The sequence below is a fragment of the Ornithodoros turicata genome, chromosome 2, assembly GCF_037126465.1.
Source record: "Ornithodoros turicata isolate Travis chromosome 2, ASM3712646v1, whole genome shotgun sequence".
NCBI lineage: Eukaryota > Metazoa > Arthropoda > Arachnida > Ixodida > Argasidae > Ornithodoros > Ornithodoros turicata.
The window spans coordinates 26,653,813-26,797,991 of record NC_088202.1 but is presented as its reverse complement, the minus strand read 5'-3'; the positions used below and the strand labels follow the sequence as shown (position 1 = coordinate 26,797,991).

Sequence of the window (144,179 nt, the reverse complement as noted above, 5' to 3'; positions counted from 1 at the left end):
ATATCGTTCTCGAGCTGGTCTTCCTCCACTTGATTTTGCGCAGCGCCATTTCCCACTCCAAACGACGTTGTTTGGCCGTCGGAAACTGGAAATATGCTACGTCTGTTGTTGTATCCAACCTGTTGCCACAACTGATTATACAGCATGTCTTACCGGCCATCGTGGTGGGTGTAAGATCAGTGTGCGACGTAACGAACACAATTGCTACGGTAAATTTCCTTCGTCAAAACTGCCAAAACACACAGCAAAGCAAGGCGGACGGCGCGGGATATCTCGCGACTTACATCACGCTCGGTGTTGCTTGCAGAAAAGCGCTCGTGGCTCGCACTACCCTGTCACCGAGCGCGTCATAGAAGAAAATCATTTTTATCAAGTTTGACTCAGTTTTCGAAGGAGATATTTTACAGGCATGGTCGTTGATGGCTAAAGGTGACGAATATTCGAAAATCTCGGAAGGGACCTTATGCGGATTCTCCCTTTAAGAAACGGCAGAAGTGGTGGGGGATCTTACTTTTCTCGTCTGGGTCGAGAGGCGGAAGGGCACTGCACTGCTTTGGAAAATGTAAGGAAATAAATCACTCTTCATGTTGTTCAATTGCTGTGTTCGTCTTCTTCGGGGTTACGGCGGGTCGAACACAGAACCACCCCGTGTTTGTGGGCCGCGGTTCCCACAAAATTGGCGCCGAACAGTAGCGTTGTCGACTCGCCGTGCCGTTTCCCCGGAGGGCACAGCATAGTTGTAGGTATTTTGCATTTTTGTTTTGCTTTTTTCCTGTTCTGCCGCCGTCTGCGTTGCAGCGCAAATCCTTCGACCGGAGATGCCTCCCAGACAGTGATGAGGACGAGCCTACGCGAGTGGCTGAGGACTTGCTTCGGCAGATGGCATCCCTCTGCACGTTACTAACGCAGCAGCTTGGTAGCAGCACGCCGCCGCCCAGCCGTCCCCGGACACGACGCTGCGCCTGAACTTGCCGGTGCCGACATTTTCGGGATACAGCGACCCCAAGTCAGCTGAGGATTTCCTCGCCGACTTGAGTGCTTATCAAACTGCCGTTGGAGTCACCGACGACGTCATTCTGCGCCGAGTACTTCCCACAGCACTGGTAAGCTCAGCTGCTTTGTGGCATAGGTCCCAGCCCGCATTTCTCTCTATGAGCGTATTTAAACAGCAGTTTCGGGACGAGTTCCTCCCCCAGACTATGTGATGCGTATGCGCGAAGAGCTTGCAGCCCGAACGCAGCACAGTGACGAGGGCCTTTTGGAATACATTGGGGCGACTCAGGAACTGTATTGGAGAGCGGACCCTCTCGTAGACGAAAAAGGGTAGGTGGCACGCGTTATCCGACAGTGGCACCCTCGGTTCAAGCCATATTTACGAGGTTGAAGTTTTACTTCCCTGTCTGAGTTAGCTAAGGCAGACCACAGCATTCAGGCAGACCGCTCGAATTCCCCCCACCCCCAGGCCGACTTGCTAGCTGAACTGCGGTACCGCCCACCTCCTAAACCGGAGGAGACTCTTGAGCCTAGTATATTTATTTATTTAGTTGTGCATGGGGCGGACCGGTACAGGCAATGGAGCTGCATCCCCGAAGGCCTGCAGGACCGAATAGCAGAGCGTCGGCAGGTCCTTCACACCGCTCACTCGATCCTTTCGGGTACGAGCAAAGGGACAGAGCGAGACTTGTTGAGGAGACTTCGAGCGCAAGACAGATCGGCAGCGAGCACCGCCGAACGTCAGGATACCGGCTCAACGACAGGTGTGAGGGATTAACCCCACCGCGCTCGAATGGACTAAACGTCGAGAGACCGCATTGTTACGGTTGCGGGGAACACGGACACATCCGTTGGGACTGCCCGCATCGTATTTCGACAACCCCCGAACAAACCCCCCAGGGAAACTCGGAACGGCGACGGCGGTAACCGCAGATTACGTATTCCCGTCGTCGGCCGAACCGAACATTGATAAGAGGCAAGTTACTTCTACCCGTGCTATCTTTTCTGATAATACAGTGGCCTCGGTCCCACTTGCTTGCCGATTGCAAGATGACATCTGCAGCATTGGACCGCTGATCGTGGTGCGCGTTCTGGACAAAGGTTTGGTGGACACCGGAGCAGCTGTTTCCCTGATCGGCGACACCATCCACGATTGGTGTCTGGAGCGAAACATCTCTGTACGGACGACCAGGACTCGCCTAATGCTCGCCTCTGATGCGGATGTACCTGCCGGTGGCGCGGTACGCCTTACCTTGACTGTCGATGAACATGGGGTCAGACAACGCTTTGTTTACCTTCCTGGACTGGCAGGAGCAATGATCCTGGGACGTGACTTCATTATCCGCATGGGACTTGTCCTGGACTTACGTCGCGGAGGCTACCAGCATACATGCAGCAGTACCTTCTACCCATTCCTGGAGTGGACAACCCCTGGTGCAGACCAACGCCGTACTGGTGAGGGAACCGAGGACGACTGCTCAAAGCGAAACCGTGAACCGACTGGCAACAGCGATGAACCTAAGCAGCACGCCGCTGGAGTACTTCGCGGTGCTGGACCATCACTGCCCATTGGAGATCATCACGGAACAGAGTACCGAACGCCTGTAGTTGCAACTGCTGCCTTGGATGAGGGTCTGCGAGGATGTCCAGGAACCTCAGAGCAACGAGGAATGCTGGAGCAAGCATTGCTACCCTTTTCCCGGACGTTTATGAAAAAAAAAACAGGTTTGACCGATGTCCTGGAACACTGCAGACACCGGCGACGCAAGGCCTTGGAGATGCAACCCGCGGCCGCTCAGCGTCCACAAGCGCAAGTTGGTCGATGCTGCGCTGAACGAAATGATCGAGACGGGCACCGTGAGACCATCGCGTAGCCCGTGGGCCTTTCCGGTGGTACTCGCTCCGACGAAAGATGGAACCGAAAGGTTGTGCGTGGACTACCGCCGGTTGAACGAGGTGACGGTGAGAGATTCGTATCTATTTCCCTCTATAGACTCGAATATGTACACGTTGGCATCAACCCGTGTATTTACAATCTTGAACTGCAGTCGAGGATTCCTGCAGATACCGATAGCACCTGATGATGTCGAAAAGACAGCCTTTACCTGTCATAGGGGCTATTTGAGGTCATCCGGCTTCCCTTCGGAATGTCCAATTTCCCTGCTAGTTTTCAGCGTATGATTGACGAGGTGCTCGGCCATGCGAAGTACAACTTCGACATGGCTTATGGATGACGTTGTAATTTTTTCACGTTCATTTCAGGAACACATTTTGCACCTGAAAGTGGTGTTGGGACGTATGCAAGCTAATGGGTTGATGGTCAAGATGCAGTTGGTGACTAATCGCATCGACGTGCTCGGGTCTGCGGTGGAGTCCGGCACGGTCAGGCCGAATAACCAAAGGGATGAGTGCGGCTATGATTGCAATCGTCATTGAAGTGTCCTTGCCAAGATCGCGGCGTGTTGAGATACCATCAGAAAACCTGCGGTGATCGCGATCGCGCTCACGGCAGAAATCTATGTTTCATGATTCTTGTATTGCGATCACGGTGTCGCGCCTCTGCAGGCACTCATAGGAATTACAATGCGATTGCGATCAGGCTGTTTTCCCTGAACGCGATTATTGCGTGATCGCGCTCATCTCCGCGATCATGTTGTTCTGCAAAAGTTGCAAAGAATAGGGAAGCGCGCACTTTCTGGGGGCGTTCGCAACGCCGTGCGTTCCGTCCCATTCAGATTAGTTTTGTATTGTGGTTATGCTCTTGCTTCACTGCTGTCTACCGCCAATATGCCAGTGATCATAAAATTCAAATATAAGGTGCGATATTTGCATAACGCTTGACTTTGGGTGCTTTCTCAACTGTTGCCATAATCCTCCGAAGTCTTTAATTTTTCATATCTCGTCTTGGACGATCACTGTATCGTTGTGAACCTGTCTCCGGGTAACCAAATGTATGGTGCCACGGTACTAGAATTTTGCAAGGTCGGCATGTGGTGGGGGAGTTGTGTGTCGTTTTCGCAGCAGCGCCACGTAGACATGCTGGCGACGAGAGGGCCTATGCCGACGTCGGTTAGGAAATCTTTGTCAAAATCGGTAGCTGACGTTGTGCTTCTAACACAGTTTTTTATTCAATGTGCAGAAATACATGAAGGAACAAACAGTTGTTGACGTTGAGAAATAGGTGTTGGTAATAAGTGACTTGTTAATGACTCCGTCGTGGAATGTCTCCGGCTTCCTGCCCTTTTGACCTCTTCACGCTTTCCACCACATGGATGAGTTTTTCCACAGTAGTCGGGAGAAGCGAGGACCGTCGCGCCCTTTGTATTGCACCGGCTACCGAGAAAAGACGTTCGACACCACCGGATGTGGCCGGTATGCCAAAGCAGACCTCCGCTAATAGACCCAGTTTAGGATATCGACTGGAGTTATGTTTCCAAAACGTGCAGACATCTCGCACGTCATAGTCTTCCGCAAGGTACTCGCCAAGCTCAGACGTCTGCCGAACTTCGGGAACCGGGAACACCGTATCAAGGACCCCGTAGATGCCGAGGGCTCTGGAAAGATCCACAGCATGCTCTGACCTCGAAGTGGAAGGCACAGGATCGCTGATGGTGTCTTCTTGGTGGCCCACAGCCTATAGGAAATGTAGAGACTGATTACACTGTCAGGGATGTACTGCGGATAACGAAGTATCCGCAGGTGCAGTATGTTGGTGGAGGTGCTTAAGAGAAAATGTTTCCCTTCCATCAACTCAAATGTTGCGACGAAATTGAGAATACAAGATTTGCTAAATACACCTTTTGCTGCGCATCCAATAATCCATGCAGGACTTTTCTGGCATCTGCGGAGGTTGCTTTGCTCAGCCCGAGAGCAACAGTCTGTTCAAAGACTCTGAGCTGTATCCTGGCGTTCAGGACACATGCACCGATTAGGTAGTCATCGCTCAGGGTAGCTTTGAACCGCCGGTCAATCTCTTCGGGGAGTTCCAACCGAAGTACTGGGAACCTACAAGGAAAAAAAGGTGGGGCTTTTTGATGAGGGCTATTACCTTGGTAACCTTGGCAGTAATTAAGGAATACGACATATCATCAGACTTCTGAAAATTTAAGGAATGGCATACAACAGTACGGACAAACTTTCTTTTTGTCTAGGAACGACAAACACTTTAGATGGCATATAGCAAAACATTTTCACCTATCCACGCAATGCAGCAGTCACTTTCAACACCCGACACCTGTCTAGAATGTTGCTGTCAGCACTGGGACAGGCACTGAAAACGCAGCGGCAACAGCCACACTGTTGAAATCCTTTTGACAGAGGTGATATGACTTTGAAGCACAGGGGGTGAGCTAAGTTCATTTCCGAACGTATCGGAAGAAGGCGAAGTTTTCGTAGTAAACGTTAAACCGTGCACAGTTGAAGCTACTTCGGCGCCGCGGTACAGGTTTGTCCTTCAGATAGCCTGACACAATGACACACGTTCAATGACACTAGCTTTAACTGCTAGAGTCGGAACAGTGTTATTAACGTGACGTCAGCCAATGTGCATGTTTACAGTAAACACAGACTACGCGCTAATTAAACGCATTTCACTTACGTGGTTGTGTTGAAGGTTTGTATCTGTATGTAACACGTTGAAATGCACAGACGGACAATGGACGACGTAACGCCGTCGCCCTGCAGCGCATCTGTTGCTTCCCGTATTGGCCTCAGCAAGTCCCTCATCTCCTGAAGCCGCAACACAGAAAACGCTGGTGCCGTTATGTCGACTGCTTTTGAAGGGTCCAGCTGGTTATATTCTTCCACCAGTTCATCCACAGCTTCAAAAACCTCACCCTGAAAGAAGTAGCGTCACGAACCAGACCATGAGATGATATGTTAATACACCCTAAAAGACCTCACTGTCGCTTCGAAACAACAATCAAATCGAAGGAAGTATTCCAAACTTAATAAGAGGTAAGCCGGACTAGTCTGCTGTGGCACACATAGTGTCGTAGTGGATACATACTCGTAGACTGAGGAACACCAGACTCTCGTCCCTCGTGTTTGCGGCTTTCAGTCTGCCCGGCGCCATGTTGAATAATCCACGACTAACACGCGACCAGAGATTGAGTTAAAATTTTATACGTGAAATTGACATAGTGGTAAATATACGGCTCAAGGATCGCGCCGAATAGCTGGCGGTAGTGTGTTTTTAAACAGATCTTGGAACCGGCTGCAACCCGTGCATGCTTATATGCTTACACTGAAATCGTACCTTTGTGAGGTGGTCAAGTGCAGCGAGAAGAGAGTTCCAGCGGGTCCCAGTCGGCGGAATCAGGTCCTTCGCACTTTTCTCGCAACTTCTCCGTCCAATGGTTAGACCTTCTAAAGATGTTCGCCACGGAACTCAGCGTTCCTAGAAGCTTCGAAGCATTAGGGTCTTTTCTCAGAGCGGTATTGACGGCTAGCTGGAGAATGTGGGCGCAACAAGATATTCGATGGTACCGGCGCACAGCGTCCACTGGTGTCTCATCTTCATCGACTTGCAACGGATCGTCGCTATTGCCACATTCCCAGGGCCAGCTATCACCAAAAACAACGTCCATGCTGAACGCTTTGACCATGTTGGAAGCGCTGTCAGACACAGTGCATCCCACTTGTGTGGCCTTCACGCCACGATCCTGGAGCTCCGCGTCAAACGTTGCTCTGATGTTGTCGCCGGTATGTGGCCCTACACTGTAAAAAAACTACCGTAAAATTTATGTATATTTTAATGGCAGCTATGTTGCCGGACTTTTCCCGTTAACATTACGGCCACTTCTGGAGAAGTACTGCGTTAAATTTACGGTAATTTTGATGTAACCAGAATGCTGTTTTTTTTCCGTGAAAATTACGGTGTCTTACAAAAAATGCAGCCGTAAAATTTACAGGGATTTTAATGGCAGCTATGTTGCCGCCTCTTTCCCGTAATTTTCACAGCCACCTGAGAGAGTCGGCTTTTGGTTGAAGTGTGGAGTGCATTAATTCTCACAAATTTGGGAACAGCACCGTAGGATGTGTAATTGTGTGACTTCTTTTAATGGAATTACAAGTCATGCAGTAATGTGTGACACAAGTCATAGAGTACAGGATCAATCATTTATTGTACATACAGAGAAAGGGTAGAAAATCTGTGAAGTCTGTTGAATCTGCAGCGATCAAAACAACATCTTAGAGTTGCAAAGTACATTAAGTGTATCTGGTTAGCAAGTAAAACGTTCCCTTACACTTCTGCTGTTTTCGATACAATCCCCAGAACTTCTTCGTGGTTGCGGCTCTATTCTTCAGCTTGCTGCCCCTGCAGGGCTGGTACACAGTATACTCCTGTAAGAAAGAAAATGCAGGATATGTAGTACGACAGTGCTACCACTGGAATGCAGCTCCGGATGCACACACATTACACATTCAGTATGGTGGCACTAGTACAGACACCTTTATGGTGGTGGCTGAGTACTTTCCAATACAAGCAAAGAAATATCTTAAGGTCTTATACTGGTCATAAAGACCTTAAATCACTCATATTTGATTTAAATCTTGTTAGACATTGATGATTTGTGTGGAGTGACTGTGTGAAGACGCAATGATGTTAGAGTGTTTGTCATTATAGATGTGGTCTAAAATTGTTGTAAAGAAGAATATGTTTGGTTACAAAATAACCATGCTTCACTCATAGAGTCACAAATGTCACTGAGATTATTCCAGGAAATACATGCCGAGAAATTCATGCCGAGAAATTCAACAGGTAGTTCCAATCACAAGATACGTGTTAAGTGAAAGAATTAGCAATGCCGTCGGTGAAGCGAAGTATATATTTTTAATTTTGATGAGTAGTGCCACGGGGGATGCATGCAGGAATGAGAAGGTTAGTTTGTTGAATCTAACACTGATTTCTTTGTTCCGAGCACAAATCATGATTGGAACCACCTCCCCATTTGCCTTGCATTCATTTTACCAACTAATCATTTTACGCCGCACCAGTATAACATTTTGTAATCAAAGTGGACTTTCTTTTTCTTTACTACTCAGTTTTTAGACTATAGTCATAACAAAGAAACAACTCTGTAATGCTTCTTGCATTCTGGATGAATAAATACTACGGAGAGCAGAGCACAGCATCGCGGTGCACAAGCCGCCTTACAGAGGGTACCACACTTTTTTACTGCTAGGGAGAAACAGAAGCTGGGTGATTTCACGCAGGATCAGGCAGGGTGGTCCGGTCGACCTCTCCATTTTTTTTCTTTCAAACATATATTAAACACTTGTCCCTAGGAGGCATATTGGCGCTGAAAGTAGTTGAAAATAATTGGTGGTTATTTTTCAATGAATTATCATTCAGATGTGGGCATTTCGACCATTGCACTTCCTACGCAGTTTGACGCCACGTATCTTCATAACTATTTGACATATTCAGCTGAATTTTCTTTTCACCTTGTGTCTCGGGTGGGTAGCATTGCATCCTATGTTCTGAGGATCCTAAGGTTTGCATTTGAGGAGATAAAAAATCGCAAAATTGCCTCATTTGTAAAATATGGTACGCCTTGAGAACCTCACAACTCGGCCCCCAGTTGTGATACTCGAACATAACCTACATCATTGTGTTCGTCTCTAAATGCCCTTTCTCCGCATAGCGCGTACATCGTATTGCGAATAAGGGCAACGTCCCCAACGGTATTTTTGTGAAGGGTATCTACGGAAAATGCGTAAATTCGACATCGCGCATCCCATATATTCCCACTCGTGACATCGTTCATTTTACTCACAAACGTTCTTCATGACGACTCAAAACAGCACATCAAAAAAAATTTTGCTTCAGAGATGGTCGAAATTACGTTGCGGACGACATTGTGTTACGAACCTAACTTTGACCATCCCTGAAGCATTTTTTTTTAATGTGCTGTTTTGAGTCGTCCCGAAGAACGTCTGTGGTGTGTGAGTAAAATGAACGATGTCACGAGTGGGAAGTGTTTGTGGGAAGTGTATATGGGATACGCGCTGTGGAATTTACGTATTTTCCATAAGCACCCCTCATAAAAAGACTGTTGGGGCCGTTGCCCTAATTCACAATACGATGTACTCGCTATGCGAAGAAAGCGCATTTCGAGACGAACACAATGATGCAGATTACTTTCCGGTATCACAAATGGGGGACGAGTTGTGAGGTTCCCAAAACGCAGTGATGGCCACTAACTACTTCTACAGTAGTTAAACTATAACTACTAATTACTTCGCAGTGGAGTAGTTTAACTAGTACTACTACTTTTACTAGTTTACTCTAATTGAGTTGTTTAACTAGTACTACTTTTCAGAAGAGTAGTCAAAACTACTTCTTTAACTACTGCAATGTAGTTTAAATACATCTATAACTACATACTTAACGTTGTCCATCAACACCAATCCCTTGTAGTATTCTTGGACACCTAAATATGAATCACAAGCAGTGATAATGTTATTTAAAATATACTCTTGTGCCTACGTCATTTAATTCACATACTGTCGTAAAGTCCACTGCCTGACTCTTGTATATTATGCGCTGACAAAAGAGCTTGCTGCGGAAATATTTTCTATGGAGTGAAAGCTTCCGCTTACGACGGACCATGTACGCCATTTACACTCAGGCTCCTTCGCCACAGATTAATGCACCACGCACAAATATTGTGGTGGGTGCCGATTGCGCCACTGTGGACCGTAAAATATTTTGGCTTAGCCACGATGATCGATCATGTAGCCACCCTGTGCGGTTTCAATGCAAATTCATGCAAATGAGGCTTCACTAGACAAGCATTAAAAGTGAAGATTTAGTACACATGCACGGCACAATTGCTCTACACCTCCGTTCTCATCAAACATGTAGCTCAAGGTAAACGTCTGAAGCACAGTCGTGTCGTAAAACTTGTGGCAAAATCGGAAGTAGTTGGCACATGCAGTAACCTAACTACTGTAGTTAACTACTCGAAATAGTATTTTAACTAGTAGTTGCGACTACAATTCTGCAAGTAGTTCATAACTACTTTTTAACTACATTCAGGTAGTTTAAGTAGTAGTTTAACTACATGTAGTTAACTACTGGCCATCACAGCCAAAACGTACCATATTTTACAAATGAGGCAACTTTGCGATTTTTTATCTCCTCAAAGGCAAACCTTAGGATCTTCAGAACTTCGTATGCAGTGCAACCCACCCCAGACAATACGTGGAAAACAAATTCAGCTAAATATGTCAAAAAGTTATGATGATACGCGGCATCACACTGCGTCGGAAGCGCAATGGTCGAAATGCCCACATCTGAATAATATTGCATTAAAAAATAACCACCAATTATTTTCAACTTCTTTCAGCGCCAATATGCCTCCTAGGGACAAGGCTTTAAAATATGTTTGAAAGAAAAAAATTGAACAGGTCGACCGGACCACCCTGCCTGATCCGGCGTGAAATCACCCAGCTCTCAATATTTAAGATAGGCAGCTACATGTACTAGCCAGCGACCAGTAGCTTTACTCAACGACTTTGTTTCCGACAAAAAATAAGGAGAGGGACACCGAACATTATCCGCCATGCTATGCACTTATTGCAGCAAATTCTAAGTGGGTAAAAAGACGCGATTTAAATCGCAAAGGAATGCTAATGTCCAAGGTTGGACAAGCAGCATGCCAACCCAACAAAAAACCCTAATTTCATATGAAGTTATAAGGGACACCAGCTATGTTCTACCTTTCCAGACATGTGTTACAGTCACTAAAGAACGGCGGTACAAACGGCTAAATAAAATAAGCCGGAATAATATCAGTTTCTAGTTGAAATGTGCTGCTGCAGAGTGAAGGATTGAAACGATAAGGTGATGCAAGACCGATTGACGATAAATACTCACTCTGTGTCACGAGAAACCTTGCAAAAGAGATGCCCACTCCTGGGTCTTCTTTCAGCAAGTGATCCAAGGCCAAGCGTGTCTTGGATGCCTTTCCACGCGACTTGGCCAGGAAGGATGGTGTGCCCAGAAGTGACCATCTCTGCTGGAACAGATTGGAACCGAACAAATTAGACAGGCGTCAAGAACACGTAAAACATGTTCAACAACCACGACATCGTACAAGTAACACCACATCGACAAGTACATACGCATATGAAGCCCATCATATGTCCTATACGCATGTTCTTAGATCTTTTCACCTAGAATACAAAATTTACAGCAGAACGGTTTAGCATTCAGTATCTTGAAGCACTGATGTGGGACAAAGAAGTAAATCTAACACATCAGCAAGATAACTTACCTCCAGGTTACATCAGTGGGCATATGCGCTCGGAGCTTGCTCAGTTTCTTATAGCAGGCAGTAGCTTCAAGTAACGGTGCCTGGAAATAGTACACAGGATCATTTTCCTTTTCGCGTGCAATAAGGCGAAAGTACGCGTCTTCTGGGAGTACAGTACGTTTATTTGCTCCGCCAGCGGGATTTGAACTTCTAATCTGCTTCGTGAGGCGGCCCCGTTCTGCCTAGTAGGGAAGACGTAATCGTGCAATAATTAAACGTGCGCTGCGGATACACCTTTCGGCAATGCGAAATATGATCACAGCGCAATGTGAGGTGAGTGTTGAGACACAATAACACTTTATACATACCTGAAACCCGCTGCATTTGGACACATAGAACTTGCATCGACTTCCCCGTCGCCATTTGCAAACGCCGTCTGTCAATTTGAAAATGACGTTCGCGATGACGATGTGTGCGCCCTTCGCCATCGTTGACTTTGCAAATGCCGCCGACGCGGCTACACTGCTGCCGGCAACATTGCGCGCTGCAGCCCTGTTCTGTTTCTTTTTGGCACGAATTTTTCTGTCCGTTTATGTAATATCTGTGTATATTAGAAATCCGTCACGCTGTTCCCAGCGTAAGTAGGCTTTGTAGTGAAGAAGCTGGCAGTGTAGGCTGGGCCCCAGTGTCATTGCGTTTCTGTCGCTAGTACACGCTGCACAAGGGTACTTTGTCATATTAAATATCCTGAACAGTAAAAGCTCCCGTCTGTTCGTGTCTGTTTTTCGTGTGTTCTTGTCTTTAGAGCACACGGTGTGCTAAACAATGATATCCACTGTTTGTAAGACATCCCGAGGTGTGAACGTACAGCAGTAGATATGAAAGTTACTGAAGTATGAAATTGGCATCTAATGAAATACAATGCATAACAACACTGTGCCACCAGATGCATGTATACATGTACTGCAATCAACCATTTATTAAAATTCACTGTTTCCAAAGCGTAGCACGATGTCAGATACTGGAAAGCAATGTGACAATATGGAGGACTACCGTAAAATATACAGCCATTTGACCGTAGTCAGGATTACGGACGCACTACCGTCTTATTTACGGTGATAACCTCATAATTACGGCATATTTCAGTGGTGCCATATTAATTACACTACTTGGACCGTATTTCCAATTACGGTAGCATACCTGTTCTTTTTACGGCAAAAAATGGATTTTGACCGTAAACTTTACGGCAATTTTTTACAGTGTAGAAGGTGTCTGAACGCAACGACATGGGAAACGAGGGACCAGTCTTTAATGTACTGTACTTTGACTCCTAGTATGGAAGATCTGGCTCGACTAGACCAGATGTCCACTATGAAATGCAGTGTCATAGGTCCACATTTGCTTATCTCCTCTTTCAGGCTGGGCACTGCGTAAACCCGCGCCAGCTTTTCCAGTTGTCGGCTTATAGTCCTTGGTGATGGTATGTTGACATCAGGCCTCAGAAAAGATACCAGCCTTTGAAATCCAACGCCGGTAGTAAGGTTCAATGAGAGCCCGTCAGTGGCGATCATTTCTGTGACGAGCCTGTTGAATGCCTGTTGGGTCTCTGACGAATTCAACTTCCTTAGAGGTTGACGGGCAGATGGCTCAGCCGATGATGTTCTCCTCCTCTTCGCTTCAACAGCGGCGTGCTCATTTTTGTGCATCAGCTGCAATGCAATAAACAACAACAACAGATAAATTAATGATGATGAATTTCGTCACGTGAGGTGCGGGCCACTACCCCGCGGCACAATGGGCAGGATGAGATGTGCCTTGATGATTAGGTGATTAACGAATAGGGGTCGCAATACAATAAAGTGAAAGTAAAATTGTCGACTTTTGCCAACATATATTTACAATCAGCGCAGCAGTGGAGTTTGCTACAAGCGGTTATGATTTCATCTATTAAATTCCGAAGCGCAGTTTCCAATTTGCGGGTTGTAAGTACGTCACGTCATTATACAATTTTAGCACGTGCTGTTGTTCCCGTCTCCATACTGATCTAATGAGCCATGAAAAAGGCCATGTGCCATGGTTTTAGTTGGAGCTCCACGCAATAGTTAATTGCAAGCTTGGCAAGCTCTGCCAAGAAATTCAAATTTGCTGACTCCCAGACTCTGGGGTATCATTACGTTAAGTACAAAACACATTGCGCCGATAGACTAGCCGAGAATTTGAGCACGTATTTTTGAGGCAGGCAAAGATTGGGTTGCACAATGTTTCTATCCGGAATATTATTACATGGAACACAAAGGGCTTACCTCTAGATGTCGTACGAAATTTCCCACTGCTCTTCTCTTTCCAATCTTTTGCGTGTTACAGTGAAGGCACATCATAAATGTCTTCTCGCCGTCACTAGAGCTGCCGATATATTTGAAGTGGTCTTGCAGCCAATCGGGGACAGCGAAGTCACCCATGGTGTGGGGCTTATCAACGCGATCGGACATGATTCTTTGCTGTAGCAGCGGCGCAGTACCTGTCGCAGAACCAGTGTCCAAAAGACCCCACACCCGACGTCGAACAGCTATTTTGGCATAAAAGCACAATCACAACAGGAAATTCACGCCCTCACTGCCTTTGCTGTGTGCACGATGCCACGTGTCAACAACGCAATTGCATGGTGATCGCGTGAGTGCGATAATGCCTAGATATCACACGAACGGCGTTTGCCTGATATCGTGATCGCACTCATGCAATCACCCTCATGGTGATCGCAGCATGCGCGATCAACTCATTCGTTCGACGTCGTGATTGCGATAATCAGGGGCGCGAGGATGAGTGCCATCCAGTATCGCGCTCATGATGCACAGCGATCGCGCGCCATATCAGCCTGAGCGTGAGAGCGAGTTGGCTTCAGCCTCACGCTCGCCTTATCAGATGATCGTGATCGTGAGTTATTTCGGACCGAAATGCCGAGCTCTGGTCATGAGTGCGATGCATGCATGCCCAGGTAGCATTCGCGTCCAAAGGTGATAGAGAAGAGCCCTGAATCATTTCTGGAACTGGTGCGGAACGCTATTTTTCGTTAGCTCAGGTTCAGGTTCGGTTCCAGGCCGGTGAAAATATAGTGGCGCAGCTTAGGTTCGGGTTGGCAAAAAACTCCGGTTCAGTTCGATTCCGGTTCAACACTCTGGCCACGACATCATTCAGGTTCCTCAACATGTTCGCTATGAACATGTATTTACCGCACATGGAGGGACCACTTAAAATACAACGAAAAGGATGTCTGAAACAAAAAGGCTCTGAGGAAGACATGTTGCGTGTGTACACGTTGCACGAAAGAAAAAGAAGAGAATGAGTCTTGTACAGAAATGCATCTCTTTTATCTACACATCGTCTTCTAGATCCAAACTGTGTTCCCAATATAGATTAGCCATGCTAAAGCTGGACTTCTTTTTTGTCCGCCTGTCCGACGGTAAGATGCGGTCGACCGTCTTCATCTGTTCCTGGCGCATTTCATGACGTGCTTGCAACCATTCCAGACAGTGGACTTAAAAGGCTTCCTCCACAGATGACGTTTTCCAAGTATTTGATCAGAATGATGACGCAAGCGCAGTTCGTGCTCCCTTTATGAAGAGTTTTCAAATGAACATACGCAAAGAAGCGAGATTGAAACAGAAGCGAAGAAGCAACCCGTTGCCACTAACAGCGCGCGCCGAGAGAAGAAAGAGTGAAACCGAAACTCGGCTCTGCAGGGAACGCCAGGGGCGCGAAGCTGTAGTAGAGATGTATTGTAGCTGAAAACTCACGTGACCTCCGGAGCTGGACCAATGACTGAGGACTAGCCACCCTATTTTTTTTCTTTTTTGATTATGTCGCGAATGACGTAAATGACGTGTCATCCGTTTCTCTCTCACTACTTTCCTCCTCTCTGCTCTGCTTCGCGTTTTGCTTTGTTGTTCCTTTTTTCTTCCATTCACTGTTATTTGTTTGTTTGCGTTTGTCGGAATGCAGTGGGAGTTACTGGAATATGACGGAGCCTTGGTTGTTTTTGTTACATGAAGTGTTTTATTGTGCGACATATGGTTATGCAAGCAACACGTACACAGCATGATATTAATATTGCTCCAGTATTTGCTTGAAGAAGCCTGATAATGTCGGACTGCCTCTGGCAAGGACTGCTACTGGGGACTGGAGCTCAGTGGCTGCAAGATGAAAAAAAAATTATCAGATATACAGCTATGCATGTGAAAGGTGCAATGTACATAGAAAGAATAAAGGTGCCATTGAACGCGAAAAATAAGAACGGTGGTAGGCGGCTTGTGAGAATCTCGCAGCCAGTGTGATGAGCGACCTTAGTACAAAAAAATAATTTTTATTGCGCTACTTCACAATGATATATTCATGCCTAATAGCCTGACAAACTTGGCTTTGGCGCTACCTACAGAACAGCTACTAAGTCAACGAGTCGGACGAAACTTTCCGAGCGCATGGTCGAGCGAAGTCACCGAGAATCATACTTACAGTACTGTCATATACAGTACGACGTGAGCGGGTATTTAATCATAACATTTGGATGATATTGTTTCACGAAAAGAAATATAGTCTACCATCGTATCTGCAAAGCTACACTGTCTGTCTCGGTCGCAGCGTATTCCGGTCCCGATTTACGGTAACTGTTACGCAACTTATTCACAATGCACGAAGTGAATGCGGTGTTGTAAGTCAACAAGCAACCACAAATAACTTACCTGTTGGCAGTCGTTGACCGGGTATAGGGTACGAGGCCTTCGGACGCTCGAATAGTTTCTTCACCAAGAAGCAGAGCAGAAATGTTGCGCAGGCATCTTCCCTGGTAGCTGTGACTGTTCGAGGACACTCACATGATACAGCTTGCGTTTTTAAACAGGAAAAATCAGAACTCATAGTCCAACACAACCGCTACACAACACGAGCCGTCTGCAACGGACGCCGGCGACTCCCTGGACGCCGGCTCCAACCGGAACAGCTGCCGCGCTGTCGCCTGTTTGAGCGCTCGCGAACAAATTTGAAAACGGCCGATTATCGCTCAAAAAACGAATTCATCCTCATGGGAACCCATCAGTAATCACTAGCCACCGGTTGTCTCCATGACGTTTAATTTATGACGTTTTCTGACGTCCGATGACGTGAAACGAATGAAGCGCCTCACTTTATCCCGCAAAGGAACTGGCGCGTTTCGGGCCCTTGGGAGCGCGCCCACGAGGGGATGAGAGAGGCGGCGCTTCCATCAGTCGAGAGTTGGCTCTCGTGCGTCTCGTGGAGTCAGTTGCTCTGCCGTTGCCAGAGGAGGCACAGTAAGCGGGTTTCGCCGCCGCGAAAATAGTGTCGCCGCTGGCATTTCCCGCCAAATTTCGGCTATTTACTTTCCATTGGCTCCGGTCTCCCACGTGACCTTTCTCGATCATGATTGGCTGAGGCTCATTTAACTGGTGGATTCTCCCGCGTTCGTTTCTCCGAGGCGCCGACTCGTCTGACCGTTGTGTAGCTGCGTCTACGTATGTGAGGAGACGGTGATTTCGTTTCGTGGATTTCGAAGATGTTCGAGCCATGGACGAACGCCTGAATGAAAGGTAAGCAGACAAACGTATGATGTATGTCAGTGATCAGACGTTCAATAGTGTCGCCTAACTGTGTGTATGGAGGAACGCCTTGTCCCGTTTTACATCACTTTCTGCCGGTTATCACTCATGATCTGTTAGATGGTTATGCGTGGCGTTACTTGTTGCGTTTTGTTGCGCTATTTGAATGTCTTATGTGTAATACACTGTTCTGCATGAAAAGGAAAACAGCATGCATCGCGTACGCCGGGCTCCTCGAATTTTGTCATTAGGAGCGTAACGAGAGCATATCTTGCATAGCGTATTCAGCCAATTAACGTTGCCTGGGCTCGGGTTTACCATATCATTAACAGGTTCCTTTTTTTTATTCAGACTCCGACAGCTGTTCGTGGCCTTGCGATTCGCGAGCATGTGGCCCCTGTCACCTGACAATTCTAGTTATTGAGCTGGGATGAAGAGGATGGCTTCTGCGACTCATCACGTGCTATGTATGTGTGTAATAATATCTACTTTCTCCAAACCTAATAGGTTCCCTTCAGGATTGTATAATATGATAGTCACACTTGCTGTTGCTCGGCACTATTTATTCTTTATTTATTCTACAGTATTCTGTAATAATCGTGTACATTTACTTGCATTCAAATGTTGCTTCTTGTTTATATGTTTACCGTGTCAATAAATTTGTACATGTGAATTCCTTCGTCTTCTGGATTTTCATTTTCTGCTGCTCGATAATATTAGCAGATGGCCTGGCGAAGCGCTCGGAACAGAGGGGGGGAGAGAATTCGAGTGAGAGGGTGTGGAGAGGGCACGCAGCGCACATGCGCAGTTCGATCAGCCAGCGCGCGCTTTTTGGCGCCGTTTTCCGGCTAATTTGTCGGGATTCGTTACGGATGATCACGTGGTCAAGAGGGGCGGTGGTTTTCGTGGCGAAACTGTGGAAGCTACAGCTGCACTCCACTGCCGTTGCCACGCCACGTCAGTTAAGGCCTGCTGTTGACAGGAGCAGACGCTCCGTCGATGCGAGGGAGAGGTGAGTGATTTGCTGTAGCAGTCAGGCCTCTTTCCCGATGTTTGCACATTTTTACCGAGCTCGTCTTAAGCCTTTTGCCCCGCATGACTGGACTTGTTTAGCAGTGACTTCCACGCCATTCGTAGCGTTGTGCATCTTAAACCTTTTCGCCATGCTGTCGCACGTTTAGCGGTGTTCCTTTTTTACCCTGCGTCTAGCATTTTGTGGTTGTCATCTTCTGTTAGCTGTTGTGTGGTGACCCTGCGGTTAGTCCTAATCGATCGTCTTAAGGCTTTTCTCCCGATGTGTTTTCTCTGTGCTGTCGCATGTCTGGACTTGTTTAGCAGTGAAAGATGGAAGTCACTGAAAAGCTTAGCCAGCTATAGGACTGGAACCCACATTGTATGTATGTATGTAACCCGCGTTGTATAGGTATTTGTACGTTCTATGTGTTCCCGCCTCAGAACATCAGTTCTCTCTTGTTTAGCAGTGCTTGTGCGTTTGCTGTTTTTATCTTGTGTTAGCCCTCGAGTTTCGTAACGATGTGGGTGACGCAGGGCTAAGCGTTCGACTTAAGCCTTTTCTCCGTGCTGTCGCATGTTTAGCATTTGCCGTAGCGGTAAGGCCTCATTCCCGATGTTTTGTACACACTCTCGCATGTTTAGACATGTATAGCAGTGTCTTTCTTGTTGCAATTTTTACCCGCTGCTAGTATTTTGTTGTTCTTTTGTCTTTCACGCATAGAGCCATGATTGTGGCACCATCTGGAGTGATGCCTTGCGACTAGGTAGCCACCTGACGTCGATCCCTGCAACTACCGGCCGTCAACAAGCAGCAATGCGGTCGCTGGTCACTCAGCCGTTTCAGAGTGATTTCTTCGACAGGGCATCATTGATTTTCGAATAAATTGTTTCTGTCCACTCTATTTCTCTCTATTTTTTTCTTTTTGATGACCACTGGTTGCCAGCAACACACAGGGTGGTGTGGACACGAGTTAGATGCTCCCCAGTTGGTGTGGTGACTCACTGGAGGATGCTGATTACTCGGGGGGTCCTAATTGCTAATTATTTGCTAATTTAATGGTGCCCACATCCCCTGTGTCTTGCCAGCAGCCAGTGGTCAGTGTGTACCACTACTGCCGAAGCCTCTTGCGTCTTGCATCGCGAAGCAAGATGGCTTCGCGATGTCAATGGCAATCGGTGGAACCGACTGAGAGCGTAGTCATTTGAGCGAAATCACGTGTCCTGCAACTAACGTGCATGCACCACTGTCGGATTGGACGTTTCATGCGGGCTAAGATGTCGCTGGTTTCTCTAATGATAACGGAATTGCGGTAGGTCAAGTAAAAAACACAATGTTTGATAGGAAGGGATGTCTCTTCTGTAAAGCCAGGTGCTTTCAAGTCACTGAACAGTGTTAGTTGCTGAGGCGTATGTCCGTCACCGTCATGAAAGTGTTTCGCTCCTTTGTATTCTAGGATCGGGTTGTATATCTTTGCTGCATACACTATTGCGATCCCAATGAAGGCTCCTCAGGGATGTTTGGCATTGGCTTTTCCCATCCTAGAGTTGGTAATACGAGGCAGTTCAGTGTGGGACTGTCTGCCTAGCACTAATTGATCCTGCTGTTCGTTTTTGGGGCGAGAGCAGTACTATTTTTGAAATGTGGCGTGGGCAAAGTTTCGCTTATTGTCCCATCCTACAGTTGGCAATGCGACTGCATGGGTTCTTCAGCAAGACTGGCATAGCACCTGTTCTTCGTTTTTTGGGTGATGCAGTCTTGTTTTTGTAATGATATGCAACGTGCATCAATAAGAAGATCTGCAGAAATGAAAAAGCGAAAGGTAGAGAGAAGAAATATCGGTGGGTATTAAACCGGATAATGCTTTATTATTACACGTACTCCCCGTTGGCGTTATCACAAATATATTGGCGCAATATCAGCAAAATGGGCTTGCCAATATGGGGAGTCCATATTGGTCCAATATCAAGTCTGGCTGCACTCCCATATTGGTCCCATATTGGCAGCCCATATAGGGCCAATATTGGTAATCTTGACAGCCCGTATGGGTTCAGTATTGGTGTGCTACTTGGGTGTGCCGAGCCATTTGGCTTGTGATGTTTGTACACACACACCGCTCGCAGTGATCACCATGGTGGTAACATTGGTCGCGCAAAGCGGAAAGTATAGGTTGGTGAAAGTAATCAGATCACTTGTCTGTCGCTGCTTCATCACGTATTTGAAGGACGCCTGCTGTGCGTCGTACTGTTCGCGGATGGAGAAACCGTTCATGTTCGACGACTGGCGTTTTCTAACATAGGATTCTGAAGGACTGTGCACCGAAACGAAAGTGTTTCGAAGCACTTGGCTATGAAATACGGACAGACACAAGGTCAAGACACAGACACAGAATCAAGACACAGGACGTGTTTGCTCAGCTCTTTTTGCTGCCGATGCATACGAAGGTGCCGCCCCAGGAGAAGTGCGAAAACGTCTGAAGCAGGCTGGGGTTTCGTCACCACTGTTCGGTGCTCCAGAGGAGGCCAAGCTCAACCATAGGTCCAATACAATGTTGAGGTATGTGCTTTCGTAGCCGCTGTTAACCAATCTCCGGTTTCCGTGGCCTCGCTCAGGTAAGTGCCCGAATACCGGAGAACAGTGCAAATAGCAACTGAACTGTGGCCGTCACTTTGCAGGTGGTCTGTTTCCGGTATGGTATCGTTTATTGGCAACACCTGTAAGGACAACGCAATGAAAAGAGCCACACGAAATCATACAGGCAAGTCTCAGGTAAGCAGTCTTCTTTCATTGTCATTGTCACAGTCAGCGCTTAGCGGAGCGTGTCCAAGGAAACATGAGATTCAGTAATATAGTGACCACGACAGTTCATACATCATACATGTATAAATATATATGTAAACACCTGTATGAGCATAAGCACCTGCATAACTTCACATAACACATTTTGTGCGTACTTTTGACTTAAAAACGTCTAGAAGTTTGGCTTGCTACTAAGGCCAAAATTTATGATGCAACAAAATGATGCCGAATTTCTTGACGCGATAACTCGGTTAGTAATAAACCGATAACAAATAATCATATAAATACCGAGAGCTTACACGTGTGAGATTCTAGCTAAGGAGGTCATTGGTCATTGTGGTGACTGGTCTGAGTGTGGCGGGCGCGTGCGTGAGGGATGAAAATATAAGGGTTTGCTCATCTTGGGGACAGTCCATCTCGCGAACACCTGAAGCTAGGACGCCGATCGACGTGTCGACGTAGCGACGTGTCGACGATCGACGTGCCGTTGGAAAGCGCATGAGAGGTTCTATGTGGATCTCAAGCGACATCAACGACAATAAACACTACAATTTTATACATTGGTAAATTTGAAATATCAAAATTTTGCCAGGATGTCGGCATATATGAACCTAAAACCATCGCACTTGATTCAAGGAACCTACTACTAGAGCTTAGGGGCAACTGTTGATTCAATAGTTCAATTACATTGATGCAGGCACAAAGTTCCAGTGCTCTGAGACCGCATTTAAGAACACTGTAGCTGAGTCATTCCTAAACTGTGAGGCGGGGCTCCGAGGATAGTTGTGACAGATCCGGAGGGGGCTCGTGAAATGGCTACAGAATTTGAAAAAGGGGAACAGCAGATGATGCCATCACACCATGTTCTACCGCTATTTCCCGCCACAAAAACACAAATAACCCGTGGTAGTGGACTTCGAGGTCTAACAAAGCAGCTCAGCATGGTACAATAGTGTGAAGGTCTGTGACAGGTCTTCTCTGACACCTGAAATCACCCGAAGCCATCGGAAGGCGACTGGAGTCACTTGAAAATAGAAATCATCTGAGGGCATCTGGAGACACCTAAAGACGTCTGGAGTCACCTGAAATCACATGAAGGCGTCTAGAATCACTTGAGGTTACCTGAAGGAGTCTGGTGTATCCTGAAATCACCTGAAGACGTCTGTGGTTACGGAGGTGTCACCAGCCATGTCAATGAAGATCATTGGCAACAGAAGGCTGAGTCTTCTGAGTCAAGCTAACGAGTGGCGGAACATTCAAGAAGGTGGGCACGTGACATATCGCGCGTGACGTGTACCACGGCCTTCACGTATCGCGCGAAGAGCGCCGTGCACGTGTTTTATCACGTGCCCACCTTTTTAAATTACCCGCCCGCCTTTTTGAATTTCCAGCCACTCGTTAGCTTGTAACGACCGTAACGACGATGAAGCGATTAAGCCCCCCGGTATCATGCTGTCCCCACTTCGAGAAAAATGAATGATTAATGTAATTAATACGGCGGAAATGTGTTAGCATTACTCGTATTTCTTATGTACTTTTTTTTCGTTTACATCCGACCCACCACCCATCTACTAGCACTATCCAGCACTATATAACTCGAACTAGCACTATCACTAAATATCACTACCACCAACTATCTATTTATGTAATAATTGAGAGTGTGTCAAAGGCCCCACAGGGGGGGGGGATATATTTATTAGGCGAAAGGAAAAGAAACGGCCGAAAGGTCAGCCAAACGGGACGTGGGCTTGCTGTTCCGCAACAAAAAGAAAATTAATGAAGATGAAGAAAGAAGAATAAAATAAATAAAAGAAATGAATTAAGAAGAAAGAAAAGATGAAGAATGGAGATGAAGAAAGAATAATAAAAAAAGAACTGGGAAGTAAAGGATAGACCAACAAACGGTGAAAGAAGGATGCGACAGATTAAAGACACAGAAGACGAAAGAAAAGATGACTCACAAACAGTGAAAGAATGATGAGGTGGATTACCGAAGATGACTTTAAAAGAAAAGCATAAGGTTAATGCGTTGAGGGTGAGAGTGGGGCACTGAAGAGTGAGATTGCACGACTGGAGTTTACAGGCTGTTCATAAGACCTGAATCGCTCAATAAAGTCAAAACAGCTTTGGTCACAGACCGCTGTGTGTGGTGTCGTACTGAGCCGAGCAGAGTGGCAGAAAAGTTTGTGCGCCGCAGCTCGAGTAGGCGCCGTCTGAGCGTGGCTCGAGGGGTGTCGAATCTGTGACAGTCGAGGAGAAGATGTTGAATATCAGCTTCAGCAGCGCAACTGGGGCATTTGGGCGACTGGAGAAGACCCATTTTACACAGAATCAGAAGTGTCCTGGCGGCATTAAGTCGTAGTCGGTGTATACTGGACGCTTCTTGACGCGAGCAGTGGTGTGTTGCAACGAAATCCATCGACGGGTCGATAGACCGAAGGTGGTCGCTCAGTCGGACAGCGTCCTCTTGAAACTGCCGAGTGCCGCTATGACGGAGTCGCTGTGTCTGTAACCGACATGCTGTCGCTGAAAGTGGCAGGAGACAGTTATTGAAGGTGACTTCCCCATGTGCCCGACGTGCTTAGGCGTCTGCGCCGCTGTTTCCGTGCAGGCCGATGTGTCTGGGCACACATTGGAAGCACAGGCTATGACCCGAGGATAGAAGTCGGTTGTATGTTGCGGCAATCATGGTGTCTAGGCCGCCGATTGTTTATTTATTTATTTGTTTATTTATTTGTTTATTTGTCATCACTAGGAAACAAAGAACAAGAAAAACCGTGGGGCGTGTCCAATAGCTTTCGCTAGTACAGGCTCATGCCCCGCGGGGTAAATGGAACAGAAAAACAGGTGAGATAAATAATGCAACAAACAGTTACATTCCTGGGTTCACATAGGCTGAAGTGTCCATAAGGTATCGTCGTAGCATGTTGCGGAATGACTGGCTGTTTTTAACCTCAAGAGGCATAGAGTTCCAGAGTCGCGGCCAAAAACACACTGTCAACCTCGTACCATACATATTTTTTGGCCGATATAACATAAAGTCATTCGACATGACGCTTCGGTTACCTCTTGGGCATTTTTGAAATATGTTGTTATTAAAAGGAACGTTATTCTTTACAATTGACTCTACAAGTAAGGCACGACGCTCTCGAATAAGATCAGGCAGTGGGAGAATATTCAAAGAATTAAAAAACTCAATACAGGAAGTTCTACTGCCAGAACAAGTAATTAATCTTATAGCTCTCTTCTGAAGCCTGAACAGACGATCCAGATATGTTGGGAATGCAGTACCCCAAGAAGCGGCACAATAAATTAGATGACACTGCACAAATGAGAGGTACAATTGACGTAAAACATGTAGTGGAAAATATTGACGGGCAAGGAATAAAATGTGACAGGACTTGGAAATATTCTTAGCAACTTTATCAATGTGTGGTTTCCACGTGAGATGAGAATCTAAGGTCACGCCTAGGTAATTAATAACATGTACTTGTTCTATAACATTGTTATGAATTGAGATGCTCATTTTGACATATTTGGCAGAAGGCTTGCAGAAGACAAGAAACTTTGTCTTAGACAGATTCAACGTCAGACGGTTAATAGCAAACCAATGAGCAATCCTGTTTGCCTCATGAGACACGGTCGGCGCAATTTCGGAAATATCTGGAGAGCTGAAGAGGAAACACGTGTCGTCCGCATACATGAAAGTCGAAAGTCTGTCGGAAACCGATGGAAGATCGTTCACATAAATCGAAAATAACACAGGACCCAAGACAGAACCTTGGGGTATACCCGTACATACAGGCAAAGACACAGACGATTCCCCATCGATCCGAGTAAACATTCTACGACACGACAAGTAATTCCTCAGCAGATTCCAGATATCTCCACGAAAACCATAACAATAGAGCTTTTGTAGCAAAATGTGATGATCGACGGTATCAAAAGCTTTGCGCAAATCGGCAAACAGGCCAACAGCAACATGAGATTCATTTAAAGCCTGGTTGATTCCATCGGTGACGGCATGTACAGCTGTAGCGGTGGACATTCCAGTTCGAAATCCACGTTGAGAGCAACTCAGTACATTATATTTTTTCAAAAATGAGGAAATCTGTTTACACAGTAGTTTTTCAAAAAGAGTATTGATAGTACTAAGAACTGAAATAGGCCTGTAATTTTCGACCAAATTCTTGTCGCCTGACTTGTAAATAGGTACAACCCGCGCAATTTTTAGAGTGTCCGGATACAGTCCTGTGCTACATGCATGTTCTGGAACAATAGTTTACCAGAACTTTTAGGGATTACATGACAAAGTGGGGAGTGTCTGGTCAGTGATAATAACAATGCTAGAAGTTATCAAAGCAGTAAGCTAAACACTACGCATTAGATTTGAAGACTGCGTCTGCGTTGCCATGTTGTTTGCCGGGCCGAGGTACAGCTTGGGACAAAAGTTTACGGAACACCGGGGTGTCGCATTTCTCCGTTTCAGTGAAATCCCAGCAGCAAACGGGAGCGGACACACATACGGAGAGATGGATAGAACAGCCGGACACCCGTTTCTTATTCGATCTCTTCCTGATAGCTAGCAGGCGGCCGCTCCGATGAAGTAATACGCCAGTGCCCTGTTCCGTAAACTTTTGTCCCAAGCTGTACCACGTCGAAGTCGAACTCGCTCAACTGCTGGAGCCACCGTGCAACTTGGCCTTCGGGTTCCCTGAAATTACGCAACCACTGTAACGCGCTATGGTCCGTTCTGCACAAGAACTTGTTTTCCAGTGGAGGTAGTGACGAAAGAAGCGTGTAAAGTACACGAGTGCGAGGAGCTCCTTCCGAGTTACGCTGTACTTGCGCTCCGTCTTGGTTAACGCCCGGCTCCCGAAGGCTATGGCTCGTTCCTGACCATCCTGTTTTTGAGAGAGGACAGCGCCGATGCCCGTGTCGCTTGCATAGGTGTCGAGTATGAAAGGCAGCGAGAAATCGGGGAACGCCAGTGCAGGTGCAGAGGTGAGGAGCTCCTTGATACGATTGAAGGCGCGATCACAGTCCGCGGACCAAGTGAACGTAACTCCCTTCTCAAGAAGGAGGTGCAGAGGTGCAGCTAAGGTCACGAAGTCTCGGATGAACTTGCGATAATACGACGCGAGCCCAAGCAATGATCGCAGGTCATCAGCAGTGGACGGTGGAGGCCAGTTTAGCACCTTGGCGGTCTTGGCCTTGTCGGTGTGAACGCCATCGGGACCAACTTCATGTCCGAGATAGAGAACCTTCTGACAGAAGAAGTTGCATTTCTGCAGCTTAATTTTGAGGTTGGCGCCACGAAGGCGGTCAAAAACTATACTGAGATTTTGAAGGTGGTCCTCTGGTGTCTTGCTGAATATGATTATGTCATCGAGGTAACACAGAGAGAATGGAAGGTCCCAGATAACGTGCTGCATAAGGCGCTGGAATGTTGAAGGCGCGTTGCAAAGCCCGAAAGGAAGGACATTGAACTCGAAGAGACCCGCGTGGGTGGTGAATGCGGTCTTCTGGTGTGACCCTGCGTCCATTTCTACTTGCCAGTATCAGAAAGCAAGGTCGAGAGTGCTGAAATACTTGGCGCCGTGGAGGAGATCTATGGTATCGTCGATGCGCGGAAGCGGAAACGCGTCTTTGCGGGTGACAGCGTTGAGCCGACGGTAATCCACGCAGAAACGAAGCGTACCATCTTTTTTGCAGACTAGGACAATTGGAGATGCCCAAGGACTGTCGGAAGGTTGGATGACGTCCATGTCCATCATGGCTGATATTTTCTGGTCCACGGTGTCCCGTCCATTATGCGGCATTCGGCGAGGCCGCCGTTTAATGGGAGGAGCATCTTGGGTGTCGATAGTATGACGGGTTAAAGACGTCCGTCCGAGATCCCAGTCACCCTGAGATACGAAGGCGTTTTAAGGTCGAAAGCGTAAATAATTTAAATTAAACTGCGTTAAATTCGAAGGCGTAAATAAGGTCAAGTAGAGAGTTGCGATGGCGCGGCACTACGTCTTGGGTGCATTGGACAGAGAGCGTCAAGTCTTCTCGACGCCAAGGGCGACAAGAGTTAGCAGCGGCTACGGTGATTGGGGAGGAAGGGGTAGGTTTGGAGGTGTGATCTGCGAGGACGTACTCGGGGAAGGGCTGATGGAGTAGATGAGGCTGGCCAGGGTCGTACCCTTGTAAAGGGTGACAGCTTCGGAGGAGGGATAGCTGACAAGCACGGAAACGCTGTGGTGGGCATCAGACAGGGAGAAAGTAGCCAAGACTTGTTTCTTCTGGAAGAGGTCTGGTCTGGGTTCAACGACGGCGGGACCAGAGAGCGGGATGGCCGAGGTATGATGGGTACGTGCGTCCAAGAAACGCTGGGAATGGGGGCGAAGAACAGAAGTCGCTGCAAGACAGAGGGTAATGGGCTGGGGGGCTGATGAGCCGAGGCAAGTCTTGAGGGTACGGGAGGCAAAGTCGATGGCGCAGCGGTGTTGAACCAGAAAGTCGCTGCCGAGGATACACTCATCCAAGATGCCACGGACGACATAGACGGGATGAATTGTAGTGGTTCCGGGCACAGATATCTTCATATAGAAGACTCCTCTGATGTCAAGCGGATTGGCGTTAAGGTCGACAACGTGCTGGGGGCTTCCGCAAGACGGGATTGAGTGTTTGGACAGCATCATGCTCCAAACGGTGAAATTCACTATGGTGACGCCAGAGTCCAGTAGCATACGCACAGGCACGCCTTCAACGCTTCCGGAAACGGTGACCAAAACGTGATGCGCATATGGGGCCTGCTGCTGCGGCGTCCCGAGCGAGGTCGTGCTGGGGACGTCATTTAGTTTTCCGAGGGCCGTGGGAAGTGGTCGCCGCCACGTCGCTGTGTAGGCTGTCGCCGTGAGGGGCGTTGGCACGACCTCACGAAGTGGCCGTGAACGCCACTGTGGTAACAGGCAGAGCTGGGTGAGGTGTCCCGCCAGCGGGACAGGGGCTGACGTGAGGCGCACAAGGCGTCGACCCTCTGGCTCAGCGCCGCGATTGCGCTTGCGAGAGCTTCCATGGTGTCGGCGTTGCGCTGGACCGGCTGTCGAGATGCAGAAGAACTCGTGTGGGGCAGGCTTGTGGTTGCAGCAGTTGACAGCGGACCAGGAAGCTGTAGGAGGGCGATGACGCGGGCGGCGGCTTGGAGGGCGTCAGAAAACGTGGCGGGATTGGCGGACGTGACTTTATCACGCGTCCTACGTTCGAGTCCGAGAACGAACTGATCCCTCACCATGGTGTCTCGCATTGCCGCCGACGAGGCTGGGTACGCCTTGTCGTAGAGGTCGAAAAGATCGTAAACGAAGGTGTCGATGGCCTCTTGACCACGATGAATCCGGGCGCAAAAATTTGCTGCCGCCAATCAGCGTTGAGCAGAAGGAGAACATTTAACAGACAAAGCCGCACGCAGATTCGAGTACGTTTATTTTTCAGTCGTCGTGAGATGATCGTAAATCCTCTGAGCCCGCCCGCGTAGCCGCGCCGGCAAAATCAGCAACTTCCTTTCATCAGACCACGAATTAGCCGCAGCGCAAGCGGAGAAGTGTTTCTCCCAAGAGTCGAAATCTCCGTCGCCCGAGTACGTGTCGGGCAGGAGAGATTGTTGAGGGCAAGCTGCATCCGGGGCCGTCATCCCACCGCTGCCACCACGTGTAACGTCCGAGCAAAAGCAAACGTTTAATGATTAGCAAAATGGTCCGCACACGATGGGTCCAAATTCCAAGAACGAACTCGGAGCTCTCTGTGCGAGCTCAAGGTCATCAGAGTCTCGCCCAAGGTCGTAGCGATGGTGATGACACCCCTAAAGCAGCCAGCGGCCGCTACATATGTGAACCTAAAGTTCTTTTAGATATCCGATATCTCTAAATTGTAGACTGCATTAAAATTCACCAGAGGCTCATCACCCAGTAAGAGGGCTGGGTGTAGAGGAATACTGTGTCGGTACAGCTCTTGAAAGTGGTGGCGACGGTGATAGTCATGTGAAGGGCAAGTGATCAAGATGTGGAGAATAGAAAGTGGTTGCCCGCAGTGTGCACATTCAGGTGTATCCTCTCTACAGAGCAAGTATCTACGCGTAAGATTAGTGTGGCCAATCCTCAGGCGGGACAGTACCACTTGGTGCAATCGATCTGTAGAAACATGTAGAGGACGACCTATTCGCCCTTTAATCAAATGGAGCTTGTTGTGTTCGCGCGTGTCCCAGTTACTCTGCCACTGCCTGTTAATTGTTTTCCTCAAGACTACCCTGTGGTCCTGGTGCGGAATCTCAAACGGTGTTGTGTCAGCTGATAGTGCTTCAGCAGCTGCCCTATCTGCACGCACATTTCCAGCTATACGCACATGACTGGCGACATAACAAAGACTTAACTGATGACCTCTGTTGATTATTCTACTGCATAGGTGTTGGGCCCGTTGCACCAGGAGTTTTTTTTTCTTCTTTTTTTTTTGCGATCGCATGCTGGCGAAGGCGGTTGTACAGGAAGTTCACCCATGTACGTGATCCAGGTTCTTGACACTGTTCTCTCAGATACTCAAAATCTGCAAAACACAATCATTTTATTGTATTACCGTAGAAACACATGATCGCTATGGCATCCATAAGGAGAGTCTCGTGGCCACAGGGCAATCTCAAAACTCTAATGACGTTGCGCTCACACGGGAAAGGGGTAAACAATGCTACCAGTTTTTTCCTGAAACACCACATATTATTCGAGAAATCTTAAGAATTATAGGTGGCGAACGTCACATGCTTTGACTATCCCCCCACATTCCTTTCGGACATAAATTGGGGTGACGACAGACATGCCGACTACTGAACAGAGGATCCCAGTGGATGGACTAGGGAACACGAAGGGACAGACACAACACGAAGTCTCAAAGAGACTTCGTTGAGACTTCGTGTTGTGTCTGTCCCTTCGTATTCCCAGGTCTCGGGGTTTTATATTATGCATCATCTTCACCAACTCGCTTGCTTCCTAGCCATTTTTTAATTGTCGTGGGATATGTGTCCTTCATATGACTACAAAAAAGAAAATCCCTGACGATATGTACCCATAGTTCAAGCCCTTTTCCAAGTCATCTACTTTGCAAATGGGCTCATAAGCAGGCTTCCCATCGGGGTGACGTAGTGAAAGAGGGGAGCTCCGTCGCTCCTATTATTCTTTAGTGATTTATTTCATAAATATCTCGCCCTTGACCGAATAAACTTGGAGTAGTGCATTTTCAGACACTGGCAATCGTATGGTATTGTCCTTGTTGGGGCGGAAGTGTAAGAGACCGTCGCTTTAAGATTTACCTGTAGGCAAGGTCCACACCATCCACTCCAAGCCTTAGGCTCATAAGAGTAAGAAGCAGCTGATCTTCTGGGGACAGAACAAATCTCCTGTCCCTGCTTGTTGTCTTTGATGACGCTTGCCAATACTGAAGATGTTCGATTTGTGGTTGCAAGAATGAGAAGAACCCCAGAAGATGTGGGTTCGACTCCTACAGCTGGCTAACCTTTTCAGTGACTTTCATCTTTCACCCTTAAGTAGCTATGGCGAAGAAAAGCCAGTGTAGCATCTAATTTTTCAGGGTTCACTAAAGAGTGCACTATACGAGAATTCTTCAGTTTTTGCCTCCAGTCTCTTCAGCTTGCAAATAGACAAGTTGACTTCTGAGCACAGTGTTTCTTTTTTTAATTCCATTGCCCTTGTCTGCTGCTGCTGCCACTTCTGTCTGCCTGAGTCTAATCCTTTGGGTCCCTGCATCTTCCTTAGCTTCACTGACTTTTCCTTGCAACTCAAGTAACTTGACTTTTTGGCTCAGGATCATTGCACGTAGCTCGTCCAAACACTGTGTCGGTAGCCCCTACCCCTGCTCAGGAACAACGGATCCATCAGTGATGTGGTCGGATGCAGTGGTGGCGGATGCAGACGGCTCCTCTGATAGGGCGTTCTAAAAGAGTACAGTCAAGATTAAAATCTCTGTCAGCTCCAAGCCCGTATATGGCCCATCTATTCAAAAATATCTGCATGATATCAAAAAAGAAGTGCCACTGTTCGTATGTATCTTTCATTAAGAACGCGACAAAATGCAGAGCATATTACAAATATTACACGATGGATATTGCAAAGATTAAGGTGCTGTTGCGTAAGCTTCTGTGCGTGGTGCAGTAGGTAATGTAGGTAAAGCAGAGCGATATTCCTACCAAATTTGGGACGGCTGTCGTTCGGGAGATGGTGCGCCTTTCTGTGCGGCTCTGCGGTCTCAGTGGAAAGATCGTCGGCACGCGAACCATGTACGACTTGCGGCCTCCAACAAAGTGGGCACCACATACTCTGTGCCCGATAATGGGCGCGAACTTTGAAAACCTGGAACACAAAAAGGCGATGGTATATGTCACGCGCTAACTGAGACAATAACGGCTGCCTCTGTGAACAACATTCCTTTCTACAACAGAGGAAGACATGCATGCATCTGCATACAGCAAGGACTTCAAACCGCGCAACACGGAGCCTGCGACGCACATTCTATATATTTCTCTAAAATATAGCTAATATTTTGTCGATGAAGTATCCAGCGATCCGGTAAAACTGTAGTGAAAGAGAGCCACAGCGGGGAACCGATATTTCGAATGGAGATACTTCTATTGGAAATATCGGCATGACTATTCACGTTTCACTCAACCACCTTAGAAATGTACATTCCTTCTTTCTTAAGCGTAAACCGCATGACCGAAAACCGTCCGGATTCTTCCCTAACCGAATTCGGGGCCGAACTTTGTCGGCGACCGAAGTTCATCCCGAATTCGTGCCGGATTTGGGAGATCTGGCGAGGTCAGATTTTCCTTCCGAAATGGGAAGTGTCGTAAGCCGAAAAAGCGGCAGGCAGCCAATGGCTGGCAGACCGGAAGGAGAATCATAGCAACCGTGGCGTCGTAAACATTGCCATATGGTTATGATGGCCTGCGGTGGGATGGCCTGCGAGACACTTTCAAGAGCCATTTAAGGACCTTTAAAGCCTCCGGCAGAAGCGGAGCCGGCGCTGACGATGTTGTGGCCGTTTCGTGGCCAATTTTTACAAGCATGCTTTTTTTGAAGGACGCGATGAAATTAAGCACGTACAGTTGGAACCGTCAAGGACTATAAGGTTTTTCATATTCGCGTGAGTCTCTCACTTTCGCGAATTAGGAAATTAATTAGTCCTAAGTATCACAAGCAGAAATTTGGTTTGTCGATTGAAAAACAAAATGGTTTCAAACAGCTCAGGGAAAAGAGGTCCAAGGAACTGTCCCTAATCGTGGTCTGCCTCGGTCAATTCTCGTTGCTTACAACAAAATAGTTCAATTTTATTTTTCAAGTGGATCCACTTGAGCGTTTAGACCTCATGACAGGAGATGGATTCAGGCTAGGGGATATATAATTTTCCGGAGATTGGTTGCAGAAAGTGGAAATGCTTACATATGTTGTTAGCTCATCATTTAAACGTGAAGAAAATTGCTAATTACCAGATTATATCCCTGTGATTGTAAGGAATCACCCAAATTGACTGATTGCGTTAATAAAGATAGATATAATTTTAGGCTGGTTGCAATGTGAGCTAACTAAACCACGCATTTGATACGCAGGATTCTTAAGATTTACGAGATGCAAATACGTGCCTCGTGCCAGATAGTAAGGATTTACCCTAGATACCCTTGCATTCAAACAAGATGTATTTAATCAATCATGCCTCGATGCACTACACATACTTATTTGTGTCTTATTTTTATTTCTAGTCTGCTCTTAGAAACAATCTTTGTCAAGTCCTGCGAACACTCAACAGGATGACACAATATAACTGGCAGTGCAGCGAGGGACGTCATCGCAGGATACAGTATGGTCACGTTTTCATTTCTGAGGCACTGGAAATTGTCCGGCTAAAGTGCAGTCCCCACAACTGGACATTGCGGCATCTCCTCCTACAAGTTATGCTGCGTCGCATGACAAATGTGCACAACTATCGATACTAAAGATGACGATTTCGAGTGTGATTTGTTGCATACACAGCTACCACCACCGAGTGATGTACTCAGGACACGGGACCTAGCACGTCAAGGTTCACAAAGAGAACTCAAAAATGGGACCCTCAACAACCGCAAACAGTCCCAGCAACTGCATTCCACCAGCAGCACTCCATCAACAAAGAGGAAGAAGCATAGGAGAAAGAAGCAAGAATCATGTACGAAATTGCCGCGAACGCCTCAAGGGGGAGATGGCGATTGAAATCTTTAAAGTTGCAGTCTTCTACTCTAGCCTGAATAATGCTGCAAATACTACAGAGTGATCATTAGAATGACTGTTGTGCATAAGTTTACAATGTGGTGTTGTTGACTCCCTCGTGACACCAATATTCCCTCTACTGTTCCACGGAGAGTGTCGAAACGAAAACGTTATCATTTCGGCTCAGGTTCAGTCATAAAGCTTTGGTTCCAGGGTGACATATGTATCAGTTTAAACCGGTTCATGAAAATGTAAACTGGTTTGCTCATAGAATATGTGTGATGAAGAAGACAGGTGACACACGATAAGCTGGTTATACATGATGGTAGAAAAGCATGTGGCCACTTCTTTCTTTTCGGTTTTGTTTATTCGATGCAAGGTGCCGAAGGTGTGAGCGACGTAGGAGAGGGGCGTGGCGGGTGAGGGGGATATAGGCACACGGGCGCGTGTGGTTCGCGTGACTTGGTTTTTTGGACGAGGCTGCGCGGTTGGGATCACGCCTGTGTGACTGTGTAACAAGGTCTGAGATAAACCTTTGTTGTTTGAACCTTTTGCTTGCTGTGTCTTCCTTGGTGAAGGAACGGGCGGACTGGCGCCCCGAGGTTGTGGAAACACAGGTTCCCACAAATGGCGCCCAGACGTGGGGCCCGAGCTCGTTCGTTCGATGACGTGGAGGACGTGGCACGTTCTATTTTTTTCGTTCCATTTTAGTGTGTCAAGTTTTGTTTCAGTGTGATTCCGCCGGTTTGTGGTACTTCAATTACTTCGTGTTCTTTCATTTTTTTCTTTGTATCTCGCTTTGTTGGGGCAGCATTTTTGCTGCTCGTTTTGTTTGAGTATTTTAGTTGTGTCCGGTGCCTGACCCGTACAGCTGATGGACCGTACGCCTCCACGCGGGTACAACCTCCTGAGCGGAGCAAAAGCTCCGGTACCCCAACGGTCCCACTCGGAGGAGGGGCCGGTACACGTCGCCCCGGCGCCTACGGAGCCGAGAGGACCGGCAAACGATGTGAAGGCACCTGCCGTGCCTCCATCCCAAGGTACGTCGACTACGGTATCTGCAGTTGCGCAGTCAGACACCACAGCAACGGCAGAGCTTCTGTCACGTATGGCAGAGCTGTGGTCGTTGATGACGCGACGCCTTGATGCCGGGTTGGTTTCGCCGCCGCAGGCACAAGCGCCCGTCCGACTGACAATCCCTGTTCCTACCTTCTCAGGGTATACCGATAGAAAGTCAGTCGTAGACTTCTTGGATGACCTTACCGCCTATCAGGCTGGTATGGGAATCTCAGACGAGGTATTGATCCTACGCATCCTACAGGTTGCTTTGGTAGGAGACGCCGCCCGCTGGCTTCGACTGCAGTCGAGGTTCACGTCCTTGCAGGGCTTCAAGCAGCGGTTCAAAAACGAATTCCTTCCCCCGGATTACGAATATCGTATCCTGGAGGAGCTCCACAAACGTACTCAGCATCCAGATGAGACGTTGGCAGAATTCGTCATGGACAGAGGGCGATCCCCGCAGAAACGAGCCATGACAGACCCGTCCTGCCTAATTATCGTGGTCAACCCGGCAATACAGCTGGCGAAACTACCGACAGGCAGCGGGAACGGCAGCGTCTGCCGCGCCCGCAGCCGCAAAGGTCCGTCGGCTGTTGGAATTGCGGCAGCCCCGAACATTTCCGTCGGGGCTGTCCGCACCGAGGGCCGAATACCCGTAATGTGCCAACGGGAAACGGCGGCAGCCGACGTCCATGAACGCTCGCTTAACGGCGTCGGCTATCCGCCGAGAGAGCGAACGAACGGTCGCTAGCAGCGGCCTTGATCATGCAAGAGCTGCCTCTGCAAGCAGCAAGACAACCAAAGGAGACGCATTAGCTCCTTTTGCTCTCTCTGTTCGGAATGGCATTCAGGACAGAGAACCAAATATCGCAGTTCGCATTTTGGGCAGAAATTACATCGCCCTTATCGATACGGGAGCTACACTCTCTCTCATCGGCGACTGTGTTTACGAGCACTGCCTGCAAAGACAAGTAGTTCTGCAGACTACTGAGGTCACCCTTCGTCTTGCTTCCAATGACGTCATTCCAGCACAATGCTGCTCTCGTTGTGCTCTGGCTCCGTTTTGATGGGAGACGGCGAAAGCAGCGCTTCGTCCACCTTCCTGGCCTGGCAGTGCCCGTCATCCTGGGCAGGGATTTCATCATCCGGCACAAGTTGGCGCTGGACCTGCCCAATGGAGGATACGTATACCACGGCTCGAGAGGGTTCTTCCCCTTCGCCACGGCAGCGGACGATTGCACGGCACAGCAAGCTGCAGCAGTCTCCACCGAACCGTCTGCACTCCCGACTGTCTTGGGGTCATTCCATGGTCCTGAGGAGGAGCGCCGCCAGCTTCAACAAGTATTGCGGCAGTACGACGGTAACTTTACGGAAAAACCCGGTAAGACGTCTCTGTTACAGCATAGCATAGACACGGGTAACGCCAGGCCCTGGCGTTGTAATCCCAGACCTTTGAGCGTACATAAGCGTGCTTTGTTAGACGCTGCTCTAGAAGAAATGCTCCAAACCGGTGCAGTTGAGAGATCCCAGAGCCCTTGGGCGTTTCCTGTCGTCCTGGCTCCGAAACGTGATGGTACGGCAAGGTTATGCGTCGACTATCGTCGACTTAACGCAGTAACTGTAAGGGACTCTTATCCCTTCCCGTCCATCGAATCAATCATGTATTCCCTGGGCAACGCTGCGGTGTTTTCAACGCTTGATTGTAGCAGAGGGTTCTTGCAGATCCAAGTTGCCCCGGAGGATGTCCCGAAGACAGCCTTTACCTGTCATAGGGGTCTGTTCGAGTTCGTACGGATGCCTTTCGGTCTGTCTAACTCACCAGCCAGTTTCCAGCGGTTGATGGACACCGTATTAGGAGATGCGAAGTACAATTTCGCGATGGCGTACATGGATGATGTCGTAGTGTTTTCCAGAAATTTTCAGGAACACTTGGAACACCTGTCAATCGTCCTTGCAAGGATGAAACAGGCGGGGCTAACCATTAGCCCCCGCAAGGTACAGCTGGCATCGCCTAGGATCAGCCTTCTCGGCTTCATGGTGGACGGAGGCACCATCAGTCCTAGCGATGACAAGCTAAAGGCAATCATGGAGTTCCCGGTTCCCGGTAACGTAAAAGCCTTGCAGCGTTTTCTAGGTATGGTTGGTTTTTACCGGCAATTCATTCCTAATTGTGCTCAGTTAGCGCAGCCGCTTAACCAGTTGTTGCGCAAAGACACACGCTGGCATTGGGGAGAACAGCAGGAACAATCCTTCCGGGCTCTATCTCATGCAATCGCTAATACGGCCAGGATATATTTGCCCGACCTAAATAAACCGTTTGTTGTGCAAACAGATGCTAGCGATTATGGTGTTGGCGCAGTTCTCTTGCAGGAACATGACGCTATTCTCTGTCTAGTGGCTTTTGCAAGTCGCACGCTCAATCCGGCAGAACGGAACTATTCCGTCACGGAAAAGGAGTGCCTGGCGATCATCTTCGCTCTCAGGAAGTTTGATCTCTACCTGGATGGCAGCACTTTCACCGTCCAGACTGACCACCAGGCACTCTCATGGCTGCAGCGGCTCCACAACCCAGCTGGACGTCTTGCCAGGTGGGCCCTGAAGCTACAAGGCTACTCATTCAACGTGGAGTACAGGCGGGGCTCCACGAACGTGGTAGCGGACGCACTATCCCGTGCGCCTCTACCGGAAGGGGAAGAGGTAGGCACCGAGGCGCCTTCTCAACTCCTGGCAGCAGCACAAGTGGCACGGGACGGATCCTTGTCCTGGGGCACGGTCGTGAGCATAGAGCAGCTCCTAGACGCTCAGAGAGCGGACGGCCTTTGTCAGCGGGTGTCTCAATGGTTAGCTGAGCAGGTCTCGGCAGACACCGGAACGTCTGACGGACGGCACGACTCCTATCTGCTGGGCGAGGATGGCATCCTGTTCAGGTACATACCCCAGGCGGATGACGATGACGGTACATCCCCATTCAGAGTCGTAGTGCCACGGAAGCTGCGTAAGTCTTTCATACGTTACTTTCATGACTCGGCCTTGGCAGGTCACAGCAGTGGCAGGAAAACTTATGAAAAGTTATGTCGTGTTGCGACATGGCCAGGAATGAGGCAGGACGTAACTAAGTATGTTCGTACTTGTCCGATATGCCAGAGAGCAAAACCTCGTGGTGGTTTACCCCCCGGGCGCTTACAGCCGGTTCAGAGCAATAGGCCCTGGCAGATAGTTGCTTGTGATGTGATGGGACCTTTTCCTCGTAGTCCTAGAGGTAACCAGTACCTGTTTGTGGTTACTGATCATTTCCCAAAGTGGGTTGAGCTGTTTCCTCTCAGGACGCTGACTTCCCAAAGAGTATGGGAACGACTACTTGACACCTTTTGCCGGTTCGGGTTTCCCGCTCAGCTGATCACTGACAACGCAACCTACTTTACAAGTAAGGTGTTCTCAGATTCTTGCGCTGTCTTAGGCATTCAGCACAAGAAGACTTCCCCGTATCACCCTCAGGCTAATATTACCGAACGTGTTAATCGGAACCTGAAGATGATGTTGGTTGCTTTTACTAGTCAGCACCACCGTGATTGGGATCTTCGCCTGACTGAGCTGGCGTTCGCTACACGGACGACGGTCAACAGATCGACAGGCTTCACCCCGGCGTTCCTGAACTTGGGACGAGAGGCTCCTTTTCCAGTAGAGAATGCTCTGGGCCTCCGGGATGGCAGTACCCAGCCTCCTTATTCAAGGTACGCTGAGGACCTCCAGAGCGGACTGGACGTCGCAGCTCGGACGGCTCGGGAGAACTTAGACGTCGCAAGGTTGGACCAGGCTCGCCAGTACAACCGTGGACGACGGAATCTCACCTACAGCGACGGTGATCTTGTCCTTCGACGGACTCACCCGCTTAGTGATGCGTCACGTGGCTTTGCAGCTTCGCTCGCAGATAGGTGGGATGGCCCCTTCGAGGTAAGTTCGTGCTCCTCCGGCCTCACTTACAGGCTTCGTCGTTGTGACACGGGCGAAGAAACGGGGCCAGTACATATCTCGGACCTGAAGACTTACCACCTCCGAGACCCCGAGAGTGAAGAAGCAGACGGTCAGCTTCCCCCTCTAGACCTGGACCAGGATCCTGTTCCCGGACCTTCCAGGCTCTACAGTTTGCGTCCCCGCAGGCGGCGCACGTAGCTGCCACCATCCTAGTCGCTAAATCCTAGTGCTCTTGAATACTTGGTCTTTCTTAGTGTGATTTCTGTTTCGCAGTCTTCAACTATAATCTTCTGGGGGAGAGCCTTTTCAGGCTCTCGCGGTTTGAAATAGCTTTCTCACCGCACTCCCCTTCTGCCCTCTCGCAGGTGCAATGTCTTCTCGTGGGAACATGCGTGGTCGGAAAGCCTCTGGCCACCCAAGATCCGTTGCTGAGCCTGGGGGGTCTTCAAGACGTTCCCGTTCCCCATCGAGGCCGGGTTCTGGGACACCTTTACGAAGGTCAGTGTCCACGTGGACGGTGGTCTCCGCTGGACGTCCGGTAGGATGGGCTTCCCGGTCCAAGTGGCAGTCGCAGCCTCGCCCTCTTCGAGGTGAAGACCCCAGCAGAGTGCCGCTTCCCTTCCGGGGGTTAACGTTGGCAGATAGACACCCCAACGATCCCCTAATCCCGCTCTCAGAGGATGAGCGTCGACAGTTGTGCCAGCTGTGTGGCGTTCCCGAGTTACACCGTCGCACTCATCGTCGAAGCCAGCTTCATCTCGCCAAACTGGACGCTACCCGGTGTCCCGTTGACATTTCCTCCGCTATCGCCACCATTCAACGTTACCGCCCTGACCTACTCGTCAACCCCGGACCTTTTGGCCCCAATGCTGCTCCCGGAGCCCCAACCCGGACGACACCCGGTGTTTTCGTAGCGTCCTTCCCTCGCAGGACAGATGAGGACGTAGTCCTGGACATGCCGGATGACAAACTATAGACGGTTGGACACTTTGAGGGTGGGGGAGTGTGGGCACTTCTTTCTTTTCGGTTTTGTTTATTCGATGCAAGGTGGCGAAGGTGTGAGCGACGTAGGAGAGGGGCGTGGCGGGTGAGGGGGATATAGGCACACGGGCGCGTGTGGTTCGCGTGACTTGGTTTTTTCGGACGAGGCTGCGCGGTTGGGATCACGCCTGTGTGACTGTGTGACAAGGTATGAGATAAAGCTTTGTTGTTTGAACCTTTTGCTTGCTGTGTCTTCCTTGGTGACGGAACGGGCGGACTGGCGCCCCGAGGTTGTGGAAACACAGGTTCCCACAAGCATCAAGACAGAGGAACATGCAACACAAGAAAAACTAGCTCTCGAACAGAGCAAATGTTTACTCCGATCCAAGACCTTTTACAGCAACGGGAGGGCTCCCCTCCCATTGTTGAATATGTTTGCTGTAAAAAAAACATTTGCTGTGTTCAAGAACTTGTTGTTTTCTGGTGCGTGTTCCTCTGTATCGGGGTTTTTCTTCCATCATGTGCAATGTACGAGGGGTGTTCAAGTCAAACCGGGACTTTCTGTCTCCTCAGTGTACAGATGGCTCGCGCTACTTCTTTTTTGGTGGTCCAAAGGTTGTGCAAAACAGAAGACACGTGCTGGACAAAATGGCCGACAACGAGGTGAGCGCGCACATCGAACAGCGAATTGTCATGAAGCTTCTCGTGAATGAAGGCATAAAGTCATCTGAAATTCACAGAAAACTTCAGGTTCACTTTGGCCACGATACACTTAGCCGCAGCAAAGCGTTTGAGTGGTGCAAACGGTTCCGAGACGGCCGTACATCAGTGCTGGGCGATCCCGGCCAGGACGGCTCAGAGCCCAGTGTCAGAGTTCCCGAGAACATCCAACTTGTGGAGCGCCTAATCCTCAAGGACCGACGGATAACATGTGTCGATATCAATCGTGCATATAGTGCGATCAATAGTGCATAATGCTGCGAGGTTCTCAGGGATGTGCATTATGCGCTGAAGCAAAAGCGGCCGGGCCTCATCACCAAAGGAGTCCTCCTCCTACAGGATAATGCACGCCCGCATACCGCGCATCGCACGACACGCACCTTACAGGAACTTGGCTGGGAGTTGCTGCCACATCCCCCTTACAGTCCAGACCTCGCCCCCTAGCGATTTCCATCTCTTCGGGTCACTGAAGGCGTTCCTTGGGAGCCGCCACTTAAGCTGCGACGACGAGGTCAAAAATGCGGTCCGATCGTGGCTGCTACGCGCCGGTAAGGATTTCGACGCTGCTGGCATCCAAGCCCCCGTGAAACGCCTGGACAAGTGCATTAGTGCAGCTGGATATTACGTTGAAAAATAAAACTAATTTCTCGCCTGTAAGTTCATTTTACTTTTGCGAAAAATGAAAAGTCCCGATTTGACTCCAACGTCCCTCGTATAATACCTTCTTGCGTAACAATATGCAAGAACACTAGTCGAAGAAAGGAAATGAGCAAAATCATGACCTGGTCATGAAGTTGTTAGTCCCTCTTCGTTTTTTTCCAATTTTTGTTGATGTGGTTGGCTTCGTACACCTGGAAGCCTCCACTGCCATAGGAGAGCACCCTCCTCTGTCATGAGGTCTGGCGCCAGAGTGTCCCTAAGCGCGACTGCAGCTCTGCTGCTGTTGCGAGCGTGAGAGTACTCCAGCTTGAACACACTAGAGTTGTGGTTCACTATCTGCTGCCTTCCTTCACCTTCCTTCACACAGGTTCCCTGTGTGATCTTCAGTGTCCACCAAACCGGGAGGGGGGGTAGTAGGTGGAGTCCGTCCCATCACGTGAGCACAAGTAGTTATGCAACACACATGCAGCTTTCACAACGTAATCCACGTTGTCAGGGTCCAGTTTTAAAGGCGTTCGGGACAAACTCCACCGTGCCACAAGCATACCAAAAGCGTTCTCCACATAGCGCATGGAAGAAGTGCAATGGATATTAAAGAGACTATCTCAACTATACAGTCCTCAAATTTCTATGAAATCCCATTGTGTGTGTATCTTGCCCGACTTAAACTATAGTTGAATACGGTGCTGACTTCACTGGAGGACCGCCCAAGAAAGGGCCGCATGAAGTCAGTCCACAGCTGAAACACTTCATCTCCAACAAAGACGTGCTGTGTGTACGTCGTCGCGCCAGGCAGGCAGGTAGGTCTGGCTAGGTAGTCCAAGGGTGTTTGTTTCGAGCCTTTTCCCAACAGCAGACTCCTTCAGTACAGCACAATCACTCGTTGAACAAGACAAACTTCAATATATTCCCATGTAATTTTCATCCTACAATTAATTGAGTTGAGGGTTTCAGGTATTTAGGTGTGCAGTTCTCTTCTGATATTTAGTGGAAATCACACAGTAGTTACGCATCCTCTAAGCCTCTTAATGTCTTCTTGAAGTGGACACGAAAACTACCTTTCGCAGACAGTACACTGCTGGCATACAAAACCCTTGTACAAAGTGCCTTGAAAACGGTACAAATGACATCATACTGTTCAACAGAGCCACCAATTTGGTACAGTTGAGCTACGCTCAAAGATAGGGGGAGACGAGTTCGCGTCTAAAAGGCACGGCCTTGAGGGGATTACGGTGGTTTCTGAGAGAGCACGCGACTTTCGGTCCTACTTTTCTTTAAAGAGGAGGCAGTGAACAAGTGCCCATTCGTGGAACCCAGCCCTCCCCTTCCGATTTGTTTCGCTATCAGTCTGTCTACCAACGTCATGATGACATTTATATTCTGTTGAGTTTCTAACGTGCTGTCCGGGACATGTATGTAGGTAGGTATGCCAATAATTTGTTTTATTATTAACCTTTTTTGTAGTTTGAATCCCTCGAAAAACTATTGCACAGCACCAGAACACAAAGGCTACATAATGACCCAGTTTCACCAACCTTTTCAGCATCTGAACTAAGATGAACGGTCATTAAACTATCTGCTTCACTAAGGGAATTATTATTACTGAAATATTCACCACATCACCGATGGAAAAAAAGAAGTGTTTGTTAATTTCAAGAATTGGCAACCCGGTTCAGTTAACCAGAGTTGGTTATGGAAGTCACCGAAACGTTCATCACATCACAAATCAAAGTTTGTAAAAAGAATTGAGTTCTAGCATGAAGTTTTGGCAATTGTGAGTAGCATTTTAACTGCTGCCTATGTAGCTGCAGAATAATTACAAGTAATTCAGAAAAAGTAGTACAAAATTTGAGGGTACTCTACTCTATCTTCCTCTGCATGTTACTAAAAACCGTTATGATTCCAAGTGCTCATCGTCTTGGCCCAGATTCTGCAGCAGATTAATCAGCCATTTGTGTTCCTATTTGTGGTACTGTGGCAAACTAGCCACTCCACCCACATAACAGCAAAGTGTATACGAAGAGGGGAGTCAAGTCCTGTAGATCACATAAACAAAATACAGAAACCGACACTGAAGATTTTTGTTTAAGTTTAATTTGTACAAGCTTTCACGTGGAGGTCCAAGCGTGGACCTTCACCGGAAAGCTTGTACAAATTAAACTTAAACAAAAATCTTCAGTGTCGGTTTCTGTATCTTGTTTATATAGCATGTAGTTATTGTAGTGTAGTGGTCTGTAGTGGTTTAAACTACCTCGCATAAGTTGCAGATGCTGTTCATCAACTTTATTTTTAGATGGACAGGGAGTTTCATTGCCTAGGGCGATACTCTACCCCATAGCTGCTTGTGGTGTGAGGAAGGAAATACTAATGTCCCATGGAGACCAAAATTGTCCAAAGAGCTTTGAGAGCAGGCATTCGTGGGCTCGATTTAGCCATAGGCCAAGCAATTTTAGAGAGAGGGGCAGGAGTTCAGGTTATTGAGAGATCTGAAAATGGAAGTTTGGAAAGTTCGATAGTGTGGGCAATGACAAAGAATATACTCTGGGTCTTCTACAGCACTGCAGTGACAGTATCTGAGAGAGTCAACTTGCCTCAGGTGGTAATGACACTGAGCTGTAAATGCCCCATTGAGTCACAGTCCATGAGTCACAGTGAACCATCTTGGCGAGAAGTTTTGTGGCATGTTTTGTGGCATCCAGAAACGAAGCTCTGGGTCAACATTGCTCAGTATAGACGGGATGAAAATGTCAGTTGTCCATTGACAGGAAGACTGTTTATACAATCCATTGATGTGTTGGTGAACGAGATCTCCTGTAACATGACCAGTAACAGTCATTTGCTATCTTTCACTGTGATTTAATTAAACACCTCCCTCATGTGACAGTGTTCTCGGCACAGTTTTATCTTGCTGAACCAGTTTTCGCGGCTCTTATCAAACATAACATTAGCGGTTCTTCGTAGGCTGAGGCCGAAGAAAGCAAGAGACGTTTACATGATGTTTACGCGATTACCGTCGTGACAAATGGTCGACACAGCAGTTTTGCGGTACGTTTTGTATGTTGCTCATCATCCTGGACGTTTTTCGCTACCCGATTTCCTGTCCAAAACAGCTACGACTGCATCAATGTCACTTCACCCATGAATTCCTTCATGAGTTGCACGCGCGTTTTAGCACACCAAGTCGTTACACGTCTGAAAAATACCTGACGAAATCGGCAGAAGAAACATATGCTTTATTAGAGCTTGCAGTGATTATCCTTTTTATGCAGCACATCCCGCAACACCGTACGGCTCCATCGTTCCTCCATTTTCTCAAATAGCCTCGTCCCCAATGGTAGCCGAACGGCCGAACCGCTGAAGCGTTGTTTTCCTAGTATTCGTACGCGTAGTTATTTACGCCTGTAACATAATAAATTAATGAATAATTGAGTGACACATGCTGAATACGACACAGAATTGCATAAAGACTCGTTATTCTGGAGTGTGACCTTCTTAAACACTGATTTTCTCACGTAAAACCATGCTTAACACTGGACTGCATAGGCCCATTGTGATTTATTTTGACAGCTTGAATTTCAAAGGATTAGAATTTGAAGGGTAGATTTCTTAGGGTGGATTTCAAGTTTTATTATTAACAGTGGGTAACAGGGTACACCCAAGGTGTCACAACCGCACTCGGACTGACTACATCAAAACAATGGTGAAAGCCCCAGCGACAGCGGGCCTTTCTGCCTAGGACAGCTGGCCTGGACAGCTGGGCCGAGGCTGGGGCCCAGCGACAGCGACCAGCGAAGTGCAAGCGTCACCTGGTCAACTGGGAAAAGCAGGCGAAGAACGCCCTGCGAGTGCTACAAAGAGAAACCGAACTGCCAAACTGGCCAAACTGCAATAGTGGCCAACCTCAGGGCCAAGCTAAGACGTCGTCACGGCATCGCTTAGCCGCAGCCAAGTTAGCACCCAAGAGCAACCGTCAAGTGAGTCAAGTGACTACAAGCGGCCCAGATTCCACTTAAAAAAGAAGTAGAAGAAGAAGAAACGTGATGACAACACCACCCAATAGAGCCCGCGAACCTCGTGACGTGAAGTTTGTGAAGTGAACAGTGAACACCGTCTCTCGGACAATCCCAGACATAAATTCCTATACACTAGGCATGCTGCTTGGTTTTTTGCGCCTGTGGTGCCCTCTACACACCTGGCCTGTTAAAACAGGGATTAGGCGAGACTGAACCCAGCCAATGCAGAAGCAGAGTGAGTATGATGGATTACATTATCTCGCGGAGGAGCGAGCGTGACCTCTCTGTGTCCGGAGCTGACGGACCACATTTCTTTTCATGCTTAGCTTGAACACGACTATAATTGTAACTTCGTTACTTGGAAATAGGAACGTTATACTTATGGTGATATGAATCATGACAGCGCTCCCTGGCCGGCGCATTGCAGCCCAGCATCTGGCATCAAGGTCAGAGCGCGTGGGAGAGGAGGAGAGCGTCGTGTCCTTTCCACTCTCTTCTCGACAGCCTCCGCCTCCTCACTCCCTCTGTACCACCTGTACCCGGCCGAAATAGGTGTCGGAAACTGTCTCTCGCGTGACACGCTTTCGTTCTTTGGCTTCGGCTGCTGCGGTTCAGATTAGACTTGGACCTACTGTACTGTAGCATAGACTTGGACCTACTAGTACTGTACCTGTAGCCTACTATAATGCACTATGAGCGAACGTCTGGTAACAACGGGTCATTTAATGGCGCTCAACGGTGTTTTACGCGGCGAATGGGCTGAAATACATGGCAAGATGGCGACTTTGACTCACCTAATGTTCAGTGTATTGATATCGGCATTTACGGCGCACGTGTCTTCATATCAATCGTATGCAAGAAACACGCAGATAACATTTAAATAAAAAGATATTGGCGATGCTTTCGGGTAGCTGTGTATTTTATTTGAAATGAATGGGAGGCGAACTGCAGAGAAGCGTGTCGGGGTTGGAATGCCGCTACCGATTTTCGTTGATGTCAACCTAAGATGAGAAAGGGAAGAAGAGTATGAGTCAGCTTGCGCGACACATGGTTAAAGGACACGCGTCTAGTACCCCATTAGCACTGACACAAGGTCCACATCGCGTCCAATCGTAATCAGGCTGCGCGCAAAGGCACGTGCGCACGAAGTGTGCGTTCGCAGCCTATAGTTAACAGCCCTGACATTTGACTTCCGTTCGTGAACGCGATTGCACACTTTAAGGAAGATTAAGGCAGGCACAGTGAGTTTCTTCCTCTCACACAGCGTGCCGGGCACACGCAGACATTGATGTCGGCGAAAAAAATATAATGGAGACATTGAATTCATCACGGAAGAAATTCGGCTGCTCCCCCATACACAACCTCTCCCCCCCCAAAAAAAAATAAATAAAAGAAAATAGAAGAACGAAACCCTCGCCTGCCCTACGTGGCCCAAATACCGACCAACTCAGTGGTTATCGTAGTGCACAATGAAGCACGCGGTCCTAGTAGACTTCTTCAATGCGCTACTCCGTATACCACTCTGTATAAGTCACAAGCGCTGCGAAGGCTTTACTTTTGCAAGAATTTGGTTCATCATGATTTTCAACCAGACAAACGTTATTCGAAACTAATATTCGGATTAAATTCATAACCTGAGCGGCCACCATCCTCAGATTCCACCGGATGGGCTCCAGGAAAACCTCGATCTAGAGACGTGAATAAAAACGAGTGTCTGGCCATTAACGGACCGGCCAATACCTCGAGCTGCACCACTTTTTAGGTATGTGTCCAATCACGGGTCGAAATACAGATCGCTATTTTACTGGATGTCCAAAGTTATACTCCGGCCCTCGTTTACTAGGCGACACCATGTTGGCGAAACAATATTGGTTTGGATTGAAACGGATAACTCTAGCGACATATCAAAAGTATGAATTTTGCTGCCACCTTTATCAACGCCATCTGCATTGAGAGACGCACACCGGGAAGACACAGAACTGCAGAAACAGCTTCTTCGTACGCAGACGAAGAACCTGGTATGGACCTTTAACCACGTAACGTAAGCGGATTGAATCAGAAATGTACGAAGATGCACATATAAATACAATTTAACAAAAACACGAAATTTTTTGTGTTTTCTTATTTTATTAATTTTTTTCTTGTCACGTCGACTTTCCCGCTATTTTCTTGGGATCGCGGTCCTCGTTCGGTAACGTCAGCGAAGAAACGTACCATTTCACCGTAAATAATGATGGCGCAGCGAAAGTTCAAGCTGGTTTTGCAGATAGGTAGAGCTTGGGACAAAAGTTTACGAAACAGCGGTGTCTCGCATTTCACCATTGGAGCGATACCGTAACAGCAAACTGTAGTGGACACACATACTGAGAGATGAATAAAATAGCCAATCACACGATTCTTACTAGACCTCTTCCTGATAGCTAGCAGTGGGGACGCTCCAATGAATAAATACGTCAGTGCCCTGTTCTGCACACTTTTGTCCCAAGCTGTACGTAAGGGATACTAAGCATGTGCTCCTCGACTGCCATCTTTACACCTCCCAAAGTGCAGCTCTACAGTGCCGCCTGCAGTCGATCACGGTCGCACCATTCACACTGGCAACCATTCTCGGCCCTTGGTCTAACCAGATCGACCATCGCCAAGCTGTTGAGTATTTCAAGATTTTTCTCCGGAATACTGGTCTCCTCTCTACCTTATGATCTCCCTGCGTACCTGTGTGATGTGTGTGTGTGTGTGTGTGTTTTTGTAGGCTGTGGTTTTGCCTACCGTTCTAATGTATTACTGACTCCACTGACTATCGACCCTATTTAGCATCGTTCATCACCTCATTATCAGGGCATATCTCATCCTGCCCATTATGCCTTGGAGTACTGGCCCGCACTTTACGTGGCGAATTTCCCCATTCATTATCATGAATTTATTTGTTGTTGGTGTTGTTGTCTTACATGAGGATATATACTCACAGGATGAAGTTCAAGTCGTCTTTGAAAACCCCGTTTTGCCGTTTAAAGCAACACCTTCACGTTAGGGAAATTTTGGTGTCATGGCGGCCCCTATAGAAAACAGCAACCAATGAAATCCGCTCAAGTTTGATTGACAGGTTGAGCCTCTTTTTAGGCGCCCCCTAATGGCCAGTCTCGCTTTTTGATACACGGCTCTGCCAGGAACCACAATGACAAGTGCGGACAGTGATGGTATGTCGAATCAAATAACCCCCATCATAATCGAGTGTCGCTACAGATTGTGCGTTTTGACGCTAATGAGGCCTATGTATTACTCCGTTTTCTAAGTGCCAAATTTTGTGTTGCCAGAATTCTACGTGTCTTATGCAATCGAACTCTCAATGTCTCGCACTGTACTCTGCATCAAACTATTGACTTCATATGTTAGGATGTTAGAGTTAGGAATTTAATTTAGAAGTTTTTGAGAAGCATGATGGTGCACACGATCGGGCTTGCTGCTGCCAACCTTGTTTCTTCACGATCGCCATTACCTCACAATATGCCATTAAGGGAACTGCTGGTCATCCCGCGTCGACATCCAGATTTATAGTCATGCAAAGAACCACAACATTGGCGACGCCCGCTAGTTGGTGGTATCAAGGTCGCGCTGAAGACTGTGAGGTGGTGAGTTCAAATCCTAGGCCCGGCTGTGCTGTCTGTGGTTTTCCCGGGGTTTTCCGAAGACTTTGCAGACGAATGTCGGCACAGTTCCCCTGAAGTCGGCCCAGGACGCATGCCGACCCCCTGTTCCCCACCCCTTCCTGCTCTCCTCTCTCTATCGGGCCACATCTGTACGCCGCTCGCCACAGTTGGTTCGCGGCGCTAAGAGGGAAGAAAAAAAATTGGCGACGCGTCCAGGGAGGAGAGGTTAGATTCCGGCGATAATGGTTCATTTATTTATCTCCCTCTCCCACTAATTACACGATTCCAGTGGTATGAGGTCACTTCTCTCTGTCAGTGACGATAGGTCTGCCATTTATTTACTGCACAACTCAAGAAACAGATATATCAATATATTTCCTTATGAAATCAATCAAAAATCACAAAACTACACATCGCAAGACAACATCGCATATCAAAGAAATAAAACTCAAATTGGGCTCGTCCCGGCTAAAGGTGCTTGAACAAGCGGTCCCATTTTACTAATGTATTGACTTTGCTTCATGTGTTTGTTCTGCAAATACCGACAGTATTGTAAATCTAGTAATTTTGGCGATTTCGCGACCGTCATTCCCCGTGATGTTAAATTCTCGAGAAATAAGCGAGGACAGTATAGCAATTTTGTAATTTGCAACGAACGCATTTAAAGAAGTCGAACTGGGTCATTGAGTGCGATATACAGGGTGTCCACGCTAAGTGTGAACATATTTTTGAAAAAAATATATAACACTTTTTCCAAGATGAAATCAATTGCAATATAGCATATGCTGAAGGGCACTCCCTAGCAGGGCATTAGCAAAGTCCAAAGGCACTGTCTTAATTAACTTTCATTAATTAACTTTTTAATTACAAAAGCTACAAAGTTGTCCCAATGAGATCATCTGTTCCTTTCGGTCACTTGATATCGTAGCTGTTTTCAGAACAAAAATCCGTTCGATAGATCGCCCGCAAAAAATTCGTGAAGGAACGCCATTTTCTTCTTTATTTTGTTCATTGCCCTTCTTAGAAGACGCGTATTTCCTTCATCCCAAACGAGAGAGGGGGAAGGAGCACAGTGCCGCCTCATGCGTCGAAGATGAGCTTTAACTTGCGGAAACAAAACAAAAACAAATGTATCGGGTGACTCTATCGGAACTGGCCTTATCTTGGGTTGCATTTTCTGTTTCCTTTTAATCTTTTTCCAGGACGCGAGAGGCGATAGCGTGCTTTCTCTCCCTCTCACATTGGGGGTGAAAGAAAGACGCGTCTTCTAAGAAGCGCAATGAACAAAATAAAGAAAAAATGGCGTTCGTTCACGAATTTTTTGCGGGCGATCTATTGAACGGATTTTTGTTCTGAAAACGGCTACGATATCAGGTGACCGAAAGGAACAGATGTTCTCATTGGGTCAACTTTGTAGCTTTTATGATTAAAAAGTTAATTAATGAAAGTTAATTAAGACATTGCCTTTGGACTTTGCTAATGCCCTGCTAGGGAGTGCCCTTTAGCATATGCTATATTGCAATTGATTTCATCTTGGAAGAAGTGTTATATATATTTTTAAAAAATCTGTTCACACTTAGCGTGGACACCCTGTATTGTAGCATTATTTTAGTACAAAACTTTAGCAATATTTATGTTACTTGACATGGCAATAATACGCGTATTATTGTTTGTTATTAACCTCAATTTCGCGCTTACTTGAGCATCGTTCGATGTCCCACCCTCGCTCTGAACTCGATAATGTATGCAGTACGCTTGAACGTCAACGTCAAATTCACGAAGGAAGGGGCTGTTGCATCCTTCCCGGTCGATCCCAAAACTATAACGGCGCTTTACTCTCCCTTCATCACCGACGATGATGCCTAAACTCCGATACGAATTTGTGGAGCAGTTTCTTTGCAATCTGATGCAGTGCGTTGCAGAATTCCCTCTCTGGAAATACGAGAAGACGTCACACGGACTAGTTCAATCACGGAGCGCTGTTTGCAAGATGTAACACCATGTAACTCCTCAGAGACCGTACTATCAGTGTGAAGAAACTGTGGTTACTATAACTGGCGTACAGAAGTGGTGAGATGGAGAGAGGAAAGCCGCTAATGGGAGGCAAGGGTGGGGGGTGCGGAGGCCAGCCTAACGGGACGTCGGCTTGCTATTCCGCAAAGAAAAAAGAAAAAGAAAAGAAAAATAAACGAAAGAAAAATAAAATAAATAAAACGAAAAGAGAAGAATTAGGAAATAAAGGATAAACTACCAAACGGTGAAAGAAGGATGAGATAAGTTAAAGACAAAGATGACAACAAAAAAAAAAAGTAAGATGCAGCGGTTATAGTATGATTCCTGCGCGGAATCTACGGGAAAGATGTTCGCCTGGAAAGTCCACCGGAAAAACCAGAGAAACATCGGTGAAAGGATTACAAGTAGGGTTCCCGGATCTCGGACGTATTCGAAATGTATCGCATTCATACGAAGAAAAAAAAAGAAAATCGAAAATATGCCCTATGAAATTTTGAACGATTCGAGTTTCTCAGAAAATTTCCTGATTCGGGGGCTCCACTAACAGTGAGCTCATGAAGGTTCTGCTCACTGGTTGACGGGTTCCTTTCCTTTTAAAGGAACATTAAAGTGGTATCTAACATGGCCAAAAACTGCTGTCATCTTGTAAAGCAGTATGTGAAAATCATTCCCAGAAGATATTTCTGTCCAAAGTTGTTTCACCACTGTGCAATTAATTTGGAAAATCGCTGCCGCGGTAACAGGCCGGAACGCTCCAACTGCAGACCACACCTACTCTACTGTGACGTTGGTGGTAGAGCGCAACTCATTCGTTCGTAGGAAAGGCCGTCTGCTACGAACATTGCAAGCTGTTTCTTGTTGACTTCTATTCTTTATATGATTTATATCACGTTTTCTAAAAAAAAAAAGCATATATGCAGCCTGAGAAAATAAGATTACGATCACAAGAGTAATAAATCCGTGGCTTCTGTGCAATCTCACAATTCACAGTAGCAGAAAGCAAGCGATGGCGACGGTATTGTGGCGTCACCTGTTAGCCACTGAACCAACTGCGCGGTGAAAACGGTGGGACAGGCTTCACATTGTCGGGAAGCACGGGGTTTTCGCTGTAGAAGCGCAGTTAATTTCGGGCTGCACAACTCGTTCTTCCCGTGGTATCTGCGGTCCCAAAAAATTGTGGTTGTGTCGTGGACAGCCTTCAATCCCTCCGCTTCGGACATCACGTAGCCGGAGAACGTATGGCGTCTCCGAAGCGGTAGCAGACGGTTCGACCTGCGCGATGTTGCTCACCTCGATCATGTGATCCCAGGTCCACTGAGGAGCGTCCTCACCACTTGCGTCACATAGTGACGCGCGTGGTGGCGCTCATCACGTGTCTATCGTGAAGGCGAAGGAGGGTGTTTCGCGCACGGGAGGTTCGAGGAGCTATTGCAGGCGTCCCAATTTCGCTATGGTTGCACTAATTGTTGTAAAACTGTTTTCGGCCGCCTAACATTCCATACTGACCAAAAACAGAAACAAGGTTGTGGACCTCTAGACTGCTCCTTTAAGTCGAGATTGCCTCCCATCGCGGGTTACTATCATCCGTAACAATGAAGGGTAGCTCTCTTGGACCAGCGCCGGTGTAATGTGGATGAACTTTTCATCCTTGCATGCTCGAGATCAGGGTACAAATAGGGTACACATCAGGGCACATTCAAGTCACTTCGGCCGTTTCCCAGGCAGATGTGGAAAACGACAAGCTCGTCTGGGTTTTGCTTTCCGTTTTTCTGTAGATTATGCTTCAAAATGCTTTCTCTCCACAGCGAAGTTGACAAGAAAGATCAGATAAATTTTGTTGTTGTTGCTGTTTCCGTGTTAGTGCCGAGAAGCGACTGTGGCTATGAGCGGCATACAGACGTGGACAGATGGAGATGGGACAGCAGGAAGGAGTGGCGGACAGGGGGGTTAGTATGCGTTCTGGGCCGATTCAGGGGGAACTGTGCCGACATTCGTCTGGAAAGTGTGCGGAAAACCCAGGGAAAACCTCAGACAACACAGCCGGTGACAGGATTCGAACACTTGTCACCTTCCAGTCTCGGCGTGGAAAGCGATCATTCTAACCACTATGCCAGATAACAAATTGTCTCCTTGGAAGGGCTCCTAGTCGTTGCAGCTCTGACAGTTAGAGGGGACGCGAACTAAGGCTGCCCTGCGACACTGTCGAGGTATATCCTGGTTTCGAGATGTCCGCGTCGCCAGTTGAGGGTGATGCAGATGTTGTTGCCCGCAAATTTCTGCCTCAGAACAGTAGGTACTAGGGAGTTTCCCATTCTCTGCTGGAGTATTGCATCTCACAGTGGTCGCTTTCTCTTCGAATTGCGTATATTAACCCAGTTGTACAGAATAAACTAGAAAACACCCCGAATTCTCCGAAAATAATAAACTCGGAAGAACGCCCTCGGAATATGCCCAGAAATAACCCAGATCTAAAACCCAGGACCATAGCTATATAACCCACCGCATCCCAGTCTCAGCCTTGAACATAATCTCGGAGCTACAACCAAGTGGTGAATGTTGTATATTCACGCGGCTATACTGCCCGTGTAAGAATGTATTGTGTGCGGCTCAGTCGTAGTAGGCTTCACACACAAAATGAGTTCCACATTTGATGTGGGTGGAACGCACATACACTTGCATGTACGCCGGCAATCTTCTTGTGTTTGGAAATTGTTGTTGTTGCCTTCACATCCTCCGTAGATAAAGCTGAGACATTGCCATGTTTTCCAGTCGAAGTAATATCTGAGGATGCTTGCCCTGCATGGCCCGTCGTCCTCCTTTTCTCCGCAAGGGCCTTCGGGTCTCACTGTAAGAAAAAGAGAAAAGAGTAAAATGGAGCCGCAATAAGTTTTTCGAAGTGGAGTTGGATTGGTTCCCGTTTGTTGAACAGGGTGTCATTTCAAAGGCATGCAGTGCTAGTGCGGTGAAATACAGTACTGTCTCGTTTACCCGTAACTCAGTTAACCGGAAACCTCGTTATCCGTTCTGCGTTACCGTGAATGGACCGGCTAGCGTTAGCTTTTAAGATAGTCCGGAATTATTTATCCGTACCAGATTGTGCGGTTCTAGGAAGAACTTTAACAACTCTTCCACGGCGAACGTCATTCCTGGGGAAAGCGTTCCGTTCACGCTTCTTTACTCCCTGTGACCCCTTTCTGCTCAGCTACTGGCTAGGTTCAGGACAGTACGTCACTGCAGAGTTTTGCCGACAGCAGAGATGACTCTCGAAAAGCGAAAAAGGTGTTCCGTATCCACGGGGCTCAAAAAGTCGGTGTCCGAGCATCGGCTATCGGAACAGAAAATGTTTGTAGTCTGCAGGTCTCGGCTGAAGAAGGTCCTGTCATTGATATCGGCGAGCCTACGATTTACGACACTCTGCGGAAAAAGAAGAAGTCTCTCCTTAGACCCTTCGCAATCGCAAATAGAACGAGCGCGGATACCTTGGATCCTATAGGTCTCTCGAAAGCGCTTGATTTGACGGCACGAAAACCTGGATCGTTGTTCTCAGTGACAACATGCTGCCCGAAAAAGAGGTTGCGGTGTACGGAACCGCGTTAGAGAAGGAATGCAAAGCTCTTGGTTTTGTTCTCTGCACTTCCTTTGCTTATCCGTAAGTTCGCTATCCGGACGATAGAACGCGGGAATCCATTTGACTGGATAATCGAGACATGACTAGTGCACTTTATGAAGTCAATTGCACATATGACATGCGTTTCGATTTTACCTTTACAGAACCTTTCACAATGGGGACGTGTGTCGAACTTGTTGCTGTTGCCACCACATCCAAGGAAAGTGAACGGTGTGCATTTCTTGGTGCGAGGATCGTGGTAGAACATAGTTCTGTTTACGGCATCTGGACATGCGTTGCCCGAGCTCTGTTCTGTGTGGCATGTTAGCCAAACCGCACGGTCTGGTTCATCGTCGGGAATTTCTTCAGAAGACTCGCCCACGACGATGCTTGTTATTTCATTGCAGCCTGCGTGAAGCAATGGCTACAGTACATTAAAATGAATGCTGCGCTACTCTATAATGAATTAATTCACTGGATACTCATTTAGCAGAGCAAGCGTTTGGGCTGGTTCTTTCATATTGAATTAAAAACAATTAAAAATCCCCAGTGCTGGGTAGGACAAGGGCAGAAGATAAAAGGACAAGGACGGGCACTGAACTGCAACCAAGTGAAGTTTATTTTTCGCGCAAACCGGTGACACCCCTCTCATCCCGCAAAAACCGACCAAAAGAGAGCGCTATACACTAGAAACAAGTTCTTTCAAATCTGCTTGCCTATCTGTTGTTTCGTGCGTTGATAAATTCTTCTATTTTCTTGGTGAAATCAATGGATGCCATACTAACAAAATTATCCCCTTCCTCTCGAATGTACCTAGCCTCCTCATAAAGAAGCTTCCCTCTTCCATGCCCGTGAAAAAGAAATTGCATTCCGCGATAATCTGGGGGCTGTGCAATCATCGCAATCTTTTACGTGCATTCCCAGAAATCCGGGACACGGTTTCTTAAAGTTGGCTTGACCGGCGTACTCGCTGCCCTCCATTGAAGCTATGCATTCCACCTGGTTTTGTTAGAATATCTGTTGACACTGAGCCTTAGAAAGAAAAGCCCACACATGAGTGTTGCTGTGAGAGGCCCATCGATTGTGTACTAGTAAAATGGAAGCACAAGAGCGTCACAGTTTTGTTCCTGGAGGACTTATTTTCGCCGTGTTGGCTTCATGGCAGAATGCATTGGTGTGCTATTTTTGTTGTACTTGGCTAAAACAATGGGTTCTCCGGAAAATGCGCATGTAGGACATGAAAGTTGAATTTGTCTTGTACGCTTCGCAACTTTGTGCGCTCTTGTGGGACGCTCCTATTTTGTTCCCACGACAAAAGAAGTATTGACAAGCTCGGTGTGGCTTGCGAAGCGTCTGTACCTTCATTCCTGGAGGGAACACGCATGGCATCGTTGGCTCAGTGGTAAAGATGCTGGTCAGTGCTTTCGAGGTCCGTGGTTCAATCCGCGGTCTGCTCGGCTTCTTTTTTTTTTCCCCCTTTCTTCTTCCTTTCCTTTTCTTTTTTTTTGTGGAGTTTGTAGTTTAACAGAGGTAGGTATGAGAGTAACGGCAGGGCGAGAGCGTCAGAGTTTTGGCTTAATAATGCTGTACTGGATCTATATCACACTGCATGGCGTTCAGTTTGATTTAGTTGCCCTAATGCTGTGCGACAGCCTGTGTAGTTAATATGTGAATAGCAGATGACTTCTCCTTGCACTCCCACATACTTCACCGCTACAGGAATCCCCGTTTTGCACAATACCACCCGCGTTTGTTGTAATGTAAATTATTGTCAATCATTTAAAATAAATTTAGGACTTGTGGCGTAAACGCCCTTTCTTGACTGTGAACTCCAGGTCCATGTGACAACGGAATCAATTATGTGGGTCAACTTTGACGCACTCTAATGGTAAGGGTATTTAAAATGAACGAATTACCACGCGTGTTTGTTGTAGCGCTGATACATGATACATTTACCATAAATTTCGGGCCTGTAACGAATGCAAACATCTCAGGAAAAAGAGTTGTAGCTTAAACGTCCTTGTCCCTGTCAAGGTGGAACTCATCAAATTTCCATTGATACAGGTCGACATGACACGGAATCGAGACGTGGGTACACTTTAACGCGCTATGGGAAACTAATTGAAATGCACAAAGTGCCACGCGTATTTGTTGTAGTGTAGATGCTTGTCCATCATTTACCATCAATTTGAAACATGTGGCTTAAACGTCTTTTGTTCCCTGTCAAGGCGGAACTCAAATTTCTATTGATAGAGGTCGACCTCACACGGAATCGTCAGGCGGGTACACTTTAACGTGCAATAATGGCGAAACTAATTGAAATGCACAAAGTGTCACGCGTGTTTGTTGTAGTTTAGATGCTTGTCCATCATTTACCATAAATTTGAAAGATGTGGCTTAAACGTCCTTTGTTCCCAGCCAAGGCGGAACTCTTCAAATTTACATTGATAGAGGTCGATCTGACATGGAATCGTCAGGCGGGTACACTTTAACGCTCTGTAATGGCGAAACTAATTGAAATGCACAAGGTGCCACGCGTGTTTGTTGTAGTGTAGATGCTTGTCCATCATGTGCCATAAATTCGAAAGATGTGGCTTAAACGTCCTTTGTTCCCAGTCAAGGCGGACCTCATCAAATTTACATTGATAGAGGTCGACCTCACATGGAATCGTCAGGCAGGTACACTTTAACGCGCTATAATGATGAAACTATAGTTGAAATGCACAAAGTGCTACGCGTGTCTGTTGTAGTGTAGATGTCAACCATTTACCATCAATTTCAAACATGTGGCTTAAACGTCCTTTGTTCCCTGTCAAGGCGGAACTCATCAAATTTTCATGGATAGAGGTCGACATGACACGGAATCGTCACGCCGGTACACTTTAACGCGCTATAATGGCGAAACTAATTGAAATGCACAAAGAGCCACGCGTGTTTGTTGTTGTGTAGATGCCTGTCAATCATTTACCATCAATTTCAAACATCCTTTGTTCCCTGTCAAGGCGGAACTCATCAAATTTTCATTCATCGAGATCTATATGACGACGGAGTCCTGGTGAAAGCCAACTTGGACGCGCTCTATAATGGTGAAACTAAATAGGATGCACAAAGTTACAAGCATGTTTTTTTTGTAATGTAGATTTTTTTATGTAATGTAGATCGAACTTGTGGCTTAAACGTCCGTTGTTCCCTGTAAAGACACAACTCACCAACTTTCCATTCGAGGTCAATATGACGACGGAACCAATTATGCGGGTCAGCTTTGACTCGCTCTAATGGTAATTTGAATTAAAGTGAAGAAATTCCTACGCATGCTTTTCGCAGTGTAGATGTATTTCAATGATTTAACATAAATTCCGGACATGTGGCTTAAACTTCCTTTATTCTGTACCTCGCCAAATTTTTCGTTCTCATGCAGCATTGTGCAAGGCCGTAACCTCGTTACGGGTTAACTCGTTCTTATAGCAAAAAAAATAATGAATATGTTAAAAATACCATGCGTGTTTATTGTCATACACATGGTGTCCCAGCTAAATGTTACCATATTTTTTAAAAGTATATCTATAACTTTTTCCGAGATGAAACCAATTGCAATTTATCATATGCTGAAGGGCGCTCTCTAGGAAGGCGTTAGGAGACTTCTAAGGCAATGTCTTAACTAACTTTCAATAATTAACTTTTTCATTATGAATGCTACGAAGTTGTTCCAATGAGAACATCTGACCTCTTCGGTCACCAAATACCAAAGCCGTTTTCAGAACAAGAATCCGTTCGATAGATCGTTCGCAGAAGAAAAAATCGTGAAGGAACACCATTTCTTTATTTTATTTATTACGCATCTCTAGAGTGGCGTCTTTCCTTCGCCCTCAACACGAGAGAATGAAAGAGCACACTGTCGCTTCTTGCGTCCGTGAAAAAGATAAAAAAAGACGGAAAATGCAGCTCAAGATAAGCGCAGATCCGATAGAGTCACCCCAATACATTTTTTTTTTGTTTTCTTTCCGCAACTTAACCAATCTTCCACGCATGAGTCGGCACTGTGCTCTTTCACTCTCTCGCATCGGGGGTCATCGAAAGACGCTTTTTCGAAGATGCACAATGAATAAAATAAAGAAAAAAATTCTTCACGAATTTTTTTCATGCGATATATCGAACAGACTTTTGTTCTGAAAACGGCTTTGGTATCTGGTGACCGAAGAGATAAGATTTTCTCATTGGAACACCTTCGTAGCTTTTCTAATTAAAAAAGTTAATTATTGGGAGAATTAAAACATTGCCTTAGGAGTCCGCTAATGCCCTCCTAGAATGCCCTTGAGCATACGCTATATCTCAAATTGATTTCATCTCGGAAGAAGTGATAGATATATCTTTTAAAAAATGTGATCACATTTAGCTGGGATACCCTGCATACAGGGTGGGTGAAGTAAGACTGAATGAATTTGATAAAATCCGCGAATGACTTCCAAAATTACTTTCTCGCAAAAGTCGTTCAATGTATCTATTCCGTACGCGACCAATTCAAAGGTGGTGGCGTATAAACAAATAGCGCAGCCGTTAACTAACGTTCGCGATAAATCATTATAATTAGTGAAAATACGTTGACTGCGTAATTGCAAAGATGGAGAGTATAACCCTGAGGGGCCTACGCCGCAAGAACCGGAATCACAGAACCTTTTTGCGCCTTAGTAAAAAAAATGTGCGAACATACAAAATAATTGAACACTGTTCGGGTTTTGCGGCAATTTCTCCTCTCCCTGACTCGGTTTCACCACTTCTCAACTGACAACAGATTGTTCCTGAAATCATGGAACAACCCGCTCTGTCCCTGGAGCGAGGGAAATAGCGATGTTGTTTCTCAGTCTACATTATCATAAAACGTGCCGTACTTGATTTTCTTTGCGCGTTATCTCATTTGACCTGCACAACTCAGTTCGCGATGTGATGCCATAAACGTCACACAATAAAACTACAAATGCATTACTGTAGAAACCTGGCAGATAACAAAAAGGCAATCACCGATTCCGCTGCTTAATAAATGTCTGCGTTGTATGAGATTTTAACGAGAGAAAAACAACGAGGACGCTAGCAAGCGGGGGCCCCCCATGTTTTGAGGAACAGCGTGATGTCAGTATCGTCAAACGGTGACAGTGAAGGTGATAGGAAAGAGCGGCTGCCGAACTCGCGGCAACTCTCGATGATAGTACATTTTCGCTCATTTTTTAAGGGCACATAGAAGTGTTCCTGTTTCGATTCCTGCTGACTAGACTTCTCAGGGTTGTGTTCTCCCAATTTGGAATTGCGCGCTCAGCTTGTTTTCAGGAATTATAAAGATTCATTACAAAAATAATTAACGGCCGCACTAATTGCATTGATAATACACATACCGTCCACAACTATTGCACCCGAGACATTCTGCTACTTGGGCATCTTTCTTCCTTTTGTCTTTGATTCGAGCGCCTATTTGAGCAACACCTCCAGGATATGGAGAAGGCCTGTCCCTTGCGTCGCATTGGAAGGCCTGCTGTTACTATTGTGGATGCTGCCATGAAGTAAATGAAAGAACGAACGAGAAGAAAGCTCGAAGCAGGACGTAAGCCTCCATATAGGTGACGTAAGCGTGCATGCCCGACATTATTTAGGAAGTGTTGGTTTCGGCACTTTCTTGTGCCGAACGTGACTCTGTTTTTACCTCTAGATGTTCTGAAAATAAGCAGTCTTCTGCTTGTTTATTTTCTTATTTTTATTTCTCTAAGGGAGGGAGTTGATAACCGACAAGCATTCTTGATGGTGCCGGGAAGAGACTAAGACGCAAAATTTGGAATTAAGCATTGAAGTGTCCTCATGATAAGGAGAAGAACAAACTGAAGCGTACGATAGTAACAAGGTGCAAGTAACAAAGTGAGGTGCGGTTACGGAATTCGCTTTCTTAGCTTATCGAGCATAAGTTCTTTTCAGCATAATGTAGGATAATTTCTGGGCTTTTCCTCAGACGCTGTCACACATACGTCGGCACATTTCCATCAGAAGTCGCCCCAGGACACACATTGGTCATCGTCGACGGCATCCCCATTCCCCACAGAGAGAACAAAAAATGGACCAGGGCTAGCCTTACAAGTAGCAATCACCCCGTTCCACACGCTACGAGCAGCACCCCAGAACTGTGAGCAGCAGCACAGCGAAGAAAAGTTTGGCAAAGCTTATCAAAGCTGATTCATCACGTTTTCATTCTGCGCTGGGCAATTGCTGCTGATAGCCGGGCTCCGCGCGCGATATCTGATGTACAAATTCCCTTTCTCGTCTGCCCACGTCTCATTCCATCTTCCTTCCTCCTCGCCGCATAATTTTCTTTCAAGTTGGCTTTCTTACACGTTCTTCTGCTATCAGGCAGAACCTGCATCAGAGGAGGTGTCCCTGAATTCTGGTCATCATCTTTTAAAGTTGAATATTGGGAGCTCGGCCTGGTATGCTCCTGCAACCTGACGTTGACGCATCTCTGCCGTTTGCCCAATGTAAAATTTCTTGCTACCTAACGGAATTTTGTACACAACATTCCGTTTGCAACCGGTGAGCCTAGTTTTGTGTTTTATTATACATTCCGGTTCTTCTGGATTATTGACTTTCCTCGGAAGTGATGCCAGCGCGCCCCCTTTCCTGAAAACCACGTTGACCCCATACTTTCTCCCTAGCTTTTTCAACCTGTGTGGCGCAGTATGCACATATGAGATCATCGCGAAATTCTTCTCTAATTCTGTTTCTTTGGTTTTTCTTTGAACGACCTCCGCCATGACACGATTACATGAATCGTAAAGTATAATATTGGGATACCCTGACTCCTCAAACCTGAATATCTGCTGACGGACGCTCTTCATGACCTCATGACAACAGGTGTTGTCTAACGCCCTTCTTATAGCATTTTTTATGATGCTGTTTTTTACTGCTTCTGAATGGCAAGACTCGTAAGGCAAAACACGCTTTTCCGTTCTTTGGTGGTATCTCCAACAGACATGGGAATCCGACCTTCTAATGTACAAATCCAAGAACTGTAGTTCCGTCCTGTTATTCCACTCAACCGTGAAACACATGGGTGCTCCGATTTGTCTTATTGTGTCAATGACCTCTTGCAAATCTACGTTCCCCTGGACACAGAAAAAAATAATCGTCTACATAACGAATGCCCTTCAAGATCCCTAAATTTTTTTCAACGTTGGCGGTAACAATATTTCTATCAATCTCTGCGAGGACAAGTGAGCTCAAGATTGGTGCAATTCTTGACCCGATACATACTGCTGTTTTTTGTCTGTACACCAGACCTTTCACCTCCATCATGGTGGACGTCAAGTAAAGCTCCAAGAGTTTTATGAACTGCTCCATGCCGAGCCCTGCCCCGTTCTGAAACCTTATTACTCCGTGCGCCTCTATCGACTCTTGCACATCTAAGAATGGCTTTTCTGTCAAGGCTGTAATACATGTCAACGATGTTTAAAGAAAAAATATTGATTCCCTCCCTCTTTTCCAAGCATTTTAAAAACTCAACGACAGCCATGGAATTCTTAAGTTCAAATGGGTCATTAATTTCCAACAATTCTAACATCTCCTGCAAAAACTTGCTGAGCTCATTCTGCCAAGTCCCTTTTCCCATTATTATAGCTCTTAGCGGGGCTCCTTCCTTGTGTACCTTTATGGTGTAAAAAGCTCTTAGGTAATCCTCAGTAGAATTCTTAATCTTAGTGACAATATTTTCTAACCCTAAGCCCTCAAACAATTTCTTCGCTGCTGACTTTAACGTACGACCTGGTCTGCCTTTTACTTTTACAAAATTATTTTGCAATGCTTCTTCCTGCTTCCTATCGTAATTACTCTTATCCAGAACGACAAATGTTCCGGATTTATCTGCCGTTAACAGTGAGAGGTTGCTAGATTTGAGTTCATTTACGGCAAGTTTTGTAAAATGTTGCTGTCGAGAAGACACCTGACAACCCTTCAACAGGTCAACAGCGGTATCCACAAGATTCTTCCTGGCGCTTTCTGGAACCTTTTGAGCCAGTTCATATTCAATTTCTTGTCCATTCAATCTTGAGCTCACTTGTCCTCGCAGAGATTGATAGAAATATTGTTACCGTCAACGTTGAAAAAAAAAAAGGGATCTTGAAGGGCTTTCTTTATGTAGACGATTATTTTTTCTGTGTCCAGGGGAACGTAGATTTGCAAGAGGTCATTGACACAATAAGACAAATCGGAGCACCCATGTGTTTCACGGTTGAGTGGAATAACGGGACGGAACTATAGTTCTTGGATTTGTACATTAGAAGGTCGGATTCCCATGTCTGTTGGAGATACCAGCAAAGAACGGAAAAGCCTGTTTTGCCGTATGAGTCTTGCCATTCAAAAACAGTAAAAAACAGCATCATAAAAAATGCTATAAGAAGGGCGTTAGACAACTCCTGTTGTCATGAGGTCATGAAGAGCGTCCGTCAGCAGATATTCAGGTTTGAGAAGTCAGGGTATCCCGATATTATACTTTACGATTCATGTAATCGTGTCATGGCGCAGGTCGTTCAAAGAAAAACCAAAGAAACAGAATTAGAGAAGAATTTCGCGGTGATCCCATATGTGTATACTGCGTCACACAGGTTGAAAAACTAGGGAGAAAGTATGGGGTCAAGGTGGTTTTCAGGAAAGGGGGCGCGCTGGCATCACTTCCGAGGAAAGTCAATAATTCAGAAGATCCGGAATGTACAATAAAACACAAAACTAGGTACACCGGTTGCAAACGGAATGTCGTGTACAAAATTCCTTTAGGTTGCAAGAAATTTTACATTGGGCAAACGGCAGAGATGCGTCAACGTCAGGTTGCAGGAGCATGCCAGGCAGAGCTCCCAATATTCAACTTTAAAAGATCACGTAAAAGATTGCGATGGTTGCACAAAACAGCCGCCAGATTATCGCGGAACGCAAATTCTTTTTCACGGGCATGGAAGAAGGAAGCTTCTTTATCAGGAGGCTAGGTACATTCGAGAGGAAGGGGATAATTGTGTTAGTATGGCATCCATTGATTTCACCAAGAAAATAGAAGAATTTATCAACGCACGAAACAACAGATAGGCAAGCAGATTTGGAAGAACTTGTTTCTAGTGTATAGCGCTCTCTTTTGGTCCGTTTTTGCGGGATGAGAGGGGTGTCACTGGTTTGCTCGAAAAATAAACTTCACTTGGTTGCAGTTCACTGCCGGTCCTTGTCCTTTTATCCTCTGTCCTTGTCCTACCCAGCACTGGGGGTTTTTAATTGTTTTTAATTCAATACTCATTTATCAGCTATTTCACTGTTCACCCACCCCTTCTCTGTCCCACGCTTTGCTGTTTGTTTCTCATTAACGTCCCCATGCGGTCGTTGGGCTGTCTGCTTTCAGTGCTGTGGAAATGTTGCCCCAGATTGGTGGAGCCACCATCTGAGCGTTGTACTTCCGCTCGTCTGACGCAAAAGAAAAGTTGTATAAAACCGTAGTGTGAAAATCTTAAAGTAATTAATTACTCAGCGGTGGACAAGTCAGAAGACGAAGCCGTAAAAGAAAATCACAGACAAGTGTGGCGACGTGACTTTGTGCCTGCTTAAACGATAACTAGATGTCGTGTAGAAACACATATTTCATACGGCGTGAATCCCTTTCATTCCGTCGTCAGTCTAGGGAGCTTACCTCGTTTAGGGACTCTTGCACTTATATAGGTGATGTGAAGTGCCAGTGCTGACTAAATCTAATCTCTTCAGACTCTTACCGAATTTATGCAATTGCAATCCACGTGCCCGCACTGTATTCTTTCAAAATATTGTTTCTCTGCATGTGAAGCGGAATCATCATAAGAGTAATTTGTAGTCTTCAAATGCATGACGCCATAGAGTGCTCAATCTTATCGACTCCCGCTCCTACCCACAGCTGATGGCAGAGGTTGTGCGAAAAGTGGAAACGCTTTTGCCGTAGGAGAGATACGTTAACACCCCAGTGATATCACTTAGTTGTGGAGAAATCTTGCAATTATGCTGTTTTGCCGCTTCTTCCTAAACTTCGTGGAGCGCGATGTTCACTGATGATATTTATATCCTGCGTTGAGAGCCTATGAGCGAGGCACAACTTCAATACCAAATAAGAAATATCATTGTGTTAGATCGTAGTGGCACTCGAAGGAAAGGAGGGGAGGTTGTCCCTTGCCATAAGTTATCGCAAAGTTATGTCGGAATTTTTTTTTTTTTCATTGCTATTGATCTGCATACCAAGTTTTATGGAGCAAGGGGTAATAACACGAAGAAAACGGATACCGCTAGTACTTAAAAACATACGGCTTTGACATCGCGGCACGCATTTGCACCAGTAAGGCGGGAGTGCGAGCAGGTCAGGTGCTTACGACAACCAATAGGATTGACCGAGGCCGTCGCTCCCCTGACGTTAGAGCTCGATGCCGAAGTCAAAGGTTAGTACCTCTCCAACCACGACACGTACAAATCTAAATTATTTTTCTCGCTGTCCTTCGTCTCAAGCTTTTGACAAAAAAAAAAAGAACAAAGAAGGAAAAACCTGAAATCATCATCATCATCTTAAACACAAAGATTTAATCTACACCAATGCATTTAGAAGAAAGAAACGCCAGTTGTGTGGGTAATGGTAACACAGAGCACAATTACCCCTATATTCTAAACCTCCACTAGCTCAAGAAAGCGTCTTTTGGCTCAATTCCTTTCATTCCTCATCACGAAGGCAAAGTAAATGTCAGCACAACAAGCATGATAGCCGGCAAGATGTCTGCAGATGCTAGAATTGATAACAGCCAGATTTACGTTAAAATCATGTTTCATCACCTCCCTCCCTTTCCCTCCCTCCTCCTTTCCCACCTGTTTTTGTAATAAACATATATTCCGCCGCCCCACGTTGCATCAATCTTGTTTTCATACTATAAACGGTCCGGAGAGTGCAGCATAAAACTTGACATTTTACGCACACTCAATGTTGATCACATTAGATAACTTAAAATAATGTGCTTTGATAAATATTGGTAAATAAATATTGCGTATAATAAATGGTACATAGGAATAATAAGTACTAATAAATATTGTGTACACTAGTAATAATAAATAAACATCAGGGGTCGAAACCGGAACTGAACCGTAACCGAAAACCGCAAAAAACGTTATTTTTTGCCAAACCGAAACCGAACCGAATCGTAAACATTTTTACTCTCTCCTTGATTGAACCGGAACTGAACCGAAAAAATATGATGCGGTAACCGGTTCGCGAGACGGTAAAAACGCCTATACCTTTCCTCTCGGCTGCCACGCATAAGCTCCCTGCACCGCTCGGAATCTTTCCCAATTTATAGAACACACAAATTAATAAACTAAGAACTGGTTAGTCCATATACCTCCTACAGCTTCACCTCCAAAAGGTTCACGACATCCCTGTACATTTTTGTAACTCAAGGTGTAAAAAAAGATGTGCTACACGACAGCTACATTTTGTATTATTGCCTCGGCGGCTTCTTTCATTCAGCACCGCAGCGTGAAGGCGGCGTAAATTTTAATAGTTCACAGTGACATCCACCAGCAACGCAGACCTCTAGCGACGAAGGGAAAGAGGCTGGCGTGTGGTCCAGAGCATGGAGGAAGGGAACACAGGAGCGGCCTCCTGCCCTCTTTTCGACGGGGAGCGTGCTGGCCTGCGAATGGGACTCTGAGATACTCCTATCTACCACATGACCGCTTTCTTCCTATTTTTCTTGAGAAATTGGCGATAGCCTTTTGCAATGAAGTTCCATGGTACGCTGTGCGTCATTCCCCAGCACTTTTCAGTACAGTAAAGGATGGTCTGCTGTGAACTGCATGGTCCTCTGTCGTGGGAGTAAGATGTAGGAACGAGGAGCAAGACGTCGCCGGAACCTGATATTACCTCTCACATGTGATACACTAATTAGCATAGAGAAGTTACCCGTCAAAAAGAACTCGCTACGAGTTAAATTACCGTATTAAAAATGTAACTAAGGTAATGTCCAAGTTCTTCAGCCTGAAATGTAACTCGCAGTTCCTTAGAAACAAGAACGAGTTACTTCCAAGTTACTTCGGACACAAAATAGCACTACGCAGCTGCTGGGCGTGTGAGCAGTTGAGTTCAAGGTTCAGCTACCTGCGGAGGAGTGCAACACGCTTAGATCGTTTTCGTTTATGTCCAACAATTCGAACGCTTTGCATCTTAGTCCCTGTGGGCGCACAATGGTTCAGCTTAATTTCAATGGCAGCTGTTCTTACTTTCTGAATAGAATACCGTATTGATTGAATATCACGTTTTATGGCATAAAATTCATTGAAAGAACCGGAGAGAAAGCAAGAAAATAAGTGTACGTGAATGAACAAAAATTAAAAATAACTTGTAACTTAGTTTAAGTTACTTTGACAAAGTTATCTGAAAAAGAAACGAGTTCCTCTGAAAGTTATCACGGCGTAAAAGTTCCGAGTTAAGTTACAAGTAGGGTTCCGGGTTATATTTCTGGACTTTACCGGAGGATATTTTTCGGAGTTTATTGGTTTTTCGAAGAACTAAGTTTTTCAGAGTGCATGATTTACAGCTCAGTTAATATCCGAAATTTGGAGAAAACTTGACGGCGCACGCACGGCTGTGCAACGAAAACGCAACACTAAAGACCAGAAGCTTAAAAATACATTTTGTGCGACGCATACTGAAGTGTTCCGCAATTCCAAATGCACCCTTTCCGTGTATTGTGGTCACTGTTATAGCAGTGCTTACATACGACAACCTCTACATTGAGATCTCGGGATGATGCGAACTCATCGAAACCAGAGTACTCCTTGTCGTAGTCTCAGTGCAGCTTTCTTTTGCGTCCCATCTTCTCGTCAGCACTGCAACTAGTTGCCCTTCCAAAAAGATCACTCCGTATGACCTCGGTTCGATGCTCATTTTAGTGCTTAGGTCAATGTAGGACAAGGAAATAGGGCAATAGACTGGGGAAAAACACGGGCCGTGAATCCTCAAAGTGGCCGGTATGACCGCGGAAGAAAACGCTAGGTCGCGGAGACCATTATCATGTTCCGGCGGGGCCGGTATCCGAGGTCAGAAGAAACCCAGGACACAAAAGGAGGCTAAGAACAATAACACGGTTATCCCAAAAAAACATCTGCCAAGAGGAGTTTTTCGGATTAATCTGAATTGCTTAAAATTTCACCGGGATGTATGTTTTTCGGATTTTTTCGGATAAATCCGACAACCCGGAACTCTAGTACAAGTTACTAACAAAAGGAACTTAGTTACAGTAGCGATTTACCTCGAACTCTGCTAATTAGTACAGCAGACGTAAACCGGTTCGAACCGATAAATATCGGTTCAAACCTTTATTTTGGCTGCGCTAAACCCGAACCCGAACCGAACCGATAACCGGAACTTGAACCGACCCCCAAAAAATAACGGTTCCGAGCCCTGATAAACATTGGATATACTTGTGTGACTACACTTTAAACATGCGCAACACAAACAAGTATCGGTCTCTGATCACGAAACGGGAAAGATATACCAGATACAACGATGCGAGCACTCCTTACTGACCGCCTGACCAAGTAACCAAATTTCGGTCAGTGACGGCTATGCATCTCTGAGGGAACAGACTTGGCACAGGCTCTCGATCGGTACTTTGTGTTTCACTGGAGCTTGTTTCTTTTCTCAATGTTGGTTGCTGCAGCGCTGCAGTTTCTGTTGGAAGAACAGCTACTTGGTGCATTGTGTGCGTTCATTCAGCTCCTTATCACTTTCTGCAATGTGTTTCGTTGCCTATACAGAAGTGCCTAAATACTGCACACAAAATAATGAAAATCTACGGTGTTTCATGTGTCGTAGAATTGCATGTTTCGACATATATCTTTCTGATCGTTACGCATACAGCCACATTTCAGAGCCTTTTTCTCTTTTAATAAATATATTCCCCCCTTTAATTCATTGTTTTAATGTTTGCTGTTCCTTTTTCTTTTTTTTCACTGCTTACGTGTTTGAAAAACGAGGTCATGCGCCCAAAGCCGATGTCCCGGCTCCAAATTTAAGCTTTCTCATGTAACGCTGAAGTGAATGAGGCAATTAAACACAAAAGGACAGACACAACACAAGTCTCACAACGTCAAGTTGCATACTTCAATGCCGAACCGTTTATGTTTCCAAGAGTTCGGTCACTAGGAGGAACTTAATATGCATGTTTCAAAATGCGTCACCACGGTCTCGCCTTCTCCTGCGCTCGCCGCAATCTTTACACGGTCGTCGCAGGCTGTCGGCACTCGGCAGCGCCTCTGTTTACACACTTGCATCGGGCATGATCGGAATCTATTAATTTAATACCCATATAATTTATTTCGATCGTTATTTTCATGAGACGCTTTAGCGTACTTTCTTTATTTCCATTAACGTTATTTGGATGCAAAGATGCGTGTCCACAAGTGGCACAAGAGGAAACAACCACATTACGCGACGCAAACTATCCAACGCATTTCAATGAGAGCGGTACAACACAGTATTCTTCCAGTAAATCTACTATCTACATATTGACAATTTACAGTATATCACATACCGTTCATTTCAGAAATGATTGAACCGAAAATATTGTATTATTCCTCGGTAGGAAAATAAGCTGCGAAGAAGCTAAACATATTTTATATTTATAATTATCCTGTAATTTTGCTCTCATACTTTTTTTCCAATACTCTTTAAAAATCGAAGCTTTTTCAAAAGATCATTATGCTGGATATTCAAATTACTAGTCAGATGAAGAAAACATACGTAAAATTCAGATGCGTTGAATTTGTTATTTCAATCTATTTTTGTCTCCTTTTATCGTCGACACTGGCAGTCTGGCATCGCAAGGCGCGTTATCCTTTTCTTGTATCGGTATATGAGAGTCATCCATGCGGCTGCGGAACTTCACCACATCATCATCCCATTTATGTGTGTGCATGTCAGTGTTGCGGATTTGGCGGCTCAAATCGGATTTAAATCAAATCCGCGTATTTTCTGAAGGTAGTAAATCAAATCCAAATCAAGTCCGGATTTAATTTTGACACGTTAAATCAAATCCTTTTAAATCTGGATTTGTTTTTCCGGACCTAAATCAAATCCGCTTTTAAATCCGGATTTATCGAATCTTTTGACAAATCCGGGAGCCAAAATTCGTGCAGTAGCATTACTAGACCTTTAACCGTGTCTACAAATTACTAATACTGCACGTATTCACTAAACAACGCTTAAATAACAGCATGACGTGGGGCAAAGAGCAATAAATTTCGTCTGATTGACGAGGATATAAAGGTCCAACCTATCAATCCGCTGGTCGAAATTTTATTCATATTTTAGGACATAAATTTTTGGGTTTAGAAAGACATTTTCGGTTACGCCTGCTCGGCGTGTACCAGACTATCAGTCACCACTTACCAGCTTGTGTCAGGGGCGGATCCAGACGCTTGGTTTGGGGGGGTTTCTTTGTCGGAGCGCGTAGTGGGGGAGGGGGGAGAGCGAAAATCAATGTATAAACTGACGTTTTGGGGGGCGATTGGGGGGGAGCAATTTGGCGAGTTGCTTCTACTTACAGCCGTCTGCTCGCTCTACCACAGGAGCTATATAAATGATATCTATACCATTCGATAGAGAATGATTTTTTTTTTGATTCCGTGTTAGCGCCGCGAAGCAACTGTGGCTATGAGCGGCGTACAGATATGAACAGATGGAGAGAGGACAGCAGGAAGGAGTGGGGGAACAGGGGGATTAGTATGCGTCCTGGGCCGACTTCAGGGGGAACTGTGCCGACATTCGTCTGGAAAGTCTTCGGAAAACCCAGGGAAAACCTCAGACAGCACAGCCGGCGGTAGGATTCGAACCCACCACCTCCCAGTCTACAGCACGACCTTGGTTACCACCAACGAGCGGACGCAATAGAGAATGAGTTAGCGGTTCTAATGAATCTACCTTCAAGGGAATGCGCGTAACCGCTCATGAACAATAAAAGTTCGAAATCGTACATTTTTTGCCGGAAGTGCTCTGTTCGGGAATCTTTTCGTAGCGCCCCTTTAAAGTAGGAGTCACGGGACCTTTTCCGCATGCTGTCTTGAACCCATAGTTTTTATCAGCCAAACTTGAAGGATGTGGTAAAACAAGAAGCGCATTGCTATGAGGTCAAAGTTGGGAAAAAATTCGAACCTTTTCGCCTCTCCATATCGGAAACGGTTCATCGGATGGAGTTCGAAATTGTCGCATTTGCCATCAATCGAGATGCTATCTATCATATATTTTTTTCATGGAAATTAAAAATTGTCAATTTCCCACGCTTGTCGATCTAAAAGGGAACTGCCCAAGAGTGGACAGAAGGCGACCTCACTGTGTCACCTCTAGCGTTCGCACGCCCCGTGCGGGCAACGGGCATGCCGAGCGTGCTCCCTCTTAAAGGTTGAAGACGCGCAGCCATTTCGGATCGTTGGGATCGTTGAATGTGGATGTTGTATTTCACGCGCGACCAGCCGCCTTACGATTAGCTGGAAGCTAACACCGGCCGCGTTTTGGAGGGCATGAGTACTTCCCCCAGAGCTAGGGAGTCCCGAGCATTGCCCGAGCCCAGAGCTGCGTCGGCCTGCAGTGTGATAGCATTAGATTCCTCCTCACGAAAAAAATCGTCCTCCGTCATTTAATAGGCGATTTCAGATATTGCCCTTGTGCTCCGCACGGGGGCCCTCCGTCGCCCAAGTCACGCGCATCGCGCAATGCGTTGTGGGAAATGGTTTGCATTCGTGCTCGTCTGCCTGTTGCTTGAAGGTGCGGGAGGTGAAGGAGAGAGAAAACCGAAACCGTTTGCGCTCTTGTTCTTCTCTCTGACTCATGAAAACTAAATCCCAAGGTGCAGCGGGGCTTTCGCAACACGGCGCTCTCTGGTGGGCCATCCATGCAATTTCTGAAATCGCCTATTCCCCGTTAGTTCAGACGGCTCTCCTCGCCGGCGCGTAGCCGACAGCTGGCCACTCCGCCGCGCGGAATTGGGCAATGCCAGTGGAAGAGGGGCGCAAAGGGAAGCCCAACGAAAATACATGAAATGAATGAATGATGGGAGTTAAATTGAAGGCATCCAAAACAAAAATAGTAAAACTTCATCGAAAATCAGCCGCACTTTCTGTTGCATTGCCAACACGTAATTCGTTAAGTGCCCTTAAATTTTTGTGTTACACCAAAATAGAAAAAGTGATACTGATAAAAGTGTATTGAATCGTAGATGACTGGCTGACTCTGGGAAGGGCGGTGCACAACCCCCTTCTCCATCATCACGTATTGTGTTGATGTTGACTCGGGCTGCACGGGGCATGAACAGTGTGGAGTTGGTAGGTATGGTACACCTTATCAAAAGCAGATTTTGGATCAGGAACCTCCTCGTCATTTAGCACTGGGCGAACACGACTGAGTGAAGGAATTCCTATCGGGGGCCTAGGCTCAGCTACGCCCAAAAACACACGCTTGCGTCGATTTCTACCATCAGTACTCGAAAGACCACAGGTCGTTAGTTACTATACCCTGGGAGTCACAACTAATTGAATCGTTAATAAATCGTGGGACATGTTACGAATACTTATACTAAACATGTAGCCCATGGGTCTATTTTAATGCTGACGTTTCGGGGCTTTGTAAAAATTTTCCTCGCGCAGTACAGACTGTTCTAATCAAGGGGAAAAAAAAGGGTGTGCGAGGAAGAGTGGCACATCTTGCCATGATTGTCCGTGGGAGTAGGAAAGGCTTGCCTTCCCGAAATCACGAAACTATAGGATGTGATATATTTATTGTTCGTTTTTACTTTGTTTTGACGTGAATGCGTGTACCTATATGCGTTCTATATGATGGCGAACACCAAGAATTTCGCGACATGATTTGGCAAGCTTGAAACGGGTCATGCTTGAAGACTCAGCTAGAGGTCCACGGGAAAGGTGTCGTCCAATTGACAGAATAACGTTAACTGCGTTCAAAGAACTGCACCTGGTGTTCCCTCGGTGCGGTGAGGGGAAGTGAATGAAACAAAACGGCTACTCCTGTCGCTCTGGAGGGAGGACGCGGCGAGTGCGTGTGCAGATTTCAGACAAGGTCACATCAATTCGTGTAGAATGCGAAACTGCGCTTCGCTCAATTTCAAATACATGCATCTTGTGAGGGAGCTTGGCGAAATCCACACGCAAATCCGCTGAAAAAGGGGCGATTCAATCCAAATCCAAATCATTCGTGAAAAATGCGATTGAATCCAAATCCAAATCATACCTGGAATATGCGATTGAATCCAAATCCAAATCATTAGTGGAAAATGCGATTCAATCCAAATCCAAATCCTACCCATATTTTTTTGCGCAAATCGAATCGCAAATCAAATCCGCCAGCCCTCCGGTGGATTTAAATCCGGATTTAAATCAAATCCGTGGATTCAAATCCGCAACACTGGTGCATGTGTGTGTGCGGAACTTCGTGTACGCTCAGGTGGCGCGCGAAAGAATGAGCCGCGCCCACAGAGGAGAAGTAAGGAGAACTAACTCTGCCGCGCCTCCGTTGAGAAAGCGTGGTCGCGATTCCTCGAGTCTAATTGTGGCCGCGGCGAGGCGCTCGCGCTCCGTCGGGTACTTGCTCCTCTGAATTGACGTTGCTGTAATGCGCTGTTTCAGATGTACTAGTGTGTCCAGTGCGAGCAGAAAAAAATATTTTGATAAGTAAACACGATTGTCGTGTATCAAGAAATGATCTCTCGAAGAATCTTTCGCCTGTAGTTATTATTGGTGGAAAGCGACATGCTTTTGTTTTACAATGTGGGGAAGCCGCCGTGAAGGGGGCTCCGCGTTGGCTTGAAGGCTTGAATATCTCCGTAAGCGTAGTGCTCTCGCAGTCAAGAAGCTGTCAAGAGTCGCGGAAGTACGTTTTTTGTTATTTGAAATAAAGAAGACACCCCAAGAAGCGCAAAGGTCGTTGTCTGATATCGTACAGGATGGTACGGGTATTTGCATCACCGGCAACGTACGACCACGAGATGTACATTGATGAATGGTTTGCATTGATTACTATTACTGTAGAAGTGGTTTTTTTCGCGCGGAATTATTTTTCGCGTTTTTCGCGCACACCTCCAAAATCGCGAATTTAAGTTCCCGCGAATAACTCTGACCATATGAGGGCGAAAATCGTTCGGCGTTCGACGCTATACCGCGACTACCTGATACTTTCTACTCCATGTAGAAGCAGTTTAAGCAAGCGCAGAAGATTGTTTTATCCCATCAGGCAAGATGAAAAGAAATGAAAATTCATCATGCTTTTGTTACTCCTATAAACGCGTTGCACTATACATGCAATATACCACTATACCACGAAGCCAGAACATGCCTTTCCCCGCATTCTCAAAACCAGCTTGAATGATAGTGCCACATCTCAACCGAACTGGTCAGTGCCCCGAGTGATAATTAAGAACTGCTAAAATAAACTGGCTAACTTGCACACGGCCAGTACTATGGCCTCCTATAGGGTCCCTCCTATCTCTGTGAGGAGAAGAAAGGAATAGACCTAGAATGCCGCAATCCACGTGAACAACGGATGTCTTAGTACGTGCCGAAATATGCCCGAGCATTGACGGCGGCACGATATGCAAGAACAAAGCACTCCCGGAAACCTGTGTCGCGAATTTAAGTTCTCGCGAATCAATCCTCAAAGCAGCTCTGCTCGAAAACGCGAAAATATTTTCCACGCGGAAAAAAACACTTCTACAGTACTTCCTGCGAACACCTTGCAGCGTAGGGAGATGATGTAATTGAGCTGGTTAATCCACATTTGCATTCCTGCTGTTGCACGAGAGCTTCGTCGCGCGCGTTTCTGACAGCCGTTGTACACAACGCTTTGGGAAACAGGAGCTTTTTGTCATAATTGTGATGCATCCGCCAGGATATAGAGAGGATAGAGTTACATTTCGCATGCCACCATACACAAATTTAACACCAAGGTGCCAGAACCCATTTCTGGTGCATGTATGCACACGCATGGTACAGGATTCAGTACTTCTGTTTAAGGAAGGGATCTCGGAGACGATTTTCATCTTGGTGTCCCATGGGGGGGGGGGGGATGAAGCCCATATCTACTGCAATGAGGCCTTTTTTAGCTTTTCTTGCAGGTATATCTTGCTGGTGTTGCAATATTGTTTCCTTTTTTTTTAGGTGTGTGTGTGTGGGGGGGGGGGGGTAAAATCCCTGGTGGAACGCTTTGAGCAGCATTCTTGTGCTGAACTAACTTGAAACTGAACATCGAAGCGATAGTCTATAATGTAGAAGTCAGTGTTGGTCAAAGCAACGTGGTGTGGGCGAGGTGATACATACGGACACACACACACAAAAAAAAACAGCGCAGAGAACAGCGCAAAACAAAAAAGAAAAAAAAACAGCGCCGTGATTGCGGATGCCGTCCTCTGCTTGAAGACACTCGTGGTGTTAGGTCGATATCGAGGTAAAAGGGCCAGGGAAATCTTCGAAGCAATTGAAATTAATAATGGAGGTGATAACAGTGTGCCTCATTAACCTCCCTTCCCATGAGATCCGGTATGTCAACCACTAACTTGTTTTCATTCCTTCCCAATAAACTAGAGTTGTTAGTCAGCGCTTCGTTTGTCTATTCACGTCCTGTCTCTGCGCTCCTTTTTTGTGTCAGTGTTGGTCAACACACATTGGAGACTAGATCCCGACTTTCTTTTCAGTTCCCAAAACCGAGCGATTGGCAAGAAATATGAAACTAAGTGCCAGAACCTTCGGAACCCCATCGTGTCCCTCCAGCAGAGCGTCCAGCCCCTCCTTGCACTCACACACACAAATGTTTCTTAACTGCTTCGCACGTATTGCAGATAAAACTTTCTCAGTCCCAGCTTATGGGGCGACCCACATAACGCGCGATTCCGGAAAGATCGCGTCCGGCCGCTTTCGATTACAGAGCTTCAAACCACGACCAAGATGGTCGTGCTTCAAACATACCCTTCCCTCCACACCATTCAAATATGGCTTTTCAGAACAACATTTGCTTCCTTTGTGGTAGCTTCCACCTACGACACGAAAACGAGGTACCAGAAACTGCAAAAAAGGATTGTAGCTGACCAGAAAATATGAACTCATTACTGGAGACACCGTTGTTTATGCTTATCAAACAAACACTCGTTTTGAACGCTTTTTAGTAGAGTATTCGAGCACAAACGGCGCATTGCCACGCAGGAGATTTCGCCGAGCTAGTACCGGAGGGAACGCGAGCGCCGCATTGCGGCCAACAATTGACTCGAGGAATTGGGACGTCATTTTCAAGCCGAGTTCGGTCTCTTTACTTCTCTCCGTGGCCGCGCCATTTTTAGGCGGACCGACGCTCGGGAGGGTAGCGTCCTCTCCATAGCAACAGGGAGGGAGTCGTTTCCGAGGCGTAAGCAGCGAATAAACGGCCGCGCTCGCTCTGGAATTTCCGGCCACTTTGTTCCGCCCTTGTGGCCTCCTTTCCACCTCATTGTCACTCGCACCAAAAATAGATGTTCCAACGCTTGCAAACATAACCGGCTCTGCTTTAATGCTGCTATCTCTGCTGGCATCTCTGAGTGGCATTCTGAGTGGTCGCTCTCGAAGGCAATGAACAGCACAGCAAAGAGTGTCTGCACATAGCATAGATGGGCTAAGTAGTTAGCAAATTTGTCGAAATAACATGCACCAACATAGAAGCCACATTTTCGCGATACATGGCAAAACAGGACGTTTTTAATCATCGCATGCAGAAATCCATATGTGTGCGTTCATGCACTTTTGAAAACCAGAGTTTGGCTATTTTGGCATGGTGCAATTACCAATATGTTAATTGGTAATTGCCTTACCACCTTCATGTGCACACGTTCCAACTTCCACTTCGCATTCCCACTGCCAATAAGCAATGTGAATTTTTATTTGTAGATCTTTTATTTGTGTGTGTGTGTGTGTGTGTGTGTGCAAAATTTACGTATTTATACTGTTCAAAGCTGCGCAAAAGCTTCAGGAGGCACATTCCTAGCATCACAATATCTCTGCATATGTAGACGTTTCACACCGCATATTTTAGCACATGTTCTGGAATATTTTGTGCAGAAAGTGTCGGGAATTCGTTGTGATTATCCGTAGCATCCATGTTATGCTGTCCAAACCCTTTATGTACACCTTTTGTTCTAAAGTGCAAAGGTGGAGGAATAGCTGTGAATATAAATGACAGTTAAATAACACCAATAAATGAAGCAGCTCAAACTATTTGTGTACCGACTCCAATGTAATTTAAATACAATTTTGATTGCTTTGGCTTTTCCCACTTTTTTCAACGTGCGCAGAAACAGCACCAAGGTGTTTGGTGCCTCAGGAGCGATAAAGGGGCAAGCGGCAGCTCTAATGATAATAATTCGTCAGAATTTGGTTTACACCATAAGTCATTGTTTACGGGCACTGTACATAGCAACTGACTAATTCTTCTGGAACTGCAGGATTCTCTCTACTCGTTTAACGGATCACGTTACAAATTATATGCATAAATGGAGTCTTCTTTCCACAAACGTGCACTTAAAGCAGAAAGTTGACGCACTTGACTGTTCTGTAGCTGTTTTACTTTTGATACTTGTGCATGTGCCGAGTGCGAGTACCTTGCAACATCAACAACAACTTCATTGCGAGATGATAAATGGGGAGTTTCATCGCCAGGGCGATACTCCACCCCATTGCTGGTGATGATGTGGGGAATGAAATCATGAGTCCCTTATTTTGCTTTCTTATTATTGGAAATAAGTAAAACACGTGATCATGTGTGGTGCCGGGGTGCACTACAATGGAATGTCAATGTGTAGTGCAAACAATGTTTCTTGTGGTTTACACGTATTGGTGAGACACCGATCTGCTACATTGATATGTGCAACTGATCCTGATACAGCAATAACTAGCCATACGTTATGCAGCTGTCTAAGTATCTTACCCATGTCTGCTTATACAGGGTGTTTCGCGAAAAATGAGCCAAAGTTGAAATAAATGGTTCATCGCACACCAAAGAGACGGACTGCATACCAGTGGCGTGAGGATGCTCGAACTATTTTTGTTTTGTAATTAAACAATTATTTAATTAAGTTAAACTAATCAGTCATTTTAATTATAAGCATTAGAGCCAAAATATCAATGAGAAAGTTGTAACGGGGGGTACAGCTACACGAAACCCGTAGATCGCAAATTGTACACCCAACGGATCCTTTTTTTTTTTTTTTTTTCCTGCTCTAAATACTAGCTTTCGGCTTTTCAAAAAACCGACGTTAGACCTGTCGCAGACGCGCGAGGAGTCAATTTCAATCCAAAATGTCAATGAGAACTGTGACTAATCTTAGTTCGATAACAGGGCGCTCGACAGCGCTATGATCTGCCGCTCCTGGCGCGTCTGCGACAGGTCCATATGCAGTCTGTTTTTCTTTTGTTGGTCTGCGATGAACCTTTCTCTTTTGAACTTTGGATCCTTTTTCGTGAAACACCTTGTATAGAGGACAATATACGGCACTAAAGAGGATTTAACCAGTGATGGCCACTAACTACTTCTACAGTAGTTTAACTATAACTACTAACTACTTTGTGATTGAGTAGTTTAACTAGTAGTTCAACTACTTTTCAGGGGAGTAGTTAAAACTACTTTTTTAACTACTGCAATGTAGTTTAACTACATCTATAACTACTTAACGTTGTCCACCAACACCAATCCCTTGTAGTGTTCTTGGACACCTAAATATGAATCACAAGCAATAATAAACTTTGGCTCAAGCCATCGCTACGATCGTCAAATACAAAGCTTGCGGGGGGATTCTTTCTGTGCCTACGCGATAAACTAAGTTGCAGAATTATTTCACAGCATATGAGGCTTCACTAGACAGGCATTAAAAGGAGAGGTGTGCGAATATTCGAAATTTCGAATACGAATCGAATATTTGCGATATTCGATTCGTATTCGATTTTCGATTCGAATTCGAATGCGATTCGAATTCGATTCGAAAATTTGATATTCGAAGTTTTCGAATATTCGTAAGAGTCAGAATATTCTATTTTTTTTTCGCATATCACAGCAGCTTATTCCGAAGCTGTTGCGGGCTGCGCACTGGAATTTGTACGTTGCGGCGACGAACATGCATAGTAGAACAGCTGGAAAGCGACGCGCTGAGCTTCCGAGGTACGCTCGTTTGCGAATGCGTCGCTATACGTTCGGTAACCGAAGCCGAAACTAGTACGCAGTTGCGTGCGGCCGCCATTTTAGAGTCCGCCCCAGCGAAACCCGAGACCGCGATACGTTTCATACATCGTCAGAAGTGTCGCCGCTTTTGTGGATTGCTAGTGAACTCTGAACATTCGTATGAGGCCTACAGTTCGGTGAAATTACGGTTAAATATCGAAATTTTGTTGACGTTGAGCTGAACACCGCTGTTCAGCGTCCCCTTGCATGCACAGCCAAAACTTGCGTCTCGAATACGTCTTTTTCGGTTTCGATTTGTGGTTGTCAGCGATATATGATAGAATCATGGTCGCGTGCGATGACGGCGATAATCGAGTAGTGGGACGTGTTGATATTTCGACATAGTTTCTCCAACTCCGACGGTCTGCGACCGTATGAAAGCGCCAACTAGGACGACATGCAGTAACGCAGTGTTGTTACAGATGATAGTTAGATACATATATAGCCTTAAGCCCGACCTTCATGGGGCGATTTTGCTCGCGACTCACACGCGTCGCCGTCGACGCGACAAAGTTTGAGGTCCGGCCGCGCGCAGATTTCCGCCGTGAAATGAAAGGAGCGCTGAACACGAATGTCGCGGAAACAATCACGCGTGATACAGCCATACAACATCGTCGAGGATCGCAGTTTTACTGCGCTGTAATGCATGAGGCCGTTCCAAACTATGCAATACCGCCAGTAACGATGGTCTCACGCGTGAGAGCAGTGAAACCGTGCAGTTTCTAGCCTTCGCGACAAATGCGGAAGGCATTGTCAATGCAAGAAGAGACCATTTGCCACCATCATTTTCCTTCTGAGGTGCATATCACTAAATCATCCCACACTCTGAACATGTCATTGCTCTTTACTTCCATTCTGTCTGTTTCACCAGGAATTTACAATGCTAACACAGGTGTTCACTGTTCATGAAAGATTTTTGAAATGAAAGTTTTTTGCGGTTTTCAGCTTGCCTCATGAGAACAGCACACTGTTTCATTGTAAAAATAATTTTACTGTACATGTGCATATAAGCATGTATGCCCTATGCTAAGCCAATACATTAATACATATTCCTCATTAGCACTTGGGACATTTTTCTAAGGATCAGCAGAACACAACTGTGACGATGCTTGTTTTCGGTGCTTAATTAACTTAATCAACTCTTAGAAGCCGTTATCCTATGACGTGATATTCCATATTCGATTCGATATTCGAAGGACACTTTTGTAGATATTCGTATTCGATTGGTATTCGAAAATTTCAATATTCGCACACCTCTAATTAAAAGTGAAGATTTAGTACACATGCACGACACAATTGCTCTGCACCTCCGTTCTCATCAAACAAGTAGCTCAAGGCAAAAGTCGGAAGCACAATCGTGCCATACAGCTTGCGGAAAAATCGAAAGTAGTTGGCGCCTTCAGTAACCTAACTACTGTAGTTAACTACTTAAAATAGTAGTTTAACTAGTAGTTGCCACTACATTTCTGCAAGTAGTTGATAACTACTTTTTAACTACAATCAGGTAGTTTAACTAGTAGTTTAACTACATGTAGTTAACTACTGGCCATCACTGGATTTAACAACTCATTCAATGTGCACAGCTTGACAGGTGTTAAATATGTAAACCAGCGGCGTGGCCGATAGGGTTCAGGCGTCCCACTCCGTGGTAGTTAGCCAAAGTCGTGCTGAAGACTGGGAGGTTGTGGGTTCGAACGCTACCACCAGCTGCGCTGCCTGAGGTTTTCCCTGTGTTTTCCAAAGGCTTTCCAGACGAATGTAGGCACATTTCCCCCTGAAATTGCCCCAGGACACAAACCAACCCCCTGTCCCCCAGTCCTTCCTGCTGCCCTCTCTCCATCTGTCCACATCTGTGCGCCGCTCATAGCCACAGTTGCTTCGCGGCGCTAACACGGAATAAAAAATATGCAAGGTTTACACATAAACTACAGCTTCGGACACACTTTACTATAAACTGTACATGTGCTCCCAGAGGTGAAACTACCAGAGCACCAGGCTTAGCACCCAGAGCACCTTGATAAATTACCACAAGAGAATAATACAAATTAACAAAAGCCCTGATCTGGATGTGATGGTACCAGCAGCTACTGACATGCCCGCTTATTTGCTTCTGTGGACGCACATTACATTTGCAGCACTGCCGCGCATACATGTTAAAATTGATATTGGAGTATGCTGACACATTCTCCTCATGCCTACTCTGCTAATGTGGGTGTGAAATCCGTATCCGGGTTCTAGTTTGTTGTGGCTCCCGTGATCCCAACTGCGAGCAATACCATGATTTTGAAATGGGCACAGGGCGGAGCGCCGACTGATCGGCGCCAATTACTGTCCACTCTTGGTATATAATGTTTATGAAGTAAAACGAGTGCGTGGAATGTGAAGTACATCAGTTCAAGAGGCGCCGATATTTGTAACAGAGACTGTTCCTCGTTCGGGCACTGTCCTCATCATTGGCATAGTACGTAAAGGGTTGGGGGTGACGTGTTAAGAGTTCATGGGTATTTTCGGTCAACATCCCAGTGGAAAGGAAAACTTCATTCACACTTTTACGACAGAGGTGAACGCTACCCTTCACATTAGCTTACCGGTTCGCATCGATTTTCTACGCTTCTAAGTGTGTGGTATATATACATATATATTTTTTTTGCAGATTGAGATTGTACTATTGTGAAGTAATCACTAGCACCCCCTTGCATATTGTGTAATCCAAGAAAATAGCATTCTAGAGACAAGGGGAACTTGTGTGAATGGCGGCGGCTTTAGAAGATCTAACAGTGTAATCTAAGTGTAATCAAGTTGAATCTTAATAAAGAAAAAGGATGACAACACAACAACTGGCGACGAGGATTAAACTCGAACCGAGAGTCCGACTCCAGTGCACATGGTGAGGTGCTAGCCACTTCAGGAAGATATTTTCTCGTTGTTGCGTATTTGATCGCGTTGGTTTGACAGAAGACGACATGACACCTCCGGCCGCTGGTACAGCAGCAACTGCTGCTCCTGTCCCGAATTTGCCACCACCGTCATGGATGAACGTCGACGCTGCTGATCTCTATACCGAATACAAGCTGTGGATGGAAGGATACGAAAATTATGAGATAGCCAGTGGTCTAATCAACGCCGACAGCACAGTAAGGAGGGCGACGCTGCTACACTGCATTTGACGAGAAGTCAGAAGGATCCTGTCGAACATTCCTGGAGAAAGGACGAAGTACAACGAAACCAAAAAGGCACTGGACGAATACTACACGCCGAAAAAGAACATCATTCTTGAGCGACACACGTTTAGAAACCGAGAACAGCGAGCGGATGAGCCTGTAAGTGAAACGCACTTCGAGAACTGGCAAAATCTTGCAATTTCGGTTCGCTTGAAGACGAAAGGATAAGAGATGAACTTGTGGAGAAATGTTCGTCCAAGGCTCTTCTGGACAGGCTCCTTCCTGCAGAAGATTTAACTCTAAAGAGTGCACTCGACATCGCCCAACGCCATGAAACAGCCGCTGTTGACAGCAAGACATCGACCCAGGATACACGAGTGCTGCACGTTAAAACGCACAAGAAACGGTATGGAAACGGTCATAAGAAGAAGAAAGAACAGAGCCACAACCAATGCTACCGCTGCGGTGGAGCAAATCACACTGTAGATGAATGTGGTGCAAAGTCACTTAAATGCCATAGATGCAACGATATTGGACATTTGGCCAGAATGTGTGAACTAGTGACAAAGAAAAAGCTCCAGAAGGGCAACAATCCGCCCGCTGTTCCCAAGTCTCGCAAGGTTCACCAAGTTGAGGCACAACTCAGCGAAGATGACGATGATGAAGACTCGTCCTACACATATTTTGTGGGTGGATCCTGCTACGAAATTGTGATGGTCGATAGTAAGCCAATAAAGGTCGTCATAGATACTGGAACGAAGCACAACATGATGCCAGAGAAACTGTTTCGTCGATTGTACAAGAACCACAAAGAACTGTTCGACACAAAAATGAAGTTTTACGCCTACGGACAGGAGAAGCCTCTACAATGCACAGGATATTTCATGTCTCATATAACATGAAATTACAAGGCAGAAGTCCACAAGATTTACGTCATTAATGAGTGCGGAGAGTTGTTGTTCGGAAGCAAGTCTTCATTTGAACCGGGCATTTTGCTGAACTCCAGCGCAGTTCAAGCAGTTAAAGCACACACAGTTCAGACATCTGAAAGTACAAGGGTGCAGTCTATTCAAACGTTGGTTCAAGACAGCAAGAACATTTTCCAAGGTTTTGGCACCATAACGAACTACCACCATGTGGTTACTGTAGACAAGACAGTTGCACCCGTTGCACAGCGTCTGAGAAGAATCCTTTATGCTCTGAAAGAGGCAGTGAGCCAGGAGATAGATAATATGCTGGAACTTGGCATTATTGAGGAATCCAAAGAATGCTCACCATCGGTTTCAACCATTCTGGTGGTACCCAACAAAAACACAGAGGAAATAAGACTGTGTGTCGATTTAAGAGAAGTCAACAAGTGCGTCATTCGTCAAAGACACCCCGTGCCAACAATTGACGGTCTACTTGGAGAAATGTATGGAGCCAAAGTGTTTGCGAAACTGGATTTGAAGAGAACAGAAGAAGAAGAACAGAAGAAGAACAGTCTCTGTTCGAAATGGCTGGTGGCCACTGTTCCTAGTGGTGGAAGAAGAAGAAGAAGAATATCGGCGGCTTCGGTCCTGAGGCAACTCCCTTCCTAGATCTCTACCGGTTCGCTGGATTTCTACCCATCTACTGGATTTGAAGAGAGGATTTTGGCAAGTTGAGATTGCACCTGAGTCAAGATATCTAACTACATTTATTACTCACCGTGGATGTTACCAATTCAGGGCCCGCTTGCACGAAACAATCCTAAGTGTAACACTTGGCAAGTGTTGCACTAACGCGTTAGTGCACTAAGTTTAGGGTTGCGGTTAAGTGGCTTGCACGAACACTTCGACGACCGCCCTAAGTCAAGTATTCTAAAGTGGATCGTGGCTACGAGCAGTAGCAGTTTTCGGAGACTCTCATTGGTAGAAAGAGAACTTCCGGAGTTCATCCCAGGAAGTCGTGCGTCACGGCATGTTTGGATTCTGGGAAGTCGTCTGCTTCTGCCGTCGCACGTAAACAGTTTGTAGAACCAAAATAAGGTATTGTACTATCATTGTAGCTGCAAGAACGAGTTAGGTCACTTGTTGCGTGCTTTTGTTAAATAAAATAACGCCTGTGGCCCAAAGTATGTCTCGAATTGCTCGATGATTGGGAACTTATCGCCAACGGCAGTGCCGGTTAGAGGCACTTCGCGTGCGGCGATCATTTTGAGAGATGTTGCTAACGAAAAGCACAACACGTACGGCACCCACAGCATAAAAAAATGAGACGTTGTTAGTATTGCGAGGAAAATGCGTACTGTATTGCGAGATACAGTTGGGGCCAACGACGAATTTTCGATACACGGTTCATAGCGGCCGACATGTTAGTCCTAAGCTTTAGTGCGGTAGTTTAGGGTGCTCCTAGGACCCTTGGCCAGCGTCCTAAACTGCGCGGAGCGAGCGCCACCACTTTAGTGTTGTAGAAGTTTCGTGCAAGCCACTTACGGCTCCGGCACTACACTAAGTGGGGAACTCGTTAAGTATTACACTAAGTTTGTTTCGTGCAAGCGGGCCCAGGAAAGTTCCATTTGGACTATCCAGCGCACCAGAAGCCTTCCAGCAGGCAATGGACATGATTCTGCGTGGACTGGATGGTGTGGTGTGGTACTTAGATGATATCATTGTGCATGGAACTAATGATGACGAGCTCACACAGAAGCTAAAGAATGTCTTTGCTCGTTTTCCAAGAATATGGTGTGAAACTGAACAAATGAAAATGCTTGTTTGGAGTACCCAGTGTAAACATCTTGGGACATGTTGTCTCAACAGATGGCATTAAGCCAGACCCGCAGAAGATACAAGCCATAGTGGACGCTCCCCAGCCTAAGAATGTCGACGACTTGAGATCGTTTCTGGGAACGTGCAACTTCGTGAGAAAATTTGTTCCTGGTTATGCTATGTTAACAGAGCCACTACATAACTTGACAAAGAAGTCAGTAACGTGGGATTGGACTGAAACTGTTGACCAGGCATTCCAACAATTGAAACTCAAGCTAGCAGAGCAACCTTGTTTGGCTTTCTACGACTTGGAGGTTGAAATTGAAGTAATCGCTGACGCGAGCCCTGTTGGAATAGGCGGAATCCTCATGCAACGTCAGAAGGATGGTTCCATGAAACCAATTGCATACGCCAGCAGGTCACTGACAGACACGGAAATCGTTCATCCTAACTACAGATCACAAGCCCCTGGTCTACATGCTGAACTCTGCAAAAGCAGTGAACCTTCCACCAAGGGTACGTCGATTGAGTTGGTGACTTCTGCCGTACTCGTACAAGATCCAGTTCATTAAAGGCCAAGAGAACATAGCCGACATGCTGTCACGTTTGCCTCTACCAGACATGCAAGGAAGTACGTATGCAGAAGAATATGTCAGCAGAATTTGTTCAACTCAGAGTGAAGAACTTAAAGCTGTCACACTGCAAGAGCTCCAGAAGGCATCCTCCGACGACAAAGAAATTCAGATAACTCAAAAAGCTGTAATAACAGGAAAATGGCCTGTGCAGTGTTCCTCTGAGACATTGCATTTCAAGAAACTTGCAGATGAACTTTCGGTATTCGAAAATTTGCTGTTGCGTGGAGAGCGGGTGGTCGTGCCACGAAAACTTCGAAAAAGAGTGCTTCAAGTTGCTCATGAAGTACACCACGGCATAGTGCGCACAAAGCAAATTCTCCAACAACGCTTCTACTGGACAAACATGGACTCTGATGTGCAGCAGCTACTTCGCAGTTGTACTGCTTGCACACTGAATCAGCCATTGAAAGCTGATTATCCCCTTCAAACTACTTCGACTACTACTCTTCTTTTCGTGAAGCATTTGTTATGAGAGACACCTCATCTTCTAGCATCCAGGTGCGGTTGTGCACACTGTTTTCCACGATGGGGTATCCGTGTGAAATTGTAACTAACAATGGGAAACAGTTCATCAGCCACGAAATGGAAGAGTTTTTTTTTTTTTTTGGTCCTGTTGTGGTATTAAGCATATCCGATATTCACCTTATTATCCACAGAGCAACGGAAAGATGGAGCGATTCCACAGATAGCTAAAGAAACAGCTGAGCTGCGCTACTGCAGAGAACGAGGATTGGAAGACAGCTCTCTCAGACATCTTAATGGCGTATCGAGCAACACCAACGCGTGCTACAGGCAAGGCCCCAAGTTTGTTACTGTATGGCAGAGAGATGAGAACCAAGTTGTTCAACCTCCAACAAGGGCAAACTAAGGTGGAGAGGAAGAAAGAGGTAATGAATCACAACAAGAAGTACAGACCCAGGGAACACATGGTAGTCTACTAGACGTCCAGACCTGTTCTAACCCTAGACTTAAGGGATAGTACCCAAAGTAGACGTTGAATACACGTCTAAAAGTCTTACTATTTTTTAGACGTCTAAAATTAGTGATTTATTAGACATCTGGTAGACATTTAGTAATTGACGTCTAATTATAGACGTCTTGTAGCTGGCCTTGTATATACCACATATTAGAAATCATCAAGATTTTGTCTTATTAGGTTTTTAAGGGGTGTGAACACATTAACACATCAAATCACTAAATTATAAGAGGCGGTTCTAAGCTTAGCCTTCAGGCTTACAAAACTGAAGTTCAATTGTTACAAAACATATGCAGGAAACTGAATTACTTGATGGCAGAGTTAACATAATTGTGTTGTTCAAGTTGTCCGTGAACTGGCCTTGGTGGCTGAGTCTGTGGTGTGTTCACCTTCTGATCCCGAGATCGCCGGTTGGAACCCGGCCAAAAACACCAGCAACTTAATGCCAGGATACAAGTTGCTTAGACATGCCATCTTCCGCAAGGGACATGAAATACGGTGTGTTGTGTGGTGAGCTTTCATTGCACATTTAAGGACGCTCAGGTGGGCTATCCACAGACCGACTGCTGTGGCGTCGATCATGATCTCAGTTGTCTCCCAATGTAAACCCCAATTATTATTAAGTCTTCCATGCTGGTATCTGTCCACAAGAGTCACCACAAGCAATCTAAAAAATGTCGCCAAATGCAGAAAGAGAACTGGAATTAGGAGGGTCATCCAAAAATAAGTTTCCCAATATTTGTTCTTGAAAGGAAACACCTCTAGGACAAACTGAATGGTGTAGTAGTTGGGTGTGACATCCCGGCACTGCAGACGTTGGTTAATGGAGTGCCGTTCACCTATGTGTCAGGCATTCAAGTATGGATGTAATATTTCCGAGTACGTCTGACTATCCTAGTAAGTAAGAGTTATCCTACTTTTCGTTAAAGAAAAAAGAGTGCTTTAGAGAATATCCACTGACAGTTAACACCTGCTTATAAAAAACACTTTACAGGCATTGAAATGGTGTATTTTCTATACAGGGTCGTGAAAATCTGCACAATGAACAGTACAGTGGGAGATCAGCTATAACACCACGAAACAACGTTTCTTTTTCTGAAATTCCGAGAATTGTTAACGGAGACTGGCGGGTCACTGGTACTGCACTCTGATACTAATGGGAACAAATTTCCTTCAGCTTGGTCAACGAAAGTTATGCGAGATGGAGGCCACATTTGCTCGGTAACGTTCGTAAAGAGCAACGCATGAATGCAGCTTGCATTTTCCTTCAATGGTATCAAGACGGTCAAGATGAATTTCTTGGAACAATTATTATTAATGAAACGTGGGTGCATTATGCAAGTGCTGAGACAAAATACCATAGGACGTCATGGTGGGTGCCCGGTGAAAGCATTCTGAAGGAGGTCGAACTCGCGTTTTCGTCTGGAAAGGCTATGCCGACAGTGGTTTAGGACTATCGTTGTGTGCAACTTGTAGATCATCTCACACGCACAATCACAGTAAATGTAGATGTACTGCGAGATCCTGGGTAAGCTTCGAACTACAATGAAACAAAAACGCACAGGACTTGGTAGGGTGTAGCGTACCACGTCAACGCTGTCTGCACTCGTCTTGAAAGACTCGGGATTTGGTCCAGAAATTCATCTGGAAACTTGCCAAAGAGAGAAAAAGTACACAACCGAGCTGGTACAACGTTGAAGTAGCAAGCATCACCTTGAGCATGAGGAGAATGAAGTATACAGGAGACACACAAACGTGAGTTTCCTTTTCGTGAGCTTCCTGTATACTTCGTTCTCCTCATGCTCAAGGTGATGATTCCTACTTCAATGAAAATTTGCCCAATTTGCTGTTCCATCTTCCTCTCAAAGCGCCCCTCGGCAGTCACCAATTCGCAAGTGATCATGAAACACAAATTGATCAGGTGAAATGCCTCACTTTCTAAACAGGACATAGCATGGCACAGACAATACAGTATTGAATACTTGATATCACAGCACCAAAAATGTTCAGCTAAATAAAGTGACTATATTAGGCAGTAACGTTAAGCTCTAATCTGTACATGAATTTTTGCAATGTTATGCTATAGATGTATTGTTTTGTTCACAGCAGAGGAACTTTTGTTGGATGATCCTCATACATGAAGGAAATTCCTTATTCTGTTACTTTCCATCAGACATGTGTGAAGCAGCAAGTACAATCTGTTTGCAAATCACCATACTGAGGTAATGAAACTGGACTCTGTAACAGCTTTCAGAAACTATGCACGAATGGACCACGTTAACTTTGTCCAATTATATTATGACCAAATGGATAGTATGTAGTCTTTCATGATATGTGAGTTGTATGCCCATATATTGTAACAAAAGATCAGTCAGATGAAGGCAGTCTGACTGAGGTACGTAGAAAATTTAAATAATGTCCATACATATGATGATCCGAGTTTTTTTTTGCCTCACTGGCAAACATATATATAGCATCCACAACTAGAAGACATTACCAGAATCTAAGTGCTGTGAGGTAATATTTTATTTTACTAAATATATATCTTTTTTTTTAACGAAAGCCCTCATTTGTTCGGGGCAATGTTTCTCGATCTAGCGTTCCTGATGACGTTACCGTTGCTGGTAAATGTTAATCTTGTACGTCAGTAACTCCCCTGCAGAATACTACGCTACACCAACTTAAAGAAATCAGCAACTAAATTATCGAATCACTTAAATGCCAATAAAAAAGTCGACGACTCCGACGAATCGTTCAGCGCAGCACTATAAACCATTGGTTCATAAACACAGAAGCACTTGCACGTACTGTGGGCAGCAGATGGCAGATGTTGGTTTACTGCACGTAACATTTTGCCACAAGCTACACAGCGGCTGCAGCAAAATGGAATCTGACGTGACTCAGGGATTTCAGGACCCTTCAAAAAATCTTGAAACTGCCCATGGTATCTCTTTGAAACCGCTGAACAGGCAATACGGTACATATTAGGCGCACCTGCAGCTCAGTAGCAAAGGCACTGATAAAATGTTTGCAAAAAGAACAGCGATTTTCAACACACACAGCACCAAAACATGACACTCGTCACTCGTCGCTGCAACGACGATGGCGATGGCATAATGATGATGATGTTGGTGTCACTTCCGCTGGATTGGCATATGTGTTATTTAACATTTAACCTCCGCCACCCAATTATAATGAACGGCCACGGAAATTAACGAATGTTACAAAAAATAAGTACTCAATAAGCACGAGCTAAAGCAATGTTAATGACGTCTGCCCGCCTATCCAATCACCATCCATCATCCATCCATTCAACAAGTTCGAACCTGTTCAGTTTCAACCGTTGAAACTTCAAACCTTCAAACTTTCCGGACGCGCAACGGGTAGCAGTTGGGTCGTTGGGTCTTGGCGGCTGCACTCCAGTGGTTGTTATACGGAAATCTTTCTAAGTTCCAATCTCCCGCACGTTTTGTCTTGCAATTTTTGAGCATAGCGAGAACGTATGCCGTGCTGTCCAGTGGTAAAAACTGTTGAGCGCAGCAGAGCTCCCAGAGTACACTGTGGTGGACAGCGTTTCTTTGTTCTCTGGCTTTCAAGTTTAGGGGTGAGTTCAGTCTTCATTAAAAGTATCTGCCTGTTTCTGTGTACCGAATCGCATGTAGTAGAGATGCATGGCATAATATCGGAATATCGTTTCCTTTATCTATTTCGGCTTCGTATCACCGATTGAAGCACATTGGAAGTGTGGGTTGACCTGACTGCACTTGCATTCAAAGTAGAAATTAACGTTGTCTGTTCGGCAGTACAATGTTTCAGTAAGTGCCTTGGTTCGTCTTGGTGCTAAAACAAATACGGTATCACTAATTAACCATTGAGATTCACGAGTTTTCGATGACTGTTGAAGTCTTGAGTAAACGAAAGTCGACAGTTACGGTTTGCAGGGCGGACACGCCGGAACATAAATGCTGGTTAGTCCATTGTCATGTCAGCCCGACTTCGGTTGGTGCATTTTTCGCTGGTTGTGAAACCACACACTGAAAATTTTGCGCAAGTACTTTTGTTTGCATATCATGGTTTCATAGCAACTGCATTTTTCTTTTTATAGGTGCTTGGACTACCTTGCATCGGTGGATATGAAAATAGTGGTAACCTACCCTACGAAACATCTATTTGCACATAAGCTTAACAGTTCCTTGTGAGTTCAGGGGAAGCAGTTGTCTCTGACGTGTGACTGTGTTGTCCTCCAATGTTCCTGATGTTCGATGTGCCCCCTAATCTTACCCTAGAAGGAGCCTCTTTAAGTTTTTGTAAACAAAGTATTGCAAATACAGTTGGTGGAAGGCTCTAACTGCTTTCCATTTACATGGCTGTTGTGTGGTTAACGAAATTGAACTTTTTTTCAGATGCTGTGAAAGTCAGTAGGAACAGTCAGAAAGTGCGATGTAGAAGAAAGGACTGCCAGAAGCTTGCTAAAGAACCGCACAACATGTATGGGCAGCAGACAAAATATGCATCAAACGGTACAAAACTTGTATTTCTGTGCTTAGTCGTTTTGAAACATCCTTGGTATTGTATGGAGAACAGCGTGACTATGTCATTCCGTCTTACTTCACCCAAACAGCTATCTGGCAGTGGTGCAAGATTTGAGTTCCTAAAGGGCTTATTCACTGAAGTCACCACAGCGCCATACTATAGGTTCCTCAATGTTACGTCTTTGCATTTGTTCGCTGCGTTATGATTTTTAGGTGACAATTAACACCGAAAACATGGAAATTGCTTCGATATTCTACAAATCACAGAGCGACAAGTTTGAAACACCAGATATACGGCGAGTATAATATGGGTAACAGCTTGACTGGGATCTACAATATGGTGGCCGATGGCAGCAAATGTGCCTGCTAGCGACAGTGGCGATCTCCTGTGGATAACGTCATGTGAATAAACCTGATAATATTTGACGTGGTTATACAGCTCTTCCTTTGTATTGTCTTTTATAATATACACAGTGTTTATTTTTATCCTGTACAGAATTTTTGCATCAAAGTTATGAGAGCAGCACAGTTGTTGTTTTAGCGTAATGCAGTGATGGAAGTGCTGCGCCAATCATGGAGTGCTTCGCACTCGCCTGCTCGACCACGTAAGGTCGTGCATCGCGAGAAAACGCCTGTCACATTGATGTACTTTCACCAGGTGTCTTTCACAGCGACAGCTGTTACATCCTCGTTTCCCTGAGATCCTGGCAGCGTCCACATCAGGTAGTCACGCACAAATAGATGTTCAGCTGTTTCTGCAATTCGTGTTGTGTAGCTGTAACAGACCTGTGATTTTTGTACGTGCAGCTTATTTTCTTTATGTGTCTCTCAGATCAGTGTTGATACAGTTTTTGCACTTATGTGGCCAGACATGCATCCCATGAAAGAGTGTGCATAGCAACTCAACAAACTAGTTAGAACTAGCAGGCTACATAATGCTTTCTGACATGTTTTGTTCTATTCTCTAGCCATAGTGAGTCATTGGAGGCAGTGCTGCAGCACCAACAATCACTCATTAGAAGAAAGGACTGAGGTGGCCTTCAACACCCTGCTGCCAGTTCAACACTAATCCGTCAAAACACAAGACGCCTGCTTGGCAGTAAAGTCAATCCATTTTGAGACTGAGTTTTGTACCATAGACTTCGTGTGTGGTTTACTGTGAATAAATGTTCATGCTGAGATCAATGTTGCTATCAATTATATCACATTTCTGCATGAATGCATGCCAGGACGGTAGCAGGACTAGTCATGGTCTAAAGAGGGTGGCTAAAGTAAGGTACAGGAAATGTATAATCCTAGACCTGTTGCCTGAATGAAGGGACAAAATTGGTCTAGCTGTAGACTTCATGTCTAATACTTGGTTAAGTGTCTGTCCCTGTTCCAGGCATTAGGTCAAAAGAATGTCTAAATCTCGGCTAGTTACATAGACATCGGATGTCTAGGGCCTTTCTTAGACGAAAACCACTTTCTTAGACGAAAAGAGAATGTGCTTATTTCTTCTTCCACTCTGTATTTCTTTTGTCCATAGCTTTCCGACTTTGGGAAGATTTACAACAATGACAATGTCTCCCACTTTTACGTTAGGCAACTGCTTGTTGCTCTTTTCCGTGTTTTGTTCCATCTTCTCTTCCCAGGGAGAACATGGTGGGCTAGTAGACGTCTAAATGACGTATAAAAAAAGAGATAAGGAATGTCTATAGAATGTCTAGGCACTAGACCAAATGTCAAGTATCCGTCCACTAGACGTCAAATAACACGTCTAACATTACGCCACCTAACCATCTATGGTTAGGTGGCGTAATGTTAGACCCCAGAGGTGTGGATCATCCCCAGAGGTGTGAAGGCTTATACATACTTGTCACAGACAGTTGGACAGTCTTGCAAGGTGCTCCTGAATCTGTTATGGTCAGCGTGTGTGCTGCACTTGCCAAATTTGTAGTTTGTTGTTTCGCAGCTTATTACAATTGCAAATGCTGCTACTGAAGCGCAAGTATGTTCATCTGTGTGGGAAATGCCACGATTTCTAACATGAGGCAACAAATGACCAGCTATTGTCCTGTGTGAACCAGTCTTTTCTTGGTTACGGCTTTGTTCAGTAGCACAAATGAGACAGGTAACTTAGTATATCCTGTTTCTGCAGGAAGGCGCGACTGCTGTGCCAGGACCGATTGTGGTATACGTAACAGACAAGCTTATTCGTTGTGGTGGAACTCCGGAACAGAAGATACGTCTGAGATACCACAGCATTGGAAGAGGCGCTCATCCTTTGTTTGTGCGTCTACTGCATGAAAAGCTTAATCTACCCGTCTGCATTCGCTCAGCTACTTGGCCTTCTGCACACCAAGGTGCTTAGGGACTGGAACTCTCATAAAGGTTGTATAAAGCCACAAATGGCAGCCTTGTTAGACATAATTACATGATAAGTGCCTGTGATAATCTCAGTGCATATGTGCATTCATGTTTGGCCATGATACTCCTAGTGCCTAGCGTGCGCTTTTGTGATCTTTTTCTCTTTTTTTTTTACAGGGCGTTCATTAAAACCGACCAGAGCCCTTCACGAAGCGAGCGGTGGGTGGAAAGTGGAGGATATCTTTGTGGCACTTGAGTTAAAAACGTGCTACTTTTGATGCAGCATGTATTTCTATAACTCAAGTGCCACAAACATAGCCTCTGGTTTCCATCTGTCGGCCAGTTTGTGAAGCGCTCTGGTCATTTTTTAATAACGCACCCCCTTAGACTTTTGCGATATATTGATTCTCGACATATTTTTTGTAGCAGTTTAAACACAGCTGCTCCCGTGATAATGGATGTGCGGGGGACAGTCCATGTTCTTTCCATTTTTGAAGCTTTTATAAATATGAGAGATACATATATCGCTCCTCATTTTATGTCTAATGTGTGCTATATATTTGATTTCTATTTTCTTTTTGAGGTACAGCTTGCGCCAAAAGCCCACAGAATGTGCAAACAGCATTTTTTCCCACACCGCACCACCGTAGTGGCGGCCGGAAGTTGACGAAAGCAAGCCATCGGACTCATTCACATTGAGGGCCTCTGCACAGGCAGCGGCCCACTGTTGCGTTCGCTGCAGCTACCTCACCAGAGCAGGCCCGAGTATTTCACCAGACAGCTGTCTGTCGCAGTGGAGAACTGAAAGATAACAAGAATGAGGTGAAAGCGAACACAGTTGGGTTCTGCATTTTGTTTTTATGTTACTTTTAATTTTTTGTCCTTCTCTTTTGTCTGAGGATTCCAATGTCGCTCCGGGTCATTCCTGTTATCTTCCAGTTGTGCACGACGACTGTCTGGTGAAATGCTCGAGGCTGTGGTGTGACTACACCATGGTGCGCCTCTGCTGCGCTCCTCGAAGTGAATGAGCCCTCTGCTTCCGCCAACTTCCGGCTGCCGCTAGGGTGGTATTACGCCGGGGAAAAAACACTGTTCGGGCGTTCCGTGGACTTATGGCGTATGCTGTACTTGAAGCACAGGTGTTCCCGTGAGAATGGATGTGCAAGGGGCAGTTCATGTTCTTGTCATTTTTTTTATAAATAAGCTTTATAGACTTTTGATGTACTCTTTGTGAGACTTCTGGTGCCTTGAACACGAGTGTTCCGGTGATAATGGACATGCAAGTCCATGTTCTTGTCATTTTTGAAGGTTTTTATAAATAAAAAATAGATACATATTTCTGTTTATTTCATGGCCAATGTGTTCTATGAGCTTCATAACTGCCCTTGGTATGTACCGTATATCTACTGCCCGCTTCTGATAACATTTTTCCCCTTTCTTGATTATGGCGGGCAATTTTGTTGGAGGCAAAGGGGCTTCACCGTTTGTTCTCCGTGCCAGCATTCGTAACTGGACATACGTCGGGCGTGATGAATAGAGCACTTCACTGTATTCAAGGACAGCTGCACCAGGTTGGGAGAAAAGTTTCTGAAATGCAAGAACTTTGTATTCAACTTCTTCCGGCCTTCCCAGCGGCCTTCCGGGAGGACTTGTTGAACATAATCCTTGGTATAGATCAGCTCAAGGATTCTGGTCAACAAGTGTTCCCCTAAGTCCGCGGTGAAGAATGAGAAAAGTGAATACAAAGTTCCCGCAGTTCAGAAGCTTTTGCCCCAAGCTGTACATCCATGAACCCAACATTCACGTGGATGCACGCTTTCCTTACTTTGCAAAAATGCTGTCGTAGCTACCGATGTTTCGCATTGCAGCTGAGCGCTGCCGCGAAGAATTTACAGTGCTCCGGTATGATACTGATTTGCCTTTGTCTTGTGCAGCATTGTACAGAAGCTGGTGGAAAACGCGAATTTTCTAGTTCCACTCTCCCAGCCTCTAGAGAATGCTGGTTGAACAGAACTCTTGGGATTGGCAGGGTCGTAGACTGTTCAACTTGCGTTCCTGAAAGGCTGCCGGCTGGCTGGGAGAACGGAAATACGAAATTCGCGCGTCCCAGAAACTTCTGTTCGAAGCTGTACACCATTTCAGTCATGTACCACATACGCGTGGTACCATCTGCGCATCGTGCCGTCTGATCGCGTGCCATCTCCGCCTTGTGCCATCTGGGATATGTGCCGTCTGCGCGGAGTGCCGCATAACGTGCCAAATAGCTATACGGCAAAGAATGCCCCCTTTTTTTACTTATATAGTCGGCACATTAGATGGAACCGGGATTAGAGTGTATACTTTCCATGATGTTGACGACTGATATTTTCATGTGGTCCAGGCCCAGAAACCGTACAGGTACCCAGGTCCCATATCCATAGTCCGTTTCAGGTCCAGAAACCGCACAGAAGATACGCGAGTGAGTTTGTGCGACCTGAGCCTAAGCATATTGTTAAGTTAAGCTTTTTTTTAGGAAGGGTGAAAAACCATCTGAGATGTTTTTTTTTTTAAACATTGACCACTAATTGGACCACTTGCAAGGAGCCACATTCGGAATTTTTCCAAGACGAAAGTTGCTTTGCTGAACAGAGGGGGAGGATTTTCAACGAAAATGATAGCGCAATCGGCGTAAAGAAGACATGTGTTAGAGAGATACTCAGGTAGGTATACTTGGTACATGTATACTTGGAAGAGAAAGGGATCGAGAAATGAGCCTTGTGTCACAACTGAGTGCAAAGGTCTTTTGAGCAGAGTGAGTGGCGTACCATACTTTTCCAGTTTGGCGAGGACAATATGTCGTCTATCAGATCAAATGCTCTAGAGAGGTGGATAACGATTATCAGTACAAGCAGTTCCCCATCTATATTCACTTTAATTTTCGAAAATTTTCGAATTTTCACGAAAATCGTTAAAAAGCCGTTTGGATTCGAAGAATACTTTTAATCGTCGGAGCATTGCCTTTTCGATCACGTTGCCGACAGATGAGAACAACGACACTGGTCGAACATTGCCAACGGCCCATTTTTCACATTTCTTATGCACTGGTATTCGCCTAATAATTAATTACAATTAATTAATTTAATTCCCGAGAGGTTAGCAGCTAAAAAGAATTCATTGAACGATACAGACAGAGGTTGAGCCAAGAAAATAGAGAAGCGTTTTAAAGATGGTGATGGTATACCGTCATCACCACAGTATTTTAATGGTTTCGAGGATTCGACAGCAGAAAAAGATAGGCATTTGGCTAGAAATCCAGGGTATAGCCAGAACGTGTGTTTTAAGTCTTGGACAACATGAAAGGACGAGTTGATATTTTAGACAGGAGCGTTGATAGTAGCAAAGTTTATACGAGAAAAACAACCTGAAATTTTCTCCTGAGATAGAGTACAGGGGGAACGGACAACCAATCACGCTCTTCCCATCTCTCTTACATGCTTCTGACTCACTCATGCAGGCCCATGTTCGAATCTTGGCGTCAGCACATTTTTCCTGAGTTATTTGATTTAATCGATTGTCGTGCATTTGGAGGCTTACGTGTTGCGTTTGTCCATTAAAGGGACTATCGCATCCGGGAACGTATGTATGATACCGATAGGGTAATGTTCGTCAACGCTTCAGAGTTAACTTTGCCAACTTTCTCTTCCCATAACAGCTTACATATTACGTAAACGAGTTTTAAAGGTCCGCATTCCATCTGCAGCCAACACGACGATGACGTAAGCCAGGCACACGAATTGGAGCGCAGTGCAGGCGATTGTCTCCGAGATCGTCTGCTTGGCGTTCGCATCGCACTATAATAAGTGAAAAGTCCTCGGTAAATACGCTGACTTTTGCTTACCAGTGTGAGTGCAGACGTAACCATGTTACATGAAACACGGCGTTACGCTCCTGACTGTACGAACACGTTCAATGTTAACCGGAAACAAAATTCCGCGAGCTGGTAACAGAGAAGACGCCGTCCCCTAGCATTACGCCTCGCCCGCGCGCCTGTCGGTCGGTTGCCAAGGCTACCAAGGCCCCTCCGGCCACTCCGTGATTGGTATTCTCCATGTCAAAGGGCGCGCAGTGATTGGCCTCGTCCGTGTGACGTTTCCAGAGAGGGAATCCCGGAATGCGTCGTCTGCTCTTGCCAAGTTTGAAGTCAAACTACACAGGAACAACGCTGCCGATTCGCGTCGGGTTTTCAGTGTTATTATCGGCGATGAACACGGAGTAAAAAAAAACACTACAGTTTCGGAATCGATCGGGACGGATGCGATAGTCCCTTTAAGTGTCGGCTAATTCGCATTTTTAAGGACCTACAAGTACATACCAGCTTTCATGCTTCTTGTGGGAGAGTTCTCGATAATGTAAAAGCCTGAGTCTGCATATACGCCACCTTGTCAATTGAGAGCTCTCGACTACACAGAGAATAAGTGTTGTCGGAGAAAATCTGCCTTTGAAACCAGGAATCAGGAAAAGGAACCAGGAGAACCAGGAACGTTTTTTTCCCCTGTCTCGGGACGAGTGCTGTTCTGAATAAAGCAGAAATGTGATGCTATCGCCGAGAGATGGCGTCACTTGCGCCAGACGGGAATGCAAAACGATGACTTCAGTGCACCCCGTGCTTCAACGTGCTCCCCATTCCCCTACCGCAAAAGGAGATGGAGTGGGTGGCTGCTGGTTTCGAACACACTGCACTAAAAGCTCAGGAAGCGGACATGTTGGCAATTAAGACATCTCGGTGCACCCATAGTCTTCATCCCAGCGAAGAGCCTCAGTAACACGCTAACCATCATCACGGGAGTACGTACAGGGCTGTGAATAGATATTGGGACACCCCTCAAAACGACGGCATCACGTCCCGGTCGACGTTTCGGAGTTCTGATCTTCCTTTATAAGATTCGCCATGATTGAGAAGCGCAGATAACATATTTCGTTTTTACACAAACCTGTTCGAATCTTAAGATGTTCCAAAAGCTGGGTGATGTCATGACGAAAAGAACTGTACACTGGTTTGAACAGGAACATGATGAGGGTAGACAGCAACCAGGAGATTATTATACCATTGTCACACGGAGCCTCTCACTTTTTCTCAATATTTTCACCCGTACCTCTAAGCCTATCGTCGAGGCTACGCACTGGGTCAGTCGAAGAGAAGTGAAGTGAGTTTGGGGAACTCACTAAATCGTTAGTGCACTTTCTTGCGAGTGTCACTAAAAGATGTCATGTGATAGCAATGTCACTGAGTGGAAGTGTCCCTTGTTGAAAGTGCCCCTAAATTAGTCCGTCAGACAGGGGTATTATAAGAGGTCAGAATGCACACTAGGGAGAGAGCCGCGACTGACGTCGCACGCTGAAGGGTCGTCTCGTACGTTCCACGAAAGCTCCTCGAATCATGGCGCGTATGAGGCGACCCTTCAGTGTGCGACCTGTTGTTTCTGTTACCATACGATTACGATTGTCATTTCTGTCATGACAGTGTACAGTTCTTTTCGTCTGTTTGGATTTGCAAAATACAAAGTGTTTGCTACCAGCGTGCTGCGCGGTACGGCATACCACTAGTTCAGTCGCAGAGCATTAGCGGGGCGTACATACGTGCATAGCCGACAGTGATGGAAAGGGAGTCACAGTTTTCGCGGGGATTTAAAAATAAATAGAGTAAGGACGTACCGCATCTGGCGAAGAGCGCTAGCAGGAACGGCACGACACAAAGGAGTGGATGAAACATAGTTGCTGCATGGAGGAGATTCTTCCGCGTTTTTGTAGTAGAGCGTCGCGAACTTTCCGCCCGCTGACGCAGTGGGAAAGTAGTGTTTTAAAACTTCACGTTTGCACATGTCCATTAACATCAGTTGATTGATTTGTAAAAGAAAAAAATGGATTAACGTGAGTTAATAGGTAGCCAGAGCAATGTTGTGAAGAAGAGCCTTGCACACAGCTGCTAGGGTTAACGTTGTAATGTGTTTTGTGTGTCTCATTGATATTTGGATGTCATTTCCTGAGATACAATGACGTCCTGTTTGCCGCACCTCGAAATCATTTCGCACAAACAATTGAAGGTATAGCAAGGTATAGCCGTAGTTGCTGTTGCGCCACAAAAACCTCAATCACTGGCGTGAATTGAAGGTATACGTAGCAAAACTCATTTCAGCATGCAGCCATCACTAATCAGCAAGCGCTGTCAAAATGAGTGACAACAATAACAGAACTTTATGTCAGGAAACACTGTTTGTGTGCGAATGAAGCGAAATTACTGTCTGGACGGTAATTGCCCTGCGAGGCTTGCACTTTATTCCTGCTGAAATGTTCAAAAGGAAGACCAACGAGTGCACTTTTCTAAACATTGGTGGTCCAGTTGTTCGTTGGCAATGGCTGTCACTGCTATTCTCAAAAAGTTGACAGCGCGAAGCAGTATCTCAGGTAGGTATCTCGGGAAGGGGGGGGGGTGATATGTTTATTACGAAAAGGAAAAAAAAGCAAGCAGAAAGGAAAGGTCAGCCAGAGAGAAGTCGACTTGTTATTCTTTGTAGAAAAAAGAGAAAAGGAAAGAGAAAGGAAAAGGAGACAAAAAAGAAACAGAAAAGGAAAAATACGCAAGCGGCACATGGGCAGCAGGGGGGCATGAGTGCACGATCGCTCAGAGGCAGTCTATTAGCCCAGAGTCACCCAGGAAGCATAATAGGGCTCTGGTAACAGCCCATTGCTTCTGCCCTACAGGGCCCAGTAGGGTGGCCAAAGAGAGGTATCTGTGCCCCAGGGTAGATAGGCGGTGCGTGAGTGCAGTCCGAGGAGCGGCATGTCTTGGACAGGTCAAGAGTAAGTGATGGGTGTCGGCGTCGGTGGAGCAGGAGGGGCACGCCGAAGAGGGACGCTGCTTGATCTTGAACTGGAAGGTGGAGTACGGGCGACATTCAGGCGAAGACGATGGAGAGCTGACTCTTCCTTTCGAGACAGCCGTAGCGACACAGTGAAGGCCATCTTCGGGTCAATGCGGTGGAGCAAGGTGTTGGCTGCGACAGTGTTTTCCATGAAAAGGCGGGTGTCGGAGGAAAAGCGCCGGCGGCTGTGTATGCGGCAGACGGAGGGTGATAACGGGATGACAGTGTTGCACTCAGTTGCGCCATGAGCGCGCCTCGCTGCTGCGTCGGCACGTGTGTTTCCCGGCAAGCCAATCTTGCTTGGCACCCACTGAAACCCCACGGAGTGGCCGGAGGTGACGAGGAGGTTGTGCACAGTCAGGATCAGTGAGCGAATGTCAGGAACGACTTGCGAGGGAGGCGAAGACAGAGCCTCCAGCGCCGACTTGCTGTCTGTGAGGACTGTCCAGCTTCCAGGTGGTCGAGAGGATACAAGCTTCAGTGCTTCGTGGATGGCTACAAGCTCCGCTTCGGTGGACGACGTTTCGTGGGGAAGCTTGAAGGCGTGTTCGATGTTTTCGGAAGGGAGGAACAGTGCTGCTGTGGAGACGCCCGCGGAGACTGAGCCGTCGGTATATATTTGCAGTCGCTGGCTGTGTAGGGCGTCCAGGTGCTCCAGCACGAGGTAGCGCAGGACAGGGGAGTCGGGTAGGTAGCTCGGGTTAGCAATGTTCTGGTCACCTTTTTGTTTTGAAGAAATGGAATACAATAGAATATAATATATATAGAAAGAGAAAATGGGAAGCTGTTCCAGGACATGATGAGGTAAACACGACGCAGAACACAAAGAGACACAAAATGCAGGGCATAAGGGAAGGAAACAAAACAGCGCCACAGGTCTCACCGGTTCAAGGACGCAAGTAATCAAAGCAAATTTTTTTTTCATGTACAAGGAAATTGATATGAAGGTTCACACATGCCCCCCTTGAAAAAATTGTATTTCTCGCTTAGATAACGTAATCGAGGGCTTGCTGACACATTTATCTCAATTATCAGATATAAAGTAAGCTTCAATGATTTCCCGAGTAGTCTGCATTCTAGATTCCCCCAAAATAGTGGTACTTCCACATTCAGGTTTACATGAGCATCTGCTACAATGAAACTCTATCCAGAAGGCGTACCTTTAGGTACACTGGTGCTCTTTTGGTCTAATATTAGCACATCTGCCTGTCCGTCCGATGTACACTTTTTTACATAAGAATGGGATAGAATACGCCACACCAGTTATACAAGGAATAAACTTCTGAATATGCTTGCTATTGCACAAATAGCCTGATCATTTTTGTTCCTATACCAACAAAAACCACCTAGCTTATTTGGCGCTGACGAGACCGTGGGGGCGAGATATCTGTTAGCGACCTTTTTGATATTGTGTGTTACACGGTGAACATAAAAGGCAGTACAGCAGGTTCCACGGGGTCTACCCTCCTTTCTTTTTACAGTTCCAAGGATATATGGCACGAGCTCCTCTACAACTCCCTCAATAAGGTGGCCAGGTATCCACCGTGAAGTAACCGTTTATGTTGCTGGATGAATGAAGAGCTAATCGAATGCTGGCACGATCTATCTAGAGCAGACGTAAAAGTTACCGTCGCAATAGCCCTCTTGGCTAGTTTAGAATGGGAGGAGTCATGAGATAGCATCTGTTTGACTGATATGGCGGCATAAATTAAACAAATATTAGGAACAGAACGATGCAACTTGAGATCAATATACTGTAAGGGTACATTTATGCTGCAGCATCGCTGCTGGCACATGGCACATCGCTGTTTGGCGATGACGAAACAAACACATGTATCTCTGTGGGCGCGTTCATGCTGCAGCATCGCTGCTTGCCAAAGATGCACGCCATGATCATCGCCACAACAATGCTGCCAAACATGTTTGAACATGCCCGGGGACTACCTGACTTCTGGCGATGACAGGTCAAACACAGAGCTTTCTGTTGGTGCATTTACCCTGCAGCCTGGCTGCTCGCTTATCCTCGCCGCTGCTTGCCGCTCTGCTCGCTGCACCTAGGAATGTAAACATGTTTGTCTTCCTGGTATCATTGATGACTGGCGTCTTGAAATCCGAACTGCGATTGGTTGTGATGAAGTCGGTTTCCTCCTTCCCACTTTTCCTCGTTTCCATTCTTCCCCAGTTTTCACCGCTTTCTATGTTTATCTGTCACCGATAACAATGATATAGCGAAAGCGAGCAGCATCTTGAGCAATCTGCAGGGTAAACGCACCCTAGCGGTTATGCGAGCAGCGATGTGCTTGAAGCTGCAGCGAGCAGCGAGCAGCGATGCTGCAGCATAAATGTGCCCTTATCCTCGCCGCTGCTTGCCGCTCTGCTCGCTGCACCTAGGAATGTAAACATGTTTGTCTTCCTGGTATCATTGATGACTGGCGTCTTGAAATCCGACCTGCGATTGGTTGTGATGAAGTCGGTTTCCTCCTTCCCACTTTTCCTCGTTTCCATCCTTCCACAGTGAACGCTGCTAGGCGACTGATATAGCGAAAGCGAGCAGCATCTTGAGCAATCTGCAGGGTAAACGCACCCTAGCGGTTATGCGAGCAGCGATGTGCTTGAAGCTGCAGCGAGCAGCGAGCAGCGATGCTGCAGCATAAATGTACCCTAAGGATTCTTCTCTAAGCACTTCAAAGGTAAACCGAAGTCCAGAACCCTGTGCCCGAAAAACATCTAGTATCTGATTCACAAAGGTGTTGTCAGCATTGCCACACCGCTGGTTGTAAAAGACAAGGTAGTGTTCAACGTACCTAAAAACCTTGGTAACACCTATACACTTCAGGGGCTCAATAGCATTCCTATATCAACAAATGACAGGAACAGGTCACGGAGTACAGGGGCAACTGCTGACCCCATGCAGATAGCTTTTTTCTGTATGTAGCGTTACTGTTGGTCAAAAATGTAGGTAGAGGAAAGGTAACATTTCAGGAGTTCCAGAGAACTATCACCTGAGACACCGCACGTACTCTGAAAAGCCACCAGACCCCAAATCTCGGTACTTCCTTTGACCACCATAAATAACTCACAGTGAGCAATAGAGTAAAATACACCTTCTACATCTTCTGGAAACTTAGCGTTTCACTGTAGCAGATGTGAATGTAAACCTGACTTTTGAAGTATACAACTATTTTGGGGAAATCTAGAATGCAGACCACTCGAGAAATTATTGAAGCTTACCCAAGCAGCACAATGTACCGAAAGCCGGGTGCAATGGGGGTGGACGGGTAGGTGGAAGGCCTTGAACAAACTCTTGAAACTAAAGAACATTGATAAGACACATACCGTCCACCCCCATTGCACTCGACTTTCAGTACATTGTGCTGCTTGGGTAGTTTACATCTGATAATGGAGATAACTGCGTCAGCAAGCCGTCGATTACGTTATCTGAGCGAGAGATACAATTTCTTCAAGGTGGGCATGGGTGAACCTTCATATCAACTTCCTTGTACAAGAAAAAAAAATCAGTTTTGATTACTCGGTGCTTGAACCGGTGAGATCTGTGGCGCTGTTTTGTTTCCTTCCTTTTTGCCCTGCATTTCGTGTCAGTAAAGTTGGAGGTGACGCTCGTCCTGTCTGCTCCTCCGTGCCAATTTGTCTTTTGTGTCGTGTTTACCTCATCATGCATTCACACCAACTACCCCAACTGCTCGTCGTGTTACTGTTCCAGGACGCTTGTGATTTTTGAAAAATTGAAGTTTATGTCGTTGTAGTCGTACATACGCTATACATAAGCTACGCAAACACTCATATCTCGATACTAAATTATTGGTTTCGACATTAAATATTTCGATATCCATGTTTCGAATACGAAGCACATATATAGTTTATCGTAACAAATTCTGCAACCATAGTTGGAACTGTCACACACAGGCATAGCTGGGCGAACTCACTCATGAGGGGCCTTATGAGTGTCTTACACCCTCACGCCCATGAGATGAAGGTGAGTGAAGGGAAGCTGGCAATGGGGCCTACCGTGAGTGCAGTCAAGAGGTCTTGTGCCTCATGAGGCCTACCATGAGTGCACTCCCCCGATGAGGCTCTTGAACAGAGTCTTTGAGGCGGTACGTGGTACTTTAAAGGAGCGCTGTACACGACATTAGCAACTTTGTTCAATTTTATTTAACTTCTGCCGGAACACAGCAGAGCAATGCAATTTGGATTAGAGTTTACCGCTTTGGTGCAAGCGGTACAACCATCGGCATTTCGCAGTTTAGAGGGGCGGTGCACACGCTTTTAGAAATTTTATTTAGCTCCTGCCGGAAGCACGGCAGAACAAATTAATTTGAATTACTGTTTACCGCTTTGGTGCAGGCATACAACGACTGGCATATTGCATTTTAAAGGGGCGGTGCACAGGTTTTTAGAAACCTTATGCAACTCGAACAAGAAGCACAGCGGGGCAATGTAATTAGAATTAATGTTTAAATTAAAGCACGATAATTCGGGAAAAGCAGCAGCAGAGCCTTTTAAAAATAGGGAACGACGTTGTATCAGGGTGCCACAGGCAATATACCGACGACTTGTGCTCTGCCCTTCTACTGGAATTGTAACAGCGGCGACGGTAAAATTTGGAAAAGGCGGCAGCAGAGTCCTTTAAAATGAGCAAAACTCTTGTATGACAATTATGCCATACCGAAATGCACACGAGGGCAAACACACCCTCATGTCCTCGCAAACAGGCCTCACTAGCAAGCCTCAGGCCAGACCGTCAACCATTCAAGCCTTAGGCCTCACATTCAGGCCTCACCACCATTCAAGCCTTTACGTCCTCACGAGTGAGCACGTCACAAATAAAAGTTTCTGAATAACCGGCAATATGAAATATATTGACCTCCTCCTGGAAACTTTGCTTTGTTTTGTGATCGCATGATCTACTGATTGCATTTTGCAAGGCTCTTATGAAGGTCCTTTATTTGCGTAAGATGCTTTTACAGCTTTCGAATGATTGGATCTGAATGGTAATACAGGTTTCCCTGTCCTTTGTTCATATTCCCTACAGAACATTCCTTTTTCTAAGTGAATGAGGAAGTCCGAAATTGAATTTTGCCGTTCGCTGGAATCTCACCGCTGAAACAGGGTCCCTAAGAATTTTCCACAAAAGTATCTTCGATTGCTTGTTTCCTATTTGAATCTGATCATAAAAGTATTCGGGTATAGGGAGGTTCGACTGGAGTTTGCCGCGCGACGCTAGCGCCGTGTTTCTCCCCTGGCGGTAACGGTTAGCAAAGTTTCCAGGTAGAACGTTGTAGGTCGCTGTAGTAGTTGCAGGAGAAGAACGGAATTTTTTGCTCGCATTTCGATTTCGATTAGTTGGCTCTTCATGCAGCTATATTGACGCAATGTCCGAGAATGTATTGCCCTTGGAAAGTGTTCGACGTGGGAGAGGGCTCGCGTTTATTGTTGTGTTGTTAAGTGCACAAAACAGCATGAAGAAAACTGCAGGCCTCGGCCCTCCCGTAACCTTCCATTCCTGAACAGGGAAATCGTGTGAAAAGACAAGTGGAAGGCTTGGATTACCGCAGTTTGCCGTATAAAGTAAGTTCGCTGCTTTCATAGCCTGGCATTGATGTTGATATGTAGAACGAATGATGAGTTAATTGTTACTTGTGTCCAATCGAGTGCGTCTTACGTACCTAGAGTATTTGCCGATGTGTACAAGCGGAATGTTTCTGACGGTTCCAGAAGCAAAAGGCGGAATTTGATTTGCATTTGTTAGAACAGGTCGCTGTTCTCAGCACGTCATTTTCCGTTCGGTAGAACAACGTGCCCGCGTTGCAGGTTCTTGCGCATGTTAAGATCTTTATTAAGACTTTTGCCCTATGAACGATAGATGGATGAAACGGCACTGGATGAAACGGATGAAACTGTATGATTTCATGTGTGTCGATAACTTACGGAGGAAGATACTCCGACTCTTTTATGGCACGTGATTCCGGATTTCTGGCACATGTCTCTTCAGGAGGTGTACTGAGCGATAAGGGTTTCCCCACAATCAGTACAACAATCTCTAAGCAAGGGGCTATGCTTGTCATGTCATCATTTAACGCAGGAAGAGCGGGGGGGGGGGGAGGCAGCTATGTATTGCGGACATGGAGAGAACCCCTATGTCTAAGAGTGTATACACTCTTAGACATAAACTTCACCACATAACACACTCCTAGCCAACCATCATCCCGAATGACAACGTTCTCGCCCCTAATTTGTTGAAAACGGGAGGCGCAGCCTATTCTGTGCCGTGCATAATGGCACAAAATAGGCTCCGCCTCCCGTTTTCAACAAATCTAGAGCAAGAACGTTGTCATTCGGGATTATGGTTGGCTAGGAGCGTGCTATGTGGTGAAGTTCATTTTTAAGAGTGTATCATCGCCCAGGTTACGGTACACGTGGAAAGGGCAATGCAAATTTTGAAATTGTTCAACATATAGAACAACCGTGTGGTACTGACGCTCATCCCTCACATAGGGAAGATGATGCATGTCTATGCATGTCTCGCGAATCTCCAAAGTCCTATAATAAATGCTTCAGCTCCTTGATACGGTGGCCATTCACTGTTTCCAGTACTAAACACAGTCCCCATAGCTGTGCGAGATCACTTGTCTTGTCTGCTACTGTTTTATGGTAAGGAGGTATGTCAATTTGATTGAGTTGCTATGTCACTTCACTGACAACTGTGTTATTCTCATATGTGAGTGACTGGACGGCATTGTGCTATGCGAGTTTGTAATTTTGAGGCTATTTTCTTTCTATAACCTTTGGGAAGCTGCTCGTATGTTCAACGGGCATCCTGTGCTCACGAGTCATGCTCCAAAAATAAAACAGTATTTCTGGTTACCCATTCATGCTAGCTTGTAAGTCAAAATTTCTTCGACCGTTTCACTGTGATAGGAGAGGCTCACATTGGACTGTAAAGTGCATTTATTATAAACATTCAGCAATCCTACATGATGCTGTTTTTGATTCAAAACGAGTGTGTGCATCGACTTCGGTGTCTTACAGGCCCCTCAATAATAATAATAATAATAATAATAATCAAATCAAATCAAATCTTTATTAACTGAAAGTGGACAGTAGATATCAGGCGGGTCCGCCTAAGCCCGAAGGCTTGTTACGCGGGGCCCGGCAGCAGCGACAAACACTACTTGTGTTTATAAGGTTAAACATACATTGGAAGCATGGTTGATATCTAATACATAATACGTAATTATACGTAAGATTAACTTAACAAAAGCATGGCACGTAATGGGAACTGACTGGTGGTTACATTCCAAGTAGGTAGACAGTTCAGTTCACGAGCAGTTCAATTCTTGTTATATAGAGAGCATTCCGTAGGGGACATTTAACGGGGTGCCCTGAGTGATATGGTGTCAACGTGATGTTTATAGAATAAATCCCTCAATGATTGCTTTAGCTGACGTTTCGAATTTATATGCAGTATTTCACTTGGGAGCTGGTTAAAGACTGCTGGCACATAGTAGTTTCTACAATAAGTTCCATATCGTGTGACAGTGGTCGGTGTGAAGAAACGGACCGGTTCGATCCTGAGTTGCCTGGTTCGAACTACAGGTATCGTAAATTGATCCATCCAGAAATACTTCAAAGCTACTGAATAGACAAAAAGATTATTGAGACAGTGAAGTCTAGCCATTGCAAAGATGTCGGAAGAGGCTACGGAATCCGAAGCCCGCACAATATTTTTTAAGCAGTTACGAAGAATAGAGTTAATTTTGGATTTCCCCGTCTCGTTACAATGGCTGAAAAGAGTGATGCCGTAGCGCAGAACACTATAGCCCAGGCTGTCCAAGACCGTTCTTCTGATCTTCTGCGGAGTGATATAGCGTAAACGGTATAGAACGCAGGACATCTGTCTTAACCTTGCACATACGTAGGCCAAATGTTGGTTCCACGACATGTCCGAGTTAAAGGTGATGCCTAAGTATTTCACGGCGTCACTGTAAGCTAATCGATCGCATTCACATCTCATACAATGTGGGCTATGTAAAGTTAGAGGGATCAGAGCTGGCAATCGTTTCAAAGGGTAATGGAAGACGATCAGTTGAGTGTTTTACCGGTTAATGCCGATTTGGTTTTTCGAGAACCAGTCCCAAACAGCGCAGGTGTCTTTTTGCGGTAGGCTAACGCAGGTAGCGTAGTCCACATATACTGATGCCAGTACGGTGGCGTCTGCGTATTGATAGAGTCGGCAACGTGTGATTACGGTCGCGAGATCATTGATATAGAGGTTAAATAATAAAGGAGCAAGCACAGACCCTTGAGGGACACCACTATTGACCGGTAAGGTTGTACTATGTTCTCCACAGACCAACACGTACTGCGTTCTGTCTTTTAAAAAATTTTCAAGCCACTGAAATATTCGACCACGAAAACCGTAAGCTTCGACTTTTTCTAGGAGGATAGAGTGGGATACCGTGTCAAAAGTTTTAGCGAGGTCAAGTAATAAACATGTGACAAACATATTCTTTTCGAAGGAAGAGTAAATTAAATCAGCAAAGTCATCGAGTAAGAGGTTCGTGCCTCGCGCTGCTATGAATCCGTATTGTGTGGGAGCAATTGTACCGTTTATCTGCAGAAAATCGGACATAATTATTGAAACGTATTTTTCCATGATTGCAGCTAAGGTTGGGAGTAAGGAAATCGGGCGGTAATTTTCCACGGAACTCCTGTTACCCTTTTTATAAATAGGTCTGATAATGGCCCGTTTTAATGCGTCGGGGATAACGCCCGTAGTAAAGGCCCCGTTAAAGATATAAAGAAGGCTATTACTAATCAAATCGTAATTCCGTTTTATATCAGCTATTTGGATCTGGTCACAGCCAGCTGATCGGAAAGACAAACCCTTAACGATAGTCCGAAGCTCTGGTCCGATCATGTCTGGTAATGCACATGTATCGGGCACAGAACCGGACGCGCAAACATATGGCAACCAGTCATTGTTGTTACAATAGACAGTTGCAAAATAAGAGCTGAAATCTTCGGCCAACCCTCGGGTGGAGGAGAAGTTCCGGTGTATAGAGTCATCTAGGTTGCCTCCACGCGGGTGTCCTCTGAGCTCAGCTATTAGGTGCCAGGTGGCCTTAGGGTTCTGCCTGTTAACATTAAATGCGTTAACGTAATAAGATTTCTTTGCCAGTCGTATCATAGCAGTGACCTTGTTCCTCACATCTTTATACTGCATTTTCAGATAATCGTCACCTGGGTACCGGCGACATCTCCTCCACAGGACGTCCTTTTGCCTTATCATGGTTAACACGTCGGTATTTAACCAGAGCTCTGCACGCCGCTTTCGAATTTTCTTTACTGATGTAGCAGCGCGATAACTGTCAAAGAAGTAACTAGTAAACTTGGCGTATGCCTCAAGGTGGTCCACACAGTTTTCTACGGCGGGCCAGTCGCACCGTGCGAGATGATGATCTAATACTTTTGTGTTAATGCACTCTATGTACTTATCTACAGCATAAGTTCGGGACGTTGATTTATGCTCTAAAAACAAAAACGAGATATAGTGGTCCGCTATTTTGTGCTGGATCACGCCAGCCAAAGCAATCTCGTGAGAAGTTCGAATATTGATATGGTCTAAACAGGAAGACGTAATCTTATCATTCCTGTATTCTTCTCGTGTGGGAGACTGTATGACGGCATTTAATCCAAATTCCGCTAGCGTGTTTAAGTAGTCCATTACAATCACTCTCTCAGGTCTTAACAGGTCGATATTCACGTCTCCCAGCATGTAAACGTCATTTACATGGTCGAAAGATCTACAAATTGTTTTCAGTTCACACAAGAAGCTATTAATACTAAGGTTAGGAGGGCAATAGATTGCCAGCAGGGTGTAGGTTAGAAGGTCATTTGAAAAAGTGTACGCCAGACATTCCATGCTTGACGTGGAGAGAGGTAGCAGTTCAACAGTCCAGCTTTCTTTTGCCAGTACAGCAATCCCACCGCCTCCACGTCCACTCCGCGTACAGAAAAAGCTGTTGTAGCCCGGTAGCCGAACAAAAGAATTTTCACTTTCATCTAGGTTTATTTCAGTTAACACAATGATATCAAAACGGGACAGGTGACCGGCCAGGTAACAAATGAATTCATCCCAATGTCTTTTTGCACTTCTTATATTTACATGTAACAGGCCGAGCACGTTTCTTTGGTGCTGAAGATCTAAGTCAACAAACACAGAGTGAACATCCTTAAAGGATGAAGTCATAATACAAGGTGATAACCGTAAAAGGACAAAGATAAATACTTACAAAAGGCGATCAATATCATCACTGGAAACAAGACGCATTGTGTGCGTATCTTCACTCTTTTTCACAAAAATTTTACCATTTTTGATCCAGGGAAATCGATAGCCTCGTTCCTTTGATCTAACCCTCGCTTGCCAAAAAAGCTGCTTGTTCTGGCGCGTAAGGTTTTCATTAAAGTAGGTATCGCCCGGGGTGTTACCACTCATGCTCAAGGTACGAACCAATTTTCTCATGCTCATCCATTTGTCCCTGGCATTACTAGTGGTAAACTGCACGAGAATCGTGGGTATTTTGTCCTGCCTAGAAAGAAGACGATTGGCGGCCTGTATGTCATCCCTAGAAAATTCTAAGTTCAGACGGGCAGCTAAATCTTGAAGGACATTTATAATTTATTCACCGGGCACGAGGGGTATACCCTGTATTTCCATGTTTAGCCGTCTGGTGTATTGCTCACAGTTGTTTAGGGAGATGTGCAGTTCTATGATCTCAGTAGCTTGGTCCGTCAGTTTCTTTTCGATTGAGCCTGTCCTAAGTTGAATTTCAGTAATCTCGGAGTCTTTCTTCCGTAGATCCTCTAGTAGGGTATCATACTTTTCAGACAGAAAGGACATAGATTCCTTGATCTCTTCGGTAGTGTTCTTGATGGGAAGCAGGGATTCGACAGTCGCCTTAATTGTTGAGACTTCATCAACTTTTGCAGGAAGCGGGAGAAGACAGTTGATGCTTTCTTTCAAAGCGGTTAACTCATTTAGTGCCTTAGCAAGGGTCGTGCCCTCCGCTTCCGTGGTCTCTCTGTTTGGAATTGACCGCACTTCAGCAGCACGACAGGTTTTACATTGCCAGTCGTTTTTTTTTTGTTTTTTTTTGCGGTACTCATAGGTCTGTACGTTTTTTTCCGCCACCCCAGCGCATTGTGACCCAAAGTGATAGCCATAGTTGCATGTAGAACACTCAATGAAATTCCCATCGCTAGGCAGATTCTTATCACAAACTAGGCAATTGGACATTGTTGTGCAGTCAGCGGCGGCAGACAGAGTAGAGGATCAAGTAATATTACCTGTATAGCAAAACAGAGGTTGTACGTGAAAACAGTCAGTGTTGCCGCTGACTGCATAATAATAATAATAAGAATAAGAATAATTTTATTTTTCCACTCTATATACAGTTGCAAACTACTGCAGGCCCGTCTAAGCCGAAAGACTTGTGACACTGGGCCTGAGGCAGTCTAGCGACATTCACAGAATAATTCATTCACAGACATTCATAGAATAATTCATGGGAAGTTTAAACAGGCAGTAAAGAAAACAATTCTCTTCATCCACTACTGGCAATAATACTGCTTATGTAATTGTTTTTTCAGCCTGAACCTTGAACTGATTAGCAAAAATACGGGAGTGAGTTGGTGAAAGAGACGTGGAACGTAACACATTATTCGGCAAAATCCGTATTTCGTAAAGGAAAAAGGTACAGTAAATTTAAAAGGTTGATTTCGTGTAGGGCGGGTGACCTCCGCTGAGAATTTGAAACGTGAGAGCCAAAAGTGCCTAAGGACAGTGCAATATTTAAAAAGGTTAGCAAAAGAAGGGAACTGAAGATCACGAAACAGATCACCCGAATAACCTGCAAGACACTTTTTGTATGCTACACTTTTCAGACAGCTACGCAAGAGAGAATTAATTTTTGTTCTCCACGATTCGCTACAATGGCCAAACAGAGTTATCCCATACCGTAGAACGCTATACCCCAGTGCGTCCAAGACAGACCTACGAACTTGTGGTGGAGTTAAACATCGTAGTGAGAAGAGAACACAGGATAATAATATATATATATATATATGCAATAATAATAATAATAATTATAATAATAATAATAATAATAATAAATTCCCATCAGAAAAGCGTCCTTCTGTTTCACTAGAATTGGCTTCCTTTATTGTGGGCTGTACACAAAAAGCATGCTCCTGATCAAATTGAGTACGTAGAGCTGCATCTGTAGCTATGTAGAGTAAAACTGGATTCGCACATGCGTTCCTTCACGAAATTCTTGGTGACGATCTATCAAACGGATTTTTGTTCGGAAAACGGCTCCGGTGTCAGGTGACCGAAGGGGATGAGATGTTCTCATTGGGGCAACTTCGAAGCTTTTATAATGAAAACGTTCATTATTGAAAGTTAATTAAGACATTGCCTTAGGATCCATGAAGAAGACCGAGAGACACGGACACAGAAGACGACACACGTAGGTTCTCAGACCTACGTGTCTGAGAACCTACGTGTGTCGTCTTCTGTGTCCGTGTCTCTCGGTCTTCTTCATGGATCTATACCAGCTAGCCTGCACCCTTTCCCTTGTTTCTTTATTGCCTTAGGAGTTTGCTAATGCCCTGCTAAGGAGTGCCCTCCAGCCTATGCTATAATGCAATTGATTTCATCTCGGAAGAAGTGATATATATATATATATATATATATATATATATATATATATATATATATATCACTTCTTCCGAGGTGAAATCAATTGCATTATAGCATAGGCTGGAGGGCACTCCTTAGCAGGGCATTAGCAAATATATAATAATAATAATAATATATATATATCAAAAATATGTTCGCATTTAGCTGAGACACCCTGTATACTTCGCTCTGGCGTTCCATAAACCTTGGTCGGGACGCATAGAATGCTGAATGTGCCCACAGTGTGAGGCAATTACAAGTTAAAAATATAGCAACAAAAGTTCTCAATTGAAATTGGTATACATTACAGTGTTTCCTTGCAGTGCCTGCGCTAGGCAACCTTGGATCTTTGCGCACGTATCTTGTGCAGCTTTTACTAAACAAATCTGTTCGGCCAACAACTTTACAGCTTCTCTGTCAGGCTCTCTAAGACTTCATTGTGGCAGTTCATTTCCAGGGGTGGAACTGCTGCGCCATTTGCTCCAATGCCTGAATCCTGCCACATGCTGCTACAAATGGCTGGTTTCTCGAAGAATTGCACCAAGGCCACTCCAAAAACGAACGCTGGACGTAGAAACCGAAACTGAAAATTATAATAATGTGACGTTTATCATGGCAACGCTCCGGCGTCTCGCGTGCAGCCGCAGTGTGCTGCTCACGTCAAACGCGAGTTTAATGTCATCATTAAATCGCAGCTGGCCGTGATGTCCCTATCAAACCTCAGAGGTAAGAGCACTGATGTCTTAAAACTGGAGATCGCCATAGGGTCTTTGGTCGCGTGAGAGCTTAATGAAACAGCTCGCGCCCTGTTCTAAGGATTCGGATTCTCGAGCCAGCACACGTATTCACAATCGCACTCGTAACTTGCGTTGGGTTTCAAGCAGTTCCATTTGCATAAAACTTCTGCTAGGATTCAAGCAATTTCCTAAACCACGCTTTTGGCAGTTATCAATTCACACAGCCAGAACAACACAAAGTTTAGGCGAATGCTGCACGCGCGCAAGGCACCAGCAAGGCTGCATTGCTTATACTAAGAGTTCTAGAGGAAGCTCTATCTAAGCGGTCCCTGGTGGCTAGGGCCCACTTGTAGCCCGATGATAGGCTAAAAGATAAGGAAGATGGGCTCACTAATTTCGTGACTCATCCAATCAGTCAACAATACAAGACGCATTCAGCCTTGATATAATAACATGGAAGTTTGAGGGCGAAAGTAAACTAACCTTCAGTGTGGGTGCTTCATAAGACGGTGCTTTGTTTTTTTATGTTTCGGTATCGTGTTTGTTTGTTTGTTTGTTTGTTTGTTTTTACATGTAGGACCATGTCGTACCGGTTTCAGCCTGAAGCGGCTTGAAGTCAAAGAACAACCGGATCCAGCTCCACTTCCTCTTTGCATAAGGTGTATAATGCTTTAGGTTGTGGACTTGCCGCGTCTAGCCATGTGGAAGCTGCTGTTCTCGATTGTTATCACTACTTCGAGAACTCGGCGTCGCAGAGCAAATGTGTCAAGTTCAATCAGAATGCATTTGGCGTATCTCAGATTGTCTTTCTTTGCATTGTGACTTTTCGCTGGCTGACACTTGCTCCAGCTCTTGATGCAGCAGTTTCCAGGACTGACAGCAGTATTATTGTCTCACAGGAGGTCTCTATCTGGTGCTATACAATCGTCTGAGACAGTCCTTGAATGACAAGAAGTTCATGGCCAAGGTGCCTTCTCTGCGCAATTGTGCGGACGTTTTTGTGGGGTCCCCGATTCTGTTCCGGCGGACTCAGCTTCTGCTGCACCTATTTTTCCCCTAAATGGAAAACCTCGTAAAAATGATCCTGCGTCGTTTCTTTGCGTCCAGAAGCTTGCTGAGACAAGTCCGGTATGACACTGAGACCCATTGACTTAAACCTGTCATAAATCTGGAAAGGAAGCACTGTGAGCACTGAAGCACTGTGTGCCGATAGAGAAGCCCCAATGTCCGAGTTGACAACTGGAAAAAGCCAATAATCCAGGCTTGTCTCTCAGGGCACGCGAGATTGGCTTCTAGCAGCATTATATACTTGCAGAGATGGTAGCTCGGTTCCTGTCAGGACGTTAATATACCGCTCCGGGATGGCGCCAGTAGAACCACCAATGTTCTTCTCCTCTTTGCAACAGAATTAGGGCTCTGCGCGCTCTGCTCCAAAAGCAGCGAAACCTGCTACAAAACTACAGTTTTCCTGCTACAAGATCTGCTACGCACAGCAGTTTGTCAGTTCCACCACTGCATATAACCGCAGTGGTGGTCCACTCGAATGTGGAGTGGACCCGCCCCTGTTCGGTGTTGTTCGTGCACCGGCAGGGCGGTCCTGTTCCGAAAAACATGAGGCACTGTCGGACCTTTCGTTTAACCCTGGGTATGGGGAAGTACCAGGGAAAAATAGTCACCAGATAAGCCGCACCCACGGATAAGCCGCAGAGCGTCCGCGAAAAAAATAAATCGCGCATAAGCCGCGGCTAATACGCGTGAAAATACGGTAGTGTTGCGCAAAGTGCCTGAGAAAAACGTCCACACGTGCCATTTAGTAATGAACAGCACACAAACTTTTCCATTTCGTGTTCTTTTTTTTCTTTTTTTCTTTTTTTCGTATAGTGGTATCCTCACGAGCCGCCACGAGCCCCTCAGCTGTCAGTTGAGTTGTAGCACTGCCGGTCTGCGGGCGTACAGCTTCTTCCCCCATTCCGAGACCATCACCGATGGGTACCACTGAAGTTGGAGAACCCGCAGTAGTCTGAACTGTAACAAGGACAACATGGCTTGTGTATTTTTGCACACGAGCTCGGATGTAAGTCGAATGTAAAAAAAATCGTAGCCAGACAATTTCTAAAATCAGCAGTGGTATGTGAAATTTTACAGTAACATAATCCAAACTATCTCCCTGAAACCTTTTTCCACAATAACCACCAACCACTATCTTCGGAATGCACACGCACACATACTGTAATCGTAGAGCTGGCTAACCTCCTCAGTGACTTTCTTCTTTCAACTGTAATGTTGCCATCTTGTTTTTAAAGCGAAGAAACCACACTGAGATTATGACATCACACATTATCATGCTACGAGTCTGTACGTATTGATAATAGTGTGCATCCAAACGTCCCGTTTATTAAAGGTACTGTAATGCAGTAGACAAGCATGATATGCAGGTGATGTGACTAGAGAATTTGTTGCTTCTAAATGCCATATGCGGAACCATACGACCGACAACGCGCTATAAATATTTTTAATTTGTCATGAAAGATGCGGCGTAGTGGAGCGGTGCGACGCCTGGTGTCAAACAACCCCCTGTACAGCGGGCAACACTGAAAATTGGTATTACACACTATTACACCGGAACTTCGTTATTTTAGTAACCATATTATTAGTTTTTCCTGTTTACCTATGCATTCTGAAACCCCTGTTAACAGTTTAACCTGTTAACCCCTGTTTTTGCGAAGTAACCCAGCGGCCGCTGTTCAATGGAGGCTCTCCCTACTTCTCTGCTGCGCCTGCGCGCTCCTTCTGTTCGCGGCCTCTTTCGAACAAACAAGCTCTCTCTGTGAACCTCTGTGAACAAACAAGCCCCGACGCTGTCTGGCTTCTTGAACGTCTGACACATTTTTTCAACGGCTCAGCATTTCATTTCAGTTCGCTTATCCGCTTATCCTCAGATGTGGATCGTTGTGTGGATTGCAGTGGCGGATTTTATGGTGGATTGTGATGGATTGTTATGTCGGGCCCAGTGTTATAGGCATGCAATGTGGTTGCCGCCGTATGTGTCAGGAGTAACGGATTCATTTAGAATACCTAGTACAGTGTTGCCCGTAATCTTTAATTGTAATTTTCTAATTAATTGCACCGTCGATTGGAATGAAACTTGCGCAGTTTTTGTCCTGGTGGCTTGGACTATCGAATAGCCACACTAAATGACATTTGATCGGTGCTGCTTTACAGTACCTTTAAGTTATCAGTCTTTTATTTGGCAAACTTTTTCAATGTAAATTACCTTCGACAAGGTTGTATCTAGTTTTACTACCACCGTTCACTTCCTGGCTTTCACGAATAGTACACTCGTCAAACTGTAGCGTGTCGTGCTGCGCTGCAGAGCCGCTCTCGTGTACCAACAGCACTTTGTTTGCAGGCAGACCACCCAAGGTACGGTGGATTTTCTCAAACCAGATCCATGTGGAAGGTGAACCCCAGCTAGGACCCACCTTTGCAACTTGTCTCCTGAACACGTTTTTAGCATTGTCAAAAAACTGCAGAACTGCGCACACTACATGCAAAGTTGTTGCTTTCGCACTTACCTGTATTCGACAGAATGGCGTAAATGCAGGCTAGCTGGTGGATAAATTCCATGATAGGCAAGCCTGAGCGACGGGCAGGACACGTAAACAAACACACGTTTGTGTTTGTTTACGTGTCCTGCCCATCGCTCAGGCTTGCCTATAATGGAACTTACCTGTATTTCCGCTGGAAGTTCTTGATTTTGTTATGAACTTCATCGAAGCCCTTGGACACTCCAAAAAGTTCCCGAAGAGCGTTTGTCATGTGGCCGTACACAAAGCGGTTACGTTTCGCACTTCGGAGGCTAGGCAGGTGCGTTTCCCACACGTCTATGAGTGGAGCGATTTCCGCGTTCGTCCAACATGCCTTCTTCGCGGGGGCCGCCATATTTGAAGCAGTGGAGTGCAGCTGTAGCTTCCACAGTTTCGCCACGAAAACCACCACCCCCCTTGACCACGTGATCATCCGCAACGAATCACGACAAAGTAGCCGGAAAACAGCGCCAAAAAGCGCGCGCTGGCTGATCAAACTGCGCATGTGCGCCGCGTGCCCTTTCCACACCCTCTCACTCGAATTCTCTCTCCCTCCCCCCCTGTTCCGAGCGCTTCTCCAGGCCATGTGCATATGCTAATATTATCGAGAACCAGAAAATGAAGATCCAGAAGACGAAGGAATTCACATGTACAAATTTATTGACACGGTAGACATATAAACAAAAAGCAACATTTGAATGCAAGTAAATCTACACTATTATTACAGAATACTGCAGAATAAATAAAGAATAAATAGTGCCGAGCAACAGAAAGCGTGACTATCATATTATACAATCCTTAAGGGAACCTATTAGGTTTGGACAACGTAGATATTATTACACACATACATAGCACGTGATGAGTCGCAGAAGCCGTCCGCTTCATCCCAGCACAACTGTAGAGTTTTCAGGTGACGGGGGCCACATGCTCGCGGATCGCAAGGCAACGAACAGCTGTCGGCGTCTGAACGTAAGCAAAAAGAAAAGGAACCTGTTAATGATATGGTAAACCCGAGCACAGGCAACGTTAATTGGCTGAATACGCTATGTAAGACATGCTATCGTTACGCGCCTAATGACAAAATTCGAGGGGCCCGGCGTACGCGATGCACGCTGTTTTCCTTTTCATGCACACCAGTGTATTAAACATCAGACACATTCAAATAGCGCAACAAAACGCAACAAGTAACGCCACGCATAATCATCTACCAGATTATGACTGATAACCGGCAGAAAGCGATGTAATACGGGACGCGTGTATATACGGGACAAGGCGTACCTTCATGCACACAGTTAGGCGACAGTATTAAACGTCTGATCACTGACATGCATCATACGTTTGTCTGCTTACCTTTCATTCAGGCGTTCGACCATGGCTCGAACATCTTCGAAATCCACGAAACGAAATCACCGTCTGCTCACATACGTAGACGCCAGCTACACAACGGTCAGACGGGTCGGCGCCTCGGAGAAACGAACGCGGGAGAATCCACCGGTTAAATGAGCCTCAGCCAATCATGATCTAGAAAGGTCACGTGGGGGACCGGAGCCAATGGAAAGTAAACAGCCGGAATTTGGCGGGAAATGACAGCGGCGACACTATTTTCGCGGCGGCGAAACCTGCTTACTGTGCCTCCTCTGTTTGAAGTACGCCGGCGAGCCGAGGAAGAAAGTAAGTAACTGCGCGTGCGCCAAATCTCCTCGAAGTGCGTCGCGAACGGGGGACACACGTCCGCGGTCTGGTTCTATGTGGCAGTGACCCGCGTTGTCCCCATGGAGGGGGGATCACGATCGTGCGCAATCGGGATCCTGCGCCAGTGCGAATGATGCATAAGATGCAGGATAACAGGCCGTGGATTCCGTCTATCTCTGCGCTTTGCACCGTGTCAGTGACATCTGTCCGTGCTGTCGATCTTTACACCAAGAATATCAGAGAAGAGACGTGTGCATAAGTGATAAGCCAGCGTTTCTAGTGGTTCACCCGGATTCTTGTAGTCCGTACACCGGCAGGTTGTTGCGTCTATTTCTACTCTCCAAGTAATTAGTTCTGCGTTCCATAGCAGCGATCTTGCTATCTATTTGCATTGCCTTGCTAGAGACACCCTCTATTTTAGCTTGCAAAGTCATCATTCCAGTTGTCATGCCCTCAATGTTATGCAGTCGTGAACAGGGGTCGAAACTGTAACTGAGCCGTAACCAAAAACCGCAAAAAAAAAAACGTTATTTTTTGACGAACCGAACCGCAATTTTTTTTTTCTCTCATCTTGAACGAACCGAAACTGAATCGAAAAAATCTGATGCGTAACTGGTTGGCCAGACGGTAAAAAGGCCTATACCTTCCCACTCGACTGCCGCGCACCAGCTCCCTGCATCGCTCGGAATCTTGCCGAATTCATAGAGCGGACAAATTGATAAACCAAGAAGTTTTTAGTCCATGCACCTCCTACAGCTTCACCTCCAAAAGGTTCTCGACATCCCTGTACATTTTTGTGACTCGAGGTGTAAAAAAGAAGAAAGAAAAAAAGATTTGCTACACGACAGCTACACGTGACCAGAATTCAGGGGCGCCTCCTCTGGTGCCGGTTCTGCCTGATACCAGAACGACATATATGAAAGCTAATTTAAAAGATGCGCACGAGGTGAAGAGGAAAGAAGATGGAAAGAGGCGCGGTCAGAGGAGAAAGCGAATTCGTACATCAGATATAAATATCAAGCGCGGGGCACGCCTAGCAGACAAACAAAGCCTGAGGATAATGCACGAGCGCACACGTCGAACGCAGAGTGAAAATGTGATGAAACAGCTCTGAAAACTTTTACCAAGCTTTTTCGTTATGCACTACTGTTCAGAAGTCTGACCTCCAACTCATAGTGTGTGGGACGCGGTGACTGGCACGCGTATAAAGCAGGGCGTAGGTTTCATTAAAGGTCCCCTAAACTTAGGACTTGCCAGATAATATTTGTATCGTCTGTTAGCGACGTAACGTGCATTCTATAATGTTATGTCGAATTCCAATGGCAGAGTTGGAGCGATTGGCAGACTCCGCAATGGAGCTGCTTGATCTGGCCTAGAGCCAGTGACCCGAATCTGCGACTGGAACACTTGCGTCCAGCTTCGAGTTTAGCCCTGGCCAATCTCCCTTGGTGGATGACGTCCAGAGACGCAGGAAAAAGAAGGTACTCAACTTCCACTACAACCCCATTCTTTGGAACATGAAGGTCCTCCTAATCTCCCAACGTTACCCTGGTAATGTCTAACTCATCGCCTTCTTCAAGAAGCAAAATCTCCAACGTACGACGCGAAATACCGGTCACGGCGTAGACGCACTGCAAAGCGGCCATGTTAGCGAAGAAGAGACAGGAAATATAGGAAGCGCAACCGACAAGTGATACGTCGCGGAGAGTTCCGGTTTGAATCTGCCTATTTTAGCAGAGCAGTCTGGGTTGCTCCTTCGAGCGACCACGACTTCAAGGCCGCTCCAAAGCTCCCATTGAGAGACTCCGGCACTGTTCTTAATCTGTCAATAGAACAGACTTGCTACCGGCGGAGCACCAAAGCTTGCTCCGGTAGCGCTCCGAATCTGCCATTGGAATTCAACATTAGCCAGCGTTGGCAAAGAATAATTGAGAATGACTGGCATCCAAAGACGTTTGTTCTGAGTTCAGATATTAATGTGCGTTAGTGAGACTGCGCCAGCGTTAAAAGCGTACTTGGAGTTCACTGTGTCAGAAAGTTGTATGCGAAAAGAAAAATAATAAAACCAGTGAGGAAGGCCACATGTCTCCACAATTTTCTCCTCTACGCTGTATTCCAGAAAATACCCCACATTATAACAGCGAGTGTTTGTAGACCGGTGATAACATCACCATTAACTTACCGTGCCTACCGGATCCAATGACGGAGAGCGCGACTCGGAATCTGTTGGTACGGTACGATAGACGCGGTAGGCTCCCGGGCTCCCGGTAGCGGTGTACTAACATTCGCTAATAGATAATTTTAGTACATCGTACGCTATCGCCTTTGCGTACGGAAGGAATATCGTTGGTGGTTCTGCGCACGCCCACAACAAAGAGACCTTCGCGCTGTGCGCAGAACCACCAGAGCTATCTCTTCCGTACACAAAGGCGATAGCGTGCGATGTACTAGAAAGTCTTTAACGAGAAGAAGCTATACCCTATGAGCTACGAGAACGAATTCGGACAACGGCACTTCGCATGTGTTACTCCATTTTCACCGCATCATGTACTTCAGTTTGTTCTTGGCGTCAGCATGAGTACATTTCAATGCTCTATTCCACATTGTGCCTGTTACGGGATCTTCACGCCACAGCAAAGAAGCTTTGCCAATTACCATCAGTAGAAATGTGGACGAATGAATGATGATGCTGATGGTGAAGTTGTCCGTAGTGCTGTGATCCTACGATGGTGGATGGATCCAGATGATGTCAGCACCAGTTACAGACGTGTTCGGATGTAGACGTCGTCAAGCGAAGAGCACGGTTGTACGTATCGCCGTTACAAGTGTCGCCGTTACAGTAATCAATACTTTTTCGGTATCAGAGTGCCTATTGCGATACTTTCTTAAGTCTTTATCGGAAAAGTATTTCCCTTACAAATTTAAGGTAACACAATCTCTGTATCGTTACCGATACCGATACTTTTTAGTGCCCCACCCTTTCTTCACCGACCATATTTCTGACTCTTATTCATTGTCAATGGCCCGCCTATAGCCCTCGACAAGAAGCTTGTGGACACGCCTTGTGCTCCATAACCAGAATTATGAAATTATACCAAACACGTGTTCACCGTTTTTCTTTGAAACTGAAGGAAATAACCATGCTGTGTTCAACAAAAGGGTTGAGGTCAACGAACAGAGGTCAAGACTTTGACAGTGCGCCCTGGATTCCACTGCTAAGCTGCCGTGTAGCACTGAGTCACGCTCACATATACTGTGGCATTGTTAACTTCGGATAGGATGCCTTGGTGGTATGTGTGGGCCTGACACTAACGTAATTGTCAGACTTGCCTCTGTCAGATGCCGCAGAGACCACGGCTTGCAAGGATGGCAGAAGACGATTTTAAGAACCAGCTAATAAAAGTCAAGCATAACGTTTCCGAGCTACATATGAAATATGCTGTCTTTTCACTGCAGAACTGTTCACGTAAGCGATATTTCTATGTCGCGTCATCTCCGTATTTCAAACAAAAGTATCGCATAAAGTATCGCGTTACCTTTTTTTAGTAACTGTAGCGGTACTCCGTTGCTTTAAAAAAGAAGTATCGATATCGGTATTTCGATACTTTTTACTGAAGTAACGAGTATCGGTATCGCGATACCATATTTCGGTAACGGCTACAACACTGGCGAAGAGTCAGCCGTGGATCGATGAAGACAGCAATCTATTTACAGTGACCTACATGGTGTCTGATAGAGACCAGACTTAAAGTTGAGATCCAGAATATTTCAACAAAGCCAAGTTTCTCCGTTTAAAGGGACCATGGCATCATGTCCCGCCCATATAGTGACATCACACTAGTAACCAATAAACACAGCATAAATTAGGGTCAACTCCTTTTCCCAAATTAGGTATCATGTCCCGCCCACATAGTGACATCACACTAGTAACCGATAAACACAGCATAAATTATGATCAACTCCTTTTCCCAAATTAAGTATCAATCACATAGCCAGAAACTGACGTGTGAAGATCCCATTCGATCACAGGTTGTAAAGTTCTCGCAAATCGCAAGCGAGCACAAAATCCCACTGATGGTAGTGAAAGTGTTACGGTTCACAGGGAAAGCGGGGAGGATTAACAGACACAACGGCTGACCACGCTTTTCTTTCGCTGGGAAGTAGGTCGCTTGTTTCCTGCTTCGTGAGTCCAATCACTAAATCCACCTGCTCGGTAAATGTACGGCAAAAGTGACTCCCTATACGCAGTACAAGTGCGTCACTACGCAAGAGAGGAGGCAGTGAGAGGGAAGAGGGAGGGCGCCGCCGTAGCCAATGGGACTTTCCGAGTGGAGTAACAGGGAGAGGAGATATGCACAAAACGCTCGGTTACTTCCAGAGCGTATTGGCGTTGGCGCAGCGGTAACGCGTGCGCTTGGAGACTGGGAGGTCCGCGGTTCGAATCCGCGGGCCGGCTGTGCCGTCTGGGGTTTTTCCTGGGTTTCCCTCAGATGTGTAATAGGCGTATGCCGGCACAGTTCCCCTGAAGTCGGCCCATGGACGCAGCTATCCTCCCCCCGAGCGGATTCCGCTCGGTCTTCCACTTCACTCTTTCCTCTCCTCCTCTCCACCACCTTTCCCTTCCCGAGAAACATGCCGCCTAATCAGGCAGGCAGACCTCTCGGGTTCCTCCCAACGACACTCCTCCTCCTCCTCCTCGTATTGGCGTCCGCACCTCAATCGGCATTGTGAGTCAACTCTGGCTTTCTTACGTTGGCCAATCGCGGAACATGGACTTGGCTAAGTGACATACAGCAACACGTGGAATCGTTTACATGATCGGGGAAGTGACAAAATTAAAATAATCACAACGTGACACCCTTCCCCCAAGAATGTTGCAAGACAGACTCATCGTAGTAACATTATATAACTTCACCACCATCACATAACCCGAATGACGTAATCAACAACGTCATTTCAAAGGATGCACATCATTATTACAACACGTAAGACAATTCCGTTCTCTCATGGGCTGCATACATATACTATACATATGTATGCTATCCCCGAGCATCCGAGACAACGCATCCGCAGCAACATCATCCCTTCTCTTGATATGCGACAATCAAATGTCAAGCTTCTGCAAGGCCAACGCCCAGCTGGTGAGACGAGCGCTATTCGGGGAAGAGAGCGTGAGATACAGCAAGGGGTCGTAGTCTGTTACGACCCTGACTTTTCGTCCCAGCAACCACGTATCTATAAGCGATCCTGATGTCGATATGATTGCATATGCCTCTCGCTCAATGGTAGCCCAACAGGTGTGTGTCGGGGAAAGCTTTTTTGCTCAAAAATGGGGGGGGGGGCACGGGATAATCCTTCCCGTTCTGTCGGGTCTGCGATAAACATGACCCCACAGCGAACTCAGACGCGTCCGTCGTTAGCGTGAAATGCTTGCAGGGGTCCGGGGCTGCTAGTTGATGAACGTCAGCGAGAGCCTGTTTCACAGATCAGAAGGATGGCTCTGTTTGCTCTCCCAGAGCAAGACATTTGGCACACGTTTCCCTGTTAGTTTGGTTAGAGGAAACACGATTTCCGAGTAATCATTTACGTAGTCCCGGTAATAATTCAATAAGCCATGCAAGCTTGTCAGCTGCTTTTTCGTTTCCGGGCGCTCTCACCTTTGGATTGCCTCAATTCTCTGTGGATCAGAAGAGTGGGTACCCGAACCAACAACATGACTCAAATATTTTACTGAGAGCCCTACTTTCTGCAGCGTAGTCAGCACACTACGCAGGTGCTCTACATGTTCACACCAAGTCGCAGTACATACAGCTACGTAGTCAATATAGGAACATGAGTGGGAATCATGCGGCGCAAGTAGCTGGTTCATGACAAGCTGAAACGTCTGGGCTTAATTGCGCATACCGTACGGCGTCACCTTCCACGCATACTGTCCTGTCGGTGCCACAAGAGCTGTGTATTTTCTCGACTCTTCGTCCATGGCGACTTGCCAATACCCTCGGGTCACATCGAGCACACTGATGTACTGTGCTCGTGATACCTCCCACAGTAATTACGTAGCGTTCCTCATCAGGAATGCGTCCGCGACTGTCACTGCGTTCAAGCGCCGGTAATCTATACAAACGTGGACTCCCCCCATCCTTTTTCGCTACACATACCGTAGGGTGCGCAAAGCTTGACTCTACGGGATAAATCATATCCCATTCGATGAGCTCTTTGATTTACCTGTCTACTTCCTTTCTCAATGCGATAGGAATTTTATACGGGTACGCTCTTTTCAGTTGTGCCCCTTCCATAAGCTCAATGTTGTGCGAACCTATCCTGCAGTTCCCTGATTTTTCCAAAAATACATCCGCGAATTCCTCTACCAGGTCATCGATACTACGTGCATGATCATGCTGTAAATGAGAAAATTGCTGGTTTTTCGCACCCTCTCGTGGCATCTCTGTAGTGCTTTTAGGTGTTCCCAGAGCTTCAGTCATCTCCCCAAACTCAGCACCATCATCAAAGATGACACCCACAGCGTTAACGCGAGCAAAATATGGCCTGAGCTTATTAGCATGCACCCATTTCTTCGAGCCATCTAACAATTTGACCATGTAACTGTCCTTGCGCATATTCCCCACAATCGTTGCCTGTCCTATCCATCGCGCTTCCATTTTTCCAATGCGATTAGAATCCAACACGACTAGCTGGTCTCCTTCGGAAAATGCTTTTTTTTTTTAGCGCGAAGGTTCTACTGTGCGGCGTAACGACCCTGCTGTTGCCGAACGTTGGCTCGCGATCTCCGCCATTTGTGTCATTTGTCTGCGCCACTTGAGTAGGTACTCTTCTGCAGAAGTATTCAAACCAATGGGAGGACTCCATTCGCCGGTGCAAGACTTATGTAAGATGGACAGTGGCCCGTTCGGCATTCGACTGTACAGTATCTCAAAGGGTGGTCCCTGTGGTCTCATCCCTGTGGTCTATCCCTGCGGTCTCATTTGGAATCTCACGGTACGCCCACAACAAACAAGGAATCATACCATCCCAACCTCTCCCGTGTTTCTGAACTACATGTCGCAGCATCCCCTTGAAAGTTCGGTTCCAGCGTTCGACTAATCCTGAACTCTCTGGGTGGTCTGGTGTTGCGAAGCGAGGTGAAATCCCCAGGCATTTTTCTAGTTCCTGCGTTAGCTTAGCGGAAAAGTTGGTAGCCTGATCAGAACATATGAGCTCAGGTGCGTCCGTCCTGGAAAATACAAGCGCCTCACACGTGGCTTTGGCTGTTAATGATCGCAAACAAACAACTTCGGTCATCGTGTACAGACATCAATGACACATAACGCGTAGGGGCAGCCGCGTGATGACGATGGATCCAGAGGGCCGATGCAGTCCATTACAACTGCTTTGAACGTGTATCTGGCCTAGTTATTGGTGTGATAGGGATTTTGTCACTCGCACGTTGTACCGAATTAACCTGGCAGCTGTGGCAACCCTGACAGTACTGCTTTACATCTCTGTCTATCCCTGGCCAGTAGAATGAGCTCTTAAGAGGCCATACCAGTCGGAGAGCAACTCCGATTCACGATTTTCCCGATTCTAGATGGCGCCACGCTCGCCGTGCCTTATCACGCCGTTCGCCTCCGACTCTGAAATAATCCCCATTGTGCACGGTTGAGGTCGCGAGTATAAGCTGACACCTCCCTTGCGCTGTTTGTCGAGAGGTAAAGTGTCGGACTTTGATACGAAAGGTCCGCAGCTCGATTCGAGACATTCACGTCTTTTTGCTTGTCCTCTATTGCTATATGAGTACTTTGTTATTTTTATTTTGTTATATACAGGGTGTTCAAAATTAAGATTTCACTAGCACTTTATAAATAGGCTATTTTTTCTGTTCCTTGAGTAAGAAACAGGTGCTACATAATTAGCAGCACCTGTTTTTTACACAAGTAGCGTAAAGTTATCGTCCGGTTTCCTGTCATCGCTGTGTTTGCGTAGCGCTCGTGCAAGCTTAATTTTGAACGCCCTGTATATTTATGCTATAACTATTGTGTTCACAAATCACTGGCTGACTTGTGAGTACTGACTGATTATGGAATTTTTAGTTGCTCTTCGTATTGTCGTACTAGTGCGTACTTACTGTATGCCGACGTACAAGTGTGATCGGATAGTACGGATGGTAATATGGGCAATACACAAACAGATGGTATTATAAACGAATGCTGCCAGCACTGAGTCTGAGCTCTAGTCGATTGCAAATTAAGAAATCAGGAAATGGCCACGGAAAGGTTACTTCATATGCTATCAAAGCTCGGCCGATATGTCGGTATCTCGGAGGCTCTCAACTGGATGTACCAGCGGCTGTAAATTAGGCTATAAACATTGCCTGCACACAGGGCTTACAGTGACAGTCTGGAAAATCTAGTGCTCAAAACAGTATTCATTTTTTTTCTGCACTCGCTTAGACGCAATTTACCTTGATAATACCTCTATTATTCATGCAAAAATGTCATTTTGGTATCGTATAGTTCTGGTAAGTAAGTATTATCAAATATCTGAATTCATTTTCAAGGCGCTGGTGCAAAATACTTTTCAAAATTTCCGTCGCAAAAAAGACTGATTATTATTACCCGGAAACGTCAGTAACATATTTGAAAGACTCCTTTCCGCCATGTTCTCCCTTCTTTTTCTTTCACATTACACCAGCCCAGAAAAATGATGTCAGTCGACAATCCCCAGTGACAGGGTTTCGTTTCGTTTCGTTTCATTATGAGGAGAAGAGAGGCTGGCCATGCTCAGCAGGCCTGCTACTCTTATCGGGGGGGGGGGGGGATTGTGAGGAGTGAGTTAGGGGAGGGAAATGGGGGAGTGTCTGTATGTTTTCAAGAAGGCAGGAGGAGGGAGAAGGAATGTAATGATCATGATATAACTCTGTGGAGTGTAAAGAAGAGCGCGGGGCTCATTCCCACTTGATTAAGTTCTCTTTTCTTTTAAAGTTCATGTAGCTTGCATGTATTGATATAATCTAGTAAGAGCTTGCAGGCAGTGTGGCAATCAGCTGATGAGGGCCATGAGCCCAGGATTTTTCGAAGGGTTAACCTTCCTGTATGGAGCTTTTGGAGTCCCTTCTCAAGAGTGTTTCTTTGGGGAGTGTATTTTTGGCAATGCAGAAGGATGTGGGCCTCGTCCTCCGGTGAATTGCATGTGTCACAGTGTGGAGATGAAACTGTTTTGAACTTGTACTTTAGTGCTTTTGTGTATGCTGCTCCGAGCCTGAGCCGGTGGAGGAGGGACTCCTGGTTCCTGTTCAAAGCCCAAGGTACAATGAATTTTACGTTCCGGTCAAGGTACCTGAGGCGGTTGTTTCTCCATTGTGGGTTTTTGTAGGCCTGTTCCATTTGGTCTTGGACAATTTTTTGGATGGTGTTGAGATGTCTGATTTGGTTTGAGGGATTTGAGTTTTTGTTTCAATTGAGTGTGCCTGATTTGCAGCTTTGTCTGCTTGTTCATTTCCAGGAATCAAGCAGTGTCCAGGTATCCACTGAAGACGGACTGTGTGGCCTGCAGATATGAGGTGCGTATGCTCTGTACGTATTTGCTTAACTATTTGGGTGCACTGTGCCTCATGTAGTGAAGTGACCGAGTCAATAGCAGCTATCGAGTCAGTAAGTATCGTCCATTGGTCTGGTTGTTCCTGTTCCTTTATGTATTTGAGAGCCTGGAGGATTGCATGTAATTCAGCAGATGTAGATGAGGTTCTATGACTTAAGTTGTGTGCAATGTTTACTTCATATGAGGGATCATAGACTGCTGAGGTAGATCCTTGGGATGTAGTGGAACCATCTGTATATATGACATGATGGTTTTCCTTCAGGTTTTCAATGACATCAAGGGCAAGCTCTTTCTCTATGAGCGTTGGGACGTCTGTTTTTTTGTGCAGACCAGGTATTGTGGTACAAGCTTGAGGGACAGTTTGTCTCCATGGTGGCATAGTGTCTCGAACTGGAGTTTTAAAATCAGCAGGTATGTATGGGGTGTATTTCAGTATGGCCCTGCTCATTTGTGACCCCATCCTCTTTGTCCCTAGACTTGCCAAATGGTGTTTCACATGCCTGCTCTGATGTCTGAGGTGAGTTTTCATAATGTCTCTGTCTATCATGGTGGGAATGTTGACTTCACATGCCTATTCGATGAGAGCGGAATGCCCAGTTGTATGTGGGACTCCAAGAACAATTCGAATCCCAGCAGCCTATATTTGTGACAGGATGGTCATGTTCGTTGGAGCAATACTTCTAAGTAGAGGGAGACTGTACTGGAGGTTTGCAAGTATGAGGGTGTTATATGCCTGTTTGATGATTTTTTTGTGTGGTCCCCACGAGGGCCCGGCAATGGTCCTAAGTATGTTTAGGTACCCCGCACTGTTGTGTGTGATGGCATTTATTTTGTGCTTCCAGCAAAGGTTTCTATCAATTGTTATGACCAGGAACTTATGCTTGTTCTTCAAGAGCAGCATTCAGGGACACCCCCTCTGAAACCCGGCTTGACCTGATAGCATAGGACTACGCAAGGAAGCTAAGTTTACAGGCTGGTGCGTGAGTACGTGAGGAGGAACAGATCTGGGCAGGGAGAGGAGGACATATCTGAGGCGAACAATTCCCTTTTCGCGCCCCGACCTGATAACAACACCGATAACACGCCCGGGAGCATTCGCGTAAGATAAAGAATAAGACGTATTGTATAACTGTGGGAGCTAGTATGAGACTTTCCAGATATCGGGAGATTGCCGGATGAAATTGCCAGGTTGGCGCCTGTGATAGCCTTCTGGACGACAAATTGACTAAATGCGAGCACTAAGAGTGCAACAAGGACACCAGCTACGGTCTGCAGACGATACACAGACTACGTAATTTTATGGTAATACCGTCAGTATCAAATTGGTATCAAGAGTTATTACGAGCTCAAATAGAGAAAACTGACAAACTGGCGCCCGTGAGTGCCACTTGGACGACGATTTGGCAAAATGTCTGAAGTATATATGTTGGGCTTGTTAGTGTAAATCCACAAGCGACCAAAGAACAAACACGAAAAAACTACAACAGAGCGACTTTTGTGTGATCTTGTCTCCTGTTTGTTCTTTGGTCGCTTGAAAATGAATGATTTGACCAAACGCTACTTCGCAGGCTCTAGCAAGGGAAACAGGTATGGGCCGCGGACTCGTAGCTATTAAGCATGGATATACAGACTACGAAACTAAGTGATGACATCTTCGATATCACGTTTATATCCACAGTTATTACTAAATGAAATGCAAGATATGGACAATTTGGCGTCTGCGAGTGCTGTGGGGATGCGAGTGGTGGCGTCTCCGAGTGGCAACGATTTGATCAAACGCGACCTCGTTGGACCAAAGATCTTGGAGCAGAACTAAATACCAGATTTGCAGATAACGCTAAACAAGTGCTACGCGCCCTCGAGTACATTCTTTATTTCTCGCTTAAGATGAAGCAATGCTTAGATCAGGGCAATCAGGGCGCTCACACACGCGGGCCGCATGTGCATGGCTTGCAGTCAGCTATTCTGTGTGCCGAGGGCTCTTGACCACTAAATCGAATAAAGCTGCCCCCCCCCTCCCACACACACACACACGCACACACCAACAATGAAGAATTCGGAATGAAACCAGGTTTTCAGGCAATGTTTTTACCCTTGCTCGATGTAGTGCTGTTCCTGTCGGCGTTAGGAAGTACATTCACATTCGAACAGCTCTTGTGACTCATGAGCCTCAACAAGTAGTTATAGCGATTTGGTCTGAACGTGCGTTTTGATAAACTACACTGTAAGTGGTATGATAATTGAGAAGTAATAGTGGAAACAAGTGCAGAAAATGACATCATCTTAATTATTACACTAAGTTTATAGGCTTACGGCCTAACAGCAGCCTCTCCGGATATCTTGCGCGAAAAACTATATACGGAGCACAGAGAGGCACAGAGAAAAAAAAAATAGATGGAGTAGTTATGTGCGAGGGTCATTGTGTGAAAATTTTTAATCAGTTCTCTTTCCCTGATTTTTTTTCTTTTTCACGTTGAAAATGCAAGCACAATCAACAATACAGTGTGTAAACCGACAATTTCAGTGCTCCTGAACGTTGGGATAATCGTTCGTGAAGAACTATGTACGACGAACTTGCAACGCCTTTCAAATTTTCAATGTCTCATTTGGAAAAGAAGCTCATTTGTTTATGTTGGTGTGTCAAGTGAAGTTTTTCATTGATGAATTGTACTTGCGAATGCCTAATAACTATACCGCCCAGCTGTTTACGCTAAGGTACTTTGCTATAAATGCGGTTCTTTCCAGGGTCATTACCCCCACCCCGCACAGGGAGGTGTACACTCCCCCTGAATTTTTCCAACCACTCCCCTGTAATTCACGAGATTTCCCGATACAGCTTGGCCACCAATACATCTACCCATAGATATGTATCCATATAGATATACGACCCTATGGTTCGCTCCACTCGAAATCACGCAGACATCTTATCACGCCGGGTACCGCATCTTGGCTTCTATGCGCATTGATGATAGTGCCAGCCGTTCCTTCCAATTGTCGTTCCTCTTCGCTGCTGATACGAGTTGCGCAACGGACTAAAAGCTGATACCTTCCGTTTAAATTCAGCATGAGAGAGCCGCGACGATATGTCAAGGAAAAAAAACTTGCCAAGCTACGGGGCACAAAAGTGAATTTGCACGGCAAATTGCCGGCAGTCCGAACATTTACACGGCAACAGACACCTACGAGCACTGGTGCTAAAGTCTGAGGAAAAGACATCATAGATGAAAATACATATCCGTTAGGAAGCCGTCTGAATTTCACTGGTCATGGTAATCAACCAATTTTTCTCGAAGTGCAGCACGCATAAAGAAGTCCATGATTCACTTACACGTCAACCTGCAAGAAATGACTCACACTATCGCTCTGAAACATTGCATCACTTGCGAACTTCGTTGAGAAAAGTAAAAAGTAACATTTCTGCAACCCCGATGATGGCAGGGGCAACCAAGGAATACACCACAAAGAGTCACTGGTGTATTCTGCATAGCGAAGCCATTATCAACGACTTATACTAGGTCCTTGTACTGGGATTTTAACAGTGGTGACAGCAAAATTTGGAAAAGGCGCCGGCAGAGCCCTCTAAAACGGGCTAAACCCTTTGTATCATGGTGCCAAAGGCATATTCGAAACGGCTTATGCCATTGCCCTTCCCACTGGGATTGTAACAGAGGCGACCGCAAAATCCGTAAAAGACCGCAGCAGAGCCCTTTAGAACGGGCGAAACCTCCATGGTTCCAAACAGATATTATCAACGGCTTATGATGCTCTTCTACAGGGATCGCAACAGAAGCGACCACAAAATTCGGAAAAGGCAGCAGCAGAGTCCTTAAAAATGTACGGAACCCCTTGTACCATGGTACCAAAGGCATTTCCATGACGGCTTATGCTATGCCTTTCTACCGGAATTGCGCAAGAGGGGACCGCAAAATTTAGATACGGCGGCAGCAAGGCCTTTTAAAACGGGAGTTATAACACAGGCGATCGCCAAATTCTGAAAACGTGGCAGAGCCCTCTGAAACGAGCAAAATCCCTTGTGTCATGCTGCCAAAGACATATTATCAACAACTTATACTATGTGATTCTACCGAGATCATAACAAAGGCGACCGCAAATATCGGGAAACGATGCAGCATAGCCCTTCAGAACGGGCGAGACCCCTTGTATCATGCTGCCGATGACATGTCATCAATGGCTTGTGCTATGCCCTTCTACTGGGATTGTAACAGAGACTACCGCGAAATACGGAAAATGCGGCAGCAGAGCCCTTTAAAAGGGACAAAACCCCCTTTAATCATGGTGGCAGACATTTTACACACATATAAAGACACGACGGCTTATGTTATGCCCCTCTCCCGTGATTGCATCGGAAACCACCGCAAAATTTGGAAGAGACGGCAGCAGGGCCCTTTACAATGACTCAAATGATATGTATCATAGTGCCAAAAAGATACTATGAACGGCTTGTACTGGGATCGTAACAGAGGCTACCGCAACGTTCGGCAGCAGATTGAGCCCTTTAAAACGTGCGAAGCCCCTTTAATCCTGGTGCCATTGCGTACATGGACAGGTCGCGTTTGAAGAAATCGCTTCCAAAACGACGCTCGGTAAGCAAAAAGCGTCCTAAGCTGATTTTGTACTATGCATATGCGAAAGTAACATCACGGGGTTTGAACCCCGTATCTTGTTCCCCTGTTGCACCCTGAGAGGTCGCGTTTGACAAAATCGCTTCCAAAACGACACTCAAAATGGCCAAATGGCCAATTTCGTCAACTTCGGGGCTTAATATCATTTGATATAAAAATAATATTAAAGATGTCCTACGTTACTTTTGTAATATGTATATGTGAAAGTAAGATCACGGGGTTTGAACCCCGCACCTTGTTCCCCTGTTGCACCCTGAGAGGTCGCGTTTGACAAAATCGCTTCCAAAACGACAAGTGGCCAATTTCATCGCCTTCGGGGCTTAAAATCATTGGATATAACAATAATATTAAAGATGTCCTAAGCTGATTTTGTAGTATGTATATGTGAAAGTAAGATCACAGGGTTTGAACCCCGTATCTTGTTCCCCTGTTGCACCCTGAGAGGTCGCGTTTGACAAAATCGTTTCCAAAGCTGCACTCGAAATGGCCAAGTAGCCAATTTCATCACCTTCGGGGCTAAATATCATTTGATATAAACATATTATTAAAGATGTCCTAAGCTGATTTTGTAGTATGTGTATGTGAAAGTAAGATCACAGGGTTTGAACCCCGTATCTTGTTCCCCTGTTGCACCCTGAGAGGTCGCGTTTGACAAAATCGTTTCCAAAGCTGCACTCGAAATGGCCAAGTAGCCAATTTCATCAACTTCGTGGCTTTAATATCATTTGATATAAAAATAATATTGGAGAGGTCCTAAGCTGATTTTGTAATATGTATATGTGAAAGTAAGATGACGGGGTTAGAACCCCGTATCTTCCCCTGCTGCTCCCTGAGAGGTCGCGTTTGACAAAATCGCTTCCAAAACGGCCAAATGGAGAATTTCATCAAGTTCGGGGCTTAATATCATTTGATATAACGATGACAATAAAGATATCCTAAGCTGATTATGTAATATGTATACGTGAAAGTAAGATCACGGGGTTTGAACCCCGTATTTTGTTCTCCTGTTGCACACTGAAAGGTCGCGTTTGACAAAATCACTTCCAAAACGGCACTCGAAATGGACAGTTTTATCAAGTTGTATAGGGTAGTTTAATATAAAAGCGATATAAAATACAAAACGGTATCATTTGTATATTACTCACTCAAAATAAAATTGTCTGTTCTGTCAGCCCCTGCGAGTTCTGGAAAAAAAAATGACCGTTCTCGTTTCGAACTCCTTCAGACCCGCCGTACAGTCTCAGCGCATGCGTATTACGATAATACTGGGACTTTGTCCGTCGAGCGCCTAGGAGGGGAACCCTGTCCGAGTCGCAACTTTGAAGGCCCTGGGTGCATCAGGATTAACACTCACACATCGTGCCGTGGTTGGTATGTGGCCTGGAGGACGTACTTAACGAAAATAGGCGATGACATTTCCAGAATTTGACTGCCATTGTCGAAAAATCGTAGTCTAAACATGGGCGATGTGCAAAAATCGACGGGATCCCCATAGGCGCAATGCATTAAAATTCATTTGGCCAGGGTGCAGTAGGCTTATATTATGCTGGCGCCTTTCATGTCTCCAGGGGTTCTTTACATGGTGTTCTTCTCTATTAGACGATGACATCTTAAAACATTTATTCTGTTTTGCTGTTAATTGGCATAAACGCTGTCTCCCATTGAATTCACATCCTGTAAGGCCGCTTCCCGCATAACGGCTGAGTATAGTGATTGAGTGCGGCGACGGTGGGGTGACCGCGAATTTTGGGATTGGATGGATATTGGTGCATTATTTATGGTGATAGGATATTTGTGGAACTGCCTTTGTGTGAATGGAAGGAGCGCTGTTTTTTCGGCTGATACTAGCATGCCACGTTCGCCTAGGTATTGCTCTGCAGTGCTCACTGCCGCTTGTAGGCGGGCCAACAGGGTCAGGCGTTGTGTGTGAGCACTCCATACGCAAATGTCGTCGGCAAACATGGCGACGCTTATATCTGTTTTCAGCCGTGCCGGCAACGATAGCATGACTATATTAAAAAGAACAGGGCTGAGGATACCACCTTGTGGAACCCCAGCAACCACTTTGTGCCTGGAACTTGGGCCATCAGTGGTTTCCATATAAATGTACCTGTCTGTAAGGTAGCTACCTATGATTTTGTACAGACGACCGGTAACTCCCGTCCGTTGCAGATCGTGTAGAATGGCTGTGTGGGAAACGGAATCAAAGGCCTTTTTATATCTAAAAACACAGCAGCGGAAAAACGATTAAATGTATTGTTATGTTCAACGGAGGAGACAAGGTCAACAAAGGAATCAATCGTGGAGCGCCCTTTCCTGAACCCTGCCGTGCATTCTGGGTAAATGTAGTTGTTCTCCAGAAACCATCCGAGGCGAGATTTTACCATTTTTTCAACTATTTTGCCTATACAGCTGCTAAGAGCAATTGGTCGGAAGGAGTCTAGAGAGGTGGGTGTTTTGCCTGGTTTCAGGATAGGCTTGATTCGTGTTTGTTTCCATTCCTCAGGGATATCACCAGCTTTCCATATGTTGTTGTACATGCCCAACAGGTAAAGGAGAGTGTCTTCTTCCAGGTTTCTGATCATGTCATAGCTGATACCATCGGGACCAGGGGATGACCGTTTTGGGCAAGTATTTATGGCCTTTTTAAGTTCAGATAGAGTGAAGTCGTCATCCATCTCATTATACCCTTTGTGCGCTTTTGCAGCGCGTGGGACGTCATGCGGGATTTGTGTGGGATTGACCGTTGTAATGCGGCGGCAGAATTCATCCGCCAGATCTTGGATAGGAGTGTTGGTGGCAAGTGAGAGGCTGACAAAAGGGTGTGTTTCCTCTGGGCCCGTAAGCGTCTGACGGACATGGTTGTATAGCTCCATAACAGATTATCTTTTTTGTAGCCCATCACAGAAGCTGCGCCACTTTTTTTCTGAAAGTTTCTTAAGGAGTCTTCTGATTTTTGCTTGAATTCTGTTTGATACACGTACATGGTTTGGGTTTTTCGTTCTCCTTGCCAGCCTCTCAGCTCGCCGTCTTATCGCGCGCAATCGTTCATATTCCCCATTTATGTATGGGACGCTGGCAGGGATTATGAATTTCTCAGTGTGTTTTTCATGGCAGGTCTTAAGGTGCTCTGTGAGGGCTGCAATGTTAGTACTGCAGTCTATTTGGTTGCATGTGTCAGCCCGAAAACGTCCCCAGTTTACTTTTTTGACCTTATGCTTTTTGCGTTTCTGGGAGTGATTTTTAATTTTCAACAGGAGTGGAATGTGATCACTCCCATGAGTATCTGTATCAGTGATGCACGATATGTTGTGAACAATTGCCTGAGATACAAGTGCCAAGACTAACACAGATTATGTTTTGGGATATGTGGGGGCACAGTCATTTGTAATACAGAGGTTTAACTCGTCCAAAAGTTTTTCCAAGTCTGCCCCCGTTTGTCAGTCTTTTTTGACCCCCAGATCTTATTATGGGCATTAAAATCCCCACAAACTATATAGGGTGGTTGGAGCTTTTTGATTTCTGTGATTAGGAATTCAACATCAATAGGTGTGGTGGGCAGCAAATACACACTGACAACAGACAGATCGGTTTTGTGGAGGCGAATCCTGCAGGCACACAACTCACAGATATCAGTGCTGGCAATTTTCATAGCCGTCTGAGGTATGTTGTCTCGAATCAGCAAACCAGCCCTGCTGGGAGGAGTTGGCTTTGCTGATTCATACAGGAGATAGTGGGGCAATGTGAAAGATGAAGGGAACCTCCCTTCAGATATGCAAAGAAGAGGAAATTCATGGAGAGAAACAAATTGTGAAAAGTCTGCGACTTTGCCCGAGATCCAATGCGAGTTCCATTGAAATATGGTAGTGTTGGAATACCGTTTGACACTGTGTGGGGTTGCTGCTCTAGTTTGGTTGCTAGCCATGGTGGTTGGAGGACAGCATTTGCAAGAGTTGGGGCTCCAGGGCCAGCGCTTGCTGTACCTCTGGTTCATTACGAGCAGTTGGAATGGCAGCAATGATTGCCTTGAGCGCCATGAAGATGAAAGGAATTATTTGTAGCACTAGTTGGGCACCTTCAGGAGGGCTCGAGGTTTGTGGGGGAGGAGGGGGCCCCAGAGGAGGGGGCTTTGGACGATCTGCTTGAGCGCTCTGAGTGGGGGGCCTCTTCCATGCATTTGGGGTAGAGGTTAAGGGCTCTGCTGTTTTCACTACCTCCTCCTTCTTCCGCGGCGCCTTTTGGGGTCGCTGCGGAAGTGGCGAGAAGGCAACGCCAGTTCTCTTTGGGATGGGGGGCGGCTTCACCATTGTGGGGTTTATTGGCCCACACTTGAGAGGCTTTACGTCACAGCATTCTCTTTTGACAGCAGCAATTGCGGCAACACGGCGAAGGCAGCGGCCGTAGGTGGCTGGGTGAGGTCCCCCACAGTTAGCGCATTTTGCCTCGTTGCGCGAGTGACATTCTTTGTATGAGTGCGAGCCCGCACAGACTTTGCAACGAGTTTGCCCACGGCAGTGTTTGGCCAAATGCCCGAACTTTTGGCACTTGAAACACTGCGTGGGAGTGAAAAACTCTGTGATTGGGTACTTATTGAACCCCAAGGTCACTTCCTCTGGCATGGGGATGTCTGACTTAAACGTCACAATGATGCTATGTGAGGGGCGAGGGTGATAATCACCGTTATCATCCCTCTGGTATGCTCGTTGCCTGCGTACTTCTACAGCGCCACCAGGTCTTAGGAATTCGAGCAACTGCTCATCACTATACGGAGTACGAGTACCCGAGATTTTGCCGACGTTACGCGCGTATGACTCGGGTATACGCGTTGTGATAGCAATGTTGGCCAAACAGGTGAGATTCAGAGGGTTCTTGTCTGAGTGTAGGTAAAAGTGCAGTTCGACCTCCTTATCATGTCAGACAAGACAATACATGCTTTCTTTTTTCTTTGTTTAGAAAAACTTCTGAAGCGTAAATTTTTTCTTCCAGATTTCGTTGTGTTCGATGCTGAGGTCTCAGTTAATTCAATCTAGACTTGAAAACGTGGAATTCGGTCGTGGAAAAAGCTGAAGAACTGGACACCATGTGAGCCAAATTTCCACGTATTTTAGGAAAATCACTATTCTTGTGGGGCAACACAGACACATATGGCAGAAAAAAGGGGTTTCGAGAGATGAATCTGAGCACTAGTTGCGAACTGAAGGAATGATCACGGAGAAGGCATTTCATATATTGAAAGCTCGCACGAGGTTGCGGGATTTTCGTCCCCGAAAAAAATGTCCCAAGGAAAAAATGTTCCCCGGAGAAATCGTCTCCGCAAGAAGGGTATCACGAAAGGTAGTTTTCGTCAAACGGCGCTATAGCGTAGCGTAGCGTAGCGGGCCTGCCCAGCTGTGGGTAGGGCTGTACACCGAAATAAATCTTTTAAAATAAAACGTTAAAAAATCCACGCTTAAAATTCCACCCTTCAAAATCAATTTTCTGAAATAAACCGCCGACAAATACACGCCCTCAAATAAACGCTGGCTGACGCTAAAACGCCAAATCCTGGTTAGGCTTAGGAAGATAATGTTTCGTATGAAAGTTGATAGGCGTTCTTTTCGGCGGAACAGGCTGTTACGATGTTCCTTACTCATGTTTGTACTGTTATCAATTAGTTTTCTTCAAATAACACCTTAGGATTTCGGAATATCCAATTATAATGTGATGAGGACGATGCGATGAACTGTGGACGATAGACTTTCAAAAACAAGCCTTAACTAACCTAGCCTCTGAAAACTAACCTAGGACCCGCTTCTAACCTAGGTTCCCACCAGGGACGATTTCTCCGGCGACGTTTTTTCCGTATCCCGAAAGTTACAGGAGCGCCGTTGTGAACAGCTGGGGAAACGGATCACAGCCAATCAAGTGCTATCACATTATTTGTTTAAATTGTTAGACGGGATTTTTTAACATTTATATTAACGACTAGTAAAACCATTGAACAACGAACATAAATGCGGCTATACCAGCTGCGCCGCTTGCGTTGTGCCGATTACATCTGTTCTTTCTGTTCCTCTGTCGCAAAGTTTCCTGAGTACAGACAACTCGGCAAGATTAGGAAGCGATTCTCCAACAACAAATAAATCTTGACTATGACACGAGGTGATTAATCACTGGTGATTTTCCAAGGTCCTGCGACCTTCTACGTATTTCTGGCAGATATGTTGGAAAAATAGTAGCCGCGTTCTTTTATAAAGGGAAGTACTACAGAATACTGAGCACAATGACATACACCTTCTGTATTCATACCAATGAAATGAAACACATATGCCCACTATCCTGAGGATCTGACTTCAGACTCGCTGAACGTGGATATCGTCGGACGTAGTTCCCAGCTCAACCGTAATACTAGTATTTTCATATATATACGCGTAGTTCTTTTTTTTTATGTTGTTGGTCAGACAATGATGTTGTAGTTGTTCTCTAATACATCCTATGCTGATGAACCGTATTTTCAGCAGAAGCGGAGCTGTAAGGGCAATGAAACAACTGAATAGAACTGAGAAAGAACTGAGAAGAAGGAAGCTCCTAAAACTCCATGGACTCCGTCTTTATGTATAAATGAACTTGACGCGCGAGAAGGTCTCAGAGCACAAATCCGTCTCATAATGCGCTGATTATTACCCGGAAACTTCAGGCTGCGGTCCCACTCCTTCCCCGAAAATGGGCGTTTCCGTAGCAAGATTCCACCGCTCGTGTTTGCCCGTTCTTAAACAGATCGATATGATTAGAAAGCTGCTTTTTTTGGGTAGGCGTGTACGTTCTCAATTTTCTGGTAGAGCCTATGATAACGGTTTTATAAAGCCGGTAACATGACGAAATCGTCGATAATTGCTGTTGTCGGCAGCAAGATTTGGAGGAAACAAAACAAGACACCAGGGTCGCTTTTTTGCATTGTGTAGCTTCATCATATCGGAAGGCACGCACGTTGCGATATTTTTGGTATACGATATTTATAATTTACACGTGCTTGTTTTTGACGATGATTTCTTGCGCTCGTCATTTCAGAGTCTTCTAACGTCCGGCGAAGGTCAAGCTGTCTCCTGGATACGCACAATTATGTGTTTAACGGATCCTGAAAATTGTAGCGCGATAAATTATTATTGAGCAAGTTACGAAGCTTCCAAATCACCCATGAAAAAATGGAGTTCAGCGTCATCTACCGAGCCGGTTGGGAAGCGTTCGTGGTAGCAACTGCAAAATTTCCCGAGGGTGGTGCTATATCAAACCGCAACCACATCATACAGCAAAGGCTTAGGTTTAGGTTTAGGCTTGCCTAATCCCTTTTGAGTCAGGGCAGGTGACGTGAGGGCACCACAGGCAAAAGAAAAAAGAAAAAAAACAGAAACAGAGTCTATGAAGGTTGAAGCGGTTGTAGGTGGGTCGGTTCCAGGAATGTCGCTGCTGTTGGCGCTTCCAGTCGCTCAGGGCTCGGTCGATAGGGTCGATAGGCTTGTCTGCCTTGGCTTGGCTCCGATGGCTATCGCTGGCGTCGCTGCTGCTTCCGGTGTATTCGACGGCGAAGGTTTGCTCGGCTTGGTTCCTGACTTGGATTTGTGGTCGTTTCTTAGGGCACTTTTAGTCAGCCTATCCCAGTTCACGAGGTGTTGTTTACATCTTTCGCCGATGTCGCTGGGGTTTGCTGTTTCAGATGGAGTTGTCAGTCCTAGCATTGTTGCGATGTCAAGGTTTGCTGGGCGAGTCGCCTTGGTGGCTTGGCACCTCAACAGGACGTATCTTAAGTCCTCTTTCTCCGCACCACATAGGATGCATAAGTCGTCGTTGTGGTTAAAAAGCTGAGACAGTCTCTCTCGCGTCAGGAGGGCCCCCGTCCTAGCTTGGAAACATAGGCCGCTAGCGCGGTCTCCTCTGTAGAGGTTGTATGGGCTGGGCTTGTCTCTGTATGTGGCGTAGAGGTTCATGCTCTGTTTGTTTCTTACGCGTTGTCTCCAGTAGTCGTTCTCAGTTTTCTTCATTTCTTTGTTGATTTGTTGATTCCATTCTCTGGCAGTGTTTGTTTTATGGCGACTGGTCCCCTTGCTGAATTTGGAATCTATTCGGTTTATTCGTTTTATCCAGTTCGACTTTATGCCTGTGTATCTTACATGGTGGAAAATTATTTTTGCTGATCGATTTCGTGGTAGATGGATCAGTCTTCCCAAGTATCTTGTTTTTGACCGTGCCTCTCTGTATTCGAATGTTGACCATGCGACTTCCCCTTCTATGGCAGCATTCGCTGTGGCTAGGTTCCCTCCCAAAATCCATTTGCCGATCTCCCGTTGTTGGCGTTCAAGGATTTTCATGGTACTGGCGCTGTAGCATAATGCTTCATTTGCGTAGGTGGCACATGGAACTGATGTAGTCTTCCATAATAACTTACCGACGGAATATGGGTTGTAGGAGTGGCGGGCGAGGTGCCACACGTGTCCCTTCTTTTTGTTTGTTGTCGCTACGATTGTTTTTTCATGTTTCTCCAAGTAATTTAGTTTGTCTTCGATGAGCACCCCCAGATACCTGTAGTGGTGGGTGTGTTGGACGGTGGTATTTTGTAGTCGGAAAGTTTCGTTGTCGTTGTTGTTCCCCCCAATCTTCATCCACTGGGTCCTTGATCTGCTAAACTTCATTCCGTGAGCCTCTGCCGTCCGAGTACATATGTCAAGGAGGCGATGCAGGTCTGTTGGTGTCCTGGCGATGAGTAAAATATCGTCTGCAAAAGCGAGCGCAGGGATGTGGGTGACAGTCTCCTCGCCCAATGTGTCCCGGGTGCTAATCTTGATCCCATTGTGGCAGTCTTCAAGTTTTATCAACAGCTCATTAAGGAAAATATTAAATAGCGTAGGTGACAATGGGCATCCCTGTTTCAGTCCCACCATCTGTTTCACTTTGCAAGATTTGTAGGCATCCAGTTGGTACGTGCAGTAGCAGTCAGAGTACATGTTTTGTATAATGTTGATCATGCGTTCCGGGACTCCAATCTTTTTGAGTTTTCCCCAGAGTACTTCATGAGGGACGGCGTCATACGCCTTTTCCAGGTCGAGGAAAGCTAAGAATATTTCGTTGCCTGTTTTCAGGGTGAGCTCGATCAGTTGGGTAAGGATATACAAATTATCGCTTCCTCTTCTGTCTTCGCGAAAGCCATTTTGTAATTCGCTCAGCTTATCATCGAAAGTTTTCGCTATTCTTTTGTTAATGACAGCTGCAAACAATTTGGCGATGCTGTTTTGTAGCGTTATGGGTCGATACGAATTGAGATCGTCTTTTGGTTTTCCTTGACCTTTGTGTAAAGTGTATGTTAGCGGAAGGTGGCGTGTAGGTCATTCTGTAATGGCTGTGGCAGCGTGTTCGTTTTGTTCGTGCACGTTCACGTTGTGGACTTGTCGACTAGTACTGCTTGTAAATTATAGTTGATGTACACTTTTTTGTGTACATTTTTTTGTACACAACGGCTTTTTTTTTTTTCATCGTGAACGGCTTTGCCCATTATTATATTAACTGGTGGGCTTTAGTACTCGTGTACTTATTGGTGCTTCATACACGTAGAGAAATGAAATTGATACTAATTGTCTTCTCTATATTCATCCATCCAAGTTTCGTGTAAGCGAGTTGAGGAGAAGCACTTTCCTGGCATTCGTTCTTTCTCGCAGATACTGCAATATTCTTTCCTGTTCATTTTCCGAGGTCGCTTCAGTAAACATACGGTGTGCAGTCGGATATTTTTCGGAGGACTGGTTCTACTGCGAGAAGTTTAGTGTTTAGTTTGTGATTGGCATTATCTCTCAGCAGCGCCCGTAACACTGATTCTTTTCTTGTGGTATTTCTCAATATTCGTTCGCGTATACATACGGCTTGATGATATGCCGTATTCATTCAGAGATTACGAATTCCCTCCTTGGTTGGACCTCCACAGCAAATGCAGAACTAAGAATGTATTATATTTCCGAACTTCAATTAGTATTCATTACACAATTCCTTTATTATATTATATATCTATATATATCACTACGTGGATTGCTGCAGGTATATCAATTCGTACGCAGATAGCAGCACACCTTGTCTAAACACGTATGCGCATGCTGTTGTACCCTCTACACATCTTATTACAATAACGGAGGTTATTGGAGTAAAGTAACGCATCAGCAGATTAACGCTTTTCGGCAGCACCTTTCCTTTTGTTTAATAATCCTATCCCCCTTCCTTCAGCAGTTACAGAAAAATGTGTGTGTGTGCTACTGGAGCGAGCGATAGATCTGATTCAGCGCTTCACTGATGAGCAATTGTCGAGCATGTACGCTCATGTGGCCGGCCAATTGTTTTGCGCGGTCTTTTTTAAAAAACAAGTGTGCACCACATAAACACAGTGTTTCAGTAACCAAGACAGTTTTTCACATGAATATATCTTATGCATTTCTAACTACGCAGAATGCGTTTTTGTAGCTTTGGGACTTTCCCGTGAAACGGTTCATCTTGTTGGCTCAACTCCTGGTAACCCTGATGGAGGTCGAGCTCTCTGGAAGGTAGTTCTGCGCACATTGTCCACTGAGTTCAATGGCTTTCCAAACCTTTGTCATGTTTGAGAAAATGAAACAGAGAGATACAGACAGACAGTGAAGGTAGAATGTGGGTCAGGGGCGCTTGCAAAGTATCCTGACGTATCGCGCATCAAAGCAAGGAATAAAGAAGATGCAGTTGGGCAGCCAAATAACTATGTCGACAATTATTTGCTGCAATCAAGTCTGCACAGTTGTCATATGTTATTCATGACACTGACTCAGCGTAGGAATCTTGCCGTGCTTTACCGCCGTACTTTAGCCGTGCGTGCTTGACCGTACTTGATCTGTGCTTTACCTCTATCCAAGGCAAAATGAGGCCTAAATCCGTGGGCTAGTACATCCGTTGAGTGTATATTTTTTGCTCACTCGGGACACCGGAAACGGCAAGTCGTACCAATGTGACACTTCGGTTCTCTTCCCCAATTTGATTTCTAAAATGCCCTGAAAAAACCGTTTTCCAGTAAATTTTCGGGAAAATTTTCAGTAGGTTTTCATCTTTACGTTTACACTACGTATTTGCGATGTGGCCTACTGAGACGTAACATTATTCAGGCAGTCAACGTTATCTGACATTTACAAAATTATTTTCATTAATTAATCGTTCGGTTGATTAAAGGAGAAAGTTATCGAGCCAATGAGAGGCCACGTGAGCTTGGAAGGGACTCACATCGATGTGCGCCTTTTCTACCTACAAGTACCTTGAGCACCAAAATACGTTCCTTTGTCTCGGATATATTTAGAGGTTGCTTTGCGCAGATGACAAGTGAAGCGGTGTCATTTGACTGCGTGCGCGACCCGAGGTTCAAACGTCACGGCAGTACACAGCATCCTTTGTTTTTAGTACTTGAAGGTTGGCTATTCTATCATTTACCTTACATGTCAGGTCCGAGATGTAGACATGGTTCGAAGCTTGGACGGAGTATACATACGACTACAAAGCCGTGTCTAATCACGCTAATACAAAGGTCTAGGAGAACTTTGAGTTTTATGAAATCTGAGTTTAATGTGCTTGCCAAAAAATTGCTACACTTAGCAAGTGAGGCCCGCGTATCTTCGTATCTTGTAATTACTGCCCAGTCAACACACTATTGTAAATCCGACGTAGAAAAAACGTTGGATATCAACAAAATGAATGTTGAATCGACGATGAAAGCGAACGTGAAATCATGTCAAATGGCCGCTCGGAAACACGTTACTTTAACAAATGCGGACCAACGTATGAGAAATGCAGCTAATATGTGAATACAACGTACCAGACTGTACGACAAGACAGCATAAAATAAACACCGCTTGACAACGCTTTTATGACAATAAAAATTACACGTTCAATGTTATTTTACATTTATTTTAGTATATCCTCT

At 45.9% G+C, this 144,179-nt stretch overlaps 2 protein-coding genes and 1 long non-coding RNA gene across 4 annotated transcripts; all 3 read right to left on the bottom strand.

Moving 5' to 3' along the window:
- Positions 1 to 4,195: 4,195 nt before the first annotated feature.
- LOC135384433 (uncharacterized) lies at positions 4,196 to 6,067 on the bottom strand. The gene is made up of 4 exons (XM_064613635.1): positions 6,002 to 6,067; positions 5,591 to 5,829; positions 4,791 to 4,998; positions 4,196 to 4,627 (listed from the first exon to the last, which is right to left on the bottom strand). The coding sequence occupies exons 1-4, from the start codon at positions 6,065 to 6,067 to the stop codon at positions 4,196 to 4,198; spliced, it is 945 nt and encodes a 314-aa protein (XP_064469705.1).
- Positions 6,068 to 20,264: 14,197 nt separating this feature from the next.
- Positions 20,265 to 21,958, bottom strand: LOC135383253 (uncharacterized). The gene is made up of 2 exons (XR_010419772.1): positions 21,795 to 21,958; positions 20,265 to 20,587 (listed from the first exon to the last, which is right to left on the bottom strand). It is a non-coding gene; the product is annotated as an uncharacterized LOC135383253 (long non-coding RNA).
- Positions 21,959 to 43,595: 21,637 nt separating this feature from the next.
- Positions 43,596 to 98,130, bottom strand: LOC135383252 (tissue factor pathway inhibitor-like). 2 transcript variants are annotated; one of them, XM_064612791.1, is made up of 4 exons: positions 98,006 to 98,130; positions 53,785 to 54,036; positions 52,693 to 52,866; positions 43,596 to 43,750 (listed from the first exon to the last, which is right to left on the bottom strand). In XM_064612791.1, the coding sequence occupies exons 1-4, from the start codon at positions 98,061 to 98,063 to the stop codon at positions 43,722 to 43,724; spliced, it is 513 nt and encodes a 170-aa protein (XP_064468861.1). In that variant the 5' UTR covers positions 98,064 to 98,130; the 3' UTR covers positions 43,596 to 43,721. The 2 variants fall into 2 exon arrangements, with proteins under 2 accessions (XP_064468861.1, XP_064468863.1); XM_064612793.1 differs by lacking the exon at positions 43,596 to 43,750 and adding an exon at positions 45,282 to 45,365.
- Between the last annotated feature and the right edge of the window lie 46,049 nt (positions 98,131 to 144,179).

Coding starts and splice junctions, on each gene's coding strand:
- LOC135384433 (XM_064613635.1), bottom strand. CDS start 6,067: ATGGCGCCGGGCAGACTGAAAGCCGCAAACACGAGGGACGAGAGTCTG. Junction 5,830..6,001: donor TGGTGTTCCTCAGTCTACGA/GTATGTATCCAC, acceptor TACTTCTTTCAG/GGTGAGGTTTTTGAAGCTGT. Junction 4,999..5,590: donor CAAACCTTCAACACAACCAC/GTAAGTGAAATG, acceptor TTTTCCTTGTAG/GTTCCCAGTACTTCGGTTGG.
- LOC135383252 (XM_064612791.1), bottom strand. CDS start 98,063: ATGTTTCATCCACTCCTTTGTGTCGTGCCGTTCCTGCTAGCGCTCTTC. Junction 54,037..98,005: donor AGCGCTCTTCGCCAGATGCG/GTACGTCCTTAC, acceptor TGCTTCACGCAG/GCTGCAATGAAATAACAAGC. Junction 43,751..52,692: donor TTGCCGGCGTACATGCAAGT/GTATGTGCGTTC, acceptor ATTATGTTACAG/GCGTAAATAACTACGCGTAC.